The 139913-nt window shown below is 34.9% G+C and overlaps 14 protein-coding genes, 2 long non-coding RNA genes and 1 other non-coding gene across 29 annotated transcripts in view; 9 read left to right on the top strand and 8 right to left on the bottom strand.

Annotated features, from left to right (window-relative positions):
• Positions 1-8107: 8107 nt before the first annotated feature.
• LOC125211741 lies at positions 8108-10083 on the bottom strand. The gene is made up of 3 exons (XR_007174561.1): positions 9647-10083; positions 8744-8814; positions 8108-8645 (listed from the first exon to the last, which is right to left on the bottom strand). It is a non-coding gene; the product is annotated as an uncharacterized LOC125211741 (long non-coding RNA).
• Positions 10084-10191: 108 nt separating this feature from the next.
• TRNAG-CCC lies at positions 10192-10262 on the top strand. Its single transcript has one exon. It is a non-coding gene; the product is annotated as a tRNA-Gly (tRNA).
• A 1402-nt stretch (positions 10263-11664) lies between these two features.
• Positions 11665-19406, top strand: LOC125214624 (glutamine-dependent NAD(+) synthetase). The gene is made up of 13 exons (XM_048115725.1): positions 11665-11939; positions 12349-12654; positions 13186-13409; positions 14113-14216; positions 14388-14522; positions 15235-15403; positions 16060-16195; positions 16708-16846; positions 17001-17177; positions 17701-17868; positions 18137-18232; positions 18697-18825; positions 18936-19406. Exons 1-13 carry the CDS (start codon positions 11746-11748, stop codon positions 19140-19142), a joined length of 2184 nt encoding a protein of 727 aa, XP_047971682.1. The 5' UTR covers positions 11665-11745; the 3' UTR covers positions 19143-19406.
• Positions 19407-20068: 662 nt separating this feature from the next.
• LOC125211990 (glutamine-dependent NAD(+) synthetase-like) lies at positions 20069-23570 on the top strand. 4 transcript variants are annotated; one of them, XM_048111983.1, is made up of 13 exons: positions 20084-20374; positions 20451-20759; positions 20990-21213; positions 21285-21388; positions 21468-21602; positions 21672-21840; positions 21920-22055; positions 22131-22269; positions 22409-22591; positions 22674-22814; positions 22906-22989; positions 23068-23196; positions 23373-23570. In XM_048111983.1, exons 1-13 carry the CDS (start codon positions 20181-20183, stop codon positions 23523-23525), a joined length of 2100 nt encoding a protein of 699 aa, XP_047967940.1. In that variant the 5' UTR covers positions 20084-20180; the 3' UTR covers positions 23526-23570. The 4 variants fall into 4 exon arrangements, 2 of the variants coding, with proteins under 2 accessions (XP_047967941.1, XP_047967940.1); XR_007174590.1 differs by lacking the exons at positions 23068-23196; positions 23373-23570 and having other exon boundaries at positions 20069-20374; positions 22409-22577; positions 22685-22814; XR_007174589.1 differs by lacking the exons at positions 23068-23196; positions 23373-23570 and having other exon boundaries at positions 20069-20374; positions 22409-22577; positions 22906-22923.
• A 6766-nt stretch (positions 23571-30336) lies between these two features.
• LOC125214060 (protein KINESIN LIGHT CHAIN-RELATED 1-like) lies at positions 30337-34626 on the top strand. The gene is made up of 3 exons (XM_048114930.1): positions 30337-31299; positions 32900-33808; positions 34152-34626. The coding sequence occupies exons 1-3, from the start codon at positions 30644-30646 to the stop codon at positions 34387-34389; spliced, it is 1803 nt and encodes a 600-aa protein (XP_047970887.1). The 5' UTR covers positions 30337-30643; the 3' UTR covers positions 34390-34626.
• Positions 34627-37185: 2559 nt separating this feature from the next.
• On the top strand, positions 37186-39311 carry LOC125209355 (transcription initiation factor TFIID subunit 7-like). The gene is made up of 6 exons (XM_048108957.1): positions 37186-37296; positions 37581-37767; positions 37851-37984; positions 38066-38185; positions 38316-38385; positions 38928-39311. Exons 2-6 carry the CDS (start codon positions 37653-37655, stop codon positions 39089-39091), a joined length of 603 nt encoding a protein of 200 aa, XP_047964914.1. The 5' UTR covers positions 37186-37296; positions 37581-37652; the 3' UTR covers positions 39092-39311.
• A 773-nt stretch (positions 39312-40084) lies between these two features.
• LOC125209354 (protein NLP6-like) lies at positions 40085-44686 on the bottom strand. 3 transcript variants are annotated; one of them, XM_048108956.1, is made up of 6 exons: positions 44334-44686; positions 43420-43997; positions 42651-42698; positions 41673-42570; positions 41472-41545; positions 40085-41285 (listed from the first exon to the last, which is right to left on the bottom strand). In XM_048108956.1, exons 1-6 carry the CDS (start codon positions 44557-44559, stop codon positions 40404-40406), a joined length of 2706 nt encoding a protein of 901 aa, XP_047964913.1. In that variant the 5' UTR covers positions 44560-44686; the 3' UTR covers positions 40085-40403. The 3 variants fall into 3 exon arrangements, with proteins under 3 accessions (XP_047964913.1, XP_047964912.1, XP_047964911.1); XM_048108955.1 differs by having other exon boundaries at positions 41367-41545; XM_048108954.1 differs by having other exon boundaries at positions 40085-41545; positions 44334-44685.
• Positions 44687-51138: 6452 nt separating this feature from the next.
• LOC125216649 lies at positions 51139-54606 on the bottom strand. Its single transcript, XM_048118405.1, has 7 exons — positions 53838-54606; positions 53288-53387; positions 53077-53197; positions 52857-52978; positions 52259-52380; positions 52026-52185; positions 51139-51413 (listed from the first exon to the last, which is right to left on the bottom strand). Exons 1-7 carry the CDS (start codon positions 53962-53964, stop codon positions 51293-51295), a joined length of 873 nt encoding a protein of 290 aa, XP_047974362.1. The 5' UTR covers positions 53965-54606; the 3' UTR covers positions 51139-51292.
• Positions 54607-57132: 2526 nt separating this feature from the next.
• LOC125209191 lies at positions 57133-63500 on the top strand. 2 transcript variants are annotated; one of them, XM_048108799.1, is made up of 11 exons: positions 57133-57355; positions 58150-58363; positions 58515-58586; positions 58836-58907; positions 59041-59138; positions 59732-59972; positions 60556-60666; positions 61733-62039; positions 62566-62732; positions 62806-62867; positions 63368-63500. In XM_048108799.1, the coding sequence occupies exons 1-11, from the start codon at positions 57248-57250 to the stop codon at positions 63470-63472; spliced, it is 1557 nt and encodes a 518-aa protein (XP_047964756.1). In that variant the 5' UTR covers positions 57133-57247; the 3' UTR covers positions 63473-63500. The 2 variants fall into 2 exon arrangements, with proteins under 2 accessions (XP_047964756.1, XP_047964757.1); XM_048108800.1 differs by lacking the exon at positions 58836-58907.
• A 50-nt stretch (positions 63501-63550) lies between these two features.
• LOC125209192 (protein ABIL2-like) lies at positions 63551-66069 on the bottom strand. The gene is made up of 10 exons (XM_048108801.1): positions 65930-66069; positions 65728-65838; positions 65567-65649; positions 65344-65494; positions 65088-65187; positions 64913-64996; positions 64446-64506; positions 64284-64372; positions 63924-64021; positions 63551-63851 (listed from the first exon to the last, which is right to left on the bottom strand). The coding sequence occupies exons 2-10, from the start codon at positions 65812-65814 to the stop codon at positions 63669-63671; spliced, it is 936 nt and encodes a 311-aa protein (XP_047964758.1). The 5' UTR covers positions 65815-65838; positions 65930-66069; the 3' UTR covers positions 63551-63668.
• Positions 66070-72811: 6742 nt separating this feature from the next.
• On the bottom strand, positions 72812-78745 carry LOC125212290 (cellulose synthase-like protein D2). Its single transcript, XM_048112410.1, has 4 exons — positions 78508-78745; positions 76427-77352; positions 75037-75844; positions 72812-74774 (listed from the first exon to the last, which is right to left on the bottom strand). Exons 2-4 carry the CDS (start codon positions 77311-77313, stop codon positions 73023-73025), a joined length of 3447 nt encoding a protein of 1148 aa, XP_047968367.1. The 5' UTR covers positions 77314-77352; positions 78508-78745; the 3' UTR covers positions 72812-73022.
• Positions 78746-80988: 2243 nt separating this feature from the next.
• Positions 80989-86704, bottom strand: LOC125212662 (cellulose synthase-like protein D2). Of its 2 annotated transcripts, none has more exons than XM_048112892.1 (4): positions 86456-86704; positions 84464-85390; positions 83213-84020; positions 80989-82920 (listed from the first exon to the last, which is right to left on the bottom strand). In XM_048112892.1, the coding sequence occupies exons 2-4, from the start codon at positions 85348-85350 to the stop codon at positions 81169-81171; spliced, it is 3447 nt and encodes a 1148-aa protein (XP_047968849.1). In that variant the 5' UTR covers positions 85351-85390; positions 86456-86704; the 3' UTR covers positions 80989-81168. The 2 variants fall into 2 exon arrangements, with proteins under 2 accessions (XP_047968849.1, XP_047968848.1); XM_048112891.1 differs by lacking the exon at positions 86456-86704 and adding an exon at positions 85744-86146.
• Positions 86705-92476: 5772 nt separating this feature from the next.
• On the top strand, positions 92477-93993 carry LOC125215647. Its single transcript, XR_007175293.1, has 3 exons — positions 92477-92565; positions 92669-92852; positions 93756-93993. It is a non-coding gene; the product is annotated as an uncharacterized LOC125215647 (long non-coding RNA).
• Positions 93994-94558: 565 nt separating this feature from the next.
• LOC125214421 (glycerol-3-phosphate acyltransferase ATS11, chloroplastic-like) lies at positions 94559-104098 on the bottom strand. Its single transcript, XM_048115444.1, has 13 exons — positions 103724-104098; positions 101795-101892; positions 100164-100250; positions 99974-100071; positions 98405-98462; positions 97738-97839; positions 97577-97638; positions 97379-97489; positions 96363-96441; positions 95335-95454; positions 95157-95270; positions 94849-95016; positions 94559-94762 (listed from the first exon to the last, which is right to left on the bottom strand). Exons 1-12 carry the CDS (start codon positions 104016-104018, stop codon positions 94882-94884), a joined length of 1359 nt encoding a protein of 452 aa, XP_047971401.1. The 5' UTR covers positions 104019-104098; the 3' UTR covers positions 94559-94762; positions 94849-94881.
• Positions 104099-105784: 1686 nt separating this feature from the next.
• On the bottom strand, positions 105785-108579 carry LOC125209069 (dolichyl-diphosphooligosaccharide--protein glycosyltransferase subunit DAD1). Its single transcript, XM_048108668.1, has 5 exons — positions 108421-108579; positions 108278-108325; positions 106642-106729; positions 106501-106544; positions 105785-106048 (listed from the first exon to the last, which is right to left on the bottom strand). Exons 1-5 carry the CDS (start codon positions 108505-108507, stop codon positions 105965-105967), a joined length of 351 nt encoding a protein of 116 aa, XP_047964625.1. The 5' UTR covers positions 108508-108579; the 3' UTR covers positions 105785-105964.
• Positions 108580-117611: 9032 nt separating this feature from the next.
• LOC125216541 (probable transcription factor KAN2) lies at positions 117612-121634 on the top strand. Of its 4 annotated transcripts, none has more exons than XM_048118280.1 (6): positions 117612-118444; positions 118539-118615; positions 119374-119428; positions 119523-119688; positions 120683-120740; positions 121216-121634. In XM_048118280.1, exons 1-6 carry the CDS (start codon positions 117871-117873, stop codon positions 121309-121311), a joined length of 1026 nt encoding a protein of 341 aa, XP_047974237.1. In that variant the 5' UTR covers positions 117612-117870; the 3' UTR covers positions 121312-121634. The 4 variants fall into 4 exon arrangements, with proteins under 4 accessions (XP_047974237.1, XP_047974239.1, XP_047974235.1 ...); XM_048118282.1 differs by having other exon boundaries at positions 117614-118444; positions 119383-119428; XM_048118278.1 differs by having other exon boundaries at positions 117622-118444; positions 119514-119688.
• Positions 121635-133883: 12249 nt separating this feature from the next.
• Positions 133884-139913, top strand: part of LOC125211525 (lysine-specific demethylase JMJ706-like) — a 6168-nt gene continuing 138 nt past the window's right edge. Inside the window, exons 1-12 of one of the 3 annotated variants that reach the window (XR_007174532.1) lie at positions 133884-134207; positions 135297-135675; positions 135957-136113; positions 136197-136416; positions 136776-136829; positions 136904-136983; positions 137060-137337; positions 137430-137828; positions 137911-138269; positions 138346-138588; positions 139075-139663; positions 139887-139913. The exon at positions 139887-139913 is cut by the window's right edge and continues 138 nt beyond it. Coding sequence is in view for 1 of the 3 variants with exons in the window: in XM_048111355.1 (XP_047967312.1) it covers positions 134205-134207; positions 135297-135675; positions 135957-136113; positions 136197-136416; positions 136776-136829; positions 136904-136983; positions 137060-137337; positions 137430-137828; positions 137911-138269; positions 138346-138588; positions 139075-139374 (2472 nt within the window). In the remaining 2 variants the exon portion in view is untranslated. Of the gene's footprint in view, positions 134208-135296; positions 135676-135956; positions 136114-136196; positions 136417-136775; positions 136830-136903; positions 136984-137059; positions 137338-137429; positions 137829-137910; positions 138270-138345; positions 138589-139074; positions 139828-139886 lie in introns of those variants that run through there. The other 2 variants (XR_007174533.1, XM_048111355.1) reach the window with 2 other exon arrangements.

Below are 139913 nucleotides of genomic sequence, written 5' to 3' on the forward strand. Positions count from 1 at the left end.
AATTTTTAAAATAAATAAAAATAAAATTAATATTATATATACTTAACGTGTAACACGAACACGACATGAAATAATATTATAGTATACTTAACGTGTAACACGAACACGACACGAAATTTTCATGTCGTTATCGTGTCGACACGATAAGGACATGAACCCAATAAGCTTTGACACATACCCATTAATTTCATGCCTCCGAAAAGAAGAATCCGTCATTTTACCAATTCGGGGTTTATGTCATGTTATCGTGTCGTGCCAAAAATTGTCAGCCCTAATACCGGGTATTGGATACCCAATATCCAAACCCGAAAAATCGGGTAATTGGATACCCAAAACCCGAAAATTCGAATTTCGGATCGGGATCGGGTATTGAGGATTTTGGTTTTTCCCCGATCAGGTATACCCGAATTATCCAATTTTTTAAAAATTAATATATAATATATTTATTTATTTATTAACAATTTTAAGTAATTAAATATTAAGCATGAACTGACTGTTCGTATTACTAATCATACTTTAAATAATTAAATATTAAACATTAGGCTACTGTTCCTAGAACTAATCATTTACTTATATAATTAAACACGTCTCATTTCCTCTCCTGCTCTTCCTCCGCGCTCTCCCTCCGCCGCCGCCAATGCCGCCGCCGCTGTCTCCTCTCCCAGCGTCGGCCACAACATCTCTCCCTTCTCTTGCTCTCTCGCCTGCGCTGCAGCCCATATTGCCCAGCCACCGCCATCCACCGCCGCCGCCCTCTACCTCCGTCAGTTAATATTTTCTTTTTGAAAAAAGTCAAAATTTAAATTGAAATCGGGACTGGATACCCGAGTCGAGTAATTGGGTACCCGAAATGAAATTCGGATGATAGTCGACATAATGTAAATATTCCACCCCAAAGTTTTCTTTTAGTTCAAAACGATCAATATGTAGAATCAGAACAAGTGATTGCTGAGATTCGCGCAGGAACATCCACTATCGGGTATCGGATACTATATTTTGGAAAATTCGGGATCGGGTACTCAAAATTTTCGGATTAGGTATCCGCGGGTACCCGATTTGACAGACCTATTTTAAACTATGATGTTTGATGTTTTATCATGTAGAGGGGTGATAAATAAAAAAATAATAATATTTTTTCAAGTATGTTAATTTAAGTGGAATGGTGAAAATAGCATCTTTTTATTATCGCATTTCTATGTTCATTTCCGGTGATACACAACCGACGATCATCTCTCATAAGTCGTTAAACAGGGCCTCGCATTATTTTCTATCATATTCTTTACTCATCTGTTATTTCATATATATTCTAATACAATTTATTTACATATAAGAACAATTTAAAAAAAATTAAATAGTTAAATTACGAACACTCAAGATTACATAAACAAGGAGTATAACATAATTTTAATGGGGCACACTAGGGTGCCACCTATATTAAATTGACAATGTAACACCGTTATTAACCGTCAGATCTCCTATATAGATGGCTTAGATTGGATTTTAGAAATAGAGCACAGATTGCTTGGTCGTGAATAATGGGTCGCTTTGCAGGGTAATTTTGTCTTTTGCTTGCAATTAAATTAAAATAGGGAATGGTAAATCGCGATTTTTTTGGGTGCTGATTCATCCCCTCTCTACCACCAAGCTATAACGTATGCCCACTACGTGGGAAACTGAATCGTTTCTCTCTCCAAATCTCCCAATCTCCCAATCCGATCATCTACTGATTTATGGAAATCCGATCATCCACCGTGTTTCTTCATCTATTTAAGCAAACCCTAGACTGGTTGCTCTCACCGAAATCCTCCCCCAACGATTTGTGGTTCTCTTCTTTTCCGTGTGCAATTGCCCAATCAGAAGCTTGAAAATTGGCGGTTGGAGTTTGAAATCCTCCCCCCAGCGGTTTGTGGTTCTCCCGTAAACGACCATTGAAGTTTTAAATTGGCGATTGAAGCTTGAAATCGGCGCTCTCCAGGGATTTCTGTGTCATCGGTAAGTTGTCGTACCTGTTTCCACTTAGTTTCTGGATTGCATGTGTAAACCTTGATTCCTAGGGCTTGTTTGATGCTTTGTTCTATGTTCTTGTTTGCTTTTTTTCTATATTCTTGTTTCATGCTGTAGCATAGAGAAGGATTTTTTTGCTTATTCTGGAGTTAGATTGAACAAAACAAAATATCCAAAGATGGATTTTTTGCTTAATCGGCTGCGTTAAATTGACCAAAACAAAAAATCAAAAGATGGATTTTTTGCTTAATCTGGAGTTAGAGAATGTTGTGTCTGTTGTTTTGTTCGTAGAATTGGATTTTTTGCTTAATCTGGAGCATGATAATCTGGAGCATGATAATCTGATTTTGTTGGTTGTTTTGTTGCAAAAATTTAAGTACACGTTTGATTTAAATACACATTTAGAATTGTTTGTTTTAAGTGTTGTTGCTTTGTACTATGTTATAGTTTGCTTGGGTGTCATTAAAATCAATTTATTTGCTTATTGAATATTGATATTTTGCTTATTCTAATGTTAGGAAGTGTTGGGTGTCATTAAAAAGTATTTGTTTGCTTAAAGAATATTCATTCTTTGCTTATTCTAAAGTTAGAAAATGCTTGGTCTCATGACCGACCCTGTTTCAAATGTTTTTGTTAAGTTTTTTTGGTCATTTAGAATAGCTTGTGTTTAAGTGTTTTTGTTGCTTTATTCTTTGATGTTGTTTGCTTGGGTTTCATTAAAATGTATTTATCCTCTTATTGAATATTGATTTTTTGCTTATTATAGAGTTAGGAAAATGTTGGGTGCTTTTAAAAATGTATTTGGTTGCTTATTGAAGATTGGTTCTTTGCTTTTTCTACCGTTAAAAAATGTTTGGTATGATGATAGACAAGTACGCGTTTGATTTAAATACACATTTAGAATTGCTTGTTTTAAGTGTTGATGTTGCTTTGTACTATGTTGTAGTTTGCTTGGGTGTCATTAAAATCAATTTGTTTGCTTATTGAATATTGATATTTTGCTTATTCTAATGTTAGGAAGTGTTGGGTGTCATTAAAAAGTATTTGTTTGCTTAAAGAATATTCATTCTTTGCTTATTCTAAAGTTAGAAAATGCTTGGTCTCATGACCGACCCTGTTTCAAATGTTTTTGTTAAGTTTTTTTGGTCATTTAGAATAGCTTGTTTTAAGTGTTTTTGTTGCTTTATACTTTGATGTTGTTCGCTTGGGTGTCATTAAAATGTATGTATCCTCTTATTGAATATTGATTTTTTGCTTATTGTAGAGTTAGGAAAATGTTGGGTGCTTTTAAAAATGTATTTGGTTGCTTATTAAAGATTGATTCTTTGCTTTTTCTAGAGTTAAAAAATGTTTGGTATGATGATAGACCCTCTTTCATACATTTTGATTACGTTTTTGTGGGCATTAAGAATTGCTTGTTCTTATTTTGTTTGTTGCTTGGTTCTTTGCTGTTGTTTGCTTGGGTGTAAGTTCATTTTACATTTTTGCTTATTTATGGCTGTATATTTGCTTGCTTTAAAGGTTAAAGATTGGAAGTGCAACCTTACCAACAAGCCATCGAAGGCATTCCAATTGCTCCGTGCGAATTTCGTTACAACTATGGTTTATAGTAACGAAAACAAGGTCATTGATTACCTGATGAGAACAATAACAAGTCACATGAAAGAGGCACAAAGTAAAGGAACCGTTGATGTTGAAAAAATGGTGGCAAATTTCCCAAAACCTTGAATGATGAATTACATTGATTTTGAAAAGTGACAATTACTTTGTTCTGATTAGAATTTGTTTTGAATATTGGTTAGTTTTGGTTTAAGGGTTTTTTTGTTTTAAAATTTTGTTATTCGTTTTTCTGTTCTTTTTTTTATGGCGAAATATGTTCGAATAGTTGAAATTAGGAAAGCAAAATAAATTAATGCAATACCAACCAAACAAATCCATAAACATAATCAAACATTAAATTTAATGTAACCAAGCATTTGGTTATAAGTACAGTCTACAACATTCTACTAACAAAAGTATTCATCCGCATCTATCAACAATAAAATCGATATTAACATGCAAGCCTGTATATGCAGCAGATGTTTATAGTAAATCCAAGCAAAACCATAAACATTAACAAATAATAAAGTGAAATATGTTTGAACACTTATTAGGAAAGCAAAATAAAGTAATGCAATATCAACCAAGCAAATCCATAAACATAATCAAGCATTAAATTTAATGTAACCAAGCACTTGGTTATAAGTATTGTCTACAACATTCTACTAACAAAAGTATTCATTTGGATCTACCGGCAACTAAAGCGATATTAACACGCAATCCTATATATGCAAGCAGTTGCTTTATTAAATCCAAGCAAAACCATAAACATTAACAAGCAATAAATTGAATGTGTCCAAGCAATCTAAGCAAATCCATAAACTTAATCAAACAGTAAAATGAATTTATCCCATCAATTGGTAATAAGTTATGCAATTGAGATACAATGGATAGTAATTAAAATCCTTCTAGCCTCAATGAGATTCTAGCCTTACAATCACATCTTTTAGAGGTTCTTTTGCGCTTGTTAATAAATCCTTCACGAGCATGAATGTGATCCATTTCAATCTCATTCTTCAACCCTAGCCTGTTGCACACAATATATTGTCAAGTAACACTCTCACGTGAAGATTTGATTCCACGTTTCCGGGTGTCGAAGCCAGCTTCATGAGCATAAGCATTGTAGAAAGCAATTTCGGCGTCCAAAGTGTTGAATTTCTTGCCAACGAATGGTTTTAGTTTGTTAGGGCACTTGGAGACACAAGCAGCTGCGTAGGATATAAAAAAAAAGAAGCAATAATATCAAAAGAACTAAGCAACAAATGGTATTACATCAAGCAAACTGGAGAAGCAAACTCACAATTGAATTAAAGCACAACAAGCATTGTCATTCAAACAAAGAAGCAATACAGTATATCTGTCTCTGCAATTGTTTGCCAATTAATAATATTAAGCAAGCAATATGAGATATTTTAACAGTAGCAAAAGCAAATGGAGCCAACTAATTTAGCAACAAAACATATTTAACAAAGCAAATATATTTTATCAACTAAGCAATGCAAATGGATCACCATCAAAAAGCAACACAGCAAATTAATAACAGCGGAATTTGCTTTGCGACATCCTATACGATATGTCTAGAATTTGAGTTCGCGTATAAAAAAATACACTCCACAATTACATAAAGTTGAATCACATAGATAACCAACAAAATCTAAAAACACAATTACATGATTAGAACCGCCTGCAAAATAGGTCATATTCGTGTCAACGGGAACATCATTCTCCATGGATTGACTAACGACTGAAGATAGACAGAAGTAACACAAAAAATCAGTATCCTCCTAAATTGAACAATAAGGAAAGTGCCTCTTACCGTCTTCAAAATCAATGAAATGGATATCAGCGGGAACATCATTCTCCATAGATTGACTTAATATTGAAGGAAAAATTTCAGAGAAGAGAATGGAAATAGCGCTTAAAATTAAAACAATCGCACACACTCAATATAGCTATGGCTTTTTTTCTATAGATTTTTGAGATAAATGCCGTAAATAGAAGAAAGAGAGAAGGAAGAAATACCGTGAATTGCGTTTCAGAAGAAACCGCTGCAATTGTGAATTCCAGAAATAGCCTTTAGCAATATTTTTATTCATTTTAATAATAAACCTAAACTACCAGATGTCACTTTAAAATTGAATCTCACGCCAAATCTAACGCTTAAGATTGGTGGCACAGTGTCCCTTAAACTGGCGTTGTCATTCTAGCAATTCCCTAATTTTAATAATAAGATTGAATCCAAAAATTACATAAGAAATTATAGTCACACCTAAAGGGGTTCAAGTGCGCCTAAATTTCTTCTACTAATTGTGTTGGAATCAATCGTGATTGGGAGTATCACGCACGGACTCACAACGCTTTAGGTAAAATCTCATAAGGGTTGTTGCGCATTATGATTTGGGATGTCTATTGCGTCGAATAACTCAAATAGTCATTATGTATTCGTCTATCCAATAAGGGATATTCGTTCATTCTTCATCGGTAATTATATTATGAAAAAATAAGTAAGATATTTATAGTTTTATACAGGTGATAAATTATTTAAAAAATTGAAAAAATAACAACCAGCGATTAGCTAGTTATTCGTATAAGAAAAAAATGAAAGTAATTAAATTTGAGTATTTTTTAATATTAAAAAAGCACTCCCAATTCGGACCAAGATGGCCCATTGGCTCAATCACTCTCACTCCCAGCATGCAGTTCATCCGCCAGTCCCCGTGCAACGAAATCTTGTCATGTTGGGATGTCAATTGGGCTGGCCCATCGGATTTTGGGCTAACTCTACTCAGGTTGCGGGTCAATTGGGTGCGGGCTTGCCGGGTTGTGATCGGGTTGTAAAAGTTCGGCCCTAACCCTAAAAGCTCGGGTTTCGGGCTAGCCCGACGGGTTAATCGGGTTGCTACCGATAAGGTTAAGGCTCGAACAATCCAATAAATCATGATGAAAATTAGTTATATTTATAAAATATAAAATATTTAATTATGATAAATTTGATATATATGCTTATACTCAATCATAAAATACTAATATTTGTGATATTTCGTGAAATTTTAATGCATGTTAAAAATTTAAATATTCTTTTAGTGAGATTAATTTATGTAATAATTATTATATTAATAAAAATTCAATATATAATTTATATATTTACCATAAAATTGAAAGTTATCTTTTTTTAGTTATCTATGTCATAAAATTAGTCAACGAAGTGTCGAATTAGGAGCAAAAATTTGAAAAATATAAATTTTAGGGTTATCGGGCCAGGCCATCGGGTTTTCGGGTCTGGCCCTAACGGGTTGCGGGTTAATCGGGTGCGGCTTATCGGGTTTTATTTTTATCGGGCTATAAATTTCTGACCCTAACCCTATAAATTTATCGGGTTATTCGGGCCAGCCCACGGGTTGCGGGCTTCATTGACATCCCTAGGTATCATACACTTTGCCACATTATAAATGTTAAACTTGGTTTGTCCGGCCATCAAAACTATTATTCCCTCCGTCTCATTATAAGTGAGGCATACTCTTTTTTAGCCATCCCACTATAAGTGAGGCATTTCATTTTTTTTTTTTTGGCAAAAAAACAATGTTCTCTTTACTCTTTCTTCTCTCCTATTTTTCCTCTTTATTTTTTTGCACTCCTAAAATCATGTGCCCAAAAGAAATGTCTCACATACAATGAGACGGACTACGGAGTACTAAATTTAAAACTAAAAACTCATAATTTTTTAAGGAATAGAAGATCAATAATGAATATTTAATGATTTCTTTTTGTGGTGACTCAAACTTTTAATGTATAAGTTCGAGATGAAACATCTTACTAATTGGATTGCATTTTATTATCAAATTGACATCATGACTTTTTTTAGCCGTATCAAATAAGGGTATTTGCTTGTAAATTCATAAATTTTCGTCAAATTATGATTATGCATACAAATTTTAGATTTTTTTGCGTAAATTATAGAACTGTTGATTTTTTATGATTTTAACCAATCTAATTTTGCATACCAATTTTAAAATTTGCGTGTAAATTAAGTATCAAACTACTTGTTTTATTTGATTTTAACCAATCAAGATTTTGGTATTAACATAACTTGCTTAGTAATATGTACTGCAATCCAAAGGAGATTCTGTGTTATGACTTAACCGCAAGGAGCTAGGCTTACTTCAATTTTGTCTATGCATTACACAAGTCATTTAGTTCGGTATACTTTTCTGATATTCCGATTTGTAGGTTTTTTTAAATTTTATTAGTACACTAAGAATTGTCGATTCAGAATGGCTTGAAATAATTGAATTTGTGTATATTCAGATTTAGATTTTCAAATAATCAGCTTCGGTTCAGATTCATTTTTAATAATAATTAAAATTTCAGACTGATTCGGATTAGGCAAAAATTATAAACAAAAATATGAATCCTCATCAGACATAAGCAGGGCCAAAAAATACACCCTAAAGCTATTAAAAAGTGACCAAAAAAAACAACATTATATGGTTTTTAAACCTCAAAAAGCAAAAAATAAAATAAAATTGGAAGCCAATCCTCAAGAAATGATGTTACCATTTTGTGCAAGACAAGCAAAAAAAAAATCAAAGAAAAAGCAAACTATACATAAAAAGAGTGCAAGCAAGCTCCTCAGTTGTCCCTTCATCTCTACATTACCACTAACACGGTGGAGCAGTTCAGCAATTGGAACGATATACTAGAATATAGACATCATCATCGGAGCCTTCAACAACGACACATAAAAAAGAAAAGCCAAAGCAAAACATAGGAAGGAGCAATGTGGGGAAAGAAAAAAATTCATTCAACAGAAAGCAGAAACAGGGTTACTGCTTTGACTCTGAATGACTAGAGGGATTCACGATCTTCGAGCATTTCAATTAAAGCTTCCATAATTATGAACGAAATGTGCGGACTAAGTTTGACATTAATCAACACAGAGACAAATATTACACAGACTACATTGCTGAGCATTAATGGTGGTTACCATAAGATGCAGTGATGATAGAGGAATAGATCCCCTCATGTAGTTGGCCAGATGTGAACTGTGCAAGAAAATTGTTTTGTTCAAGGAATATACACACACCTAACAAATACATTAGAAGTTATCCCAAAATGACAAAGGAGGGAGGAGGCAGCATACCAGGAAAGCAGGCTCATGCGACACATTGCGAAATCCCCCTCTTGAAAGCATGAAATAAGGCCACAAATTCACTGCAGAAAAGTGAGATATCTAATACTCAATGGACTTTCAACACAATAAAAAACCAATATTCCAAGATAAGTCTTAGTAAATTCCACCACAATAACAACTCTCCACAGGAAACTAAAATTTTAGAGACAGTGATATCAATGGGGAACTCAGTTCCATACAGGCAAAGGAACAGCAGAATCTACGTCCCAAGATGTGAGGCTCTCAAGGAACAAAGGGCGAGACTCTACATTATACGTCGTTGCCTCTACATGCTAATCTGTTGGAGGGAAAATGATGACTAGGCATGCAGATCCAAGCAAGCGGCTTCTAAGGTTAGATCACAAGAGGGATTCATATATTTTTTAGAGCTAAACATGTAAGTTTGGTACAGCTGCAAGAAAGGCATCAATTCACTACCATTGTGTCTCTAAATCATCCTAGAAGGTAGATTGTGATAGTAATCAAGATATCTAATCCGTTTGTTCTCCTAAATAGCACATACAATCGAGTAATCCAAGCATTCTAATTCAATCCGTTTGTGTTTTCAAAAGGGAATAAATGATAGCATAATCACAAAGCCAAATTTGCCTAGATAGTTACCCTTTTCTGTACAAAAAAGTAATATGTAAAGGCAGATGCACATTCTTAGTTAGTTATTCGAAACAATGTGAAGATGACATTCCGCCCTTGAAGCTGCAACAAATCTTTAGCTATCTCGGTCGCGTGCAAAACGTTATGCACAACTATGCCCCATTACAGGAAGAAGAGCTAAAAAGGTGGGAGTTTTATTCAACTTATCAGCATTTTACATGTGAGAAGAACACATTCATTTGAGAAAGATCAGCTACATACCAAAATCTGCAGCAAAACAGCATTTAAGATAGTATCACATCAACTATTCCTGCACAAATAAGGCATGAATCAAATACTATCTCCATTAACATTCGCCAATCAACTCCCAAAGCAGCCATCTAATATCTTACTACTACTTGTTTAAACTCATTTCGCTGCACCGCATAGTGCTTTAATTATCTTAACTTAGCAAGATTAAAAGTTTCCTTTCTTCAAAAAGCTCCTTGAACTATATGGATTACACTGGCTATTCAGTAGACCCAAACAATTGATCAATGAAAACAAACTGTCAGACATGAAAAAGGGCATGTGAGTAGAATCAAGGTGTCGCAAATTAACAAAAAGGTGCTGAATAATTGAACAAGCACAGTTCAAAATCAATACTGTAATCCTATAAACAAAGAAACCAAAAAAGAAAATCAAAGCTGCAAAGTAAATAAGAACCCTAAAACAGTCTTGAAGAGTGGCGGCTATTTGGAAAATAAACCAAACGGCACTGACCGAAAACATTTTCATATTTTTAACAATTCAATAATGTCACGAAAGCGCATCTAGTGTAGTGGTATCATAGTACCCTCCCACGGTACTGACCGGGGTTCGATTCCCCGGATGCGCAAATGTCTTTTATTTTGCACCTGGTTTTGTTTTGCTCAGATATTATTTTGGGTATAGGGCTTTTGATAATTGAGAGTAGATTTTTTTTAATCATGGGTAATTGAAAGCAAATCTGAAACTTGGCGCCGCCGGAATCGCTAGGTAGTTTTTTCTTTTTTTTTAATTGTTTTAAAATGCTTTTTTATTACTTCATGTTGGATGCAAATTGAAATATTGCACTTTTAGAAATGGGGAATGCTGTTAGAGCATCCTTAACGCACAGGGGCCGGGCTGCAACTTGCGAGTCCCGGCCCGGGAACAGTGTTGGAGCATGGCGTGTCACAGCCTGGCACGGTCCCGAAGACGCAGTTGCGTCCCTGAGCCGCACCAGCACTTCGTCCCGGCCCGGCGTTACCGGTGCCCATGCCGCAAAGGTTGCGTCCCGTCCCGACGTTAATTGTGTGCGGGCCGGGCCGCAAGTCCCCTCGATTTATTCATTTATTTTTTAATTTTTGTTTGCCTATTTATACACTTGATTTGCTTCATTCTAATACTTTTCCACACAAACTCAATTTCAATCCTCTAGTATTTCAATCTCGGTTTTAATTGTTCAACGTATTCTATTTTAGGAGTAAAATAAGTTGTAGTTGTGAATTGTGCAAAATAATAGTTGTGACCTGCGGGGTTAATGGAGTTGTGGTCTGGGATTCAAATTTAGGGGAATGTTTACGTGGAGAGGACTTGCGGTCCGAATTTGGGATGGGGTTAAGGATACTCTTATAGCCTCTACTGGGAATACATAATTTGAAGCATAATTGCATAGGATTTTACAAAAAGTGATAAAAAAAACCATCGTTTTATTATCGGAGAGGATCACCTACGACAAACCTTAATCCATCTCCTAATACATACACACATAGTACATAATAAAGGATGGTGAGCTTCATCACTCATGTATGTGTGTATGTATTAGGAGATGGATTAGGGTTTGTCGTAGATAATCCCTAAAACTATATACTCCCTCCGTCCCATAAAAGTTGAGTCGTATTCCTTTTTAGTCCGTCCCAACAAAGTTGAGTCATTTCCTTTTCTAACAAAAGACAAAACATCTAATCACTCTTCCTTTATTCCATCATTTACTTTACTCTCTCTTATTTTTCCTATTTTTTTCATCTCTCTTATTTATTTAATATAAATTCTTAATCTCCGTGCCTAAAAATTTTGTATCAACTTTTATGGGACGGAGGGAGTATAACAATTTCGTTTTTTTTTGGTGTTGGGTTAACTGTAGGAGTTCGGTGAGTACGGGAGAAGTCTGACACGAATTCTTCAATTCGCACCCGCACGCACGACACGTACAACAAGTCTATGCATACACATTTATTTTCCGCTCTCTTTCCATATATATAAACCAACTCAACCTCCAAAATCCAGAGAAGACAATCCGAATCTACGCCATATATTCTCCGCCCACTCCTTTTTCTCTAACTCTAAATTGCAGGGAAATGAGGCTTCTCAAGGTAGCCACCTGCAACCTGAATCAATGGGCAATGGATTTCGATTGCAATATGAAGAACATCAAGGAATCCATTTCTAGGGCCAAAGAAGCCGGAGCCGTCATCCGCCTCGGCCCCGAGCTTGAAATCACCGGCTATGGCTGCGAAGACCATTTCCTCGAACTCGACACTGTCAATCACGCGTAAGCGCCTCCTCTATTCTATGCTCTGCTGCCGATTTTTAATTACGCAGGGGACGGATGATCGAAGTGACGTATTATTAAGTGTTCAGTTACTGCCAAATTCAATTTCAAGTGATGCAAAATCGTGACCACTGAGTTTAAATCTACTTTGCAGTAGATCGTTTGGTTATTTCTGAATTGCTATGCTGTTATGGAAGTGTTCATAGTAGAATATGCTAATGTAAATATGCAATTAGCTAACTTGATCCCTGAAATGCAATCAATTGGCTCTTGTAAAGCTCAGATAGTTTTTATACATTGTGATTGATTTAGCATCAAACAAAATGTTGAGTTGTTAATAGCTTACAACTTGGAGAAACCTGCCCCCTTCATTATTTTTATTGTGACATTTTGAACAATCATTTTACAGGTGGGACTGCTTAAAAGAATTATTAGTAGATGACTGGACTGATGGCATATTATGTAGTTTCGGTATGCCTGTTATCAAAGGGTCAGAGCGCTACAATTGTCAAGTGCTATGCTTGAATAGAAAAATAGTGATGATACGTCCAAAGATGTGGCTGGCAAATGATGGAAACTACAGGGAGCTCAGGTGGTTTACGGCATGGAAACAAAAAGGGCCTCTTGAAGATTTTCTGCTGCCAAGTGATATATCTGAGGCTATATTGCAGACAACAGTGCCTTTCGGCTATGGATATATCCAGTTTCTAGATGTGTAAGTCATCATGATATCCAACCTAATTTTTTTTCTAACTTTTGATGTTGATCTCTTACCATTATTTTTAGTCCGTTTATACTAACGTTATACCGGCTCATTTATCTCATTATTTTCTGTGATTTGCGCTCAAGAATATAACCCTAATTTCTAAAGTGAACTTTTTGAATATTAGTAAACTAAAGATGCGTGATCTTTTAAAGCGGGATTTTGTTGATGGAGATTAGGTGTAAAACTAATATTTTGGATGAAGCATATATTTTATGAGGCGCATATAGGTTTATTTTATCAAATGCCTCTGATGATTCATGGTATACATCAATTCTAGTCACACCAACCAGGTTTTGCGAGTTATGAGTTTCATCTTTGGAATAACCGGAACTCCTGTTTTGATGCATTATGTAGCTATACAATCTGAATCAGGTTTATAATCAAGCATCATGCATGCAAGCTATAGTTAAACATTTGAGCTTGATCTCTGGAAAACTGTTCACAAATTCTACTGCTTTAAAACTTTTTTTCCTTGCTCAGAGCCATTGCTGCTGAAGTTTGCGAGGAACTTTTTAGTCCCATGCCCCCTCACGCTGAGCTCGCTCTGAATGGCGTTGAAGTATTTCTGAATGCTAGTGGAAGTCACCATCAATTGCGTAAACTTGATATTCGTCTCCGTGCTTTTATTGGAGCTACAAATACCCGTGGAGGTGTTTACATGTACAGTAATCAACAAGGATGTGACGGCAGCCGCCTTTATTATGGTGGGTGACCCAGCGTGAATTTTTTTTCCACAGTTCATACTATGGGTTGTTGTTACGGCTTATCTGCTCTATATCCCTTAAACAATAGGGAACAATTAAGACATCTAGTACTGCCGGGGCTTTCACTATAAGCATCACTAAAATGTAAATGCAGCAAATATTGGCCCTCCAGTTTTCCGTTTCAAGTTTCAACCTGGTTGCTTAAACTTTGATCTTTGAAATAAAGGGATAGCTTAACACCTCTAACTTTTCTATAGCCATTTCTCTTATTGTCACAAACTGTGGATATGAAACTTTGTTCCTACATATGTCATCCTCAGCCTGAATGCTCAAAGTTTTGAACGTGGAAAATAGGTGGAAGTCTTTGTAATAAATGCATTACTAAGTTTAGTGTGGGTTGTCATATTCTGGAGTTGTTAACTTTGGTGTCATGCTGTGTTTTCTGGGAACCTTTTGCTTGATGAAAGAAAGACTCTTGGAAGTTTACTAACATTCTCTCTCCATCCTAATATTACTGTGACAATATATTAGAATGAGTCATCTAGACTCTCAAGAAGTGTCGCAGTTTATGATGAACCGGTATATTGAACTACTTGGATCTCATTATTAAATTGGAATGCTTAGATTATGGTCCACTCCTTTTCCTTGTGATGCAAATAATTTATATTTTGAGGAGTCTTGTTTGATAACCTCTTACATTCAGATGGATGTTCCTGCATTGTGGTGAACGGTGATGTGGTTGCACAAGGCTCACAATTCTCCTTGAAGGATGTGGAAATGGTGGTTGCTCAAGTAGATCTAGATGCAGTATGTACTACTACAATTTCTTGTTAGGGTCTTGGAGGAAGTTATTTACTTAATTCTGAATGGAGAACTACATAAAATAAAACAAGATTCTTTTTTTCAGAATTTGGTTATCATAACTGGTGCTCATCACATCATTTGTATAATTTGATTTACGGAAACTTCTCATTGCAGGTTGCCAGTCTTAGGGGATCTATTAGTAGCTTTCAGGAACAAGCCAGTTGCAAACCAAAAGTTTCCTCCATTGAAGTACCTTATAGACTTTGCGAGTCTTTTACGCTCCAAATGTTGCTTTCAAGTCCTCTAAAGGTGAGGAATTGACGGGTTGACAAGAAAATGTTCCAATACTAATGCTAACACGTGTGTTAAATTCCTGTCTGATAGTTCATGGAGGTAATATAGAGCAAACATCCATATTTCATGATGAATGACTTCAGTTCCTAAGAAACTCTTTGATTAAAACATTTATTTATGCATCAACCTCACTCATTTGTTACATCCACTCATTGGTTACCTCTTGCATTAGAAACCTTACAAATCCAATCTTTTTTACTCATTTCTTTGAGGCTTCTTGTATGCTCTGTTTTCTTCAAAAGAAAGTTAGAGCACCTAGATCACTTCAGCCTATTCATTGCTTATGATCGTCTTGGACATTAAGAAAACATGGGATCATATCATGTATGGGCTCTTTTATTCATTTCTTTATTTCTTTGCTATTTGTCTATTAATATAGATGCCTCTGTATGAGTAGCCAAAATAAAACCATTGCAGTGGCAATACACATCTTACATTTATCTCATGTGTTTGCATCAATGAAAGTAATATACTGGCAGGGTTATTTATATGCCACCATTATACTTTCACTTTTCAATTATTTACTTTCTACTTGATGTTCTGCTTTTAGAATTTGAGGATCTAAGCTTTTTTACCCCCTCTTTTAAAAATATGTGCAATTTGAACCTCCAGAACAATAGTAGCTTCATTTGTTAAAGTTTGCTGAGTGACTTCTCATTCTTTTCAGATTAAATATCATTCTCCCGAAGAAGAAATAGCTTTTGGGCCAGGCTGTTGGATGTGGGATTATTTGAGACGAAGTGGTGCATCTGGTTTTTTACTTCCACTCTCAGGTGGAGCAGATAGCTCATCTGTTGCTGCTATAGTTGGTTGCATGTGCCAGCTAGTAGTGAAAGGTAAATTTCTTATTTAACTTCATCCCCATTAATTTGTTGATCTGTATTCATTGGATTAATGATTCAGTCGCCACCCATCTAATCTGTTAAGCGAATAGAGAGGAGTATCATTTTTAACTTCTAAATATACATTCAACATGCCCCCTCATGCATAAGCTGGTTACATTTTTTTTTGGTTCATCAGAGCTTCGCGTGAAGAAATGGGTAGTGTTAAGATTTGAAAACAAGACCTTTCATTTTCCTTGGTTCAGTTGGTTATGATACCACTGAAGTATCAGTTCAACATATTATATATCTGCAGCGTGATGTTCTCCTCCAGCCCTTTGTTTGGGTTCTGATTACAGCGTCTATGTTAAATTTGTGATAATGAGGGTTCTTATTACATCTTTAACCATCCATTTTCTCATGTTATTCTCAACAAAGATGAGGTAAACTCCAAGGGGCTTTTATGAGCCAGTATATATTTGATTTTTTGTACCCTTTTCCTCTTGAATTCAACAGAATGATGATCCCTCTTTTTCATTATTTGTCTGTTTATCCTAAAACTTATTTAATTGCCTTAGGCTACATAAATTGGAAAAGATAACATTGCATGTGATTGTATGAGGCCTTTATTCAATCCTCATGTGTATTGATTGTGAGGTTTGTTACTTCAGCAATATCAGAGGGGGATGAACAGGTCAAAGCTGATGCCATAAGGATTGGCCATTATACTGATGGACAATTTCCAACAGACAGCAAAGAATTTGCCAAACGTATATTTTACACTGTTTTCATGGGGTCTGAAAATAGGTGAGAATATGTGGGTGGGATCATTTAAAAATGTTTCATCTTCATTTCTCTGTTTAAGTTTCCAGTTATTCAGCTTATATTTATTCTTTGGGTGGGATAATTCGTGCCTTCTTGTTGAAGCTTATGTGCGGCCTCTGCAGTTTGCATAGTCTGAGATAGCTATAGATCTAATGATTTGCAAAAGACAAATTAACATCCCCAGTCTGACCTTAGTATCAGTTTTAAAAGTTTTATTTGCGGTGTCTTCAGCTATGAAACATCAAGCATTTCTTGTGAAACAAATTTTGTTATTATAGCTGAATAGGATGATACTCACTTAGTTGTTGATGAGCTTTCAACCTAAGTAAAGTTGTGTAGAACCTAAGTAAAGTTGTGTAGAATTTTAAAATTTCAACAATAGATGTCTATTTTGACTACCTTCCTTCTATGGCACTGGCAGAATGTGTCATTTAACTTTTACTTTCTTTTCGTGATATTTTCTTGTGCCGTTAACTTACTTTCGTTTATTGTAGTTCTAATGCCACAAGAACAAGGGCAAAGGTGCTTGCAGAAGAAATTGGGTCATGGCATCTTGATGTCTCAATAGATGGAGTAGTTTCTGCTCTGCTCTCTTTGTTTAAGACACTTACAGGAAAACAACCACGATACAAGGTAAAATCTGAACAGATGACATTTACAACATTTTTGCTTGTATCATAATTTCATCTTGGAGTAAGTATATGACTCAACATTTATGCTGCAGTATATCTGTATATGCAGGATTCCCATAATTGAAGTTGCTTGTTGTATTGCTGTTTTATTACAGGTAGATGGGGGCTCTAATATTGAAAATTTGGGACTGCAAAATATTCAAGCTCGAATCAGAATGGTCTTAGCATTTATGCTAGCATCACTCTTGCCATGGGTTCATAACAAACCTGGTTTTTATTTGGTCTTAGGGAGCTCAAATGTCGATGAAGGATTGCGTGGTTACTTGACAAAGGTACTCCCTCTGTAGCTGAGTCGTATTCTTTTTCGGGTTGTCCCACTATAACTGAGTCATTTCCTGTTTTGGCAAAAAGTATTTTACTCTCTTTTCATCTCTCTACCTTTTCCCTTTCTACTTTATTCTCCTTTTACTCAACTCATTTAAAACAATTTTTCTTAAATCCCGTGCCGAAAAGAAATGCCTCTACTACAGTGGGACGGAGGGAGTACTACATATGACTAATGTTACAATGGTTCTTGGCAAGGTCATCCTTATTTTATATGCATTCATAGTTGTATGCTTATCAAAATCATTTTGTCAGTTTGAACCTTTACAAAAAAACTAAAACTATGTTAGAAAAGATTCAGGCAACTTTTTGCCTATAGCTTATGATTGGTTTCACTTCTAATGCCTCTATCAAGCTTTTAGCCTCCACACAACGGCTGACTTCACTGTTGGATCTTGAGCATCACTGAATTCAACTTTTCCATTCATTATAGCATGAGATTTGGTGGGTGCTCATGATTTTTTTATGCAGTATGATTGTAGTTCTGCTGATATAAATCCTATTGGAAGCATCAGCAAGCAAGATTTACGAAGATTTTTAAAATGGGCTGCTGTCGATCTGGGTTTCTCTTCATTAAAAGAAATTGAATCTGCTCCACCCACTGCTGAATTGGAGCCAATACGATCCGACTACAGCCAGGTATCTGATCACATAGATACAAACATGTCAAACAAAGCTAATTTTTCCTTCCAATCTTTCACCCCCTTCTTTTAAGTTTCTCTAATCCTGTATGATCTTTTCTAGTCATTCTGTTTATTTACATGTAGCCATTGTCCTTCAACACAGGGATAGTTTTCTCCTTGATATGGAGGCGGGACGTTTTTGTGTTTTAAGTTCTTTCATCTTTGTATGCTACTGATAAATGCTGATATTGTGCATGACTAATATATATTTTCTTAAAACACAGCTGGACGAAGTGGATATGGGAATGACATATGAAGAACTCTCGGTATATGGAAGGCTGCGAAAGATCTTTCGCTGTGGACCCGTATCCATGTTTAAGGTTTATTTTACTTTTTGTTTATGTTATAACCTTTCGACTTTGCTCTTGACAACTGATCACCCTTCTTCATACATGCACTTATCTCTCTTGTGCAATTAACAAGGTTGATAGTATAAGGAAGCATTGTTAGTGACAACCGATAATTTCATTAGCGATTCCAGAAATGGAACAATTTTCTGCAAACTGCTCATTGCTATGTAGTAATTGCCAGGGAAAATCAAACTTAAAAATACAAGGATCTGCAGAATGTATACGTAGTTTTGTGGAAGCTAGGATTTATTTGCATGCATAGGGATGCTGTATTATGTGTATTCCTGTTTGCATGAGGATCCTATATATACTTTGCAAGTCTGTGTTTCTTCAAACTATTTTTTTCTTCCGGTGATTGTCAAATTAGTTTACTTTGTTGCAATCTCTGTTTGAATAATTTCTTGTGTTGATTCATTTTCTGGTATCCATGGAAGAATCTCTGCTACAAATGGGGAACAAAGTTAACTCCAGCAGAGGTTGCTGAGAAAGTGAAATATTTCTTCAAGTACTATTCTATCAACAGACACAAGATGACAGTTCTAACTCCCTCATACCACGCAGAGGTACTATTGATTGAGCAAGTGAAGGTTTTGTATGTTCATTTTTCTCTCCTTTAGCTTTCATGGGCCGGTTCTAACTATTTTTTTTGCTGGACTTCAAATGCCTTGTGCAGAGTTACTCACCAGAGGATAATAGGTTTGATCTACGCCAGTTCCTATATAATGCAAGATGGCCATATCAATTCCGGAAGATAGATGAACTTGTGACACAGTTGGATGGTGATAGAGTGGCTATTGCAAATGAAGCATCGGGGCTCAGATCAGATGGTGGCATGGGTGTCGTAGCTGCAGGTTCGGGCAATCCAAGTGTTGGCTTGTAAATTTTGCCATGGCCTTATAGTAATCTCAGTCGCGATCGATACTCCCCTCCACCTTGAATCCATGATGCTTGGTGTAATTTATGTGTTTTTAGTGTTTGTATATTAATGTCAATTTTAACTTGAGGTAGATGTCATTGAAAAAAAATAAAATCTTTCCCCATGTTTTCTTGACGAACTGTTGATCAGATTAGTGATCGAATAAAAAACAGGGAACAACACTAGGAGTGATAATTCTTGAAGCAATAAACACTTCTTATTATAGAATTCCATCTATGTCTGTCTATATGCTGCATATCGTAAAATATTATTTTCCATCGATTGGATCTTCTCATTCAATTCATAGCCACATCAATCAGATTCAGTATATCAACCCACAAATTTTGTCTACGAATTATTAAGATATTTGTAGCTCGACCCGTATTAAGCTTTGAAAACAAAATTTGTGAAAATGATACGATTGGCAACTCACAAAAAGCTACCGAATAAATTGACTATCCACTTTACTACTCTTTCTACCATGTTTTTAATTGTATCCACTAACTTTAATATGTTATCATATTATCTTCGTTATCCAGTAATATTATACTCCTATTTTCACCATGTGTGCATCATTCTTTTAAAATGTCTTGTGTACATATTATTAGCTATATTTAAAAATGTGCATATGGTTCGACTCTATAAATTTATCATATACCAATAAAAACGACTGTACTATCAAGTTTCATAAAAAAACACAATTCCCTCTAATAGGTAAAAGATTTTATATTGCTTTTATGCAAGTGGATTCTTTTTTGACACATTTTTAATTAACTACATAAGTGGCTGACAGATGGTTGCATCCATTGAAGCTTAATCTTATTCCGTGTTAAATCTTAATTAAAGTAATCCACATCTTCTCGTATCTCATCTCATGTCCATTCCACCAAAAAAGATTCCCTCAATGGCGTCCCATTTCGAATTAAAAAACAAGCGTGAACATACATAGTCATGTTTGCTTATAAATGAGTTTGAGGAAACATAGGTGCAGATTGAATAAAGATGAGGGTGTTGAAGGTGGCGACGTGCAGCTTAAACCAATGGGCAATGGATTTCGACAACAACATGAGCAACATTAAGGAGTCCCTGCGCCGAGCCAAAGCCGCCGGCGCTGCCATCCGCCTGGGCCCCGAGCTTGAGATCACCGGCTACGGCTGCGAGGACCATTTCATGGAGCCAGACACCATCACCCACGCGTAACGCAGATAACTCATCTATCTTGAAATTATATAACTAAATTTAATTTATAATGTGTGTTATTTATCTGTGCAGGTGGGAGTGCTTGAAGGAGCTGGTGACGGGCGATTGGACGGAAGGGATGCTGTGCAGTTTCGGGATGCCGGTGAGCAGAGGGCCGGAGCTCTACAACTGCCAGGTGCTCTGCCTCAACAGGAAGATTCTCATGGTGCGCCCCAAGATGTGGCTGGCTAACGGCGGCGGCAGCAGCGAGCTCCGTTGGTTCACGGCCTGGAAGCAGGCGGAACCCCGCCTCGATGACCTCCTGCTGCCGCCTGATGTAGCTCAAGCCATCTCTCAGCCCACCGCACCTTTTGGATATGGATTCATTCAGTTTCTTGACACGTGCGTTAGTCCCCCTTTATCACACAGTTTCTCGACTTATTAATTTCACTCTAATTTCTGGTAAATATTAGTAATTTTATATTTAATACTGGTACCATATTGGTGGTATGCATATGTGATATCAGCACTGATGCATGCATTTTAGAATTATATTTTATATATATTCATAGATATGTAAATTGTTTTTCAATCAATTTGACAACTACATGATGTGTTGTGTTGGTTGTTAGAGCTGTAGCTGCTGAAATCTGCATGGAATTATTTTGTCCTGTGCAAGTTCACCCTGAATTGGCTTTGAATGGAGTAGAAGTTTTCATGAATGCAAGTGGAAGCATTCATCTAGTGCAAAAGATGGAGCGTCGTCTTCGCACTATAACCACGGCCATGTCTGCTCGTGGAGGAGTTTACATGTACAGCAACCACATAGGATGCGACGGTGCTCGCCTTTACTATGGTATTGCTATCCTAGCCCTACATATTCATATATACCAACCAATTCCAAAAACTAGTGATTTTGGATTGCAGATGGATGCTCATGTATAGTTGCAAATGGAGATGTGGTTGCCCATGGCCAACAGTTTTCACTTAAAGATGTGGATATTGTTATTGCTCAAGTAGATCTAGACAAGGTATGAAACTCAATTTAATTACTCCAAAACATTTTGTAATTGTAAATCAATGTATATTGACTGATTATAATATGATCAGGTGGTGAATTTGAGACTCACCCCCAGTAGCTACAAGGAACAAGCCAGTTGCAAAAACAAAGTTCCATCAATATTTGTACCTTACAAGCTTTGCCACTCTTTCAAGCTCCAAAACTCAATTTCAACTCCAATAATGGTAATATCATCCCAATCAATTATAGATTTGAATATGCATTATTGAGTTTGTAAAGTATAAAAAATATAGGTCGAGTATCCAAGTCGTGAAGAGGAAATAGCAATGGGAGCAGCTTGCTGGCTGTGGAATTATCTGAGGAGAAGTGGTGCTTCAGGTTTTCTGCTTCCACTCTCTGGTGAAGTTGAAACTTGCTCTGTTGCTGCTATTGTTGCTTGCATGTGCCAACTTGTTGTCAAAGGTTAATTCAATCACCTTTTAATTATACTTATATCTTAAACAAATATTCTTTCAAGTATGAAACTTTTTTTTTTATGCAGAAATTGAAAATGGAGATGAACAAGTGAAAGCTGATGCAGTGAGAATTGGCCACTACAGTGATGGGCAGTTTCCAACGAATGCCAAAGAATTTACTAAACGCATATTCTACACGGTTTTCATGGGAACCGATACTAGGTGAGACCGATAGAACCATATGACTATTGCTTTGTCTACCGGTTCAGTTTTTAAAACATTGGTTTGATGTGATAGTAACGAAGCCTCAAGTTCAAGCAAGCAACACTCGAGGGTGGTTGCTGAGGAAATCGGGGCATGGCATCTCGACGTTGCAATAGATGGAGTGGTATCTGCCCTGCTCTCCTTGTTTCAAACTCTCATCATCCCTAAAGAGGTACATCACCTCATGGCTTTTTTCAATCCAAACTAGATTAACTGTTTCTTATATTCGTAGTTTCAGTCATGTATTATATGTTGACGCTTGACAAAACACAAAAGTAGATATAGAAATAATAACTGTTGTTGAGTATTAGAGGCAGGAAAATGGGAGCACAGATATTGATAATTCAGCAATAGTGAAAATTAGGAGTCGAACAAGAATGGTCGTGGCGTTCACGTTAGCCTCACTATTGCCATGGATCCACCACAAATCCGGCTTTTATCTGGTGTTGAGTAGCACCACTGCCGATCAAGGATTATCTGGTAATCTAACCAAGGTCTGATAATTAGTTCTCTACTATGGTATAATAATACTAGTACTAAATTTTTAATTTTACTAATAATGATTGGGATAAATAGTATGGTTGCAGCTCTGGTGACATAAATCCAATTGGAAGCATCAATATGAAAGATCTTAGAGCATTCTTGAAATGGGCTGCAGTCAATCTCGGTTATTCATCCTTAGCACAAACTGATCAAACTAACACTCTTGAATCTTTGGTATATACTACTACTATAAGATCAAATTAATTTTACTTAATTTAACTCATCATTTTCATAATTTTACTTTATCTCGATCGATCCACATTAGGAGAGGGGAATGACAGAGGAAGAACTCTCAACATATGGAAGATTGAGAAAGACTTTTCATTGTGGACCAGTATCCATGTTTGAGGTATAAAATGGAGTTCACTATTTTTCATTTTAATAGTAAATGAATTGAGATATATACTACTACATTGTGTTGTGACAGAATCTGTGCGAGAAATGGGGCGCAAGTATGAGTCCAACACAAATAGCTCACAAAGTGAAACATTTCTTCAAGAGCTATTCCATAAATCGACATAAGATGACCATTCTAACGCCTTCGTATATAGTGGAGGTATACAAATTTGAATTAATAGTTTTAAATTTAGCATATCAATTTATAAATATATTGCATAATCAAAAACTTTAAATTTGATATGATTTTAATAAAATCGGGTTCCAATCAAAGTTATTATCCCTAGATTATTATCCATGTTGATTTAGCTAATGAAGAAGATTTAATTTATGCAGAGTCAGTCATGTGAGGACAATAGAATTGATCAACGGCAAATCCTTTACAATCCAGAGTGGGCATATCAATTCAGGAAGATAGATCAACTTGTACAACACCTTGATGCTCAAGGAGAAGAAGCTCTTCCAAATCCACAAATCAAAAATTCATGATTGTATATCTTATTGTTCTAATGAAATTCTAGTTTTACTTTTTCATGAGTTATAGTATTTTATTCTACAAAGAAGATTTCTCCAATTTTACTAGTATTTCAAATAGATAGGAGTATAAATCAAATAAAATTATTAGTTACTCTAGTTATCCTAAAATTCTAAGGATTCTTTGGAGTTTTCTTCTTTCTTTTCCTCTAGAATTGCCTTTCAAACAAGTTATGACATGAATGTTACAGCAATAATATTTAAACAATGTAGTATTATTATTTAGGAAACAACATCAAAATTATTTCTGCAACCGAATTCCATTATTTTGGATAGATTCCATTTGTTGATATCAGGACCCCACTCTGAGCAACACCATGTTCTGGTAATGGTATATACTGTGGTACTATTCAGCTGCAGGAATGAAACAATTAGAATACAGAATAATTTATGTAATTTAAGTTATCGATCAATTATGCTGGAATATAATACTTCGGAGTATAACTTAAGGATTGCCCAAACCAAAATACATAATCATTAATTATAGTCACCAAATTCCATTATTAAATGTGTTATGATTTGAGTATTAACTGAATCAGTTGATAGTACCAGCTGGTATTATATCACTTATCTAATCATTATACTAGAGAAGTCCATGCTTAGATATTTGTAATCCAACTTTAAGTTTTAAGTAATTTATAAAATTACTAATACGAAGAATAAATTATTAGGGATTAAAATCAAATATATAAACTAAAATAAATAATGCTAATATGTACGGAACATGTTGGATTTGGATCTTTATAATTTTATTTGAAGAAAATATCAGTTCTATATAGACAATGTATGATTTTTGCACAATCACATAAATGTATTGAGTAATTCAACTTAATTAATTAAAATTACAATAACATCGTTCGCCTCAAAATAATGGCACAATTTTATCATATATAGAAAAGTGCAAGAATTATGAGTTTTACAAACCAAAGGTTTGGAATCAAATTCAGAAAACAAAAACGAAAAATATATGCACCTTGTCCTTATACACAATTTTACACCTATATTTAATTCCCTATAAACAATTCTCCAAAGTCCAAAACCATCATCACTCCTAACTGGATTTATTAATTCCAAACTATTTTTACTTTTTAGCGAGATCATGTGGAGTTGCGTAGTGATTTCTGATTGCTTTCTAAATTAATAGGAAACTGATTTTCTTTAAAAAAAATATAAATGAATTCTGCTAAGTGGATAAAACGAAGGATCAAACGAAATTAATTAATTGAGAAAACCAAAAATATACTACTACTACTATCAATTGCTAGGAAAAATGGAGACGCACGTGAATGTTGTCGATGACATTATTTATTTATTGTAAATTCGTGATTTCATTTCGTTCCTTATTTCTTACTACTATTTCTTAATGCTGATATTTTTTCTCATTGAAAATTTAAAATGAGAATAAAGAATACGAATTGAAAGTTGTAGAATAAGAAAGAGGAAAAGATGAATTTAAAGAGTGATAGTTTATTTCTCCTATTTTTTATATAATTACATATTTTCTCTGTCACAGTCACAAACATTCTGTTTTCCTGCCTCACTCGATGTTTTTAAATATAAAAATGTTATTAGTTTTCATTTTTTTATATTTTAACGGACTATTTATAAAAAATTATGTACCATAAAAAATATTTCGCATACCGAAGATATTAAATTTAGGTCATCCGCATCCCCGTCTCTTAACCGTCCCATCTCTTCATTATTCATGGATCCTACTGTACTTTTCACCTCATCTCTTAACTAAGAGACAACACTTGCATCCCTCCATCTCTTAATCAGTTCATCCCTTAACTATTCATTCAATTTTATTTTTTATTTTTATTTCCAACAAATTTAATTAATAAAAACACACTTTATTAAATAAAAGAAAATTACAATTTCAAATCCTAAAAAAATATATAAAAAACACATAAATTAAAATCTTATAAAAAAATAAAAAAGACATAATTTAAAATACTAGCAATTAAAAACTGCACACTTAAATTCAAAATCTCAAAACTCAAATCATAAAAAAAAATGGAGGCAAAGAAGCAGAAGGAGTTCTCTAGTGACGATCATCTAACGGTTGTCAAATTTTTTCCAAATGTGCTCCATTAGATCCTCGTGGAGTTGGGCGTGAGTGGTAGAATCACGTGTTCTTGCCCGAACACACGACCGCTCTTGCAAAGACGGATGCACTCTACTGCGAGGCGGACTACTTGCGGTAGAGCTTCCCGAGGTTTCAGGGTCGAACCAATTTCCCGCCTCAGGTCCTTCGTCGGCGACAATCATGTTGTGCAAGATTATGCACGTATACACGATGTCGACCATATTCTCCATAAACCACGTACGAGCCGGGGCTTTGATAATGTTGAATCGAGCTTGGAGAACCCCGAACGCTCTCTCCACATCCTTGCGAGCAGCCTCTTGCTTCTGCGCAAAAAGAGCTTATTTTTCGTTCATCGGCCTGTTGAACGTCTTCACGAAGGTTGGCCACTTCGATAGATGCCGTCGGCAAAATAGTATCCCATTATTCAACGCATTTGCTCAAATGGATCCATGAATGGATTAAAATTTGGGAGAAGAATAATGTTTTGAGATGAAGAAGAGTGAGAATAGAGAATTTTTTTTATGGTGGATAATTTGTGGGAATGATTTGATATTTATAGAAGTGATTGGGGGATTAAAAAAATATTTTAAAGAAGAAAAAATCAAAATTTTGAAAAAAACGGCTATAAACGGTTAGTATATTTTTGGGATTTATTTTTAATTTTTGATTTTTTCCTGAATTTAAAAAAAAACAAAAAAACAAATATTTTCAACGGATATAAACGACGCCCATTCACGGGCCGGTGAGTGGGCGTCACGGACGAACGGGAGCTCGCCACGTCGCCAAGGCGCGTGGCGAGCTGGCTCACCAAACACCTCTCTCGGACGAGCTTCGCGACGAGTTGGGGACGAGACGGGAGCTTGCATCGCTGTCTCGATGCGATCTCATCTCGGAGACGAGACTGAGCCCGCATCAAGACGCGATGCGGATGGTCTCACGATCAAAAGTAAAATAAATAGGTGGCGAGAATGAGTTATGGCTTATGGGCCAGCTATGGACCAAAAAAAACAATCTCAAAATTTGCTACTAGGAGTATAATTTATGTTTTTTTTATCTGTCACGTTACCATTTTTAATTTAACCACCATCCCTGCAATAAGACATCTTATCATAAACCATAACTTATTTTAATATTTTTATTCTTTAGTTCTTTTAATTTTCAATTTAGAAAATAAAAAATATAGATTAAAATGTCAATATAATTTTAAAAATACTGCACAGATATTATTTTTATTTAATTAAAATTCTTACATTAAGTAGAAGAAGAAATGTAGGAATTTAGAAGACAAAATAATGTACATTAAATTTTATGAAAAAACAAAAGATGAATTCAGCAGCGGCTGAAACAGCTGCAATTAATGCCGGAAAAGTATTAGTATGAGGGTATTATGACTATAAGAGCATCTCCAAGGGAGAAAGGTAAGTTGAGAAGGTATATTTCTCATTTACCTTCTTAAAAAGGTAATTATACCTTCTTAAAATGTAATGAACTCCAAAGGAAGAAGGTAAATTGAAAAGGCAAATAAAAATAACTAACTTTTTACCTTTTCTTCTAAGAAGAGGTAAAGGTACCTTCTCAAAATGAAAGAAGGTATAATACCTCTCCAAATACCTTTTCCCTTGGAGCATGAAATTTTATCAAAAAGAGGTAAATATGGTAGTTATTTCTATTCACCTTCTCATTTACCCTCTCCCTTGGAGATGCTCTAACATTGGTGATAACTTATTTTTTAAATTGTCACATCCATCTTATTAAGATTAAATTTAACATTTTATTACGATTAATTGAAAGAAACCCTTAAAAAATTATTAAATCGTAGTATTTCAATTAACATGTTTATTCAATACTGCTTGATTGCAACTGACCGCAGGTCTTCCGTCAGATGATTATTTTAATTGAGGCCCAATCTCTAACTATGAACTGGAGTATTTCCTATAAAAAATGTGTAATTGGCTGTATGACACATTACATTCACTTTAAATTTCTTCATTATTGTGCTTATTTCGAACAATATAACATAGAATAAGGTTGATAAGTGATTTATGTAATATAGTATGTGTCGATTCAGGTTACCTGGAGGGGCAGGTCCAATGATTTGTTTTGATATTTGTCAAGAAAAATAGTGGAATCCTTGCTCTCTTCTCACGCAACGAATGTAATCATTATCCTATTTATTTTTCTTTTATTATCCATGCTAATCATGCCCAATCATTTTGTTATTTACATTTGATTTAAACAAGTGAATAATATAAAGGGGTAACAAATTTTTTCGACTAAACGTGCATTCCTTAAATCAATCTTGTGGAGGTCTTAGTTAATTTAATCCTAGCTCTCATAGGTCAATAATTTAATGATAGTTTTATAACATGTGATTAACAAATCGGATAGTTTTGACTTGCATTCCTAGCTGTGGACTATAAATCCATCCATACTTATTTTTCTCATGTCAGCTAATATTTTTATCTTCCAGTTCCGGTACTTATAATAGCGCCCTATCTATAAATCTACATGCTCTAGCCGATCTGCACACTCTATCTATGGGGCGTTATTATATGAGGGCGGTGAGATCAACAATCCACTCGCAATAGATGGCGATAAAACTGTCATTCGATCAACGATTTCATCGTCCTTTATTGCGAATGTTATAAGCTTTTTGGATACATGTTAAACTGGATCAATTTAGATAAGCTGACAATTAATTATGAATAGTTGATACTATGATAAAAATAAAATGCAAAAATTAAAAACTTGAAAGAATCGTAATAACTGCATTATGTTATTCTTGGATAATCAACTCTTTTACATCCAACTTTTTATATTGAGTTTAATTTAATATTTTAACAAGAAAGTATATCTATCTGATTGATTTAAATTGATTTCTTCATTTCTTAAATAAGTATTCTGGTTGTTTCATTCAAATCTTCTCTTCATTCCAACTAGTTTCGACTCTGAATCAGCATTGTTGCCCTCGGCTGTATCCGGCAAAGGCGCTATCAGTCTTCAATCACAGCTCCCACGATTCCTTCGTCACTTTATGGTCCATTGTCTCCAAGGTCTAACATCGACCAATTTTTATAGGGATGAAAAAAATAAAATTTTAAAAAGTTTCTAATCATTTTCTCACAAATTTGATTCTAGTGGCAAGATTGATTTGGAATGTATGTAGATTAATCTAGTGACAGAGAAGATAGCGATGAGAGTGATCGTGGTTCAAAAGCGATTTTTCAAGCCATGTAATTCAGGAAGAGGCTTCGCATTCTCTCAAGATGAAGACGAAAACCTCTCTTGTTCACCGGTGTCGAAGATTGGAGAGAGAGAGAGAGAGAGTCGTCTGACATGGATAACAAAGATAGATGCTTAAACGACATTGCTTTAGTCCATTACAGTAAAAAATGCCACTGTCTTCTAAATAGGGATGTCAATCAGGTTGGCCAATTGGATTTCGGGCCAACTCTACTCGAGTTGCGGGTCAATTGGGTGCGAGTTAATCGGATTATGATTTCTTTCGGGTTATAAAAGTTCAACCATAACCCTAAAAGTTCGGGTTTCAGGCTAGCCCAACTTGTAATCGGGTTGCTACCGATAAGATTAACATGCAATCAATCCAATAAATAATGATGAAAATTAGTTATATTCATAAAATGTAAAATATTTAAGTAAGATAAATTCGAGATATATAATCTTAAACTCAATCATAAACATGATAAAATACAAATATTTGAGATATTTCGTGAAATTTTAATGCTTGTTTTAAAAATTTAAATATTTTTTTTAGTAAATTTGAATTTTTCAAATTATTTATATGAATTATTATATTAATAAAATTCGATATATAATTTATGCATTTAATTTAAATTTGAAAGTTATTTTTTAGATATTTATATTTAAAATTAATCAATAAAGTGTCGAATTAGGAGTAAAAAAAATAGAATAATACTCCCTCCGTCCCATAAAAGTTGAGACAAAACTTTTGGGCACGGAGATTAAGAATTTATATTAAATAAATAAGAGAAATAGAAAAAGTAGGAAAGATAAGAGAGAGTAAAGTAAATGATGGAATAAAGTAAGAGTGATTAGATTTTTTGTCTTTAGTTAAAAAAGGAAATGACTCAACTTTGTTGGGACGTACTAAAAAGGAATACGACTCAACTTTTATGGGACGGAGGGAGTAGAAATTTTATCGGGTTTTGAGCCAGCCTTGCGGGTTAATCAGGTGCGGGCTAATGAAGTTTTAATTTTATCAGGCTATAAATTTCCAGCCCTAATCTTATAAATTTAGCAGGTTATTCAGGCCAGTCCATAGATTACGGGATACACTGGCATCCCTACTTATAAATTATGCTAATATAGTACTCCTTTGAATCACAACCCTTTGTCATTATTAAATGCATAATAATGAGTAGCTATAATTATTAGTTTAACATAATGGACAGCAGCATAATTATTACAATAAATAAAGATAGCATCATCCAGCTTATACATTTAGTCACAATTATTTTTAATAATCAATTAGTCAGTAAATTATAACTATTGCAGTAGTTAGGAAAAAAATACACATCTTTAAATATCTCTGTCTGTTACAAAACACTTTATAGCAACAGCCAACATGAATGAAATTTGAAACGCATATATGGATTTAGTAGTTACATAATTTTTTCTACAACGATCATATTAATAAAAAAAATTGGGAGAAGTATAATATGGAATATTGATGGAGAATTGGTAGGATGAGATGAGAGATATGGTGTGATACTTGAAAATTACTGTTGTATCCTCACCTTCCTTCTTTAACCCCAACGGCCATATCTCAATCCACAGTATCTCTCACCAGCAAGCAATGAAGCTACACTTGAAAATGGTAGCCTGTATTAATCCCCCACCCCTTAATTAGTAGTGATTAATTAATCCTCTCCCATTTAATTAATTCCCCTCCATTCCATTTCACAACCCCCAATTTCCACTTGATCTTCCACATTCTGCAACAATGCCGGGTTTAGTCTCCGTCAAGACGCCGCCGCTGCGAATCACCGTCCCCGACGACCAGCCCCACACTCCCATCCGCGCGCAACCCATCAGATCCGACCCCAAATCCAGCTCCCCAGCCACGCGCCGCCCTCCCTCCCCTTCCCCCTCCACCTCACGCGCCAAGCCCTCGCCGGATCGGGGCTCCGCCAAGAAGAAATCCCCGCCCGAGAAGAATCTCCTCAACGAATCCTCCCTCGACAACCCGGATCTCGGCCCCTTCCTGCTCAAATTGGCGCGGGACACCATCGCGTCCGGCGAGGGCCCCACCAAGGCCCTGGACTACGCGCTGCGTGCGTCCAAGAGCTTCGAGAAATGCGCCGTCGACGGCGAGCCCAGCCTGGATTTGGCCATGAGCCTGCACGTGGTGGCGGCGATCTACTGCAGCCTCGGGAAATTCGAGGAGGCGGTGCCGGTGTTGGAGAGGGCGATCAAGGTGCCGGAGGTGGCGAGGGGTGCGGATCACGCGCTCGCGGCGTTTTCCGGGTATATGCAGTTGGGGGATACGCATTCCATGCTGGGGCAGCTGGATCGGTCGATTGAGTGCTATAAAGATGGCCTCAAAATTCAGATGGAGGCCTTGGGTGATAATGATCCCAGAGTTGCAGAGACCTGCAGGTAATTTTTACTATCTGATATTCAAATTGGCAAGAAATAGTTGGTAAATTATCTTAATTTCGCTCGATATACCGCAAATATATGATTTATTTTGGAATTAAGGAATTTCAACGGTAGAATTAACTTTAACTCTTCACCCCTAAACTCATCACTCATACTGATACACTTTCCTCAGCTTCTTCTCCGCTCCGTCTTCCGATACGTATGTTAATAGCTCCGGATTTTCTGATTTCCTATTCCTAAATTACCGAATAACCTACTCTCAAGAGAGAGCTCTTATATTAGCTGTTCATTTAAACTGAGATTTGAAGGTTGGGGAGAAAATAAAGTGCAACTTATAGATGCACTGAATTGGAATATCTCATTATCAGATTAGGCGCTTACCTGCATTTTAACTAATGATATGCATTTAGCCTGAAACCCAAATAAACCGAGACTAAAAGTAAAGAAGAGGGCTAGGGCCAAGAAACAGAATAGGGTAAAAAACTGTAGACCGAAATGGATTCGGGCATGACCAGGTGGTCTGTCGGGTCAGTACGTGTTTTGGGCAGACTGGTCCGTAAAGACATGGTATCTGTTGGGTCAGTAGGTGTTTTGGGCAGACTGGTCTGTAAAGATATGGTAGACCCAAATGGATCCGGGCAGGACCAGGTTGTCTGTCAGGTCAGTAGGTGTTTTGGGCAGACTGGTCTGTCAAGACATGGTATCCTTCAGTGTCTGGGTGTTAATTTTATGTAGAAAACTCTAATTCATGGCCATTGAAGGCATTGGGAAGCCAAATCAGTTGACTTCCCAACCATATAGCATTATTCAATTTTAGATTCTTTGCTTTTTTAAAAATTAATTATATGAAGTTGCTATCATAAACAAACGGTTTACATTCAGGGATATTGATTTTCTTGTCTTTTAAATTTTTTTGTTTCTACTTGATAGTCGAATTAGCATATGGTATCCATTTTATTTTCCTTCCTCATCTATTTTCTCTTGTTTTCTCAATCAATGAGATGAGTTTCAATTATCAATATTTCATGCAAGTTTTAGTTTTAATGTAGAAGACTTATCAGCACCTTGCAGCCTCAACCAAGCCCCAATTTGACTTCATTTTTCTTAGTTAATGCATTTATCTTGGCCAGCACATCCTCGCTGTCAGGCCATGTGTTGTTGGTGCAGGAATAGGTCGTAGATTATCCAAGCAGGTAGGATAATGTAAGAAATATAAAGAAGAGGAAAATTAGGAAGAAATTTCAAGGAGAAAGTAGGAAAACGTGGATGAATGAAAAAGTGAAGAAAACCTTAGTAGAAAAAATGAGAAGATAAAAGAATAGAAAGTAAAAACTAAAATGAGGAAAATGTATGAGAAAAGTAAAAAACGAGGACAATGTAAGAAATAAAAAGAAGAAAAGACATGAAGATAATCTAATAGAAAGTTAAAAAAGTGAAGACTTTAAATGGGGGAATCGAAATTAAGGAAATCTTGAAAAAAAAATGTACTTAGTATAAATGATAACATACCTATTCAATAGATAAATCATACATAGTACTATCTCATGACTAAATTTTGATTGTTTCTGTTATCAATTTCCACTGCTGAATCTTGCAGGTACTTGGCGGAGGCCCATGTTCAAGCCATGCAATTTGATGAAGCTGATAATTTATGCAAAAAAACTCTAGAAATCCATCGAGTGCACAGCCCACCGGCATCCCTTGAGGAAGCAGCAGACCGTCGATTGATGGCTCTCATATGTGAGGCTAAGGGTGATTATGAAGCAGCCTTGGAACACCTTGTGCTTGCCAGCATGGCTATGATTGCCAATGGACAAGAAAATGAGGTTGCAGCTATAGATGTTAGCATTGGCAATATCTATTCCTCTCTTTCCCGCTTTGATGAGGCAGTTTTCTCCTACCAGAAGGCACTCACTGTTTTCAAATCTTCTAAAGGAGATAACCACCCTTCGGTGGCCTCGGTCTTCGTCCGGCTTGCCGACCTGTACTACAAAACAGGAAAATTAAGGGAGTCCCGATCTTATTGTGAAAATGCTCTGAGAATATATGCAAAACCTGTACCTGGAACAACTTCAGAAGAGATTGCTAGTGGGATGACAGAAATTTCAGCTATTTATGAATTGTTCAATGAACCTGAAGAAGCTTTGAAGCTCCTACAGAAGGCCATGAAACTATTGGAGGATAAACCAGGGCAGCACAGTACAGTAGCTGGAATTGAAGCACGAATGGGAGTGATGTATTACATGGTTGGAAGGTACGAAGTATCACGGGGCTCCTTTGAAAGCGCTGTAGCAAAACTTAGAGCCAGTGGTGAGAGGAAATCAGCTTTCTTTGGTGTTGTGCTGAACCAAATGGGTTTGGCTTGCGTTCAGTTGTTTAAGATCGATGAGGCTGCAGAATTATTTGAGGAAGCTAGAGAAATACTGGAACAGGAGTGCGGCCCATGTCATCAGGATACTCTTGGTGTATATAGCAATCTTGCAGCAACTTATGATGCTATGGGAAGGTAATAATCTCATTTCTGCTGGATCGTGTCCACTTGAACAATAAATAAATAATTGAGGTCGAAGTCATTAGTGCTTATCGTTCACCTATAGTTCATCCAAGATATAACAACAGAAATTGTGCAGGCAATTTACTTCAATTCTCCTGGCCATCGCATATTAATTCTGAGATTACTTCAGCACTTCCAATATGGCCAAAATATGATGTCTGCACAGTTGAATTGACTAATGTTTGCATTCTGAGATGCTTCCAGCACTTAGATGTTACAGAATGTCGGTATTCCTATATAGTAGGAGTAACACTTTTGTTGACGATCCTTTAACAAGTCTTGGTTACATTTACAGAATTGAAGATGCGATAGAAATTCTGGAGTATGTTCTTAAACTGCGAGAAGAGAAACTTGGAACAGCCAATCCAGATTTTGATGATGAGAAGAAAAGGCTAGCGGAGCTGTTGAAAGAAGCCGGCAGGTCTAGAAACAAGAAGGCAAAATCCCTTGAAAACCTTATTGATCCCAATTCCAAAAGGAGTAATAAGAAAGAGACGTCCAAGAAATGGTCTGCATTCGGCTTTAGAAGTTGAGTGTGGATTTTATTTTCTCACAGGTAACTATAATTTCATACTATTATTTTATAAAGTAGAAGATTGTGAATGGTGTTAAGTTGTAATTTGTTGAGGCTTGTTGTTCCCATGGCTTTTGATTAGCAGTTTCATCCTCTTTTCATTTATTCTTTTCCTTCTATTGTTTTATTTGTTTCCATTTGTTAAGTGAATTGTGGGAAAGAAATGTCACTTATTATCTCCAAAGTGTTCAGGCAACCTGGATTTCTGTCCTCTTTCTATAACAACATGGCACTTATTTATGTTTTGGGTTGAAATTTCAAATAGCCATATTTCGACCCACAAATATACAGCAAAAGTTGATCGGTTTATTTTGTTTTTACAGCTTTTTTTAGGGGTAAAATACATATTGTTGAGAGGCTTATTTTCTTTTAAAATGAGTATGAAACTATCATTTCGCATAATTGTGTTTTGATATTTTCTCTCAGACTGAAGTCTAAGGAGTGTTATCTTACTACATTCATCCGGTTTAAAATTAGTTGGGGGACATCTAAGTTTCTAATCAAGGTTGTGTATTGGTAACATTTTTTAAAAAAAAGATCAGAAGTTATTTAAAAATGATAAAATTATCTTAATTTTTGTATGCATAATCATGTAAACTATCTTGTTATAAGCTAATGTGTCATTAGTCAAGCATTTTTTAGTTACTAAGCCAGATGTATTTGAATAAAGAAAAACTAGGACTCCAGTCGATAAGTGAAAATCGAATACTTTAGGGGGTGTTCGGTTGGCAAGACTAAATCTCATGATTAAATATGTATCATATTTGGTTCATAAGATTGACCCCCACAACTTAATCCTAGATGGATAGTCTCATGATAATTAGTCATATCCTCCCCCTCCAACTAAAATAATCTCACAACTTAATCCTAAATGGATAGTTTCATGATATTAGTCAAGGTAATCGGACGTCACCTAATAGTTAGATCAAGTCTGAATGATTTCGGATTACTGCCAGTTTAGTAGGTGAAGAGGAAAAATGATGTAATATTTCACGGAGGATGGTAAGTTGATTGGCTTCGGGCATTCTGGAATCGGTGGATCAACAGGCTATTGCGACATTGACAACGGATTCTCTATTAGTATAACATTGAACAAGTTGAACATGGGAGGCGTGACAGCCAAAATCATGCAGTTAGTCTGCTCAGAACTCAATATACCACTGCCGGCAGATTTTCGGAGAGGTTAGCTGATGATGACTCAAATATAGTAATTTATCACATATGTCTAAATTAGAGTCGAATTATTTGCACATTTAAGCTACCCAACGCATAATATCTATATATAGTACTAGTGCTTTTTTTCTTGGTAGCTATTTTCTCAGCCTCCATTTACATGATGATATCATTAACATGGGGAAAGCTTATCTACCAAATAATAATGTTATGTTATAGGTATCTGAATATCAGACAATTTTTTGTATTTTTTGAATTACAATCCACGTATTCACAGTTATACATATTGCATCATCCAAACCTTTGGAACTACTCGATGATGGAGCACTGACAAGACGCTTCCAATAGGTTAAGGGCACCACAGGACAGATTGGGAACCGTCATTGATTATCTTTAATTGAAAAAATCTTCGAACTACTTGACCAATCGATTTACTACAAAGGCAAAACAACCATAAACTATTTTCATAAATGGCAGATGGCCAATATTACAGCAGGCATTATATTTCCCACAGTATACATGATCTAAGTAGATACTCTATCCTATATAAATGAGCTATTTAGAGTTGGCACAAATTTTAGTAAAATAAGAAAGAAGAAAAAAAGTAGTTAAAATTATATAATGAATGATGGAGTTCATAAATAATAAAGAAAAAAAGAGAAAAATGTTTCTATAAATTGACATGAACTATTTATGGAACAGATAAAAAAAGAAATACTCGTATTAATGTGAATCTTATAGATTGAAGACTCATGAATTTGCCCCAGACTTATTCTTATAAATAAACCCAACAAATAAACAAGATAAACCAAGAAATGAAACAAGAAAATATGGATAAAAGGATAGAGGATGAATTAGTGTTATGATTTAAGTGAAGCACAAGAAAGAAATCCCAAAGGCACTTTCACATACAAACACCTAAATGGCTCCACAAACTAGCAACACAAGAACTAGCATGCATACCTTTACAATCAACCTTAGCCCGACAAAATATCAAATGCAATCCGAAGGAATTTTATAAGTCTTCAAAAGATGAAGAAGGTGAGCTCTCAAATATGGAGAAGTTATCTCTTATTCAAAAGCTGCTTGAAACAAGTCTGGGTCAAAAAGTCACATTCCGGACAAAACACCCGACCGGGTGTTTCCCATGGCTCATTTCACCCGCCTGCGTGAAGTCTCTGGACAAAAACTGATTTCTCGGCAAAAAAACCTGACCGGGTGTTTTTGGGTTGGCAAAACACCCGCCCGCGTGTTTCTTTCTGCATTGCGAGGTTTTCTTGAAACGATCATATCTCTCTCATCCGAATTCCGTTTGGAGCGTGTGAGGTACCCACGCGAAGGTATTTCGACGATGAAGATGATGGTGGTCTTGGATCAGCATTTGGACCACATCTTGATAGGTATATTGATGTTTGAAACCGACCCCAGCTCCGATTTGGTTCATTGGATGCCTTCGTTTCTTCTAATGGTTTGGCACGTCCCGAATTCACATCACGTATGACCTATTTCTATGAGACAGAGGGTATATAAATTAGACTTAGGAATTACATATCGACTAAAACAAGCGTCCAATGTTTGAATATATGGGTCATATTTTTTGTTAACACTGAGGTTAATAATATCTTTTCAAATTGTTCTTCTACTTGGATCGAAGGCGGCGACGTATTCTGAGACGATCCCTCGAAAACAATTGTTAAGTAGCCCGTTGAGTTTTATGTATCTTGTTGATTGAGATAGCTCTACGCAATTGGGGTTTTATGTTGGTTAATATGCATTTGATTATAAATTGTTTGGATTTTTGGATGATTTGGTTGGTTTTGGATTCATTTATCGAATTAGGCAAAAATGCGAACCATTGCTCAAATGTTGTTCCTGATGATAAAGCCGAATAATTGAGATCGTTTTATGCTGCCTAATATTGGAGATAGGTAAAAAGAGCAGGCAGATTTATACGTTGCTTTATGTTGCTATTCTCAGATATTGGGATTTCTCTGAATTAGAAGTATTGTTTGGGAATTTTTGAGAGACAAGTAAGGTAAAGGATATGGTATGGAAGAGCAGTTTATACTGCGAGTGCCACCAGCTGTAGCTGAAAGAATTGAGCGGCTCTTAAATGATTCATCTGCTTCTTCTGAGGACAAGAATTTGGATATGCTGTTTTCTGGTACTCAATAATATACACACTTCTATTTTTTAACCTTTTATCAAGTTTGTTTTGGTGACTGCTCCATGTTATTTTTACTGCAGAGGATGGAAGGACCGGTACGTTTGTTATAGGAAATGACCGCTTCTCTTCATCCCTCTTGGATCTTCCCTCTGTTGTAGAGTCTTACAAAACTTACGATGACAACGTCTTGATTAAAACTGCAGACATTGGTCAAGTAGGCTGTTTGTAGAAACCAAGTGTTCAAGATAGCTGTTTTAGGTGCCGCATGCGTTGCTAACTTTTCGGAGTAGTGCAGATAATAATGGTGAGAGAGGAGAGTGATGGTGTCCCAGAGGCAGTTGAGTATAGACATGGACTCACTCCACCCATGAGGGATGCTCGAAGACGGAGATTTCGTCGCGAGCCAGATTTAAATGTAGAATAAGCTACTTGAATAGTTGATTAACTTGTCTATGCTAATCAGCGTATGCGTGATTTTATTTGATAAATTTGTGAAGCTGATACTTTCTGAAGGAACAAACTGATCATGCCATGTCTTCTTTCAGCCCGAGGTTGTCCGTCGTGTAGAGAGAGATTTGCAGAACATCATGGCTGGTGGAACAGCTGAGAATATTGATATCCTTTTATCTTGCTAACTCTTTGCAATTTTCATACATATCTGTACTATCCTTCTCTGCCAATAGCAACTATAGCTGTTCTGTAGAAGTTAGTGACAATAATTTAGCAGATGTAGATATATTGTGAAAGAATATAGTAAAACAATAGTCTTGGTCAATTAGCTTCAGTAGATTTGGACTTCTCTATAAGATCTTTTTCATCTATGGTTCTGCTACTATCACTATAATGCAAAACTTCATTGGTAATTAATATAAAACCAGCCTTGAAGGGTTTATGATGCAGGTCAAATCAAGTTAGAGATCTCCATTATCTCTTTAGAAAATACTAAGTAATTTAGGACAATGTCAACCATAGGCCTCTTCGGAGGATTGTTCTTCTTTAAGTTTTAATTCCAGTTCTCATCTTCCATTTTCCTCCCGTCTTCTCTGTTATGTGTTGAACTGCATACTCCATGTCAGTAATTGTGACAATGTTTTTACATTGCTATACGTTGATGGTTTGTGGTTACTATTTGTGAATATTCCTTGATTGAGTGTTACGTGTTGAAATGGTTGAGCCCGGGGAATATGGCGATGAAGCTGCTCGCAATGCGAGTAAGAAAGTGGCATCTGCACCTTTAGCAAAGCCTGATGTGCCTGAAGCAGGAACGGCTGGTGGGGAGCCTGATGGGAGTGATACTGATGAGACCGATGATTCTATGTGAACCAAACATGAATGGAGAATATGCCATTGGCCTATATTGAATTGGTGAAGGGATAAAACTGTGTCAGCTATGTCTCCTATGCAGAATCTGGTCTCCAACTTCTGTGCCAGACTCCTCCAACACAAGGTTCTAATCAGTGCTTCATTTTGTTGTGTGCCCTGTTATTTTCTATTCATGTGTACGGAGCATCTTATTGTGTATGTCTAAGTTACTTTGTGGAGAACTATTTCGCTGTTTCTGACAGTTTCAGATGGTCTGTCACCTGACAATCTTGTTTTTTTTTTGATAATTTGATGAGAGATTGGGAATGTTAATTTAGTCATATATAGGTGAAGAGGTCAATTATCTCTCTCAATTTTTGGGTGTTTCTTTTCGGCCATGATTTGTAAAGAAGATGCATATATCATCGGCATTTTAGGTCATTATCTCTCTCATACTTCACAAATTATGCATTAAAATTTATATCATTCATTACCAATATTATTCCCTCCGTCCCGCTTTAGTGGTCTCAGTTACTTTTGAGCACTCGTTTGGTAAAAATGATAATAAATATTTAAAGTGGAGTTTCTCTATTATTTATCATTTCTCTACTTTAACTATTTATTAGTATTATTTTTACAAAATATGTATTCAAAAGTGACTGAGACTACTAAAGCAGGATGAAGGGAATATTATTTTTGGACGGAGGAGTATATTACTACTCCACAAGTTTACAGCTACTAATATAAGTTAGACCAACACACAAAATTCCCCGACCAAACTTCTGCGCAAACGACAAAAGTTGGGACTCATTCTAGAATCTAGAGACACTACTACAAAAGCAGCTACCTTTTAAATGTGTTAAAAGCTTAATGGGACCAACTTAAAATGTGAAACGAATCAGATATTATACGAAGCCGATTATATGCATATTATAAGTGCAAATGGTTAAGATACTATTTCAAAGGTAATCAAACAAATAGTAGAGAAACTTAGTATTGAATCAATTCATAATTCAACAACCACTGCAAGTATACTATATATGAATGAACAACATAACATAAAGGGCAATTTGCTAATTCTAGCTACTGCAAATTTTACACTTGTACAGCTAGAAAGGCGTGACATTAATATTCACAGACTTTTATCAAAGGATGTGAGCAGAAAGAGTTATTCTCCCAAACCCCACAGCATGTACTACAAAAAACTTTCTGGCAAACTGAAAAGGCTGCCCAAAATAAACTAAATTTACAATTACACATGAATTATCCTAACACAACAAGAATTTTCTATCATAACTTACCATACCTGATCAATACTTCTAATATTCTTGTCATTCACCTGAGCTTTCACAAGAGCTCCCAAGATTGGCCATAATGTCATGCACCAATAGCCTGATAATATTGCCACCAGATGATCCTGATACATCGAAGCATTCCAGCAAATCGGCGTCGCATGCAATTAGGACCCATTCGTGATCGTCATCAAGATATTTTATATCAAAAGTGCCCAGCTCTAACTTGAATCTCTTCGCCACTTCTTCTTTTAACTTGACAATACCGGAATCTATTGCAAGGCGGAACCTGATGATGTCTTCTCTGTATGTGGCTTTTATGGTGATTGTTTTCACTTCTGGCCTTGCAGAAAACCGTGGCATGCGTTCGTCGGCTGGAGTGACCATGCAGTCCTTGGGCATGGGATCGGGAAGAGTTGGTCTTGTCCAACTGTACTCTGTGACGTGCTCTTCAAATAGCGGTTCACCAGCTGGGCACAAATTCCGCAGATCATGTGAACTTCCCGCATCCTCAACCAGCATTGCTCCAAATGTCCCATCGGGTGGCGGTATAAAATTACCCGGGATTGGGAATGCGGAAGATAGATTAATTTCTCTTGTTGGTTGACACACCCCTTCATCTGAGCCTCCTAGTTTCATGCGGTGCTGATCCATAGGTGAAACTACTGGATCATTTTGGGTCTCATTTCTGAGACAAGGGCTACCTTGACATGAACCTTGGGAAGTAGGTGTACCCGTGCTCTCTTCTCTCGATCCACTCCCAGTTCTTGATCGGTGCGAGCCCTCACCTGCCACAATCCCGCCTCCATTAGGAGAGAGTTTCTCATATTTTGTGCTCCTTTCTCCAACAAAATGATTTGAGGCCTCTGCCTGTTGTTCATCAGCTCCATGGGACTTAGTAGCAACCTCTTTCTTCTCTTCCTGAAATTCACATGGTCCAGAGCCAGGTGAGCTTTGCTGGTTGGTTCCATTCATATTAGGTGCCCAAGAAATTGGACCAACCGTAACAGGAATAGAACTTGTAGCCAAAGAAGTCAAACTGAACGTTCCTTCACCACCTTGTACAGATTCAATTACACGCTTTAGCTTTGAAAGAGAACGATTAACCTTATTTATCTTGCGGGAAGGCCAGCGAGAGATTCCATGCTGCCTACAAATACGCTTCATTGTAGTAGGGCAAACTGTAGAGAAACAATGTATAAGTGAAAAAGGATCATTGAATTTCAGCCAGTACAAACACAAGAGGTATATAATACATATCGCAAATAGAAAAATTAAAGAAAACAGGGTTTAGAGAGATGTGCATACCACCAAGACTCTTCGCTGCATCCTTAAGACTACCAGCAAAATATTGCTGCAGAACTTCTAAGCTAATTGTTTTCTCTGCCTTACCCCGCTTTCTCTCAGGCTTCTTGCCTACATCTTTTGCTTCAGCAACAGATGCACCATTCTGTTTTTCAGTAGGGCTACTTGCATTCCCTTTAACATTTACACCACTAAATTCACCCATCAATAACTGCCCGTTCTGTACAGAAGGAGGCCTAGGTGGTGATGTAGCTGCAAAATCAGGCCTCATATGAAGCTTTTCATCCATGGAAGCCTTGATGATCTCAATGGACCTCCACTCATGGTCAAGGTCCTTTCCTGAAGCAACCCTTAGGCTTCCAAAGTGCTGTTTCACTGTCACTAAAAGGGAGTTCAACAAGGTCTGCTGGTCCTCATAGCTTTCAACATTACTGGGAAGGAAAAATTCTAGAACATAGTCGTCATTTCCAGTATGATTACTTCGTAAACAAATTGCAAAACTACTTTTCAACCCAAACATGCGCGCATAATGAACTAGTGGGTACTCGGTCTTGCAAAACTCCGTAATATCATGACAAAAACATGAATTAAGGGATTCAAATGCCCTCCCAGCAACACCCTGCCCCTTTTGCAAGTGATGCTCAGCACAGGCGTCTCGGAAACCCCACATGTTCGCGTCCACCACATAGAATGCTACATCAGTTGTTGACATGCAAACCTGTCCCATGCAGCTCCCATCAAAGCTACTGCAGCTTTTCTTAAACCCACCACCATTTGCTAGTATGCTGCGATGCCTGCATGGAACCCAAGTCTGAGCTAGCGGTAGTGTGTGAGTTTCACATACCACTGTAATTATCTCCAGTATTTCTGCCAATGCATTCTGGCGACCTTCATTACATATCTGGTATACAAGAATGATGTATACATAAGGTACTCACAGAGATAGTTATATGTAATCTTAAAAAGAACAGCCTTATTTACCTGTGTACTTTGATGATCCAATATCTCTGAGCTTTTCAGATTTACTGCCTGCAGAAGAACTAAATTTGCGTTACAAAGGAATCCATGAACTCATGACAAAATTTGTGGTAACACACTGGAGATTTAGGAAACCAAGAAGTAAAATAACTTCAAAAACCTTTTAGCAGAAACAATGTCTAAGACCCTAACATACATCGTCTTTACAGCAACAGTTTTCATCATGAATCTCATCAGCCTAGTTTAGCTTACAAACAGTAAATGGGCTTAAAAGAAAAATCACCGACTAGGAGTCTTAAGGCCCATGAACTTATTGGTTCCAGATATCATATTCTAAGAGAATGTGGATCTTCTATCTAAAAATAGGTAATAGAATGATCATCATACACATGTAAATTTTCAGTAGATTGCTAACAACATATCAGAGGGGCATGAACATCAAACAATTTATGCAGGGGTAAGAAGACCACGGGAATCATCTCCAGTATTCATATAGAAGTACTAAGCAGGTTCTGCTCTGGTCTCTTGCAGATTTGGTATGAAAGTCACGTAAATGCAGACATCATATACCTTAATTAATTTTACAGTAATGAGCATTGAATGGAAGCCCCTACCACAAATAACTACGAAAAAATGGAAGCAACTTACAGCAAGGAATGTCAACTGAAGAGCAAAAAAATAATTAAAAGCTCATGGATGAAAATAATAATCGTGATGGCAACAAAGTGAGCTTCAAAAAGTACATCTACTGAGGGAGGGAACACAAACTAACCTCAAGTGCCTTGCAGACTTTATCTACCTCTGGAGCATAGTTAATCTTCTGGGATGTCATTATAAGTTCTAGAACACCAACACAAGACTGCCCAGAAGGCTCAAATACAGGCAAAGCTAAAGTTCCTCTGACATTGTAATTTAAAGCATGGCTAAGGCGAGGAAATTCTTTGCTGGTATAATACTGGACATTTGGTGTCCATTCCGGCAACTTTTGCCGAAACACGCGTCCTGGAAGTCCGAGGTCCCCATCAGTATCTCCGTCCACTGAGAACATATACGACAGAGAAACCAATCTATACTGATGGAGTCCATTACTATTGGGGTCAAGTACAAAAGGTTGGCCTGAAGTAGTTAGAACATATCGGCTACCATTCTTGACTGGCGCCCAAACCTGAGCCAAAACATGCTGCTCGGTCAAATCCTTGAAATAGCGAAGAGCCTGAGTCATCCTTTGCTTTATTATGCAAGATCCATCTGGATTGTCAATAGGCACCAACCCCATCAATGGAGTAGGCAGCTTTTTCTTGTCATTATTTTCATGTGCACCTTCGGTTGCTGCATCAGGATTACCAGAATCTGTACAGAAAGGCGCAATCATTAACTAAAACATTTCCCCCAAAAAAACACCGGGTAAGTCGAGCAATCAATCTACTCTAATACAGAAGTACTAATTTCATATTTTTCTGGATTCATGAATTGAAGAACAATAAAGTTTAGAATTGACATTGGAACAAGGCAGTGTGAAGCTCCAATCGAAAAGTAAACTTTGTCATTTATAAGTCAGGTAAGTAGAATCCAAATAAAACATAGTAATTATGTGGAGTACATAAGATGTGAAATGTGAAGAATTGAAAGGCGATGGAGTCAAGTAGATGTAAGAAATGAAAATGAGTTAAGCAGAAGAATCGGTACAGGAGAAGATCTTGGAGGAGTCGGAGAAGCGAAAAGCGGGAGCAGCGGCGGTGTTATTATCATCGGAAAAGGCCCAGAGAGGGGAGCAGGGCTGGTCGGAGGTGGAGAGGAGGAAGGGAGGGGCGGAGAAGATGTGATCCAAGGGCCAGGAGGCGTCGAGATCGAGATCGAGATCCATAAGGAGGTCCGGCGGGTGAGGAGGGCGGGAGGAGTCATGTTGGGGCATATTGATGATGAGTGGAGGAGAGAGAGAGATGGTGAAATGGTGATTCCAGCTCCATTTAGCAAATATTGGGGGTGGGGGAATCTATAGTAAATAGTCGTCCCTCTCTCTCTACTTGCTCAGGGATAAAGAATGGGGAATTGTTCCCCTCTTCCACGCCCTCTCCGGCCCCACTCTTCTCTTTCCCACCATTTCTATAACTTTAATTGCAATTTTGGATCTTTCCATGATTTTGATTTTACAAAAACAGTTTATGGATAATGTAATTAGTCACTATTAAATTTTACTACCACCAATTAGCAATGAATGTATAAAAAGTCAATCCTATTTGAGTTTCTTTTGGATAATATTGTGATTTTTTTGTTTTTTCTATCATTTGTGATATCTTCCGAAACTAACTTTTAAAAGAACGGAAGAGAGGCTGTAAAGTTTAAACTAATTTTGGGAAAATGAGGGTAAAATAAAGTCGTCAAACTGTTTTCCAAAATGGTGGCAAAATCGAATTTGGATTAGTTTTGTAATTTTGTGAGGAATCGAGGGAGTATTGGTAAGCGTGCTATACGTAAGTATTGCCCATTCGGTTAGGTTTAGGGTTCATGTTTAAACTGCAGCATAATTAAACAATGAAGAAAAAATGAAAAGATCTTTTTCTTTTTTGTACGTGTGCGTTCAGTGTCCATTAAATGAAAGTTCATGTTTTCTACTACAAAATATGTTCACTAAATTATCTACATTTGGAAAATGGGTCGTCTCATAATATTTAAAATAAAGCCAATCGTCATTTCTAATTTGATGATTATAATACATCAAATTATTTTGGATACATCAAGGAAGCCCGTGACCGCTGAAATATTGTCGATAAGGAAGCATAAACTATACCGGAATTAAGGTCACATAAAATATGTAGGGGATGTATATATATTGTCATTGTAATCGTAACACATTAAATTATAATCTAAACTGAATTTTACATAGTACAAAAAGAGATTTTTTGTTAAATCCTCTACCTATATAATACTCCCTCCGTCCCACTTAAAATGAAACATATGAGAATCGGCACAGGATTTTATGTAGTGTTGTTTTGTGAGTTAATAAAAAAAGAGTAAAATAAGAGAGATGAAAAAGTAGAAATAAAGTTGTTTCCATTTTAGGGAAACGTTTCATTTTTAATGGAACGACCAGAAAAGAAAATGTTTCATTTTTAATAGGAAAAAAAAAAAAAAAAAGTTTCATTTTGAATAGCACATAGGAGAGGGGGTAGTACTTATAATGTTGCTAATGCCAGTTACATTATTCTCTAGACACCGGCAATAACGCACAAAAAGTAATTTCTAGCTTTTCATATCCTAATAATTGGGTGTCTTTTATCTTTTTTCTCTATATCGCTATTATATTGAGAAAGTATAAGCACAAAACTCTGTACGTGGGCACAAGTCTCAATTATTATTTTGAACATTTTCATTTATATTATATAAACATTATACTGCGGACGGATACTATTTTATAAAAAGAAATTTACATTATTTATAACTTTGTAAAATCTTAATTCTAAAGAAATGTGAGTCGTAGAAAAATAAATTTATTATGAAATTGATCGGACAAAGCTAAATACTTCATTTATTAGAAAATAAATGAGGGAGGTATTTTTCTTAGTGGGAGGCCCCGTATGCTTTGCTTCCTTGTTTTTATCTGAGTAATAATTCAATCAACTGTACAATTATTAATAGAAAAATATATAAGTTTTTATTATATATACTGCAAGTGCAAGTGGGTGGATAAAGGGAAACAGATTAGAACTTTGTTGTGGGAGTACTATTTTATGTTTATGTGTTTAGGAAACTTGGTTTGCTTGACTGGTTTCATAATTAAATGAAAGTTTAAACCTACTTTAATCATGCCCATTAATTTACATAATTTGATGGTGATTTCTTGGCTAATAAAATGTATATATGGGAGTCATGGACCACTTCATTAAAAAGACATTGCTAACCCTGGTTAAATTCTCACAATTGTGCATTGGCAACACATATTAAAATAATATTGTAATGAAAGAGAATATTAATATCAGAGTTTAGATAGTGAGTTAATGTTAAAATAGTACTCCTATTTGAATTTGGTTTTATGTAATTCACTCTTATAAAAGAGGACCTTAATTCTTTTCTTAAGATTTGCCAATAATGTCATGATTGTTTCCATCGATTTGCAGGAAAAAAAAATTTAAAATAGAAGACGTTAAACGAAGTAATTTAAGATCTTATTGAAAACTTAAGTCTACAAAATGAAAATATTTTTCTCATCGAAGTTTAAGAAAAAAAAAACCTTCTTTATCTCTCGTTTATTCTCTTCAAACTACAATCCATTTTCACCTAATAGTTCCCTTTCTAAAACAAAATTTATCTTCTAAATCCTCCAATACACCAATTTGATCATAGGAGTCGTGCTAGAAGCAAAACTCACAAGACTCACAAGTCACAACTGTGTTCATACATTAAAGTGTAAAAAAGAGCAAAATCAAGTTCTTAATATTCGTCTTTAAAGTTACTAGCCGAATTTAGAGATATATCAAACATCTCCGAGTAACCAATTTGATTGAAAAATGTGGTATAGAAGTTATCACACTTTAAATATACAAACTGATACATCTGGGGTAGGGGATGATCAAAAGACAATTAAATCCCTTTCTCAAGATAATTACGAAGAAAATTGAGGCGCCCCAGAAATATCTAGAGATTGACGTCGAAATTAAATAAGAGATTAAATAGTGATGTGCATATATAGTCGCTATAAACTATAATTAAGATATACTACTACTATATAGATAGAATCAAAAGGAAATATTTGTTGAGATATTATGGTCCATGTTTGATGGTGACTTAATAACATTCACTCGTCTCTCTCCACATCAACTTGCCTCTTGGTTTGGAGATTCCTTGGTTGGGATTGGACTCATCTTATAATTTATCAACCAATCTATTGTATTATTCTTTCACCTTTTCCCATATCTTACTTATTTATTTATAATTTCATAGTACAAAATTAATATACAATATTGGTTGTTGATGGGTGGGAGTGGCGACTACAAGTTGGCACACAACTTCTCTTTGAATAAATAATGTTCCAACATATTAAATCGAATAAAAATTATGAAACATACAAAGGAGTTGTGTTCTAAAATCTTCCAAAGAATAAGTGAATGAGGTGGGAACAGGACCAGCAGTTGGGACCAACGTGTCTAAACCAAGAATTATTCATCTACAGAGATTTGTCCAAATTCCATATCGTGGAGAGATATTGATCACAAATTGCAAGTGTTTTAAGGGGAAATAATGTTAATTGACCATTATCCATTATGACTACAAATGAGTAGGAAATCAAACCAACAGATAGTGAAATTCACCCCTCCATGCATAACACATGCACAAGCTTCACTTCAACTCAAAAATCTAATGATGCAATCAACTAGTTTTTTTTTCAGATTATTAACATAACTTTTAATTTGTCTTCACATTGATTCATCTATATACTATTTTGGCTGGTTGACTCTGAAGGGTGATTCCATTATATATTTATATAATCAAAGATTGAGAAACAAAGTAAGTAAAAGTCAGTTGATGCAAATGCCACTACCGTGCCGCATCTAGTAGTGCCTGTCCATATAAATACATTTCTCACTAATAAACAATGAAGGTCAACCAAATTTAGTATGTGTCATTCATACTTAAAAGGTAGTGATATTGACCTGTTAATTATTTCCACATTTTACTTCAAATTTTATAATATGTTGTTTGTCAAGCTCAATTGGGAATGCAATTCCATCTCATTTCAGGTATTTTTATGCTCAATTAAGAGAATTATACATGTGAATGAAACAACGACCAATCCAATCTGGTGATTGGATGAGTAAGCCCGTTTGGATAAGTTTATAGTAAAATCTTAAGACAACTTGCAAGATCGAAGCTGTAAATTAATAAGTTCATTCAGAGTATTTATCTTTTAATATCCTACTTACTCTAAAATTTTAGTATATATTTAGTTAACATAAAGATGATCACACAACCCACAATTATATACTACTACTAATCAAAGTCCGCAAAAGATAGTAAATGTGCACATCGTGATAGAAATAATTGAAATAGAATATACGAAAATAGTAACTCTTTTTGTTATGACTGAGTAAGCCTCATCCACTGTCCAAAGTGAAGGGTGTGTTGGATCAATTTTTGCAATAGTATAATGGCATGCAAACTGCTAAAACTAGTACACCATAAATGAAAGGTAAGGGTTCTTAGCCATCCCTAAGAGAGCCCCACCAGGCCACCACATTTCTTCTTTCATCCATCACTCATCCTTAATTCAATGGCCACTAAGGTTGCCTAGTTACAGTGAGTCTGTTGCATATGGGAGCTTTTGCATTACCACTCAGGTCATCTTCAACAATTTACACCAAACTCAAATTCATTTTTCAGTATATATCACATCAAACCGTAATTTTACTTTAACCATTTACACCGAACTTTTTATATTTTTTCATCATTCCCTATTTACCGACTTTTTATATTTTTTCAATCTTACCTATATAGTATTTTTTAAAATTATACATTAACCCCACAGGCCACAACACTATCAATAATTTATGTAAATTTCATAATTATATAATTTATTTACTTATAGTATTAAATATTAATGTTATATGTAGGGTATTTCTGGCTGATCTCAAGAGCCCAACCAATAAGCAGTCCACATATCTCGAAGCCCAGAGAACATGCCCAAGTCAGCTTAAAGTCTGTTTGAGTGAGCTGAACTAGGGCTGGGTAAATATACCGAAAAAACGGTATATCGATCGTATCGTACCGAAAAATATCGAATTTTAGGTATACCGAAATTTTCGGTACGATACAATATCGTATCGAAGTTTTCGATACGATAACGATATGAATTTTCTTATACTGTTTCATATCGAATATACGATATATATCAATATTTTCGGTATAGCGAAATATATCGAAAATCAATGCATATCGAATTATCGATAAATACCGTTTATACCGAGTATACCGTGCTCAAGATCAAGATGTTGATAATTTTTGCTAATTGTTGTTAAGTATTTTGTTCGAACTTGACTTGATTATGATATTTTTTGATGTTTTGTTGCGTTGGATTTTGATTATGGAGATATAAACAATGTTATTTCACTGGGTTGAAATTATATTAATTTTGGTTTTATTTTTCAGTTGCAATTACTCCATATTTTTTGGTACACAGGTATTCGAAATGGTATAAAATTTCGGCATATCGTACGAAATTTCGACATACCGTTCAAAACGGTATACCAAAGTTCGGTACGATATCGAAATTTCGACACGGTAACGGTATAGTTTTTTTCCATACCAAAATTTCGGTATACCGAAACTTTCGATACGATAACGATATGAAATTCTTTCATACCGATATTTTTTATATAATAACGATACAAAATTTTCGATACGGTATCGTATCGACCCACCCCTAAGCTGAACAACTCGTCAGTTACAACAACTACTTAGTCGATTTCTTCTCCTTCTTCCCCCTTCGTATAAAGACTATCGCCTTTGTATGTGCATGTTAGAGTGTCCACAATAAGGGAGCCCCGGTCCGTGCATGTTAGAGTGTCCACAATAAGGGAGCCCCTGCGGCGCCGCGGCTCCCTATTGCGGTGGACGGATGGGCCAGGGCAGGGATGGGGTGGAAAGGCCACAACCGAGTAGTCGGTGTGGACGGGGCTGAGGGAGAGGGGGGGCTGACCGCGGCTGGCTATTGCACGGCGCCGCAAGCCGCAGCGCCCCAGAAACTCTGTTTTTTGGCCGCCGGCGGTGGGAGAGGAGTGTCCATGTTAGGACACTCGGGTCAGGACAGAGAGTTACACTTTGCAATGCATATTAGCTAACTGAGTATTTCAAAGTTTAGCGAAGTTCTTTGATTGAGTAGTAAGCTTGAGAGATTGAGATTGTTGTAATCGATTTCTTAATTGTGTTCAGAATAATAATCGTCTCGCCTTTGTCCGTGCATGGGACCAAAAAGAATTTCAGTTCAAATGTAAGGGACCAAAATTAGACTTTAGTGTTTTAAATATTTGGTTAACATAAAGATGATCACACAACCCACAATTATATACTACTACTAAGTACTAATCAAAGTCCGCAAAAGATAGTAAATGTGCTCATCGTGATTAAAATAATCATAGCCAATTCCATCTCACTTTGGACAACTAAATTGACAAGAGGGAGAAAAGAAACAAATGACAGTTTTGAATAACAAATCAAGCACATGCACACTGATGCACAGGTGAACCAGACTCTAGATTTATTAATCGGAAGAGAAACAAGCATGTTACCGATTGACTTACGATTCATTGTCAACGCATTAGATTTAGTTTGCAGCTACTTGCATAGAAAGTAAGACCCTTTTTATTTCTCTAGAGAGAAACTACCTGCTGATGCAATTGGCCTTTCAAGCTTTCTTATCAATAGAATATAGCGTTGATGCAATGAAGTTACAGGTGAACAGCAAGAATATTAGCCCAAGATAAGTTTCTGCATGGAAAGATAGTATTCGAAGTACCTTTATTTCACTTTTTAAAGAAAAATTACAGCGTTTATATATTTACGTAATTCAAGTCAAAGATGAGTTAGCATTCTTTAGGAAGTGCAACGCCCAGCTCAAAGTTTACGAAAAGTCATAAAAAGTGTTGAGTTATTGCTTATCTCGTTCCTCCCTCATCCCCTGGTGCGACAGAGTATTCGCATGAGATAGTCTCCACATTGGCATTGTTCAACTTAACCTTTGTCCATGATACTTTCCACATCTGAAGTAAGCTGACCCTGAACACAAGGTAATAAGCAACTCGTCAATTAACTGATTTATAACTGGAAAATCTCTAAACTGCAGCAACAGATAATGAAATAGGCGTTTTTCGAATATGGGATCAAGTAGAAAACCAACTCAATTATTAGTCACTTTTGTTGCCAATTTCTTTGTATGCAAACTTCTGGCTCATATAGTCGAATATGGGATCAAGTAGAAAACCAACTTAATTATTAGTCACTTTTGTTGCCAATTTCTTTGTATGCAAACTTCTGGCTCATATAGTTAAAGATTGCAATCACTCTTGACACATATGTCAATAATCTACATTCCATATATTACTCAATAACAGCTCATTTAGAAACGATCATGTGATCGCAAGCCTAAAAAACATTCACAACTAAGCTTAAAGCCAATCTCCTAAATAGACCAAACAAGCAACTTATGTTTTCAGTTTGCATATAAACTACATTTGCATGTTTTATAGCCTATAGGAGGATTTTTGTCTTTGTTGTATTGGAAGGAAGCACACTTGCATGGGATTTTGCATAAATTCCTCGGAAGTCAGTTAATGCACTCATCTCATGCTACGGTTGAATAAGAACATCTGTAAAATAAAATGATAGTACCTTTCTTCAGCAACCTCCCTCTTTGCAAGCATAAGAGTCAAGAATACAGGGACAAGAGCAGCACATAAATGCTTAAGTGTGTGCCCACTCATAATGTGGAAGGTAACATTATAAATAGGTACATCAGCTGCCTCCTCAATTTTGGCTAAGATATAGAACCCTGCAAAGATGATGAAACTATTTTGAGAATGTGAAAACTCATTGAAGGGGGCTGCAGGATTTCAAATACAGACCTGCTGCCCATAACCAATATGTGGAATGTGTGTACATGGGAGGTAGTAGTATAGCCATTACTGGGATAGCAATGCATGGAACAAACTGGATCACAGCATATGGACGGAGGTCGTCGAAGAACCTGTAAGAAAAAGGACAGCAAATAGCTCTTATGCAGATGAAGGAAGCTAACAATCTAAAGCTCAAGTACAATGTCAGTAATTATATGCCTACCAACCACCACAGCCACATCCCACTTGTCAAATTTCGTGATCATATAAAATATGAGCAAAAGATTTGGAAGTCGGACATGTACAGACAATATAAAAGCAAGTTCACTGCTTAATCCATAATCAGCCCATACCTTCTAAGTGAAACTTGTACTAATAGTTTATGCAAGTAAAAATGTATGCAAGCAAAAGATTTGGAAGTAGGACATGTACATACAATATAAAAGCAAGTTCACTGCTTAATCCATAATCAGCCCATACCTTCTAAGTGAAACTTGTACTAATAGTTTATGCCAACAAAAATGTATGCAAGTAAAAATAGCATAGGATCACATGTCATTAACAACCAAGGTACCATCTCATGCTATACAAGTAAGCTTAAGCTTACCTCCAATATAAAATGCTGACTACACCCGCCAAGGTTAGAGGTATAATAGAAAAGGTTCCCTTACGTGCATCCACTCTCTCAATGATGAATATAGCAATGATAGATGTAAACGCCACAGTCATCTACATTACCACATTGCAAGGGTCATTCTTAAGATCTGTTACAAATTAAAACAGGTACTTGAACAGAATTAGACATAATATATTTAAAGAAAGCTTACTGGTAAGCGATCCCACACAAGGCGGGCATCATTAGGTTCCAGGTGATAGTAAGAAGAACCAAAACCAACAGCCGCCACACCTGCGAAGAAGAATGTCCAGCCAAAAAGCTCACCTGGCAAGCTTTTAGATCATAAATAATCATTAGCAGTTAGAAAGTGACCGTCAAAAAGCAACTCCAGAGTCATGATAAAAAAACATGTATATATGCACCTTAGCTTAAAGTAGTTCCCGTAATAGCAAAGTACAAGGCCAACTACGCCAACTACGAGGAAGGGGAAGTTTGATATCACGTTCAAGAAATTAGGAATTCCTGAAAAAGATGAAATGACAAACCAAAAAATTGTTATAGCAGATACGGAGGTAAATTCTTTATATTCTTTTAGGATAAAGTAAAAACTATGTTGTCATACACTAAAATAATTATAACACTTTGGTACATCACCAGAAACAGTGTGGAAACGAGGCCAAAGACGAACATGTGATTTAATTTTCAATTGAGTACAAGGCTACGCAAATTCATAAAAAAAGAATACAGTTTTATATACGAAGAATCAGGTTAAGTGAGAAATATATGCAAGTGACAAAAAAATGAATACTGGAAAAGGAACATCATCTGTCAATTCTAGAAACCCCCAAATTTCAGAACGACGGAACTCCCACAATACTACTACTACTACACTCAGAAATGAGATCAATAATCTGAAACAAAATACTATACTAATAAAATTCAAGGTTGAAAAACGAGCAAATAAAAAATCACCTAAGAATTCACGCTGATCGGCGAAATTGTGGTATTCTTGAGATTGCGGAATTGCTGGAGTCACTAACATTAGTACCACGAAACAAAGGATTGCGACACCCCATGCTGTCGCCGTCCGTTTCCTCATTCTCAATGGCGAGGCTGATCAAAGGCAAAATTCCGAGTGATCGCGTGATTTTCTAGTTACTCCTTTTTTGGGGAGTTAAGATTGAGGATTTGTTTCCACTTTATTTTTTTAAGGCAGAGAAGGTCTGCTGGTATCTTCGGCAACCGTCGTCCACGCACTCGTTAGCTCACTGATCGTTTCGGGGTACGAGCTCTTCAATCCCCTAAAGTGAGAGCTTTTGGACGGTAATTTCTCGATCAACTGCAGCGCAGCGGCGCGACTCTTTCCGGCGGCGGAGGGTGGCTGTTAAATCGACGAGCACGGAAGCAGGTGCAGAGCTTCGGCTCAGTCCCGTTTCCTTCTCCAAAGGCACAACAGCGTGAACCGATCGATCAAACAATAATCATATGCTATTCTATGCACCGTAGCTTTCGGGTGAAAATAATTGATGTATGCAGATGAAATCAGGGAGTTTTGCAGAAATATGAGAGGAATATCTTGAGTGAGATAGATCCGAGTGCTGAAATCGATATTAGCAGCAGATCAAGAGAAATCGAGGCTCTGTGTTTGATCGTAGATTGTGTAAAGAATTGAAAACAGAAATCAGCAAATGGAGAGCTAGGGTTCTAGAGGCTTTTGCTCAACAATTAATCCCAAATTTATAAAGAGCGTCTTCAGCCATTTTAGTCCCGTCGTTTAAACTCAAATCTAAAAAAAATAGTGTCTATATTATACTTTTCTTAATTTATAAAATTTGAAAAAAAAATTGATTTTGATTTAGTATTTTCACTCAAAAATCGAAAACGAAATTAATTTTAGAGTACTATTGAAGCTAATTACTATTTCATTTAGATTTTAGTATACTATTAGAGATGATCTTTAAGTTATTTTTATTTATTTTTCAGTAACCTATCTTGATTTACCCTAAAATCACTATTTTATATAATATTTACACTAAAATAGATTTAAATTTAATATAAATAGTTGAAAATGCTCTAAATTTATATTCTAAAAGATACATGCATATTTTACTTGTATGGAATACTCAAGTGGAGTACTAGTATTACTCATCCATTAAGAGTATCCCCATCCGTGCTCTTAGCTAAGAGTACGGAGGTGGACCCGGACCCACTTTTACTCCTTGTCCTTAGCTAAGAGCACAACATCCACATCTGTGCTCTTAGCTAAGGACAAGCTTCAAGAGTCCCACCATTCTATTATTCAATTTAAATACTTCAATTATTAAAAACATTTCTACATTATAAAAATACATTAAAAAATAAAAATTACATAATTAAAATCCTAAAAAATAAAAATTACATAATTAAAATACTTAAAAATAAAAATAAATAATTAAAATCCTAGAAAATAAAAAATACATAATTAAAATCCTACAAATTAAAAATTACACACGTGGAAGACTAGTCCTCTATCCCCAATTGCCTCTTGAGACCCCGGATCATTTGCTCATGTGTTGCAAGTTGATCCGGAGTCATCCGAGATGTATCGTTCATATAGAGTTGACTCAAGATGGCCCACAACGTGTTGTTCGGGGGTGGAGGAGGCACAAAGGGAGCGGGGGCGGCGGGGGTGGGGGCGGATGGAGTCGAGGCGCGACGGCGGGGGCGGTTGGCCGCCGCCTTCTTCCTTCCTTGCGGGCGGGAACCGCTCGGGCCAGCGTCGGGGCTACCCAAGTTAGCTCCGGCAAGCTGGGTAGCCATATCATCGGAGACGCCGTCGGATAGGGCAACCGACCTGGACCGTTTGCTTGGAGGAGCTGGAGGAGAAAGTCTTTGCTATGCCGCTCCTATACTTCGGATGTTGGCGCCCCTCCTGCCAACAATCGAGGTACTTGAACGGTTTGAACTCCTCCCGTTGGTATGCCGCCAAGGCGGCAGTGACGATGTCGAGCTCGTTCGTGCCGCTCCCCGCCGACCGCTCTTCCTGGAGGTAAATCCCCTGGAACTTCCCGATTGCTTCGTTGCATCTGTAGATGCAATTGCGAACCATACTATCATTGCGATAGATGGTTCCCGCCGGCCGGGTTTCATTGTAGAGGCGAGTGATGCGCCACCAATACGTATCCGCGGTTTGGTTCGTGTCGACGTCCGGATCTTCGGAGACTGCCAAGTAGGCTTTGAACATCGCCATCATCTCTCCCGGAGTGTACGGGGTGCGGGTGCCACGAACAGGAGGAGTAGGAACAGAAGTAGGAGTAGGAGTAGAGCTGTTGCTCCCTCCCGATCCGGGTTCGGGTGCCCACCCGAACCCGGGGGCGTTTAGGTCGTGCAACGGGTAAGGACGGTAGCCACCCGGAGCTTGCGAACCTTGGGTTTGAGGAGGGGCCGTAAATTGGGTTTCCGGACTATATCCGGCCTCGGAGTCGAACCAATCGTGGTTCCAACCGCGATTGCCGGAAGGGTGATCGCCGGAGCCGGACATTGTGTAGTGTGGTGAGAATTTAGATGAGATGAGTATGAGGAAAAAAGATGAGAGAATGTAGATGATGATAGAATAGATAATAGATGAGAATGTGATTTTTTTTGTGTTGGAGTTGGGGTATTTATAGATGAAAATGTGAATTTTGGGGAAAAAAATTGAAAAATAAATTAAAAGTGGGTAGAAAACGGATATATTTTTTTGGGAAGTGGGAAAATAATTTTTTTTATTTAAAAACATTTTTTAAAATAAATTTTGATTTTTTTTTTAAAAAAAAAAAAAAAACGAAATTGCCAACGGCTATGCCGTTGGCCAATCAGAAGCTGCCACGTAATTGTGCTCAGCGGCACGGACGGACGACCTCCAGCGGCGGACGGACGAGCTTTGTCCAGCGGCACGGACGGACGGACGCGGTTTTCCCTACCGCTGCGGATGCTCTAATGTGATTAATGGATTTTAAGGATTTTAATACTAGAGAATGTTACTGAATAAAAAATGTAAAGTTGAGATTATTTGAGTTTTCAAAGCCATATAAATTTTTTTGTTACAGTACTACTTGTATATCTTTTGCTTGTTATATAGTATATTTTAAAACTTTATTTCTATATTAAAGCATACACTGACACAAATCCTCTAATTTGTGGGTAATATAAAAAATTGAATGGCACATTTTTTTTGTTTCGAAAAGTTGATAAAATACTGAAATTGTTATATGGAGTATTTCAGTTCCCGCCACGCCAAACACCGCATTTTCCATACGCCTCTTTCTATTGCGAATACGTTCCCTATCTTAAATTCTTAAGAGAATTGAGCTAAGTTTCCGGTAATCGATCCGCACAAGCACAAAATCAGTCTCTGCCTCGCAATGGAGGAGGAAGCTCAGCGGTGGAGCGTAACGTACACGAATCACGTTAAGCAGAAGCGGAAAGTCTATCACGACGGCTTTCTACTTGTTCAATCATCTCGAAATAAGGTTTCTCCTCATCTCCAAAGGAATCATACAACATTCATCTATTTTATGCATATCATTGTTATGCCAATTGGATTTAGGGTGAGTGTTTGCTGATCTCATATTATGGTGCACAGTTCTATTTAAGTATTATCTCTGATTGCATTTTTCCATAGTTACTCCCCTCTCTTGCTCCATCGCCTGTGGTATTATATTTGTGAAAGAAGGCAGTGTTGTAAATAGAGGAAAATTTAAATGCGACCTTCTAATTCGTAATTCCAGGTTAGGTTGGTTACCTTTGCTGATAATCTTATTGAGTTAATTGCTAATACCTATTGCGATAGTCTGATCAGCTTACAATTTCTGTAACACAAATCATACAGTTTTTCAAAACACGCCTGTTATATTGTAATTCTATCAGAAAAATTTTCAGCCATTCAACTTTTCTACCTTCTGTTTTTTTTTTAGTTAAATTTGAATTGTTAATAGCATTGCAGACTCGGTACCAGCCACTTGTAAGCGAAGTGATATTAAGTTGTTTATATCATAGTATTAACTATCCAAAGACAATGAGAGCCAGATATCCTCCAGATGTAATATTTTCAACTAGGTTTTGTTATTGAGCTGGTTAGCTAAATGTCTTTTCCAGATGAGATGTCATATGTTTTGTGAAGACATTTTATCAATTCAGAATCTCAGTTCCAGATGTTTTTAATGTTTTGTTTCAGTGATGATATGCATTAGTGTCATCGCTCTTTGGTTCAAATAAGAAATGCTATGTATAATAAATAGTATTAATTTTATGCCTTCATGATCAGTTCATGCTGTATGATGAATGGGACAAGCTCTTGGAGACTAGGTTTGTGAAGAAAGATGATCTCATCACATCTGGTGAAACTATCACATTTGGTTCTTACCTTGTTGACCTTGGTGAGCTATGTCAAGGCCATCGACCTACATCTATTTTGAAATCTCAAGATCAGGGTGGGAAATTTGCAGAAACATCCAGTTCATGTTACTACGACTCCCAAAGTAATATATAGACTTCATTACCTTAATCTTTTGGTTAATCTTCTTTTATTTTACTGTTTGTTTTCCATGAAATTGTCAAGATTGGAGTAAATTTGTATTTTGTGCATTGCCGCATGACAAATAACTGTGGACTTTTTTGCTTCTGGAAAAGATAGGAAGCCTATGGTTGGGAAAAGAAAAGGACGAGTCATTAACATAAGCCCATCACAGAAAATGATCAGAGGTTAGTTTAAAAATATTCATAATTTCATCTCTAATTTATGTCCTGAAATTTATCCACATATTTTTCGTATTGGATGTATTAAGTTAAAAAACAGCACATCTTGGTGGTTGTGGAAGAAGGTGGCAGCTAAGATTTGTATAATGCCTCTGATGAATAAATGTTGTCCATAGAGTGCATTGTTGCTGATAATTGATTCCATCCCGGTCTTTCTTAATTATTAACTGGACTTTCAACTGGTGCTTATTTTAGATTTCAAGAAAAGTGAAGTGAATAAGTTAGATTCCTCACCAAATTGTATGGATATGACACTCAGCACAAAAGGTAGATTTCTAGCTCACAATGCACTAGTAATGAAATGTCCATTTATTCTTTTGGATTTATCTAGTTATTCTTTTAATTCTTAAAGAAGTCCTTGAAATTAAAAAAAGATAAACAGTTTATTTCTTCTGTAAAGAATGGCAGGTCTTATACACGTCACAAATAACACAAAAGGCAAAGAAATATCATGATGGCTTTCTACAGCTTATAATTCGTGGATCACAAGGAAGACAGGTATCAACTAATATAACTAGCTAGTTTTCTTTTCTTTTTGTACATAACCTTATCTGTGATCATGCACATGCTTTTCTGAACGGTAAATTGCATCACATAAAATGGTAATCAATACACTTATATTATGCGAATGTTTTATGATTCCTTTCAACTTTTTTCTGTCTTCTCTTGTTTCCTCTTACCTACCAGTGTTTAATCTTTTGAAAAGTAAGTTCTTCACGTGCTTTGTGTTACAAAGGAAGATAAAGAATATTTATTTAGTTGACTTCTTACTATCACTCTATGTTTTAATAAGACTATATCCTTCATAAATGAACTCTGTCAAGTTTATACGGTTATCCATTCCATGTCATTGTATTCTCTACTGCATCACAAGAAATCAAAAGATATTTCGTTAGTATATGCTGCTCATGGAGACTGTTATCTGGTGTCCAGGATAATAAGAAGTTGCCATTGAGTTGAGATTTTATCTTATTGAAATATAACTCAGTTGCATTTCCTATCCTGTGTAGTTTGTTTTTATCAAGTGTAGTTTGTTTTTAACAACTCCTATAAAAACCACCCTAATTTGACTCTTAATTAATTTACTTCAGGTTAAGCTGTACGATACAAACAGGAGACACTTAGATGGAAAGTTTCTGAAAAAGGATGAAAAAATTTGCTCTGGTGAATCACTTGTTTTGGATGGTCATTTAGTGGATATTGGAGAGCAGGAAGAAGATCATAAGCATCCAACTGACTTAAACATTCAAGGAAAAAGCTGTGACATAGCTGGAAAAAGTGATTTCGTTGATTTCCATACCAAAATCCCGACTATTAAAAATTTTCCTGCTGGTATTTACCCTCTTTCCATGTTATAAACCTGCTTTTGGGTAAACTGTAAAGTAGAATGTTGTATCACTTCTGGTTGAATCTTCATGGTGTCTTATTACTTAGTTGTTCGCATTAGAGCTTGGCTCATTTAAATTTAGTAAACTCCCCACACTGCATGTCAAAACTAGATACTTTAGCACAGGATGAACAAATAGAACCAGTCACTGGAGATGTCATTTTCAACTGTAGCTTATTAATGGGAAACTACGCTTGGCATTAGCTGAATACACCATATATCACATTGGTCATTTAGTTAGATATCTTTTCTCTTAAGAAGTTAAATGGGTCTATCGTGCAAATCTCAACAGTGTTCTAAAATTTTCTTATCATTTACTGCAGCAATCTGAATCATCATCTTTCATTCGGATTTTGTGCAAGCACTTCAACTGCATTTTAAAGCTGAAATAACACTTAGCTAGCAGTCCTTGCATCTCCCTCATCCTGTATAATCACTTGGAAATTTGCTGTCTTCAATCTTCATTCTTCAAATCTAATCAGATTTCTTATAGCTTTTCTCACAACCCATATTTTCTTGGGTATCAAGGAAAAACACCAGGTGGCACCTCTCAAGGCACACTTACTAAATTAAGTGATCCAAGCTACAAGTCTGAAAACATCAAATTATATGTGGGAGATGCAGAGCCTAAACGTTCTGGTAAGAGGTCTCTTGATATGAAAACGCAACCATAGGATCTCATACTCTTTTCTGAAAGTGTACTTTCAATCTGAAGATACTTTTTAGTTGTTTTTGCGTATTAGCTTACTTGTGTTCAGTCCAGTATTTGAGAAAAATAATGAGCTTTTAGTCTGCCTTTTAGTTTCATATACATCTGATTACTGGTACCAGAAGGCAGATGCTAAAGGTGCTCCGAGAGACTTAGAAATTTGCTTTTAGTAATTAATCTTAAGCCAATTGCAAAATAATGTCTTGTCCTCTCATGATACAAACGTTGTTCAGCGATAAGGATTTCTGGTTTGATAATGTTACTGTTTGTGTAATTAATTTCTCATGAACCTTTCTTAGATAATAGAGACTTGATTCATAAAAATTCAAACTAAGCTCTGTTTTATAACTCTGCAGGCCACCATTTTAGAGGCTTCTATTTATCTTGAAATGATGATTTACATACTATGTTTTATATTTCTCCCTGATTGAGATTGTTTTTCTTTCATTTGAGGGCAATGCCACTCGAACGAAATCCATAGTTTGTTACCTTCAGTATACCAATAACAATGCTTTTTTCATGCATTTCCAGCAGTGCAGTTTTTCGGGAAGACACATTTACTTTTAACAATTAAGTTCCATTATGCATTAGATAAGTTCTTAAGCAATCCGTTCGGACTTCGGAGTCACTGAGATAATAAGATTGGTGCCAAGGATTTTTTTGAGCGCCGTGTAATAAATTAAATATGACCTAATCATGCTCCCATTTGCTGTTAAAATAGTGCACTTGGAATCCAGAGCTCATCTACCTTCATGATGAACCATTCATTGTAGCTTCTGGTTACAGAAAATACGTCTAATCTCTCTGTCAAGTCATGGATATTGGTTTCTTATCTTGTTTTCTTTTCCGCCAACAGACATGAAATTGTAAAAATCACTCATTAGTCTTCATATCAGATTTATAACAAAAAAAATAGGATTTTTCTAATTCCATTTTACAACATTTTTTCTGCTGTCCTATAGTTGAAGACTGAAAAGTATTTTAATTCTATGACAGTCTGCGATATATTGTCCATTCTCAGACAACCAAGTGAGGGGAAGGTTGTCTCTGTGAATAAGCCTTTTACCGAGGAATGTGCTGTGTCACATCCTTCAGAGTTTCTGTCTGGTACCAATAATCATATAAAAGAGGAAGAATGTAGTGGAACTGCAAGACAGGAATTGAGACAAAAAGGGTCAGAGCATGATATCATGATTAAGGTTATAAAATCTGAACCTACTGAAGTCAAGATAAAAACTGAAAAGAGTGAAATTCCTGAAAATGGAAGAGTACCTCCAGCTAGACCTTCTAGCTTTCATCTCAGGTATAAATTTTGCATTCATGCTGTTGTATTTGTATATCAGGTAAAAAGAGGAATTGTCTTAATCATGGCACATTTTGGTTTGGTTGAACAAGATGCCTCTGGTTTCTGTAGCATCTGCAACTGGAGCACAACTACTCTAGGAACTGATACTAGTTATAAGATGTTTATGTAGACAATTCTCATCAATGAAAGAGTCAAGAGTGGCACTTTAGTTTCTGTTATTGAGAGATTACACTAGTTCCTTACTAAAAGTAAATTGACTTTCTTCTCGAAACTAAGTAATTCATGTAGCTTTATCTAAGGTGAAGAGTTCTGATATCAAAATTAGCATTGATATAAACATGAAAGAATTCTGGCGATGCTTCCTGTCTGTTATATCCAAGCTATACTGAATCTTATGGCTGAAAACACCCAAGATTCTTTTGCTCAGATGATGCAAACTTGTTTCCTCTTGACTGTGGCATACCTGTCTTGTAGTATTTAATTAACCGAGTTACACTTTGCTAAAGAATCTTTTTTATTACAGACAACAAACAGGGAACTTTGTATCTCCTGTCTATGATGCACGTTCTTCATCTATGAAGTCTCATGAAGAAGCCGCTGCTGCAATGAATGCTGATAGCCAAAAGGAAGTCATAGGTCTCACCAGAACATACAATAATGAAGAGCAAGAAAACATATTCCCATGTGAAGGTGAGTTACTGCAATACATGCCCCATCACCGGACAAATTATTGATGATGGTTTATTGCATTTTCATCTTGCAGAGGTTGTAGTTGGATCAAATGCTGCACTAAAAAATGGTTTGAGCTGCAGGAAATCAGCTGAGGTGAAATTCTGAAACATCTTGATTTAAAATTTAATTGACTAATACTTCAATGCTTTGGTAGTTAAACTGCTAACCTGCTAGTTAATTTTATGAGATGACTAGCTTAATTAACTTGAACATGCAGTCCTTTGTATCCTTTATGCATAGAGCTACTGAAGGTTTTTTGAATATGCGTTCACTTAATCCTTTAGCAAAGTAGCTAGAAGCCAATTACAGTAAAAGAACGATCAAATATTTTAAATTTGGAAATAGGAAGGTTTATCACCTCTGGATAACTATTGATAAAGCATAGACTAGTCTAATTCTCGGTTACTATTCTTTTTTCGTGGAAATACACAAATTACCAACTCACAGTAATAATATTCTGGATGAGCACAAACCAATAAGTCTCTATTGGTGCACTGATTTTAGTGAAATTTCAGTTGTCATCTAGCACAGAAAAGGCATCCTCATATTTGAAAATATAGTGAATAAAGATGTTTCTTTTTGCCTAGCTGCAGAAACACAAGAAGGGAAGCAGTTCTAGATGGAACAATGATCTCAAAGAGGCAAGTCTCAAGACAAAGGATATGGATGAGATCCCGAGTTTTGATCTTGGATTTTGAGAGGAACCTTGACAGAATATTGTGTGCCACAGAGCTTGAGACCTTATCATCATAAAGCTCCTATATACTGATTGTAACTGTGAAAATAAGAGCTCAACTTCCGATGTCGTAAGAACCCTTTATTACAACCATATCTTTGAATTGATATAGCTGGCTGCCTTGATAATAAATTTATAGCAGCCAAAAGAGAGTCTATCTATCTATACATTGTTTGGAGCTTATGATTCTCCTTTGTTGACCGATGAGCACTAAGCAAAGCTCTGAACAGATTCTTACTTCTTTTGGTATACGACTCTATCATCTGTCCTTCCCTCTTCGTGTCACCTATTCTGCTCACTGACATAGCTCTTCGTGGCTCTGTTGGTCTCTGCCATTGCATCTACCAAATGTCTCCTACATTACTAACTTGAAACCATAATGTTGTAATTCAAACAATTGATTCTTGGCTTACCTGTTGATTACTGTACAAAGGGGTAGGCGAGACTGATCTCTTAGCAGCAGATCCAGACCTCTTGAGAGGAAAACTAAGTGGTGAAACTGAACGCTTCCCTGATTTACATGAAAACATTAACCTCATAAGAGCCGCCTCCATTTTAAAAACGCTTATGTTATGCATTTCAATTAAACCCTCAACTTCCTGCACGGTTATCTACCAAAATATTCATATAGAATACTAACATACATCAACCAAATGATTTGGACACAAAATGAAATCTTGAATCAACACAAGAAAGAGCAGAAGTAGTGGAGATGCAAATATGCAAAAGCAGTCGAGCCAATTTACAGAATTGTTCAGATTTTACTCACTAACCAGTTTCTTTCTTAGACATGGCTCGCGTAAAAGAAAAGTGGGCAGGATTTTGAGACGGTTCGTCTAAAGAAACCATCGGGTGTCCTTTTCTGCACAAGTAAGATTGGCTTGATGAATCTGAGGTGAAAAATGCAATGTGTTCTTCTTTGTGTCAGATTGTACCTTGATAACGGTGGCTGATGCTTTAGTCGAGCTGCTTGAAAAGCTTTAGCAGATGGAGTATCTGGACTACTAACAAGTCAGTTTACTGCTCAGGAACTTGGTGTTCAAACATTCATCCGATGCTTGAAAATCTAAATCTCCTCAGAATGAGCTTTAATATTCTAAATGCAGTCCCTACTACTAATCTTAATACAGTATGTTATTTTATTTTCTGTTATAGACAACAAAAATCCAAATATAATCTGATGCAGACACTGACACACCACATAAGATTAATTCTTATCTTGGACATAAACTACTTTGTCAGAATATGATTTCACAACCTAATACAAATATTATTTACCTGATGTCTTGATTCATTGGAATATGCCACAAATTAATCATCTATTCAAACAAACAATCCATGAAAAAGACAACAAAAATAAGTTAAAAGAGCTGATGCCCAACAAGTTATGAAAATATCCAACCTTGCTTGGTATGATTCATATCATACCGGGGATGCAAGACATGATCTCTATACATCAACTTCGATTTCCCAATTTCGGAAGACTCTGCAACAGAAATAAACTAAAAACCTATAACTGGCATATTTAAGCAAATTCTGAATTCTAAGATAAGTAGAAAACAGAATAACATAGTTGCCTGGAACAATATACTGCTTATGGTGCTTGGGAGCTTCAACCATCAACGAGTGTTGTGATACGCCTCTCAAGTCGACAAATCCTTGAAATGCGCTAAGTTTCTACAACACATCCCACACCCAAAAAAACCAATAAAATCTCTTAAACTGTTGATATATCTTCTGCTATTGATGTTCTCCAAGAGTTAGAGTAGGACCAATTTCTTCCATTCTTACAAGAATGGAATAATCTAATCAAAGTAGTTATAGCAGTTGTACCTGTTGAATGCAAGAAAATCTAATACTTGTGGCAGAGAATTCATCAGCCTTCTCATCCAAGAATTTGTTGAGTTTATCAGCTATGGACCCCAAATGGTCGACCGTGCTCACCACAGCTTTCGTCACATAATCTTTCGACGATTCCATCACACTGCACACACATCATCATTCTCAACATACATACAAATTCAATAAAATGTTTGCAAACCAGAGAATACCATACAGTATTTGGTGATCATCTTTGTCATAAGATGACTCAAAATACTCTGCTGCTGAATACAACTGATTCTTTAAAACTTTGAGATCCTGAAAAATCCCAAAACAAATCAGAATCACTACAAAATAATGGTTCAAGTGGTAGCTTTTTTGGTAGATAGGAAAAACCTTCAAGCTCTCTGCAAACTGCAAACTACGCTGCATGAAGATTTCATCATAGTTGGAGACCTTGTGAGGGGTACTAATTGAACCCATTCTTCTCTGTGTGTGTGAAGGTACCTAAACAAGAACATGTGGGAAAACCATAAGTGGACAAAGTGGAGTAGAGCTTTAATCAACAAACAAGTTATTAAGACATAAATTTTCTTACAAATAAATGAGTGTGCAAGATTGAATAGAAGCAATAAATGATGTGAGAGAAGAGTGGTCTAGTTGGCCGCAAAAAGTTAATATCATCAAATCATATCCATCAAACTAACTTTGAAAAATGAAAAATGGGTTACATGTATTTGGTTGGAGAGTGGAAGAATGATTATAACTGCACAAAGGGATGGAGACTGACAGTGTCATGTAGTGTAGACTACTACAGAGGATGTGGGCTTGCAAGATATGGAAAGCATTAATTTTACTAACATAGGAGTATTAAATAATCAAGTGAAAAGTATAAAAAAAATAATAGCCCAACAAAATATTTAGGATTGATGCATCTGAAATCTCATAATAATTCAGAAGACAGAAATGAATAATGGATTGAATTACTAAATTCAAGATTTACATCTAAGGTTGGATGTCATCATTTTCTTCATATTTTTCATTACGCCTCTTTATTTGATGACACTCAATTTCTATAGATATCATTCAAATGGGAAATCTTTTACTAGTATATTGAGTTAATTACAACGATTCCTTTAAAAAAAAATTCTAATAAGCATTTTATAAACGTTTATGGGTTGAAAATAAAGGTGAAGAATTTACTGTTGTACATGTGAGTATGGTATTGTATGTAGCTGCTTAATAAGAGAGATGACTTTCATTCTAAATAAATAATAGTATTAGGTGTATATTTCTTGATTTAGAGATTTTGATAAGAAATAAATGACGGAGGCAGCCAAAGTATATCTACTTTGCTGTCAGCAAAAGCATTTTAGTTTGTCATATATGCTACATTACTCTGCCACCTACTGTGTATAAAGCATCTTAATTACTTCGCATGCATTCATAATCTGCCAAATATTTCTCAACTAACCGATTTTATAATATAATTATTAGTACAATTTACAAGCCACACACGTCTATATATGTTCACACGCATGTGTGTGAGATATATATTTATTACTCCTAATAATTTCACATTATACAATAAATAATTACACTATACATTTTTTTTTCTTACAGTTCACATACCCAAATTAGTACTATACTACTAGTGTCTATGATAAATTTCTCTTCATAAGATGTGTCTCATTTTGAATATCTTTTTACTAATGTAGTAATACTTTAACTAATTTTTTCTTTAAGTATCTCTTTACTGATGATTAAAATCTTCGCCTTTTACTACTGATATTATTTAATGGATGTATGGAGTGTAAAATTTTGTATTGGATTTGTATATGCTAAATGGTATCAGTACCCAAAAATGTTGTATGCATAGTATGAAACATACGCATACTCGGACAGAATTAGTGTGCAAGAATTTAATCAAATGTTGAAATTGTAACCAAGCATAATAGCATTCGAATATGTTAAGAATAATTTAGAATTTAGAGCTCACTCATGTTTATATATTCATGCGTTGTCATAGGATATGAGTTAGAATATAATTTAAATTAAAATATTTTTAATTTTTTAGCTATTTCCTGAATTAATTGGAGTAATTATGTCTCTTTGCTAGTATCCTAAAACGCGGGTAAGAAAAAACGACTATGTTTTCACGCCACATTTCTTGACTATTTATGAGTCATAAATAATGTAGTTATATTTGGTAAGATCAACAACAACTTTTTGAACCCTAATAAATACTTTTAATTTGCAAGTATTACTTGTATTTGGATATTATTGATATATTGATATAAGACCATTAAATTTTGAAGTGTGCTTTCTTTGTTCCTAAACTGTTTTTGGATCTTGTTGATATTATTATAACCAACTTACTCCATATACTTGTACATGGATGAATGTTCGGTTGCTTAAGATTCACTTATTCCAATATTAGTCGAGATAAGGTAAAAACTCATAAGTCAAAATTAATACTACGTGACATTTTCATGAGATTAACAAACCCTATCTACCTAGCTAAGCGAATAACATTCTTAAAATTGATCTTTATCTAATCCATCAATCTTATTTAATGGGTCTCATTCTGTATAAATATCTTTTACCTCAAGGCTCAAGCTCTTGTATTCGGTCCTATAAGAGCTCCAATTTCTTGAAATAGAGTTGCACCATAGTATTTTCTATCCACCTTCAATGACCAATCTTTCACTTTAAGTCTCCCTCCGTCTCATGTTACTTGAGTCATTTCATTTTTGCACTCGTTTTGGAAAAATGTGTTAGATATCATTGCCAAAATAGCTCGGTCACTGCCAGCAATGCAACAGTGTCAAGTCTTGAAGAGCATTGTGTGAATCCTGTGTTCAGCGCACGAGAGAAAGTTGTTGATAACTCCACACGAGCTGAGCTCGTGACTGTACCCAAGATCACAGCTAAGGTGGAGGACCACTCTTGTACTTGAAGAGACGTGGTGATCAAAGATAAAGAAGAAGGATGTTTTGCAGAGTTAGTTTTGTTTAGTGTTATTATTATGGTTTATCTTGTACTTAATGAAGATTAGTTAATGGTTCTAGATTGTTCCAACGATGGATATATGTATGAGCTCTTGGAGCATTTTGGTCATTGAATGAAAAACAACAAATTCTACACTCAAGCTATTTTTAGTATTCTCTGCATTAACTTTCTTCTTCATGGATCCTACTGTATGTTTTCAAAATGATACTAATAAATAGTAGAACTAGTTATAGCGGAGAAAGTGTAAAGTAAGAAAGAGAATTCTCTCTATTACTTTGCTATCTCTTCAATTTAACTATTTATCATAATTCTTCACTTTAACTATTAATTATAATTCAAAAATATATTATACAGTCCTTTTATTGAGTTATCACGATTGAAGAAAGACAAAATGCAGATTGAAATGTCATGAAGATGAATTAGTACGAGTCGGGGACATTTCACATAAATGAAACTAGAGTTACGTGCTCCATACGATAATGTGGAGTCCAAATTGTCAAACCTTTTGATTTGCCTATTCACGAAAATTCGCATAACATTATTTAATGTGTCAAATTATGTTAGACAAATTAAGATTTGGATTCAAATAAACTCGTTTAATAATATATTTTTAATTTTATTGAAATTGAATTGTAATTTTGTTTGGATCTTGACCTATTTTATGAATTTTAACTCACTAAATACGTCTCTATACAATACTATTCATTTTACGGAATGAAAACAATAAACTATAGCTAGCCTAAAGATATTAATTATAATATTCATCTCTTTCATCGAACTATAGACTTTCCAAATAGTATTGGTCACTCCCTCAAAACTTGGGTAATGATGTTGGGTGTATTTAGCACTTTTCATCCCACTTTTCCTTATCTATTGCTTTTTTTCTCACTTAAAAAAAGCTAGCTAATTGTCATGTTTTTTGTTATCATGATTGTCATTGTTTCTTTATTGTTTTATGAATAAGTAATTATTCCATGACTTCACTTTATATTATACACCCAAAAGATAGTCCATATAATATGCATATTTCTGAATTTGTGGATTAAATTCTTGCATTGATTCTGGTGGGGCAGTTGAATGATTATTGTAAAAGCAACGTGGATGCATTTGTTAATTAAACGTTCTTTATGGAGTATATCATTTCCCAATTATTATAAATATGAAGAATTTTTATTTTCTCTTCTAGGTGATGCTGCAAGCAAAATACTGAGGCAATAAATCAGATTTATTAGCAATTATACATATTTACACAAGGTGGTCACAATTCACAACAACCAATTCCAAGTAATTAAATTAGTTAAAGGTTTACTTTTCTTCAATAACTGTATCAAATTGAATATATTGAAGTCAATTTCAGAAAGGGTAGTGATAAATTAACAAAATTGGGTAGTTAATGTAAACGTACAAATAAATGTCAATAAATTTATAGAATGGAAATTAATTATTTTGGGTAGCTCAGAATTCTTTATCAAGCAGTTGAATTATAATTGATAAAGAGAATCATACTTTTCTCATTTCTCAATCTCAATTATTATAATTTAATCAGTGTCGGTGGATTATGATCGGATCTTCTTATCATTTGGCAAAAAAGTAGTGAAGAATGCCGCCTTTGAATGATGCTATTAAATTGACAAATAGTAGTGTTAATTATATTCATAAATTTTGATATTATGATTTTCTTGGGAAGCAAAGATATATGCTAAGCCTTCATCATTGCACAACTTTGTCGTGAACAAAAAATTAGAGTAACTTTCACATGAATAAATCATACTATGATACTACTAATATTCGTCTTTAAAATATAATTAGAATTGATTTTTTTAGGTAATTCGATTAGATGTTACAGTTAGGGATGTCAATCTATTCCGAATCCCGCAGTTCGGCTAGCCCGGTAAAATCATAGGGTTAAGGCTAGAAAATCGTAACCTAAATGCAGAATAGGGCTACACGGGCTAACCCGTTCGGATCGGCAGGTTATGCGGGCTGGCCCGAGTGGGTTGTGGGTTTGCCCATGGGTTGAGCATTTAAAATAAAAATATAATTAAAATTTTGTGTTATATACTTATATAAAGTATATATGATAATTACAATATTAAAAGCAGCATTGATATGATGTATATGGTAATTATGTCTTCTCTCTCAAATTGAAACTTATGGTTATATGGAATATAGATGTTATTATTTTATACTTATATTAAACGTTGCATTACGTCTTTTCCATCTAAGAGAATGATCCGGTTGAAGCTTCAAAAATTATTGATTAGAAGAATGTCATTCAACTCCATAGAGTTTATTTTTTGACATAGTACTATCTATCCTATACTATCTTTTTTACCTACTTAAAATTTATGTTTTGGGTATACAATTAAGAATGTCATTCAACTACTTTGAAATGCATGATTTACATTCAATTGTAGTCATATCCACATGTGCTAATAATTAGTGATATGTATGTATTTTGTTTCAATTTTTAATTGCTATTAATTTCTTTCTCTTGATCACTTTCATAATACTTTTCTATTTGCTACAATTTTTTTTTATAAGTTAGAATATTGAATTGGATAGAAAGTACTCTCTCCGTCCCTGATTAAGAGTCACACTTGCATTTCTGCACTCGTTTTGTAAAAATGATAATAAATAGTTAAAGTGAAAAAAATGATAAAGTAAGAGAGAGAATAATGTAAAGAAGACTCTTCTCTACCTTATTCTCTATCTTATTTTACTCCCTCCGTTCCATAGTAATGGAGGCAGAACTTTTCGGCACGGTGATTAAGAAGTTAGGTGAGTTAAGTAAAGAGAGAATAAAGTGGAAAATGAAAAAGGTAGAGAAATGAAGATAAAAAAGTAAGAGAGAGTAAAGTAGGTGTGGAAAAATGTGTTGCCTTTTACTAAAAAGGGAAATGACTCTATTACTATGGAATATACGGAAATGGAAAAACGCCCCTATTACTATGGAACGGAGGGAGTACTATTTATCGACTTTAACTATTTATTATTATTTTTACAAAACGAGTGCAGAAATGCAAGTGTGACTCTTAATCGGGGACGAAGGGAGTAACACATAAGATCACTTTTAACCCAAGTAGCCCTGGGTTAGCTCGAAACCCGAAGATTTAGAGTTATGGCCGAAAATTTTTAACCCGAAAAATTCACAACTCGAATAACTCGCACCCAAATAGCCCGACAACCCGAGTGGATTGGCCTAAACCCGAGCGGGTTAATCCAATTTACATTCCTAGTCACAGTTAGTTGCGACAATTTACCTCGTGTGATGCATCTCATCAAATAAAGCCAAGAAAAGATAATCCAATCAATTAAATTACCCCAATCAATTTGATTGTCGAATCTATAATTGATTAATAAAATCATCAATTTTGGCCCTTTTGTCAATAAAATAAAAGGGTGGGGAAGATGGAAAGGGGAATGGCAGCTGTAATCGACGCTGATGGGGGACTACTCTTTTCCTGACTTTTTTGAAATTATATTTTGTCAAGTCTATTAATAGCTTATACATTTAACAAATTGACTTATTAAAGATTTAGAATGAAGACCACTTATTTGTTTGATACTAGGGGTGTGAAATTGTGAATGCATTTATTAATAGTTTAGCATTCTTTTTTTTCAACTTGGACGTAGATAGAGGGCCCACAACTAAATTCTTCTAATGTTTTCGAATGTAATTTTGAAGTTATTTCATGTTTTTGTCTATTCTTTCACATCCACAGCTGGCTAATAATTATGAATACTTATTTGTTTTCTCTGATGTGAGATAACCAAAGTTTAGGATAAAATATGAAAGTTACTCTAAGGAGAGGTTTGGGTGAACTTATTTATGAATTACTATAATTAGTAAATCAAGAGTATATAAAATATAATTAAGAGTAATATCTTAAGAATATATGAATTACAAAAATATTTGGATAATCGAGCTAGTAAGTTAAAGAAAGCTATAAGCATAACCATAAAGGAACTTTTTAAAAGAGTTATATCATCTCAAACAAAACTATCTCTTTATGAACAAAGAAAATATATAAAACTAAAACTAACATTCAAATAACTTTTTCAGTTTATATTTATTCACATTTCTTAAAACTCATAAAAATGAATCTTATATTCGTAACTTACACATTCATTCTTATATTCGTAACTAATAAATTCATTCAAAGAATGATCACTTTTCTAGAATTAATTCTACTATGACATAGACAAACAAATTTCTACAATAATTAGTCAAATGAATACCGGTTGAAAGTTTGAAACCACAATTAAACAGATATTCAAATTCAATTATATCTCGCAAGCACATGTACATTCATAGAGAAGGAACTTGAAATTTTTATTTTTAATACGAACGTCATATTTTAAGCACTTGCATTAGCATGCCTGCTCAAAACTCTAACCAGATCTCGAAATACAGCCATTTGAAAATCTCCTTTTGTCAGCAAGAAAATAAAATGAAGAGTGCAGATGATGAATACAGCAAGCAGCTATACTCTTAAATTTTCCATGACAAAGAATATCTGTCATCTCATCTTGTCTTTATCCTCTATAACATTTAATTTAACCATAGCAAAAATTAATAAACAAAAAGAAGTTGCAGCATTGATCTAACTAATATGGAGTACTTAAAAAGGATAAATCCCCAACATATATCTATGCAAATTAACATGTCTGGAAGATCATGGAAACTGGAACGAACCTCCGATTCCAGTAGCGCCCTCCGGGGGAGAGATGGCGACCCAGAGAAGGGAGATGGTGATGGCAATGAGGCCCGACCACACAAACACGATGGTGGGGGTCCTTCCTCGTCTCCCCATCAGTCCCTTAGCGAATGGATAGAGATGAGCCAACACCCAGAAACTGAAGAACACGCCTCCGAGCAAACGGCTCCACTGCGGTATGTTGCTGTATATAGTCCGGCTGAAACCAACAGCAATGGCGATCAAGTTGGTCATCATGATGGTGATAGGTGGGATCATCAGCGAGCTCCATTTCAGGATGTACAGATCTGCAAATTCATCATCATTGTCGTCGCCTCCAGATTTCGATGTCAGAGTAAACGAGATCTCGATCCCCGCAATCACCTTCAGTAGACCCTGGAGCACGGCTGCAAGATGAGCACTCGTGCCTCCGATCAGCCAGAATTGCTCATTACGCCACCACTCTTCTAAGTTGATGCCCGACCATTTTATCTCAAGCACGGCCAATGCGCAAAGAGTCAAGGTGATGACGAGGAGGTACGTGAGGAAGGTCACGTCTAGACTCTGGACAATGAATTGACCGGAGAAGAGTGATAGTGCCGGAAGGAAGCAGTACACGATCAGGAACAAAGAGGTGAAAGGATAGATACCCACATTCAGGTAAGCAATTCTTTGTAGAATCTTCATTTTTGGACTAGCCAGTAAGGCATTGTTACGTGAAAAGAAGATCTCGACTGACCCGGTGGCCCAACGGAGGACTTGATGAAGTCTGTCAGTGAGATTGATAGGAGCAGTGCCACGGAAAGCATCCCTCTTAGTGACGCAATATACAGATTTCCACCCACGATTGTGCATCCTATATCCTGTCACCACGTCTTCAGTCACTGACCCATAAATCCATCCAACACGGTTACCCCACTCAGTTTTGTCTTCATACCAACACGAGATCACGCTAATGGCTTCAGCAACAGTTGATGCATCAAGGAGTTCCCTAGGAATGGTAAGAGCACCAGGTGGTCGTCCGTTCTTTACAGCAGGATGATCAGCAAGTGGTCTCCCTTGGAATTCGGCCACTGGGATGGAATCGATCAGGAAGTTTGAGTTACCAAATCTTTTAGAGAAAAGAGAAGGATTCATTTCATCATCATCATCATCTCCCATCCTAAGAGCTCTGTGTTCCTCTGGTGCAGTTTTGATAGTTGCAGTAATCTTCCGTTTACCAAAACAACAGCTGCCACAACCGGAGTGTTCTTTGGATCGGGGAGGATCAAAGCCATAAAGTGCAGTTCGACGGAAGAGGCATCCAGTTCCAACATAAACTGGACCCTGCAGCCCATCTAGAGCACGCATGTTAACGTCAAAGAACACAGTATTATGATTTGCATAGCGATCAGACGGATCTATTCCTTCAAACCTTTGAGGAAATTGAGCATAACAAATACGGTCTCCACCACGATCCATCATGAAACACATGCCTTCTCTTATTGCCTGTGAGTTGTAGATGTAGTGATCACAGTCAAGATTCAAAATGAACGGCCCATTAGACATGATGGCCGAAGCTCGAACGAGAGCATTCATGGCCCCGGCTTTCTTATTGTGATCATATCCAGGACGCTTTTCACGAGAAACATAGACAAGCAGGGGTAGCCGAATGTCAACTTCTGTAAAATCAAGTGGGCTACTATCAACAGTTCCATTTAGTGGATCATCACTTGGGGGTTTCAACATTACCTGCGGTTTACGTAGTTGCAAAAGTGTCAATGAATCAACAATACAAAGAAGTTAAGAGGGATGAACTAACTACTCTTCATCAGTGAAAAGCAATTTATACAAGTAGGTAAAGTGCAGTTTCAATTTCAAAGAGGTTCTACTTAAAAGTAGGAAAACCATGTTATGCTGAAAACCATGTTGCAATCTTGAAGGACTTATAAATATATACCAAATTATCCACATCATTTGAGTAGAAAAATTAACAAATATAAAGAGCATATACCTGTATTATTCCTGCATGGTCACCCCTAGAGTGTTCCGGACCAGAAACCACCCAAGTTCCTGGCCAGTGAGTCCCATCTGCCATCCAAGTTGCTTTAGAGACCTTTAAAGGTTCAAATATTTCATCCGCAGCAGTCTGTCTCCGAAGCTTCATGGCCTTGATTTCTTCTCTAGCATTATATGCATCAGAGCGACGCCGAATCGAATCAGGAAGACCATTGATCCGAACCTTGAATTCATCGTACTCACGCTTAAGCCTTCTGCGATCCTTTACGAAATCAGAGCGCACTTTATTCTTAAATGGGTCTTTTTTCAGGCCGAAATAAGAGTCCGGATTTCTTGGTTCAATATCATGTTTTCGACAGAATGGCACCCACAAGTTAGCAAAACTTGCAGCTTCTGCCATGGCCTCAAATGTCAAGAGGGCACCTCCATCATCTGAAACATAACAGGAGAGCTTCTCGACTGGGTAATCAGCAGCAAGAATAGACAGAATAGTGTTTGCCGTAACAAGTGGAGGTTCTTTTTCTGGATCAGCAGTAGAAACAAATATATCTATTCCCGGTAGATCAGATTTTCCAGTTGGATTGGCAGGGCTTGGTGTTTCAAACTTCTCTTTCAACACGTTGAGATCAGTAGCACGATTAACAGGGCAGAGCTTTGGAAGTTGATCGAGTAACCAGGAGAAGGCAAACCAAATCTCACAGATGATAGACATCAACCACAGCCATCTTGCATCCTCGTTAGGATGGCTGATCCTCCATTGCAAAAATAGACCAAGAATAACCATACGGATAAAAATTAACAGCCTGGAGGAAGAAGAAATGAAGAGAGATGCTTGTCAGCTTTTATACCATATCCATTCAAATTTATACAGATGGGTTATACCAGTCAAAAAAATAATAACGAGAACAAATGAGAAGGCAAATAAAAATGTTCATCAATAATACTACTGAAAAAATGGAACTTAAACTCTTCATCAGCCATCAAGACCTTACAGGAATATGTTAAAAAATCATTTATTACAGCTAGAGGATTTCTTGTATAGGTTTCAAGTTAGTCTCATAACAACATTGTAAATGCACAACCCCACCAAATCGATGACTGATAGCCTAGAGGGACACCACAAATGTGCTCAATGACGCCCTATGTAGATTTTAGGAATACATCTGGCTTATGAACAATGACAGACATCATAAACTATTCAAGAAGTATGCTAAGCTAAAAATGTGAAACTTGAATTTCTACATTATCATCTAGCATACCTTACGTTTCCTTAGTCAAAATACTTGATCAATGAATTCAATATAGAAATTGTACAAAAATACACAATGAAAATCTGAAAATGCTCTCAAGCAAAATACAAAAACAAAATTAGCCAACTTATTTACCGATAAGGACTGAGTACTGCAGCTGGTATCTTCAGTTTACGGGTTAGAGGTCTCCATGGCTTGTTCAAAAGTTCTGGAGGCTCACCTGTTTCATCATTTTTATCTTCACTGAATCCTCCATCTTTTGGCCATATGGCATTACCATATCCATAGGTACCCTTAGTCTCAAACAGCCATCTATTGTGATCAAAATCCACCCCTGTTTGGCTCCTCATCAAGCCAGACTGGCTCCGCACTATTGCTGACCTGTTGGCTGATTTCATCAACGACAACCTCCTTTCCATTTTTGACATTCCAGAATTTGATGGAAGAGGCAATGGCTGACCAGGCTCAGCTGACTCATCGGGCAATTCTGTATTCTTATATGGCTCCTTACAACCAGGACAGATGCTTCCACCAGCCTTGACAGAATCAATAAAGCAATCCCTGCAGATCTTGAAATCACATTCACATGGAAGAATATCTTCACCCCTCTCGTCACTAATAACGTTTCCATCGCAGCCCTGTATAGCACAGGACGAACCTTTTGCCCCAGCCATCTGAGGATGGTTTGCTTCAGATTCAATCACCTTGTCCATCAGGTGGGCACGGGTAACACTGTTGTATCCTCCGGTGAACAAAGAGCTAGAAACATATTGCTCCTCGACCCTCTGTGAAATCGGGGGTTCCCCCCTAATGGCCAAAGAATCCATTGGTTGATTATCAGGTGTTGGTGGTATCTGCACTGTGTAATCTGCAAACTCAGGACCACTTATCTCACTATCGAGACTATCCCTTGACAAGTTCACATATCTGCCCGACGATGTTCTTCTTGTGAAGGTTACACTGGGAGGAATCGGGCCCCTCCCTGGCTGCGAATCAGATGGCCTGAAGGATCTTCCTGCCATTACCAATCTATGCAATAACAATTATCTACTCACCAAAACCTGAAGCATATCAAAGAGCCAAACATCAAATATGTTTAACTAAGTTACGAAAAACAGACATTACATATTTTGCTAACAGTCCAATTAGTCAAAATTCTTTTTATGACCATCTTTTTTAAGTGAAACCCACCATTTACATATGACCGTTTTAAACCCAAAACATCAATATTCACTTCATTAATGTATTTATAGACTTCAAATTTTGTCAGCAACCTCAATTATTTAGAACAAAAAATGTGTAATAGTACAACACTAACTAGATATATTACTAGATTAATTAAAAGTATTAGAATTTGCTAAATCTTCCTATAATAACATGTAAAATTATTAATGTATCAATCAAAAGTATTACTACTAGAATTTTGCAGACTGCACTATTATCTAAGAATCTAAATACTCTACTAAACTGATTAATCTTATTACGAAGATAATCAAGCTAGGTTAAAACCAGAATTCAGTGTATCAGTACTTACATGGAATATGTTAGAAACATTGCAACCAAAACTACAAAATCATTACTGACTCCAACCGGATGGAACGACGAGAATGCTCGTCATATTTCAAGTGCAAACACTACTTGAACTAGAGAATTTGCAGACAAGCTATTTAAAGAAGAAATCCAATGAATTTTGAGCTGCAGATTGCACAGGGTGTAAACTATTTATTTACAATCAAAATCAAAATCCAGCATTTCTTTCTTCAGGAAAAGTAAAAAGCAGCTGCTCTTTTGGATAAATTAAAACTTGCCGATAAAAGAATGCCATCAAATAGTTGGGGAAAGTCTAGATAATTTCAACCACAAAAAAAAAGAAAAAGTTACAGTACTTATTTTCTGTAAAGAATAGATATAAGAGATCAGTTCATGTGCAGCTAAAGATCTCAATCTTCAAAACACAAAACACCTCAAGTCGAAAGAAGATGAGCAGATCAAGAAGAAAACGTGTTGAAAACCAAACCAAAACTCGATTTCATGAAAAAAACAGTATAATAGAAACCTAACAGACTCAAACGGCAGTGACAGAATCCATATATAAATTTGGATCGTTTTATACACTAATCCAACAGAATGACACTTATTCTGGACAATGAGCAAAAATTAAGATAGTAGCACGTCACAAACAGATGAGATCTGAATATTCAAGCCAAAAACTATACCTGTGAGAAATTAAAAACTTAAAATGGAAATAATCTAGCTCATCGAGAGTGATTTTGCGGTGCTGGCTTATAAAATTGAAAAATGAAGAAGCAAAGTAGGTTGTATATTCAGTTGTTCGATTGTGTTGATGAATGTGAAAAATGGCGGAATATGGTGGTGGGGCGAAGAATTGAAGTTTATCTAATCCTTTTTGCCGTTTTGAGCGCTTGAGTTTTGAAATTGAACAAGGAGATGTTGAAAGAGATGTGACGGACAGTGAGGCGAAGATTGGGGTTAATGGGGCCGCCTTCGAACAAGGTCTGGATCCTCTGCTACTACTCCGTATCTCTTACTCTGCACCTGCCTTTTCTCACCTTACACCTGTCATTCGTCTACACGTTTTCACTCTTTGTTTATCCAACTTAATTATGTTTTTTATTTTTGATTCAATTCTCAATTTTTATTATTGGGTTAAGCTTATTTGCATTATTGAAGACTTTAAAGCCTCCGAGTTATTCAAGCTTAGGTTTAACTTATGAGAAACACTTCAATAATTCTACTTTTTCAAAGGTGGTCTAATGTTTTACTTAAATTCGTCATTTTATTTTACCAGGTTAAATTATTTAAAGAAATTACAAGGAAAGAATAATGACAGAATATTCCGAATAATATTATGTCGTGCTTCATTACACAAAAAATTCTACTACCTTATTATAAATATGTCATGTTTCATTCGCGTCTATGGAATTAATTAAATTTTTTTAAAGATATTCATGGAACCGATTTTAGCTGAAAAAGTGAATGTCATGAATGTTATTAGGAATAAAGTGAACATAGTGATGGAAAAGTAATCATATTAGAGATTGGCATTACGGAAAATTATGATAGATTTGGTATACAAAATTAATTATATCCTAATGGAAAATGAAATGTAATAATGTTTTAGAATAGAAAATGAGGCATCATCAAAGGTGGGAAAGGGAAAGCATCATTATGCATATATATAGATAAATTAAGTAGATTGTGTGCTCGAGTTTTACATTATTTCATAAATATATTCATAATTTATAGCATTATTTATAATAAATTCTCAACTTTTGAGATGTTTTGAAAATATTATTAACTTACAAATTTAATAAATAGAATGATGAGTCATCTAACAAAATACTATATGTACTACTACTATTTGAATTTTATATATAGATTTTTTCTCCATTAGGAATCGAACTAAGTATAGTTTATGTCCAAAACATTGGTGTTTTGTAATAGAGAATAACAAATACTACTATATTTTATTATATGTATTTCTGTTGTCTTCATAATTAAATTTTGTTTTACATATCTCTAAGTTTGATGTAATATACTTAGAAGATTGTTTTCTACACTTTTAAATTATCTTTTTGGTCGATTTTAGGTAAACAATCTTCAATTTTTTTCTTCAGATTTGACATTTTTGCATACAAAGACTCATTAGTCATTACAAACTTTTCACCCATTTCATTTGTTTGAAATTATAACTTGAGATATCTCTGCAAACTGTCCGATATCATGTTATAAAGTTTGTCAGAAGTTTGGAATTGTTTTGAAAGCTAAGAAAATAGAGGGGAGGAGCCGAGGAGATGGCTTTATCATAATTATTCTTTTCAATAATGATATTGAAGTCACCAAGTGTAACATCCCGAATTCTCAATCGATATTGTCACCACCTAAATATCTTATTAATGTAATTATCAGGAATGGATTCTTTGTCCTCTTGGTAATTTAAAATACATCAAAATCCACAGACTTCTAATAGTACTACGTACTAAGAACCGTAAATGTAAAACATATAAAGTTAAACTATATATATAGTTCACTCAAAATAAAATAAAGCAAGGACTCCTTCAATTTCAACTCAAAGGATTTGCGTCTAGGAGTAATAAAGATTGACATGCAATAATTACTCTGAAAATTACAATTAGTGACTAAAATAGATTAGAATACTCTTCAAGAACTGAGGGACAATTTCGTGCTAAAAACGTACTCCATTTAAAAAGTGTTGAAATATTTTTAATGTATTAAACCGCAGAAGTATAAATGGCAAAATAATTAAATTTACAGTCCTCTCCTTTTTACAAAGAAATATTCATTTACAAAGAACAACCACTTCTATTCACTATAGTTGTTACTTCTGTACTCAAAATTATTTCTTAATTTTATAATGACCTCTTTTCTCTGAATTAGGAGTATAAATAGAGCTCACGCAGATTTCTATAACTTTTATAAGGCCACTAGAGTCAACGATTACCGGTTGAAACCACGATGAAATGGATATTCAACTATATCTACGCAAGCACATAGATATTCATAAAGAAGGAAATTGAAATTTATTTTAAATAATTTCGATATATTTTATGCAATTGCGTACCTAGACAAAAACCTAACTAGATCTTGAGATAAAAATCAAGTTGACGTTAGATAATCTCCTTTTGTCAGCAATAGAATAAAATGAAGAATGCAGATGAAGAAGAATATAGTATTAAATTTTCCATGACAGAGAATATCTGTCATCTCATCTGGTCTTATCTTCTACACATTTAATATAACAATGCCAAAAATAAACAAATGAAATGAAAGTGTAACATTGATCTAACTAACTTACTCCGAAGGACATATCTATGCCAATGAACATGTCTGGAAGATCATGGAAACTGGAACGAACCTCCGATTCCTGTAGCGCCCTCCGGGGGAGAGATGGCCACCCAGAGAAGGGAGATGGTGATGGCGATGAGACCCGACCACACAAACACGATGGTTGGGGTCCTTCCTCGTCTCCCCATCAGTCCCTTGGCAAATGGATACAGATGAGCCAACACCCAGAAACTGAAGAACACGCCTCCGAGCAAACGGCTCCATTGTGGTATGCTGCTGTATATAGTCCGGCTCACGCCAACAGCAATGGCAATCAAGTTCGTCATCATGATGGTGATAGGTGGGATCATCAGCGAGCTCCATTTCAGGATGTACAGATCCGCGAATTCATCATCATTGTCGTCGCTTCCGGATTTTGATGTCAGAGTAAACGAGATCTCGATCCCAGCAATCACCTTCAGTAGACCCTGGAGCACGGCTGCAAGATGAGCGCTCGTGCCTCCGATCAGCCAGAATTGCTCATTACGCCACCACTCCTCTAAGTTGATGCCCGACCATTTTATCTCAAGCACGGCCAATGCGCAAAGTGTCAAGGTGATGACGAGGAGGTACGTGAGGAAGGTCACGTCTAGACTCTGGACAATGAATTGACCGGAGAAGAGTGATAGTGCCGGAAGGAAGCAGTACACGATCAGGAACAAAGAGGTGAAAGGATAGATACCCACATTCAGGTAAGCAATTCTTTGTAGAATCTTCATTTTTGGACTAGCAAGAATAGCGTTGTTACGGGAAAAGAAGATCTCGACTGACCCAGTGGCCCAACGGAGGACTTGATGAAGTCTGTCTGTGAGATTGATAGGAGCAGTGCCACGGAAAGCATCCCTCTTAGTAACGCAATACACAGATTTCCAGCCTCGATTGTGCATCCTATATCCTGTCACCACGTCTTCAGTCACTGACCCATAAATCCATCCAACACGGTTACCCCACTCAGTTTTGTCTTCATACCAACACGAGATCACGCTAATGGCTTCAGCAACCGTTGATGCATCAAGGAGTTCCCTAGGAATGGTAAGAGCACCAGGTGCTCGTCCATTCTTTACAGCAGGATGATCGGCAAGTGGTCTCCCTTGGAACTCTGCCACTGGGATGGAATCAATCAGGAAGTTTGAGTTACCAAATCTTTTAGAGAATAGAGAAGGATTCATTTCATCATCATCGTCATCTCCCATCCTAAGAGCTCTGTGTTCCTCTGGTGCAGTTTTGATAGTTGCAGTCTTCTTCCGTTTAGCAAAACAACAGCTGCAACAACCAGAGTGTTCTTTTGATCGGGGAGGATCAAAGCCATAAAGTGCAGTCCTACGGAAGAGGCATCCAGTTCCAACATAAACTGGACCCTGCAGCCCATCTAGAGCACGCATGTTAACATCAAAGAACACGGTATTATGATTTGCATAGCGATCAGATGGATCTATTCCCTCAAACCTTTGAGGAAATTGGACATAGCATAGACGGTCTCCACCACGATCCATCATGAAACACATGCCTTCTCTTATTGCCTGTGAGTTATAGATGTAGTGATCGCAGTCAAGATTCAAAATGAATGGGCCATTAGACATGATGGCTGAAGCTCGAACGAGAGCATTCATGGCCCCTGCCTTCTTATTGTGATCATATCCTGGACGCTTTTCTCGAGAAACATAGACAAGGAGGGGTAGCCGAATGTCAACTTCTGTAAAATCAAGTGGGCTACTATCATCAGTACCATTAAGAGGATCATCACTTGGTGGTTTCAACATGACCTGCAATTTTATAGTTACAAAAGTGTTAATGAATCAACAATACAAAGAAGTTAAGAGGGATGAACTAACTACAGTTTCTCAGTGAAAAGCAAGTAACAATAGTTCAAGCCTTCAAAAAAATCCCTAAATAATCCCTACGTAGATACTGCAAATTAAGGCATGGAAAATAGTCAACTGGTTTAGAAACATTTTATGCTAAAACGAAATGGGAACAATCTTGAAGGACTTATACATACATACCAATATCCAAATCATTAGAGTAGAAAATTTAACAAATATAAAGAGCATATACCTGTATTATTCCTGCATGGTCACCTCTAGAGTGTTCCGGACCAGAAACCACCCAAGTTCCCGGCCAGTGAGTCCCATCTGCCATCCAAGTTGCTTTAGAGACCTTTAAAGGTTCTAATATTTCATCCGCAGCAGTCTGTCTCCGAAGCTTTAAGGCCTTGATTTCTTCTCTAGCATTATATGCATCAGAACGACGCCGAATTGAATCAGGAAGACCATTGATCCGAACCTTGAATTCATCGTACTCACGCTTAACCCTTCTGCGATCCTTTACAAAATCAGGGCGCACTTTATTCTTAAATGGGTCTTTTTTCAGTCCGAAATAAGATTCTGGATTTCTTGGTTCAATATCATGTTTTCGACAGAATGGCACCCACAAGTTAGCAAAACTTGCAGCTTCTGCCATGGCCTCAAATGTCAAGAGGGCACCTCCATCATCTGAAACATAACAGGAGAGCTTCTCGACTGGGTAATCAGCAGCAAGAATAGACAGAATAGTGTTTGCCGTAACAAGTGGAGGTTCTTTTTCTGGATCAGCAGTAGAAACAAATATATCTATTCCCGGAAGATCGGATTTTCCAGTTGGATTGGCTGGGCTGGGTGTTTCAAACTTCTCTTTTAACACCTTAAGATCCGTAGCACGATTAACAGGGCAGAGCTTCGGAAGTTGGTCGAGTAACCAGGAGAAGGCAAACCAAATCTCACAGATGATAGACATCAACCACAGCCACCTTGCATCCTCATTAGGATTGCTGATTCTCCATTCCAAAAATAGACCAAGAATAACCATACGGACGAAAATTAATAGTCTGGAGGAAGAAGAAATGAAGAGGGATGCTTGTCAGCTTTTATACAATATCCATTCAAATTTATACAGATGCGTTATTCCCAATCGAAATAATAGAAATAAGAACAAATGAGAAATAGCCAAAAAGGTACTTAAAAGTTCAATACTATCATTTATCACTGCTAGGGGATATGTTGTATAGATTTCAATGTAGTCTCATAACTACATTGTAAATGCACAACCCCACAAACCCACAAAATCTGGCTGTGAACAATAACAGACAACTTAAATTATTCAAGAAGTATCATCAGGTAAGAAATAATTTATTGAATTTCTACATTACGGCTTAATTATTAAAATACCTGATCAGTCAATTCAAGATAGAAAATTGTACGAAAACACACAATGAAAATCAGAAAATCCTATCAAGCAAAATATAATAACAAAATTAGCCAACGATTTTACCTATATGGACTGAGTACTGCAGCTGATATCTTTAGTTTACGGGTTAGAGGTCTCCATGGCTTGTTGAAAAGTTCTGGAGGCTCGCCTGTTTCGTCATTTTGATCTTCAGTTAATCCCCCATCTTTTGGCCATATGGCATTACCATATCCATAGGTACCCTTAGTCTCAAACAACCATCTATTATGATCAAAATCCGTCCCTGCTTGGCTCCTCATTAATCCAGACTGGCTCCGCACTATTGCAGACCTGTTGGTGGATTTCATTAAAGACAATCTCCTTTCCATTTTTGACATTCCAGCATTAGATGGAAGAGGCAATGGCTGACCGGGCTCAGCTGACTCATCGGGCAATTCTGTATTCTTATATGGATCTTTACAACCGGGACAGATGCCTCCACCAGCCTTAACAGAATCAACAAAGCAATCCCTGCATATCTTGAAATCACATTCACATGGAAGAATATCTTCACCCCTCTCATCACTCATAACTTTTCCATCGCAGCCCTGTATAGCACAGGACGAACCTTTTGCCCCAGCCATCTGAGGATGGTTTGCTTCAGATTCTATCACCTTGTCCATCAGGTGGGCACGGGTAACGCTGTTGTATCCTCCGGTGAACAAAGAGCTAGACACATATTGCTCCTCGACCCTTTGTGAAATTGGAGGTTCCCCCCTAATGGTCAAAGAATCCATTGGTTGATTATCAGGTGTTGGCGGTATATGCACAGTGTACTCCGCAAACTCAGCACCACTTATCTCACTATCAAGACTTTCCCTTGACAGATTCACATATCTGCCCGACGATGTTCTTCTTGTAAACTTTACACTGGGAGGAATCGGGCCCCTCCCTGGCTGCGAATCAGAGGGCCTGAAGGATCTTCCTGCCATTACCAATCTATGCAATAACAAAGTATCTACTCACCAGAACCTGAAACATATCAAAGAGCCAAACATCAAATATTTAACTAAGTTATGAAATTATGTATATTCTGCTAACGGTCAGATTACTTTTCACCATTTTTAAAATCAAACATTCTTTCTCCGACCATCTTTTTTAAAGTGAAAAACAACATCCCAAGAACTTTAACAGACCAATACTGAATATAGCTTAGAATAGATCAAAACACTTTCTCTTTCTACAACGTTACTCATTCATTTCTTTCTACAGGAAAAGCAAAAAAAGCAGCTGCTTTTTTGGCCAAATTCAAATCTTTGCCAGTAAAAGAACTAAATAAAATAGTTGTGCAAAGTCGAGATAATCTCAACCACAAAAAAAGTTACCTATTTTCTGCAAAGAACAGATATCAGAGATCACACCATGTGCACCTAATGATCTCAATCTTCAAAACACAAAACACCTCAACTCGAAAGAAGATGTGCAGATGAAGAAGTAAAACGCAAGTAAAGGTGTTGAAAACGTGTGAGCAAGAAGAAGATCGTGTATGTACAACAAGAAAATGGATGGAAATATATCACATCATCTATGCTACTCAGTCTACTTAAAAGAAGCGAAGACCATTTCTGTATATAAAAACAATGAAACGGCCTCCCCCCAAGACGAGTAAGAAATTTTCAAACGCTAGAATTTAATAATGAGACAATTTATACATACGGCACATACACATTCATTATTCATTTCCCCCCCACACACACGGTTTGCAAACAAATTTACAACTGTAACACACTTGCTATATGTGACCCGGTCACTAGTTAGCCCTCTCTCTCTCTCTCTCCAAATTTTCCAAACCAAAGCATACCAAACCAAAGACTCAGTTTCATGATAAAAAACAGTATAATAGAAACCTAACGCATTCAAACGGCACTAAACAGCCGGCTAAATTTCCCACTTGGGCGAAGAAACCCAGATACAAATTTGGATCTTTTTATACACTAATTCAACAGAATGACACTTCATTCTAGACAATGAGCTAAAATTAAGATAGCGGCATCTCACAAACAGACGAGATCTGAGCATTAAAGACAAAAACTATACCTTTGAAAAATTAAAAACTTAAATGGAAATAATCTAGCTAGCTCATGGAGAAAAGTTGATTTTGCGGCGCTAGCTTTTGGAATTGAAACATGAAGAAGCAAAGTAGGTTGTATATTCGGTTGTTCGTTTGTGTTTTTGAATGTGAAACAATGGCTGAAATGGTGGTGGGGCAAAGTGCTTAAGCGAAGAATTGAACTTTTTCTATTCCTTTTAGCCGTTTTTAGTGATTTGAGTTTTGAAATTGAAACAAGAAGGTGTGTGTTGATAGAGATTGGACGGACAGTGAGGCGAAGATTGAGGTTTAGTGGGAATGTCTTCTAACAAGGTCAGGATCCTCTGCTACTACGGCATACCTCTTACCCTACACCTCCCTTTTCTATCCTCACACCTGTCATTCATCTACACGCTTTTATTTCTTGTTTATTCAATTCCATTAAATTCTTTTATTATTAATTCAATTCAGATTTTTAACATTCATTAAATATATTTATTATTGATTCAATTCAGATTTTTTAAACATTTATGTACAGGTACAAATTAATAAAGCGATCACGTTCTTTTATTATTGAGTTAATTTGATTATCGAATAGGAGTACTATATAAAACTCACTACTAATTCAAGCTTAATTTAACTTGTGTTGTGATAAAATTTCAATAAATACTACAGAATATTACTTACTACTCACTATATACGTAGTAATATTTTTACTTAAACTCATCATTTTCTTTTACCAGGTTTAAATTTTTTAAGAATACATATGACTGGAAAGTAGCATTAAAAAACATTTCTTTTCAAGAAATATTTAACGGAGAAGTGAGGAACTAAGGAAAGAATATTGACGGAATATTCTAAATTATATTGCGTCGTGATATCTCAAATTCCATGCTAAACAGGATTTGATATTCTAAAATTCGCAATTTTTAAATTAAGGAGTTTTCGTCTGCTAATGTAAGATATACGTTAATAGAAAGATGGAAATAATTATCCTCAAAGTTTAATTTTGTTTGGTGGATATTTACTTTAATGAAAGGGACCCTCAAAAAATTTAAATTTTTGTCCGACCAAGTTAATTATTGGTTCAATAAAGGTAGCGAAATTGAACAAATTTGAATTTAAAATGAATATTCTACTGTGCAAGTTGTAAGAAAGAATTATTTGAATATTTTTCCGTTGCCATAAATTGCAAGGAGAAAATGTAAACTTTCTTACATGACCGAAGAAGATGTTTTAAAATGTTTTAAAATTAGTCAATGTTTAAAAATTAGTCTGGTTAGACAATGTTTTAAAATTAGTCAATGCAATGATCAAATTGAATTGGATAATACATACTACTAGGTTAATTGGCTATTCTAATTTTAAAACACTGAATTCAACTCTTGCTATTTCAATGGAATCAAAACCAATTACTTCCTCTGCCCCGTACTAATAGTCACGTTTACCATTTTTCCCCATTTTCTAAAAATATACTACCTGCATCCCATAAAAATATACATTATTTCCTTTTTAGTCGTCCTACAAAAATATATGCATTTTTCAATTTTAGAAATTCTTTTCTGTCTAAGAGGAGGGACCCATTCTCTACAAACAACATTTTAATTATTTTTTCTCTCTACATCTCTCTTACTTTATCAATTTTGCATTAAAACCTGTGCCGAGTTCAAAGTATTTGGGTGACGGAGGGAGTAATAAATAGTTAAAGTTAAGAAATAGTAAAATAAAATAGAGAATATGATAGGGAAAAATAAATGTGACGGTTAATGCAAGACAGATTAATAGTATTAATCAACTAAAACAACGGAATGAAATTACCATGCTAATTGTTGATTACTAAGTACAATTTACAAGTAAAGTTGAGATAAAATAAAAAGAGAAGAGGGGGTGAATTAAAATATTTTGTACCCCGTATGCAGAAACTGTAATAAATAGAAAATTATGTATTTAAATAAAAAAATGAATATTGTATTTAAAAAATTGAATTATGTTAACTTACTCCGTAATAAGGATCATTGTAAGCTAGCATCTCATTTGAATGACAACTTAATGTAGTTCTTTTTTCTATTTTTGTGAGTATGTAGAATTTTATTATTCCCTTCATCCCAGATAGTTTGTCTCACTTCCTTTTTCACACTCGTTTTGCAAAAATAGAGAAGGATATGGGTGTATGAAATGAAGGTGAGGAGATTAAGGTATTTATAATAGGAGAAGAAAATAAAAAAATAATAATTAATAAAACAAAAAAAAGGAAAATCGACTCCGCCATCGGCCCGTGCCTCTGCAATGGAGGCCCATGCAGGGCCGATGGGGCCATCGGCCCAGGCCATTGATCGGCGGCTCGGCGCGGGGGCGGAGGTGATGGGGATGGAGAATCGACCCTGGTGATCGCCCCCCATTGTGAATGCTCTAAGAATATAAACTAGTCAGACATATATTATGTTTATTTTTATTGGAGAAAATATGAAAAGCAAGAGCACGGATGCACTAATATTGAATCCATAAGTTTTAGCCTTATGAATGAGAAAATCATCAAATAGGATATCTGTTGAATATTGGACTCATTGCTTTGGACTTCTAATATTAATTGGTTGGGCTGATAACTTATTGAGCCCATGTAAGTAATTATATCATGGCCCAAACATAGGTCGGCCCGGTTTACTTACCATACTCGCTGGATGGCTGCCACCTGGCTCCTCCACGCGGATCAAGCGCTTGAGCCATTGGATTGGTGAGTGTGTTTGTTATGAGTCTAATAGACTCTTCCCTTCCCATTCATTCTAGGAAAACCTCTCTCTCTCACTCAGAAACCGCTTCACCTTCTCTCTTGTTTTCTGGCGATTCTAGCCGGAAATTTCCTTCAAGCTTTTGGTTCTACCAATGATTCTCAGTTCCTAAGAGAACTATCAGTGTTGTTTGAGTGTTAGACAACTTCTTCGATTTCCTTCTCAAACCCTAGGGTTCGGTCTTCATCTGCGACCTACCCTATTGTGCTTGGAGTGGTTGTTTGAAGGTTTCTTGTGTTCTGAGAGGCGCTTGTAAGTCCGTGTGTAGAGATGGCCGTGGTGTGCGATGACAGATCTCTGGTTGTGTGGTTCGTTCAACGATGCTCTCCTTTGTGACTTGCAGTAAGGATTGGGGAGGTCTGAGGTCTAGTGCAATCACTGCTGTGACCTGAGCCATCCATGACCCGATTCTCTGACTTAGTCTATCTTACTTGCTTTGATCCCTCGGGATCAATCTCTTTATGTGACTAACTCTTCATTTTAAGTGTGCAGGAACTCAGTGAAACTGGAATCTCAAGATCAAAGACTTTCTTGAGATAGCTTAGGGTTGCATCTGGGTAACACTTAGTGTGTAATCTTGATTCCACGGTTGTACTTGGCTTGTACCTCTGAGATTAGCCATCTCAGATCAATATCAATAAAAGATGGTGAATTCCGAATGGTTTGATTCCTACAATATCCACAAAGAAACTTAATTTTGAAATGGTTACTAGCCTATAAAAATATTAATTTTCAGTATCTACTTTTTTTTCTACTTTATTTTTAAATACAAATGCACGAAACTTTGTATTTTTCTAGTTTTTCCCCGAAACCAAAAATCAATATTGATATGGCACACTAGAATCTAGAATTTGCGTGACAAATGAAAACGACATTGTTTTGATTTGGTTATTTTAAAAGAATAAAAATAAAATGTTCGTAATTTTCTTCCTCACATACCTAGTGTATTTCTCTTTCTTTATCAATGCTCTAGTGTATTTTCTGTTCCACATTTTAGCAACGGGCTAAGATTTGATAAAATCAATTTAGCAAAACCTCCACTTTCTGCATTGACTTCTCTTCCTAGACAGTGTCGTGATTCCAATTTTGCATTGGCTCCAATGAAATACTAATATGAAGAGTATTAACTCTGCAATTTTTTTTGCTATTTATTTTAGTTTATGCCGTTTCACTGCAGAATGCGGAAGTTTGCTGTGAATATTTGCTTGCCTTCTTAGAATAGTCCAATTATCCAATGAAATCCCAAAACCAAGAACAATGAATAGAGTGAAAGAGAAAGAGAAATGAGAAAACGGGAGGGAGGAAGGAAGATGATTACGTGAAATTTTATTTCAAATTTCTAAAAATAATTTCATCATTATTGATTTTGGATTTTGGGGAATAAGTTTGGGGGAAAAATCAGAAAATATTGTAAATGTTTGTATTTAAATATATATAATCCATTTTAATATGACATGGTAAACTGTAATGCAATTTTCTCAAAATTCATATAAAAATTTTCCATTCTCATTTGATTTGAAAATATAATTAAATTCATTTTACAGATAAAGAGAAAAATTGTTAAAACAATATTTAAATGTGATTACTCATTCACACCAATTCAGTATTTAAGCATATCCTTGACCCTCCATTTTAATTATATATATATGGATTGCTCCGGTGTGTCGCCTAGAATATAATAGTGAAATTTAAAGGAAAGATATGAAGATTAAGTGCTTGTATACAGTATTGGTGATGGTCGTCTTGGTTTTTGCTATGTCCTCTAGTAATTATCTTATACCATATATAATTGTAATTTTTTCATTCTTATTTAAGTTTTTGGAGTTAATTATTGGTTGTGATTTTTCAGGGGAAGCCATGGGCAGGACTTGTGAATCACCAAGTCAAACGTTCAAAGGTCAATGCTGGAGAGACCACAATTGTAAGGTAATTTGCTCAGCTGAGGGTTTTGAAGATGGCGAGTGCGAAGGTCTTCGACGTAAATGTATATGTCGGAAAACTTGCTGATGGATTTATCAAAGCTGTAATAAAAGATGTGTTTTTGCATCATTTATAAATAAATAAAGCTTGCTTCTTGATGGAAGTGTATAAACTATTTATTTTATTGGAGAAAATATGAAAATCAAGTAATGCACTAAAATTAAACTAATAATTCTAGTCTTATGAATTGAGAAAATTCACAAAATGGATATCAACAGAGACTTAATTATAAAATGATAAGGTATAGTATTCGTATTGAATCTCACGTTAAAATACATAACTCTCTTTTTTTTCTCTATTTAATGGAGTACTACTTATATATACTCATTTTCTCTTTTCAATTAAACAAACTAAAATAACTATAAAAATTATGTGACGATCAAGAAATATGTTATCCTAGTCGGGATATATGCAAATCGATAGATTCATGTAAACAAAACTAATTCTAATTGTTTAAACTTAGAGTGCCGATTTTTTGCCTTGATTGGGCATGAATTGGCTGTAAATTGTATCTTGAAATTAGATAAAATTACTAGAGAAAACAAGAACGAGTGTAAGTATATATGAAGACATTTGCCCAAAAGTTCATCATACAATCAAATAAGCTTAGGAGATCAATTTTTAATATCATTTCCTAAATTTCTTTTCCCCTCATTTTTCTTTTCCAAATTGGCAGTTTCACCTACCGAATCCCCATAACCAATTTTCATTCTTTTTTTTTTTTACATTTGTCGGATTTAATTTCTACCCACTCTTTATATTTTTGATTCTTTTATCTTTCAAAACTTTCTATACTCCATAAATATCCTATTAAAACCATAATCATTTTACACAAATATCTCTCTTGCCCTTTTATTAGGATTATACTTTTTAATTAATGTGTATTTTAGTTAGATTTCATAATGAAATAATAAACTAAAAGAAAATAAAAGGTGAATGAACTCAAAGAAAATTGTTGATTTATTCATGGAGAAGTGTTGGTATGGCAACCGACATTCATAAATCAAATGGATTATAGATTGGATTAGCAATGAGAAAAGAAGAAGATAAATTACCATAATTAGCTAGGTAGCACAAAGTCAAAAGTGGTGGGATATTTCAAATAAATATAGAAGCTAGCAAAGTTTGAGTTGGACTTCTCTTCCTATATATATAAATGTCATGATTAATTATTTTCGGATGCATACGCCACGCTATTTCCAAAAGAGAGGGCTTATTTAATTACAATAAATTAATATCCCAAACGACTATAAATAAGTGCCCTCTAGCTACAAATATCACGAGAAACAAAATGAAAACTAATTACGCCCTTTGGTTTATGGTGGTGCTTCTAGTATTGGGTTTGGGCTCCGGTAATGATATAGTAACAATTTAATTTATATACTAGTACTACTAATATATAAACTTGGCTTTTTTTGTAAAATAAATATTTTTTTTTTGGTATTGAAATGATAGAAAAGGCAGAGGGAAGTCCATGCGTATCGGCGAGTTCAACATATGGGGGTCCATGTGTGAACCACACTGCTCAATGCCAGCAAGCTTGCCTCAATGAGGGTTACACCTCCAGTTTCTGCGGCGGCTCCGACGGAAACCGTTGTTTCTGCACTAAACCCTCCTGCCGATAGTTATACAGCGTAGTGTACGTTTACTATACTCATCTCTAGCGTGCTACTAATATTTATTTATTTATTTGAGAAAGGAGCATGATAATATAGTAGTATATACTTTGTTTTGATTTTGGAGTTTCCTTTAATTTTAAATCACAAAGGCTATTTTCATTTCGGTACATTTGATTTATTAGGATAATAACTAGTCAGTCATTAGTTATTCTCATTTGCCATGTTTGTCGAGAGTCATGTTTTTAAAATAATCAATAATAAAAGTAGGAAAAAATGGATGAAAATCAAGAAAAGAGGGTGATTTGGGTGGCCGTCAACTCATAAGATGTCTTTGTAAGTATAAATTATACTAATAGGTTGACAATTATGTATTTAAATGGAGAGAAATTGAAAATTTATTTAAAAATTGATTTATGTTATCACTGCTAACATTATCATCTAATATGAGTGACGACTTATTGTGATCATTTTTTATTTTTCTGGGAGAATTGCAATAATGCAATTTTCTCAAAATTCATCTTATAAACATTTTCTTTTCCATTTGATTTGAAAGACTAATTAAATTCTTTTTGCAAGAGTGAGTTTTGGATAAGACAATTTTTTTTAAAAATTATCACATGACATTTGGATGTGATTACTCATTCATTCCAGTTCAAAATTTAAGCATATCCGTGATCCTCCATTTTAATCATATATATATGGATCACAGTGTGTCACATAAAATATCGAAACAAAAGGAGAAATATATAGTGGTAATATATAAAGTTTGTGAACTATGAATATCAAGTGCTTGTATACAATATTGCTCGTTGTCTTCTTGGTTTTTGCTATGAACTCTGGTAATTATCATTTATTGTATATACAAATACTATTTGAGTGTTTGTGTTATTCAATCAAAAAATTTAATGGTTGTGATTTTTCAGGGGAAGCCATGGGTAGAACTTGTTTATCACCAAGTCATAAATTCAAAGGTCAATGTTGGAGAGACCACAATTGTAAGGTAATTTGCATGGGTGAAGGTTTTGAAGAAGGCAAATGTGAAGGTTTACTACGTAAATGTGTATGTCTGAAAACTTGTTGATATTTTCCTATGGATTTATCAAGCTATAATAAACGATTTGTATGTTGTTATTTATAAATGAAATAAAGTTGGCTTCTTCATTCTATGGTATAAAGTAGTCGGCTATATATTACGTTTATTTTCATTGGAGAAAATATGAAAAGCAAAAGAATATTGAACCAATATTTAGTCTTATGAATGAGAAAATCCACGAACTGAATATCCACAATAGAGACTTAATTTAAAAATGATAAGTTAGAGTATACTAGTGGGATTGAACCCCACATATGTCAACCAGAGAAAATTAAACCCACTCATCACATTTCTTCCAAGATAGTCTCCTAAGATTTGAAACTAGAACTTTGAAAATATATTTATTTTACAGATATGATGATGGTGATGGATAAACATTTTTGTCTAATACAAATATTAACTGAACTAGATATCACATTCAAGAACATGTCAGAGAAGTACCAAACTGTCATATCCTAATAATAATAAGGCAATGAGCTCATTTAAATTTGATGCTAAAATAAAATGCTAGATAGAAGACATGATAAATGGCTACTCTCCGTTAGTTATTTAGTCTAACAAATTTATCGCTCTATATGAAGTGCACGAAAAAAATGGATTATATGAAAAACAGATTTATCGATCTATATCAAGTGCACATAAAAAAGAATTACTATATGAAAAATATGCAGGGATATTGTTTGCTTGTAATCGACAAACTGTACAAAACTCAAGATCGTGTGACACTTTTTAGAATATCTAATCTCAATCTTCAACGAGAAGGGAGATAAGATTGTTCCTTTCCAGCTCAACTCATCGGCCTATGGTGTCAGTGGTCCAGTCAAAAACATCTCTAACCTGCGACATCATCGTGGAACTTTACTACCAATGGGCAATGAGTGCATCATAGAATATATTTCATTATTTCTAAAAAATAATACTACCTTTAGAAAAAGCAAAAATGGCTCAAAAGTGCACTATAGCCATGGTTGTGTTAGAAGGACCGCCGGGCTTGATGCGTTGAGACCTTGTTTTCCATATATTGCAGATTTGAGGACATCGTACTGTTGGCAGATAGATGAATATAGCAACTCCGAGTATGTAGACTTTGCCTGCAAAAATAGCTCGAGGTCAAAAAGATAACACTTCTGGGTAGGTATGTGATTAAAAAAGTGGATGCTAAAAACTAACACATGTAGAGACTAACACCACAAGAGGGGAAACGTCCATAAACTAGATTTAAAGAAGTTACCTCATCAGGATCTTCCAAAGCTGAATAGATTTTGTGATAATCGATTGACGGTGCAACTGATACCCCAACTCCATGAAAGGATATCAATCGTCGCTCACCAATCTCTTTCTCCACCTAAAAGGAGTTTGATGAGTATATCATTATGGATAGGTAAAAAGAACTTCTAGTAAAAATGTACCTCCAATGGAGGGGGCATAAGTTCATGGCACATTAGAGCCATGGGGTATATATGACAAGGAATTCCAGCATGTTCGACAAGCCTTCTCATGTTGTCCACTGAAGATGAATCAAAAGGTGCCTGCACCGTCTTATATCAGCATGGGTAGTCAAACTAGCACTACTAAGAAAAGTGGGCAGGAAAAGACAAGGATTATGAACATCTTTTACAACCATCAAGAAAAAGTTACTTCCCAGTGGTAAAGATTGTCAAGCGACAGCACATGATAGTGCTCCAGAATCACATACTTCTCATGACTGGTTAGTAATCAACGATCAAAGATGCATTAAAAATCTAAGGAAGTCTTCAAAGAGAGGACAGGGTCCGATCCTCTTAATCAAATCATAAAACTGCCATTGGTTGAACCCTATCCACCCACCAACGCAACACCATAACAATATTAACTACCGTCAAAGCCTCTACCTCACCATCACATCCAGAGCACATCATTGCCCCACTTGATTACTCAATGACAGATATGGGCATCAAGAGAGAGTGCAAGGTCAGCTCAATGTGTAATTTCCTAGATGTGGACAAGAGGCAAACATCAAAAAAGAGTGATAATATCCTTAAACGTCACCCAGAAGAAGTCTTCTAACATGCTCCCCTGGGGCCCTACCTAACTACCTCATCTCGAAAGACTTCGAATTTTCCTCACCATAATCTGCAAACAAATTATTGTGCAAAATTTTCCACACAAAATCACTTACTGCATATATATTTAATATAAATACATAAATAAAAGTTGGGCTTCAACTCATACTACTATATAACAGCATAGAAAGGACAAAAATTGAGTTCATAATGCTCATAAAGAGCATTATTATGAGAAACAGCAAAATAATAGTTGCAAAAATACAAGCATGAGATCGAATTTTTGACAAGGTAAAACCAATGCAACACATTTTTGATCCACCATTATCATATTTTGTTACTAAACTAATTTTAACAAATGAGGCAAACTATGTGAATATGGCAAGAATACGTACTGGATGCCATTCTTTCGTAACAGGATCTGGGCGGTCCCTTCCACCACTTGGAGCTATCCATATTATTTTTGCTCCCGACCTAGAACATAGACAGTAAGAGAATGACTCCCTTAAATCAATTGGTAGATTGAAGTTAAAGATGAATAACTTTCCACAATATCGATATCAAAACTAAGAATCCATATTATTTTCATTCTACCGTTGGGAAAATGGATTTTATGAGTGTTATTCAGCTCAGCTGTCAAATAGATGAGTTGGAAAAAGTCATCCAATTTTCTTCTTCGAAAGTAATGATGCTCATTATAGTGACATTCTCAAGGTGATAATTTTTTTTGAATCTGTGATGTTCAGCAGCAGCGGATCAGCACTATTTTGCTACTACTGTATCAACCCATACTCGTAAGTAATATGCCATAAATATGACCAAGTGGGTGTGGGATGGTCCTATTAGCTTCTCACAGGACTCGTTATTCATCCAATAAAAAAGTGATGTTAGTTAAAACACAGACCTATCATTTGTAAATTTTAACTGTCCCAAACAGCTTTACTCATCAATAATCACATACTCAGATATTAACATATTATGCAAATAGACTCATCATAGACTCACAATGTGCCAGCAACAAACTTCGTACTTCATGAGTGGACGTTTCATTGAAAAAACTCTCCTTATTGTTGGGTTAAGATAGCATGCATAAGTAGATGTTCACAAAGAAGGTAGTCTTGTTAAGGAAGTCATGACAAGGACTCTTTTGATCATACGCTTGATGAGCTGAGCTGAAGTTCTTATTTTCTTGTATTGCCACCAGGAAATAATTCCCTTCAGTACATGTTTCCTACATCTCTTTAAATGATACCAATAAGTACAATAGCACCAAAAAAAAAACCCAGAGCAGATAGTAAGATGCACTAATGGATGTGTTTTTAAAAAGGGTAAAACGATGTTTAAAACTAGGCAACTTGTTGTTCTGCATATATGAGTACAATGAACTACATGAACGACAACTCAAATGTACCTCAAAAGCAGCGCCATTTCTTTTAAGCTTTTTGTGTTTGCTCTTCTCTTCATGTCAATGAGCTTAGGATCATCACCCATGTGTTTTTTGGAATACACACATAAAAGATTCCTGACAAATTAGAAGTTCAGAAAATGAATAACTTTGTAATGAAAAGTTTGCATCAAACAAAATAGTTGAGAGCAGTAAACCTATAACCTGCCCATACTAAAGGGTTTGCATAAGGGATCTGTAATAACCCTATCTCCAGCAACATATATCTGCATTACAGTTAAAATGTGTAGGCAAAATTACTGTCCCTAAATATTTATCATTAATGGCATTAAAGTAATATTTATAGTGATATTAGTATTAGTTACCAGATTCTCAGCAATGAATGAGTTAGTGGATTCCAGCAACAAAGCTATAACAGCTGGATCTGCTTCAGTCTGATGGTTAGACATTAAAATAACATTCTCACCCTGAAATTTAGCAAAATGAAGTGCTTATCAGAAATAGAAGCCAAATTCTAAAATAGAGCAATCAACTGAATAAAACTGCCAAATTTTTAGCTGGGTGCATTTTGAGAAATATGGAAATTTGAACATGCTTAAGAACTATTTTATGAACATTCATACAGTGGAAACAGAATGTGACAAGAAAATGTAACCAAAAAGAGGTTCCTCAGGTTGAGTAGAGTCACAAACAAGTAGAATTCAAACCATACCTCCCTAGTGCTACCAGTATAAGCTTTACATGCATAACATTAATGACACAGAGCTCTATAATTACATTGACTGGGCCATCCACTCAGTAAAAGGAAGGAAAGTTTTCTAAATATTAGTAGCAAGAAGACAGCTAGATGCTGATACTTTGAAGTTTTACTATTTACTACGCAACACAGAGGCAAGATAGCTTAGGCTAAGAGTACTTGGATTTCTTTTGATGTTCATTTTCTGCCAAATAAGACTAACAGCAATTCTGAGAACACTGGAGCCAAATATAAAGATATTTAAAATGATCAAGTAAAGTACGAAAAACGTGCACCTGTTCAAGCTTCTTTTCAATTTCATTGACTATGGAGTTGTTCCCAAGAAATGAATTTCTGAAATTTATAGTTAACTAATGTTAAATGCAGCCAGAAAATCTCCAAAGCACAACTAGACAATGAACTATATAACAGAAGGGCAAAAAGATTATAGGGGGGTACACCCAAATCAATGTCCGAAATCCACAATTTGTGAAGGTTCCTGATATGATATCGATATTTATTTTATTTTAACGGTAATCTTTTACTCCCTCCGTCTTAAGTTAGTTGAGTCATATAGCATGGGATGGATGGACCAAGCTTTTATTTCTGGAGCCCTAGTTACTTTTATTATTGAAGTAGTAGAGTTTAGACATTCAGGGAGCGGGAAAATTTGTGTTGAAGTTTAATCAATGACTGGCTGAGGCAGGCATCGCCTGTATTTTTTAGGTGTTATCTTTTTAATTCTAATTCACTCTTTCAGTGTCATCTTATCTATCACAATTCTATAGAAGTTCTACAATACTACTGAAAGCATGTAATTGTTCTTCTCGTTGTAGAAATGGCACAGTAATAATTCCTTCGTGGAACAGTCTAGAAGCAACAATTTATTTTCTATAGTTACATCCACCCAATACAGATTGTCATCTGGCAAACATTAACAACTTCTTATACCATGCCACCCTGAATCTATTAGAAAATGGGATAGCAAGATGGTTTAACTGCCAAAACTTCATTCTTAAATACATCTTATTTATAATTACACAACTAAGCAGCCTGGCGGCATAAAGTTTCCCGACAGTGTAGTGTAGCGACCTCAACAGAGATATTTAACAAGAAAGATGATGCATAGAGCTGTTTCTATCCAACTGAGAATGTTTCACAAAAAAAATAAATGGTAACTGCACTTCCTCTACTATGATATAATGACAATATATGAATATATCCTTGGATGGGCTCAACGCTAACAGACATACATAGTTAATAGCTAAGTAACATTGAGATAAGACAGGAGGCAGATGAAAATATGAGCTTTTAGAAGCATATAAGATTATTACTTCATGATTATTTTTGAACAAACCTCAGCAGAAAAATTGGCAAAAGCTAAGAACATAGAAAACAAGTCCTAAAAATATATAACAGCAGAATGACACAGTTATTACTGCACAAACAAGTACATGGAGTCTTATCAATAAGTAAATTAGCATAAAAAACTTGCAGTTTTAACCAAAGCTGTAGCTCTTAGGGAATCAAACAATAAAACTTGGACAATTTTTTTCATTACAGATCTCTATCTACCACACTTTCCTGGCCATCTTTCACTTGCAATAGTAAACTCTAACTATGTTAAAAGTTGACCACATCGATATTGTTCAGTATGCAGCAGAAAGATTAAAACTACTAGACTAGCTTTATATAACTATACTATATAAATTAATTCTTCAGAAGGCAAGGGAGGAGGAACTGAAAATCTATCATACACTGATTTTAGATTGGCATTTGCCGAGTCTAGCAAGCTCACTATTTATGGAAATTGTAACCATACTATTGAGTGTATAGGATAAAAATCAAATGGTAAGTCAACCTACCTGAAATCCACTAAAGGTCGGATATATTTCTGACCAAACGTGTAATAATCAAATGGCTCCCGAATGGCATTGTGATGTGGTGAGAACTGAAATGGGTCCTATGAAATTGATTTCCAATTCAATAAGAAAGCTGATGTTGAGAAGTCACATATGTAAAAATCTAGATGACAAAAGGTAGCAGATTAACTACCTGCACGTCTGAGAAAATACGATCTAAGGCCATAGCCATATTAGACATTACAAGCTCAACAGCTTTAGGATGGCCACTTCCCAAAACCTGAATTTGGAGAACCCAAGAAAAAACAGATATACACAGCTCAGGGTTCATGATCTTAGAAGACATAAAAAATAACAAGATAATAACATATGTTGTCACTCAAGGGGACTTCTGTAAGCATGTTATGTATTGCATCTTAAAACAAACAATAACAAAAGTGGAAATAGCTAGAGCATGTATGAAGTTGCAGAGGAAGAGAGCATTTGAAAAAAAGCTATGTTTCCCCGCTATCACCTAGAGCAAGCCATCTGAAAATATAGAGCAGAAGGTACCTAGTTTTTTATGTAAATAACATGCTTAGCTTCTTCAAACACATAATTGATAACTCAAAGAAACTTTCCAAACAAACATGTTTAAACATAAAAGGCAGAGAGTAATCAAATTTCAGGGACCTCTTGAATTTGTAGATGCCCAAAAGAAATGCAACCAGAGACACTTTATAACAAGATGGTATTCACAGACTCTGGAGAACTAAAGTAATTGAATCAAGTCACACATTTTTGACAATTATAGCTAACAAAAGAACACAGTCCATGGAAAAATCATTAAATTGTTTAATAAATGGTACATGAAAACATTTTAAAAACTAATCCCATCTTGGTTCACTCTGATTTATGACCATGTTTCAGAAGCCTAAAATTTCTTTCTTAGGAGTCTACTCTTCTGAAATAAAAGGACACAGTATATTTTTTCTAGCCAAAATAAATGCATACTAAAATTAAAGAAATGCAAATCGGCAAATCAGCTTAATAGATCCAACTTGACATCTCATTCATCTAAATAAATATTCATGTATTCCCCAGAGTCTTGCTTTCAAAGCAGCAAATCTAAAAAAATAAAAATGTTAACCAACAGAAGTCTAAAATTGTAAACCAACCAACCGATCAGCTTAATTGGTAATTCAAAACTTGACGCCTTACTCATGCAAATACACTCTCACATGTCCCTGCGGGATCTTTTCAAATACTTAATTATGAATACATATATGATATTTTTTCAAAACTTGACGCCTTACTCATGCAAATACACTCTCACATGTCCCTGCGGGATCTTTTCAAATACTTAATTATGAATACATATATAATATTGGAAATGAATTTAATCACGAAATGTCACGTCATTTTGACATATTGTGAAAGTGATGGAAAAAGAATGAATCTCTATTTCCCTAATAAAGTGATGAAAAACTTCAATGTGCACAGCAACCGTTTAGTTTCATCCTTTTCTATATTTTGTTCATATCAATTACTCTCTTCAAGAGCAAACAGTTCCATGACTCCAGTTTACATCAAAAGTTGCAGCATTAAATATCACAGAAGGTGAAAAGGAAAATAAACAAATTTGTCAATACTGAAGTGAGGTTTTCACCATTTTTAAAATAAACAAAACTTGCACACCATATTTTGCTACTGTAGCTTTCAACCACATGTCATTACAAAATCACGAGGATGACAAAAATATCTTAAACAACAGATTCTCATCATAAATGGCCCAGTAATTGACAACTACATATTTTCACTATTAGCAGGATAAGATTATTTTACTGCATCTCGGTAATTGTGATACAATTCTGTCATCCCCTGAGCTATATTAATTGGCAATCTTCCAGCTTCTGCTTCTTTTTGTATCACCAAAAGTAGGTCTGAAATATAAATTCATATCAGAACGCTGGAGCAATTTGTGCATATGCTGAAATCTTAAGAATCATGCTTATTAAACTGCAAATGTTGTAAGACAGGGGAGTTTTCCACTGAGGCAAATAGGAATATTGAAATGCTACAGAACCCTAATGTGAGGAAGCTGTAACAAGTTGATAGTTACAAATAGATGAAGCGTATCAATCACAACACCCAAATATCATCCTAAACAAGGAAGATGTGACTTGTAGTAACATACAGTTGGCCACAAACTTGCTTAATATGGATTTTCACTTAACAACCTACTCCATGTTAAATTCCTAGTCATGCAATCAATTGTATGTAGACAGAAGTAGCCAGAAGAAGACAAAGATCTTTTTACTTTTATGAAAACACAACCAATTATGCATATTTTATTGAATTGTTATACCAAAGCTTTCTACATACTTTTTCTCATAATATATTAAAATGTTCTGAATTTAACTGAGGTCCTTTCCAGATGATTATAGATGTAACTTACTAGAGCAGGTTCAACCAGGAAGAGGGGAGGTTGAAGTGAACACAAAAATAAATAGACCAACGATTTCTCATATTATGCATATTTCATTGAGTTGTTATACCCAAAGCTATCGCATACTTTTCTCATAATATAGAAACACTTCTGATAAATTGTGGTTTTCCAGATGTCCATAGATGGAGCGGAATGTAACTAATTTGAGCAGGTAAGTTCAACCCAGAAGAGAGGAGGTTGAAGTGATCACATAACTAAATGGGTCAGCATTTTCCATGATAAATACTTTCACATTTTACCTCTCCTATGTTTCTATGTTTCCTTGTTCTCTCAATCCTCTAGTTTCGCAACTAATCTTTCCGAGTAACTTGTACTAAGACTAAATTCTGACACTTCAAAAATGCTTAGTGGTGGGTCCTCCATGCTAACTGCAAGATAAGCTTCAGCAGGCCAATGGGAGGTTCAGAAGTGACTAACTTTTCTGTTTCTCCCATCTCATAAATCTCTCTATTTTAGTCTTGCAATTTTTTAAACCTGAACAGATCATCTTGGAAACAAACTTACTCTAGATGTCCATTTGGTGTAGAGAGAACATATGGTTTCAGTAAAAAATTGGTGCAGGAAGCTGTTCATATTATGCTCACTAAACTTATTGTCTTTGACACTAAATCAGCTAAGCATATGTAAATGGTTAATAACAAGCTCAAGAAAAAAGCCAGAATGTGTTGAATGGAATAAATCAACCACTAACTGTACATATTAAGGTATAGATTTCGCAGTTATACAACATGCCATGTCCATATTTTATCCAGGAAGGTTAGTTCAATCGCCCCTGTCATTGACAATTTCAACAAAGGCTTTTTATCTACATATTGTTAAAAATTAAACAAGAAATTAAAGAAACAAGTATATTATGAAAAGCATCACTGCATCAGGAATACGGAAGTACAAGCCCCAAAACACACAACACATGCTATAGGAGTAGAGAAACTTATGCACGCGTGGCCATAAAAGTATTAGTATGTGTTTCTTTATACGCTTAAGCACGATACCAAAAATTAACTCATGGCTGCTGATAAAGAAAATTAATGTAATCAATTGACATTTTGACAGATATTGGAGCCACAAACACGCAAGAAACTATTAAATACTCCTGCATACGTAATGCCACAATATATCCAATCGCTCAATAGGACTATGGTCAATTTTTTACGCACTAAAAGAGTTTGAACATCCAGACCAAGATTTCAACAATTAAAACAATAAATCAGCAAAAGAAATGAAAACACAGAATGAATGCTACTTCAAATTATATAGCGAAGGACCTTGTTCGGTGCGCGCGTCAAGAAATGACGGAGGAGGCGGAGATACGTCGTGGTGATCGGAGGCGGAGCTGGAGGCGACTTCCGGCGTGGAAGCCGCAGCATTCAAGGAGCTCTTCCTGTGGTGGAGAATCTCGGCAGTTCCCCAGGGGTTGGAGGCACAGAAAAGAAGACATGAAGAGCGAGTCCGGGTCCGAGCTCCGAGAGATTTAACGAAGTAAGAGTATTTTGAAGAGGAAACCCTAGGTGCAGTTGAGCAGGAGTAGAGCTTCGCTGTAGAAGGAATAGAGAGCATCATTGAAATCGTTGGTTGGGGTGTGTGAGACTGAATGTGTGAAAAATGTGTGAAATTTGTGAAATCGGAACAGGATAAAGGAAAGCATGCGAATGAGAGAGATAAATTCGATTGGAAAATCTATATATACTTATTAAATTTTGTCGATTAATCGATTAATTAAAGAGCATAAATAGTTACAATCGTTAATTAGTTACGTTTTGCAAATGAGAAATTTCCTAATTATCATTGTGCATAGCAGTGGTCGGTGCACACATATTCCTAAATTAGCCCATACTTTATCACCCAATATATGGCAATGGCCGGTACATAGATGTTCATATATTAGTTCATAATTAATTAAATATAAATTGATTAATAATTATTATAATTTTAATTATGTTAAGGACAGTATTTTTATACATAAATAAATAAATTATTATAACAAGTTATTCAGTAAACACAATTACTCTTTGCGATTATTCGTATTAAACATATTATTGCAACTTGACTTTGTTCAAATTAATATTTACGGAGTACTAAATTACCTGGTATAGAAAATTTTGAAAATCAAGACTTTGAGGAGATTGGATGAGAGGAGAATTTCATCGTGCATAACAGAGTTGCCACTTTCAATTTGAAACTTTTGTGTTGTTCACTAAATCGTTGTCTTAAACGATTTTAAATATGATTTAATTGTGAATTGACTTGAGCTTTAAGTGAATGTGATGTTTGAAATTTAGATAAATATATTATTTATCTTGCCGTTTTCCCCCTTTTTTTCCAAAAAACATCTCAATCAAAATATAATTATACAAATTATTTATCGTTTTTAAACAATCTTAGTTTTATGTAAAAGTACGCGTTTGAAGTTTGTCATTGTATTACCAAAGCTTCAACATAGCATGTCAGCTTGGATATACACAATTACGTGAATTTCAAATATAACTATACATAAAAGAAAACAAACAACTAAAGTTTCCATTCCACTCTTAAGTGTAGCATTTATAACTCGCATAATTGATCAAAGTCATAACTGAAATACAACACGGCCATAGATCACATAGCTTAGGTTTATGGTTACGCAGTATAAACCACATAACTATGTTTCACAAATAGACAATGATACTGTTGGTAAGACATTTCCCACTTTAGCTAATAGGCTAAAAGGTTCAACTCAATACTGCATCGCTACACGTCAACCTCCTTCAATTAATTTTTTTGAACAAAAACAAGATTTTTGGAAAATGATGGATAGTTTGTTGTGATACATTATTTGGAGAACTCGAAGGCAACGAAAAAAGAAGTCATATTTACCTTGAAAGTTCTAACAAATGTTATGTTGTTTCCAACGCCGTTGTGATTAGTGATGGCGCCAACGGAGACGAGGTCAAGAAAAATGGGTTGATGTGATTTTTTTTATTCTTTCCCCATCAAAGCCATGCTGTTGTTGCACTTGCTTACAATATCTGTTGTTCAAAATTCAATAAGCTACAAGCGTGTCACATAATTGCTAAAAAAATTAATAGTAAGCTGTTAATTGGTAATCTGAATACTAAAATTGCAAATTTTCCTCTAAAGTATTAAAGCACTCTAAAATATTCAATTTTTAGCCGAGTTATTAGATAAACCATAAATCTTCCTCGACAAAGTGATGAATCCTCATCCCCAATCGTCAAAAACAAAGCATCCAATCTCTTGCCTAAAATCTTCTTTATCTTTTCATCTAATTTCTTCAGAACCACAATAAATGCCTCAGAAGCAGGCCACAACAACATTGCAATCGCACCAATCAAAAGGATAGTTCAGAAACATATTTCCTCAAAATATTTCAGTATCTCAGTTACAGGCCAACTGCTGGTGAATATCTAGGTAAAAGTTCGAATAAAGTCCATGACAATGATTCCTTGATTCCCTCCGAGTATAACTCAAATCTTGACAAGCTTGTCTCTTTTCTGCGACACTGATTTTTATCCTAGGAAGTTGACAATGACCAAATGAAGCACTAGATTGCAGAGTACAAAATCAGCAAAAGCACGTTCAGGAGGCAAATCCTGCAAAATGTGAACACAAGAAGACTAAGTGACGGGAACAAATAAAGTTATCAACTCAAGAAAAGTTGAGAAGACTGAGAATATAATATTGATCCAAGCTTTATTTCTTAGTATTATCCGCTATTAGTCTACAATTGGTGCTATTAATCTGATCTGTTACTAAGATTACAAGACATTCCATTTCAATTTTGTCTGGTAAGAAAAAGACACAAGAGAAAAGCGTGTTCTGAGAAAATCCATAAGTTCCGGGAGTTCAGTTAGATGACAATTGATATTCCTTTGCTCAAGGTTTTACAAATTAATTACTAAAAACTTGATAACAAAGAACTAAACGTTAATAGTAGAACTAATAGCTCGAACTTTCAACCTATGAATTTTCATAAATCTTATCAAGAAAAGATTGATTCCTAACTCCAGAACTTGGAGAACAAAGCTTTGACAAGATGCATTACCTTGAATTCCTTGTTGTCTTTGTTTACTTGAATTCGGAGGCTAACTGTAACACAAAAATAGAAATCCAGTAAACACTTTGTATTCCAAAATTTGATCAACATCTTATTGCATATAAAATAAGACGGTGCAATCCTACATACCAGCAAGGACAGCAGTCCCCACACAAGAAAGTACACCAGAAAGAAAGGAGTTAAATGGGAATGACCCGACAATAGCCATGTAAGCAACCTGGTCAGAAACAGAACATTGGATTTCCATGTTAAAAAGAAACAAATAATTTAAAGACAAGTATGAGGGTCAGAAGCGAGTTGTTTTTAATACTTTTATATGATTTACAAGATCAAAGTACACTAGTTAGCTAGTCAATGTACACCTGATTTGATTGACAGGAGTTATATTAGGATTTAGGACAAAGGGCAGAAGAGGTTGAGCCATCTACGTTCTATCATTTCTTCATATATGTTTAACTCATTATCGAATATCGATACCCATAAACAAAAACCATACGGTATCACCACATCATACAGCTCTTTCAATTGCTAAAACGAATTCAAACATAATACCCATCATAGTGCTGATATCCTCTATAATCTTCAGTTTCTTGATCAATGTAAAAGATGGTACTATATGTGTCTCCAGAAATACAACCTCATCATGTGGAAATGGAATTACTGATAAAGTGCATAAAAATATAGAAAACAAATAGAGAAAAAATCATCTTCTTTTCTGTGTCCGCATAGCTGTGCGGTCATGGAAGCTCAAGAGCCAATATTATGGTAACTTGCGCATTTTCAAACATAGCTTCACAAAGGAAAATCCACTTATGACTATGAGTTTAGACATTATTCTTAGATAGATCGATAGCTTCATAAAGGAAAATCCACTTATGAGTTTAGACATTATCCTTAGATAGATCAATTCAATCCCAACATGTCAGACACAGTAATCTAAATAAAGAGTAGGATATAGACCAACTTGTCTGCACAGTTTATAAATCACATTGTCGAGGACCGGAGAAATCAAATAGCTACTTCCAAGCTGAGGATCTAGCCACAACCAAGCACAAAGTTTTATGATAGTTGGTCAATCGTGTGAGAAACTATCCTAAACTATCAGTTGTATGGGCACTTCAAGTTATAGCTTAGAGCTGTCAATCATTAGAAGGATTATGTGAATCAGTTTAATAAAAAGGATCAAAAGAAGTGCATGAAAATTAAATCAGATGCATTAGGAAGTGATTCTGAACATCAACTATTTATATCACCAAATATTGCAGTGACTATTCTCAGTATGCATATCTCCAGATGAAGACCAACTACATTGAATTTGACAAACACATTATCTTTATAAACTCTGATTCCCCTAACATATCCATGTTAGCTCCACTTCAGAACTCGAACAGATCATATACTTAATTTTTTACAGAAAATTCATAAATGAAACGCTTAACATATCTACTTCATAAGCCAACATCTGCTACATAACCCCAAATCGCCTCCCATATCATAAGCTAGACAAGCATCCCAAAGTATTCTAATTCCATACACAATAACCCAACCTCACATCAAAATAACCATTATTATCATTATCATTATCATTTTCAGCTTAAAAAGTTTCAGTTTCACTTCACCTCAAAAATCCGAATTCCACTCATCCCCCTATAAACACTTTCAGATCTAAACCTCCATAGTTCAAAGAATGAAAAAATAGAGGAAATTAGTTAAAATGGGCAAACAAAGCACCGTAAATACTATGTCAAATAAATTCTAGTCATACCTGGATTACAGCGGTAGCAACAGCGAACAGAATATAGAGATCAATTATCTGAAAAACAGTTCCAACAATTTAACCCTAAATTGTTCGGAAAAAAATAAACGAAGCATCTGCAAATACAATAGAATGGGGAGAGAGAGCGAGACCTTGAGATTATTAGGGGTTGCCGCGTAGGCAGAGCGGAGAGAGTGAAACAGAGCGTGGGCATCTTTCGTGGTGGCCGATCTCCCCATCTCTCTATTTTGTTTTGAAAACAGTGGCTCTGCAGACTGAATCCAAGTCTTTGTTAAAGTAAATTAGCTATGATGATAATTCATACCAATTATCGCAACGCAGAATACGAAATTACTATCAAATCTATTATGAAAATAAATTGTCAAAATATCTATTTTCACGTTTGACATTCTTTCCTTAAGGGTTATAAGACCAACTTTTTTACGTTGCTAACTTGCTAACTCATCAACGTAGTGTATTAAAAATGTCAACACGATCACATAAAAATATCAATACATATTTGTGTTGACATTTTAATAAACTTGTTGACATTTAAATATTAATGTCAACACAATATATTAAAATATCAACGTAAGTTTATATTGACATTTCAGTATCATCATGTTATTGACATTTTGAATACACTACATTGATGAGTTAGCAAGTTAGCAATTTAAGAAAAGTTAGCAACAGATTACAACCACTTTCCTTAATACTCTATGTTTTATAAAAATTGTTTGGTCTATTTTTTTTTTAAAATATCATAAATTCTGAAAGCTTATAACAACTGTTTAAAAACTGATGTTTAGTACTCCCTCCATTTTATAGTAATGGAGCGTTTTTTTTCGGCACGGAGATTAAGAAAAATATGTTAGGTGAGTTAAAGACTTAAAGTAAATGGAGAATAAAGCGGAAAATGAAAAAAAGTAAGTGATGAAGAGAGAAAAAAGTAGGGATGTCAATCGGGCCAGCCCACCGGGTTTTGGGCCAACCCTATTCGGGTTGCGGGTCAATCGGGTGCGGGCTAATCAGGTTGTGATTTTTTCGGGTTATAAAAGTTTAGTCCTAACCCTAAATCTCAGGTTTCGGGCTAGCCAAGCGGGCTAATCGGGTTGCTACCGATAAAATTAATATGCGTTCAATCCAATAAATGTGGTGAAAATTAGTTATATTTATAAAATGTAAAATATTTAATTATGATAAATTTGAGATATATGCTTAAACTCAAACATAAACATGATCAAGTACTAATATTTGAGATTGATGCAAAATAAAACATAAACATCAAGAAATTTTAAAACATGTTTTAGAGATTTAAATATATTTTTTAGTGAATTTGAAGTTTCTAATTTATATATCTATTATTATGTTAATAAAAATTTAATATATAATTTATATATTTAATATATAAAATTGAAAGTTATTTTTTTAGTAATCTATAAAATAACCAATGAAGTGTCAAATTAGAGTTAAATAAATAGAACGATAGAAAATTTTATCGGGTTTTTGGGCTAGCTCATCGGGTTTTCGGGTCTGGCCCTAACGGGTTGCGGGCTAATCGGGCTGTAATTTTACCGGACTATAAATTTCAACCCTAATCCTGTAAATTTAGCGGGCTATTTGGGCCGACCCACGGGTTGTGGGCTACATTGACATCCCTAGAAAAAAATAAGAAAGAGTAAAGTAGGTGTGGAAAAATGTGTTGACTTTTACTAAAAAGAGAAACGACTCTATTAATATGAAACGTATCAAAATGACAAAATGACTCTATTATTATGGAACGAAGGGAGCAGTAAGTAACAAAGTATTGATCCTACATTGATTTGTGTTTCGGTCTAGGTCAAGTTGATTATATCTCATTCAGATGTTTAAAACTATGATTTTACTGTGTATGATCTCTGATTAGTTGAAAATGATTTAAATATAATAAATAATGTCTTAGAACTAGAAAATACATAATAAAATAAGTTAGTTAATTTACATCAATAGCACATTTAATTAATTGATGGATATTAAGTTAAACAGAAGGAATTAAATAATAAAAAGATAGCGTGAATTATTTATAAATTTAATTGATGGATATTAGGTTAAAAAGGAGTTAAATAATAAAAAGATAGCGTGAAGTATTTACAAATTTAATTGATGGATATTAGGTTAAACAGAAGGAAATAAATAATAAAAAAGATAGCATTATTTATTTATAATTTGACATTGAGTCGGAAGATCAATATTAATTTCGATAGTAATATAAGTTAATATTCACTTGAGATATGATTATTAAATTGGGAGTCAATTTAATCAATATTTAGCTAGACAGGTAAGCCCAATTATTTCATTGCTAAACGCAATAGTAATAGTGTCCTTCCTATCGTCCTATTCTTTGACAAATCTTAAGAGAAGGTGTGAGCTATCATCATGTTTACAAAGGTAAGATCTTAATCACTTAGTAAGCCTTAATAGGATACTCTTTAACCTTTTTGATTGCTATGTGCACATCTAGATCCAAAGAATTTATTTTATAATAATCTAAATTTGATGGTCTCTACAGCATCCTAGAGTAATATTTCATGTTGGATGTTTTTTCACTGAATATTTCTTTTAGTATCATGTTACCTTGGGTAACAGTTCAACATATTAAAAGAGATTATATGTATAATGGGTCCTCTTCTAATGCTTTCAGCATAATAATTTCAAAATAAGACTGAATCTAAACCCTTAGATGTTGAGATGAAAGGCTGAGATTCAATAAAAAAAAATTATCAACAAATAGAAACAAAGATTTCAACAAAAGGGTACAATGGTCTATTCAGACTAAACTGAGCGTGAGATTTAATATTGGTTCTCACCGCATGTCACACTTCTTCACCCATCACAACAAATTATCTCTTGCCGATCAAAAGAAACGATTCATTTCTCTCCATCTTCTCTAACGAAAAAGCTCCAAATCACTCCATCTTCTCCGACGAAAAGTTCGACGTAGGACAGATTTAGAGATTTGAAAAAATAGACGGTATTGACTGTATGTTTTAAATTTAATGTTCCAAATTTGTTATGAACTTGATAAAATCTCAACAAAAACAATAGTAATACATTAATTATGCAGCAAACGACTTCAATTTGAGTTTAAGGAATTCATTCGGAAGTGAGTGATTCTGCAGAAGATGTATCGAAAGGTATTTTTAAGTTTTAGTTTATGATTTCTAATCTCAACAAAGAATTAGGGTTTAGTTTTTGATAATATATGCTTAAAAGGCTTCAATTCTTGTTTTGTTGTTAAGTTTGTTAAACTAGGTAAATGAAATCTTCAATTATTATGTTAACTTTTGTTGGATTGATTTCTAATTTCAACTATTACGAGGATGATAGAATCTTCAATTTCTGAAAGCTTGAACTTCTGTTGATATTAGTTTGTCAAATTATAAGTCGATAACTAATCACACACTGCACCTTTATCAGATTATTATAAGTTTGCTATAACTAGACAAAATGTTGTGTTAGCCATATATTGATAATGTCTTACATATATATTGATAATGTGTTAGCTATATGTTGATAACTAATTACACACTGCAGTTTTTGTTTGCTACACTTTATCATATCTAAAACAAATGTTGATATTGTGTTGCATAAATGTTGATAATATGTTAGCTATAGGTTGATATTTGTGAATTCAAACAGTTGGTTAGAATCATTGTGGTACCTGACATAAGTTTCTTGAGAAACTAATTATCATGGTTTACGTTTACCGCGCTATAACTTTTGTTTCCTATATATAATACAAATATTAATATTGAGTTAGCTAAATGTTGATAATGAGTTAACTATATGTTGATATCAAGTTAGTTATGTGTTGATAATCTGTTAGTTATATGTTAATGATATCTTAGATATATGTTGAAATTTGTGAATTCAAGAGCCTGATAGAATGATTGTAGTACTTTACATAAGTTTGTTTCTAAATTAATTATCATGGTTTATGTTTACCAAAAATACAGCTACAAGGAAAAGATCTAGACCACGGGAAGATGAAGATAACTTTACAGCAATGAGAACTTAAGGTCTTCTGTTGAAAAAATTAAAAAGGCAAAAGCCGCAAAATAGAAACAGGAAGATAGAAGGAAGGAAAAGGAAGCCGAAGGAGATTCTTTGGAAAAGAGAACATAAACAGAAAATGAAGAAACACACAAGGAAAAGGAAGTTGCTGACGATTCTTCACAAGAAACCGAAAAGGAAGGCGGAGAGAGACAGGAAAACAGAGGAGAAGGCAGGAAAACAAAAGTTGAAGAAAGAAAAGCCGGAGACGGATAAAGACGAGGAGGAGACAAAAACATTGAATATAAATAGGGCAACCAAATACTTTGTCAATATGTTGGAACGTTTAATTGATAAGCAAAAGGCTGCTGCAAAATTGATGTGAAAGCAGTTACCGCAAATTGGAAAAACAGTAGGAGATTTGTAGGATAATATGTTAACTTAACTTCTTTTGTGACTATGCCGCCATTGAATATTTTGTAAGTAGAAATACTAAAGGCATTACCTATATCATTTTGGACATGTTACGTGTGTGTACCTTTTGGCAGTATTGAGAAGTATCGGAACTCATCTATAAAATATTAAGAAGTACATGATTTGGTATTGTTTCAATGTTGTGTTGATATTATTTTGTTATTCACAGCTATAATGAAAATGTGTATAAGCCAATTATTGAGAAATTATACATGATTTATTGAGAATTCCAAATAGTTATGTTAAGAATTTATACACAATTTATTGAGAATTCCAAATAGTTATGTTGAGAAATTGTACACGATATATTGAGAATTCCAAATAGTTATGTTGAGAATTTATACACGATTTATTGAGAATTCCAAATAGTTATGTTAAGAAATTATACATGATTTATTGAGAATTCTAAATAGTTATGTTGAGAATTTATACACCATTTATTGAGAATTCCAAATAGTTATGTTGAGAATTTGTACACCATTTATTGAGAATTCAAGATAGTTCAGTTGAGAATATATAAAGTTGTATCGATGTTCATTCGTTTACAGATAATTGAAAATGTAAACAACACGAAATGTTTTGAACAAACTTAATAGTTAATAGTATATGGAAAATAAAATGAGATAACATTCAGAACATAACTTTGAGATTATTATTCTTCCATACCAACATGGAACCACGAATGCTAAGGAATATCCAAACAAGGAATTATGTATGCAAATAAATAGTGATAGGAACAACTGATTTATTTATGTTTTCTGTTTTCTCTTTGCCGCAATTCCTTGAATCATGATTAACCATTTTATGGCATTTTCCACATCGTCTAGGAGGTTTAGCTGCCGCCTTCTTCGCCGCCTCCATCTTAGAAGGCCATGGATCCAGATCCTTTACACTTCACCACATTTGGTGGATGAGCATGTATAACATCAGGCCTCACAACACCATACAATTCCTCAAACCTCTTCTTTTTCTCCAACATCATGTATAACATCAGGCCTCACATCACAGAAGAACCATCACCAAAAAGCTGATTTCCAACATCCTCAACGTCGTCCTCAGCTCTTTGTACTAATTTGTATATTGTGTGCAGTTTGTTGATGACATTACACTCGTCATCGAAAAAGAAATCTATAGATAATAAACAAAATAATATCAACATAGTACACCAATAATATCAACAGTCCTATTAAGAAAAGAAAAATATCAACTCAATAAGCAAAAACTATAAATTATAATAAATCAATGTATAATACTTGTCTGACCCTGAAAAGTTGAGGTCGAAGAACCAACTAAATCGGGTCACAAAAATCAGGTTACAAAAATCAATAAAAAAACACTTCTGTCAACAAAAATTAAGCAACACAATTATTGATACATACCTACCATTATTGAATAAAGACAGCAACAAAATAGCTCGGAAAAGATGAAAAACGCGATAAGCTGATGAGATCGGCAAAAATCGAACAACATGAATCATTCCTCAATATTAATGCTGTGTGATTTGGAGAATATGATTTTGGAAACAAAATATTCATGATTTAAAGAGTGAATTTTGAAGATACGATTGAGTCTGGCATAGAGAATATAGGAGAAGAGAGATTTTAGGAAAGAAAATAAGAGTGAGATTGGGAGTATAGTCATGTGCGGTAACTTTGATAGACTAAAATACTCTTTTTAGATTAATTTAAATAATTAAAGGAGAAAAAAAAAGATAAAATCTAAGCTAATCTAGTCCTTAGATTAGAGGGACGGAGGGATATGATTATGTCTTATTTTGGGATTAGTAATTAGTTAGCATTTGATCATGATCCCATGTATAATTACTTTAAAGAATCAGCTATGCAAAAGTGGAGATTTTCCCCGTATATTCTAATCAAGTATATATTGTGTATACATTAATCTAGCTCATTAGAATTAAACAGACATTGAATATCTCAAACACATGAATTAAATTACATTAACAAGGAGCTCGAATTATAATCTGGATATTTAAATGATAAATCAATATTAATCACAATAGCGACACAGCTGATTAATATTCCTTAAACACTTTAATCAAATTAAGACTAATTTAATTAAGTGGAAGTTTATTGGGATAAAGCCTATCCAAATTTTTGTAGATCTTTAGCCATGCCCAACAAGTGTTCTATAAATATGAGAAGAGAATCAGATCACAAGACATTAGTCTTACAACTTTTGATCTTTGAAAATTTCGAATATCTCAAGAAAGAGAGTTTTGAATCCCCAATTTTCTCTTCCCCAACTTTAGAAGTTTGATAATTTAGTACTACAACAAGTATTTGGCTAGAAGATTTAAGGTCGAATCCAACTGCTGGAGTGACGAGAATAGCAGGTTCTCATCTACACAATAACATCAACATAGAAAAGGTAACCCTTGATACTTAAAATTTAAGAGTACGCCTAGGATCAATTTATATGATTTAATGTGTATGTTAAATTGCATTTTATATTAGATTTTAATTTCTTGCAATTAACTCATGAATTTTCAGGAATCATGCTATGAAATCGGAAAGGGGATCTTCGAAACATCCTAACAATCAGGTAGTGTTGTTCAATTTGCCGAGTCTTTTTGAGTTTTTAAGTTAACTTTTAGCAGACTTGGTCTCTGAATAAGAATAATTGAATAACCTGCATGTTTAGTATCTATGAAAATATATAATGACTCAACTCACACAACTCGTGTACATTACATTGGTTGAAATGTCCGCCAATTAATCTCCAGGTCGAACACATGACAACTCGATTACTCTAACTTTTATCTTCTCCTTAGTAAAGTGGTTGTCCATTCCAAACGTGCTTGATTATATCATGTTGAACCAGGTTTACAATTATACTGATGCGGTTGTGTTATCACATAATATCTGATACGTCTTGATCTGGTTGCTGACCATACACTTCGTTGTTACGGCATTGATTGCGAATATATCTCCAACTCATCTATTTGCGCACTGTGTTCAATGCACCCTTCATGCTCATAATCGCACAAAATTAGAAACATTTTAACATGCTAATCACATCCTAAATTATAAAATTAATCATGTATAATTATCTCTAGCAATGGTCTGACATCCAAGTGGTGATAATTCGTCGGACAAATATTTACCTGCGGAGAAAGAATAATCGTGGGGTTTGAATTTTTGGTACAGTTAGGTATAGTCATAGTATTTTTTAGAATGATGTGTGACCACAAGCTTTTGACTTATACTTTAGAGAATTTTGATTGAATTGCCATTGAATAATTGTTTCGGTTAATGTTATATTACTATAATAGTATGTGTTGGTTGTGGAATAGGAAAAAAGTTACAAGGGAATTAAATAGTTAGGTTTTTGTTAAATTGGTTATAAAGTGCACTAAAACGTGACAATTTTGGTATCACAAAGAATTACGGCGGTTGCCTCCGCTGGTGATTTGCCAAAGTATATAACCGGCAGATGAAATTTGCTTCAAATTTTTCACTTTAGATGCCTCTTACCCGTCGTATGCATATTTATTTACCGGTGAATATAATCAAATGCAAACTCTAAATATTGTACAAACTCCAAATTATGATATGAACCGTTAGAAAATGTCAACAGATGACTAAATAATAGCAACAAAAAATTTCAATACAATGTCAACGGTTGATACTGTGTTGACATTGTGTTTACATTGTATTGAAATTATGTTGACATCAAAATCTTGAAATTTTATACTGTGTTGACATTGTGTTGACGTTATGTTGACAATGTGTTGAAAAGTTTGGAGTTTGTACGAGTTTGCATTTTATTACTACTCCTGGTGTATTTACCAACTAATTTCTCTCCACCGATTAAAACATGTGTTTTTTGTAGTGAAAAATTATTGGTGGTTTGTTAAGCTATTAACGAGATCGCACACACAAGTTAGTTCTTATATTTCAGTTTTTGAACTAGATGATGCTTAAAACTTCCTAGTTAGTATTAAATTCCAAATATGAAGATGCTTATAACAAGATAATGCTTACAAGTTCAACAATTAATAGCGAATGAGGCATATCAATTATCAAACCTACATCGATCCTTTCATGTTTTAAATTGACTTTTTTTTTTTTTTCATTTTCTAAATATTCCAATCATACCCCAATCATTTAATGAAAATTATGCAATGTAAATTTATATGAAAGGATAATTAGCGAAATATTTATATGATAACATCGATTTAATTTGTTAAAATTCAGTTAATATAGACCTAGTGTATATAATGATTATTTCATATTCTATGATCATTAGTCACAATGTTGGTAAAATAGATTCCCGTCAAAAATCAACGTGTTACACGTCAATTATTAATTTTAAGAGTTTGAAAGAATCTTAGCTAATAAAAAGCTTTAATACTGTACTTTAGATAAAATTAGGTTTTAAGGGAAAATTTGGGTTGTATGTGAAAATTGAATGAAGAAATTATAGATTGTAAAAGTCATTCATAGTGGCCTAATTGCAGGCGAATATATATACAAGCTAGTTAAGTTGACCTGTTTGGTGATATCAAGGTTGTTAATGTTTTGTTGTGCCCACATGTACAGTGGGTATGGGACTATGCATGTAGTAATTGAATTCAAAATTAATTGTAGAAAATCCCCCTTAGGAAATGGGATAAATGGAGATGTTAAGATAGTAAGTATGGTTTGTTAAGGGACAAATGCGCACGTTAAAAGCTTACACCAAAATTTCCTTTTCTCCCAAAGGATACAGGAAAAAGGAAAGAGTGGAAAAGGATCACTTCTCTCTCTTTCCATCTCTCTTCATTAGCTAATCTTTTTTGGCTCTTTTCATCCTACCCCCACGTCCACAAACCCCTCTCTTTTCCTCTCTCTCTTCTACCCCTACCCTACCTCTCCCAATAGCTCTTTCAAGTGTCATTTTCTCATATATACTTCACACAAAAGAAACAACCATTCACTTCTTCAACCTTACCTTCTCTCTCTCTCTCTCTCTCTCTCTCTCTCAATCTCAAATTAATCTCTAGCTGCAACTAATCTTCCCAATTCCTCAACAAACAAACAATCCTCCATATCCACACAAAAGTGAATTATTTAGAGGGGAAAGTGAAGAAGAGAATGGAGCTGTTTCCGGCACAGCCAGACCTGTCTCTGCGGATCAGCCCTTTAAACAGCACCACCTCATCGAGCTGGAGAAGAGGAGGGGAAGAAGAAATGGATTTGGGGTTTTGGAAGCGGGCTCTCGAGTCAAGAGCCTCCCTCTCTTCAATGCCCAAGCCCGACCTCAACCTCTCTAATCCACCCAGGGTTTCCGACACCACCAACGCCCACCAGCACCACCACCTCCTCCACGGCGGCTTCGCCCGGCCGCAGCTGGGGGAGGAAGTGAATTTGAGGCCGATTAGGGGAATTCCGGTGTACCAAAACCCTCCTTCTTTCCCCTTCACACCTCATTATCACCACCACCATCAACAGCAGCACCACCAGCAGCAGCAGCATCATTTGGAATCATCTTATAATCACATCGCAACCGCAGCGTCGGTGGCGCCCTACACCTCCCAAGGCCTCATGCGATCGCGCTTCCTCTCCAGATTTCCGGCTAAGCGGAGCATGAGGGCCCCACGGATGCGCTGGACCACAACCCTCCACGCCCGTTTCGTTCACGCCGTTGAGCTCCTCGGCGGCCATGAAAGTAGCCCTCTTTTTCTCCTCTCTCTCTATCAATTTTTAGGGCTTTTCTTGCTCGTTTAAAATAGGGTATTATTTAACATGTTGAATTTGTGCAGGAGCTACGCCCAAATCAGTTCTCGAGCTCATGGATGTCAAAGATCTCACCTTGGCTCACGTTAAATCCCATTTACAGGTGATAAAATACTCTTCCTTTTTCAATTTTCACACAATTAGTGTGTGAAATTCAACAATTTTAACGATTCTTTCATTAAAGTAGTGAATATGTGAAAGCACACAAGTTCCAAATTCCGATGATTTTACTTCTTTCCTGCATAAGGCCTCTCTCAACATCCTTCCTTTTTAGCAGATCTACCAGCTTTTTTCACTTGGAAGAACTAACCATCCGTGTAAAGGACGAGTCTATGTGTTTGTGTGTGTGTGTGAGAGAGAGAGAGGGCAGTAACAATTGAAAATAGTAGGTAGTCTCCAAGATAAGTTATGCAGACAGAATCATATCACAATAATACTCCTATGTGATTTAGTTTTTATATGAGAATTCTTTTGAAAAACTAACTAGTAGTTGCATATGTTTTGTAAAGGATTGGGAGAGAGAGAGAGAAGAGAAAGGACAAAACACTATCATTACACAATGATATATATACATACACGTTTGAGTAGAAATCATCTCTGGCAAAAAACAATGCTTAACCTCGAAAAGTGTAGACATTGAATCACATGCATGCAAGTATACACACACATATATATGTATATACACACATCATGAGATGACATGTACTAAAAGTTGTTTGTCATTCATTCAGTTGTAGTTCACAACATTACAATTTATATTTATAACCTTCTATTTTTGCTCCTTTTTATTTTCCATGGAAAGCTTCATACCATAGAAAGAATAGGCTTGCTTATATATGCAACTTTTCTGATGGGCCTTAGTTTTTGCAGATGTACCGCACAGTGAAGTCTACTGATAGAGCCTCAGCTAATTCAGGTTAATAAGTACTAGTATTTGATGAATTTCTTTAATTAATATTAGTACTATATTTTAAGTTTTATAAAATTAAAAACTATTTTAGAATGTGTAGGAAATTTGGAAGCACTCGAAAATGGGTCGTCCGGGGATACATCAGACGACTTTCTCTTTGATAATATTCAGAATTCACACAAGTCTGAAGTATCTGTGGAGAAGGGAAGGCAATTTAATGTTGATCAAGAAAGGGAATATAGTGTTTTGTGGAGCAATTCCTCAAGGTATATAAATCCTTCAACTCAATGTCACTTTATGGAGTAATTAATTTTTCAATCTGCATCTTTTTAGTTAAAGGTTTATGTATATCGTCTTTGTGGTAAAATCATATAGTCATATAGCATTAGTCATTGTATTAATGTGTAATTTGCTCAAAATATTGAAAAGATGTATACTTACTTAACTTAGGAGTAGGGGGCCAAAACAGAAGTATAATGAATGTGAAATGACTGAAATAGATGTTTCGACTTTTCAATCAAACATGTGCAAGTTGTTGTACATCAGCTAAGTCTATTCTTTGGCAACTAAGTCTAGAATCTTTGAAGGAACATAATCAGAAGTTACAGTTGTGTAGGAGGAAGAATTATACTGAAATAAATATGAATGAATTTGCTAGCTGCAAATGTAGTTCCAAAAAGGAAATCTTGGATATTTTAACCGCAGAATTAGTTAAAAAGGGTTTAGGGCATATCTTGTAGGAATAAACACAAAAAGAAAAGGAATCTTTCACCATTTAGTACAGGAACTCCATAATGGGGCAAAATTAAAGTAAATCAAATTATTGGAAAAAAGTCATTAAAAAATTAGTAATTTAATTAAATTAAGCACGGCTTCCAAGATTTTGAAATTCATATGAAGAAATTAGCCTAAAAAGGACACATCTCATTCTTTGGATTTTGTGGGTACAGACCTGAGATGGGACCAATTAAGAAAACTTACTCCCAAAGATTTAATATTGTATAATTTAAATGGACCCGTCCATTTAGAAATCTTGGAACTAAAAGCTTCTGCCATTTGAGACTTTACTTTATTCTAAAGAAAAATTAAAGTTAATTACAATTACAATAGGGTGTCACATGGGTTTCACTTTATTTTTTGTAAAGTCTATAAATCATTAAAATTAGGCATTAGAAAGACTGCTTTCTTTTTGAAGTGTGGATTATTTTCTTTATAAATATATGTCATCCACTAATTGAAGTTATTGTATATAAATTGTAGCGGGCAAGAAGCTTGGTTGCATGGAAGAGAAGTGAACGTACAACCTCACCTTCACGAGGTACAACTCTCGAGCCGACTTGTAATTACACAAATGCCCTTTCCCTTTTGAAAAATCTCTGTGTTTGTGCGTGCCTGAGAATATGTTGATGTCCATCATAGTGAATAAAGTAGAAATAAGAAGCTTTTGTGACTAAAGCTCTTGTCTCTTTGAGAGAGTTCATAACAGTTGATTTGTGTGTGTGTGTGTGTGTGTGTGTAAGAGAGAGAGGACCCTAAAAAGAAAAGTGATGTAAAAGTTGCTAAAAAAATCTTCCTTGAAAAAGAAAATTTTCTCTTTAAGTTACTTTCAATAAAGAATGGAACATGAGCTAGTGCAAATCCCATAATGCATTATAATTATAATATTATAATTTATACCTAGTACTCCAAAAACTTGATCATCAATGATGCAAACATAATTATATATTTAATTAAGATGATTTCATTTATATTTGTGAAATAAAATGAAGGGGTGTGTGTGAATTACATTGCAGAAGGAGATATGTGATGTGAGCTCATCATCAGAGACAAGCAGAAGCCCTAAGAAGAAGATGAAGCCTAATTTGGAGTTCACGTTGGGGAGAGAATGATGCATCTTGCTACTCATTTTCAAATCATTATAAATCTTCTGACTCAAGAGAATCAGGTGCCCACTGAGATAAATCTGAAAAGAAAAAGCAGATAAAGAAAGACAGGGAGACAAGAAAGACAGAAAGCATACAAAAGGGAGATAGGTAGGAAAAAAAAAAAGAAAAGAAAAAGGCTAATATATGCTTGCTGTCAAGGTTATCATCTGATTCTCATCATTACATTACATTTTCATATATTACTAATATGTATTCTGAGCTGAGGTAAATATTAAGATAATGTAATTCCCATCGGTTTTCTCTTATTTAAGTAACTTATGTTGATATTGTTGGGAGCCACCTATTTTGACGAGAAAGATATACCATGATCATTTCATTCTTAATCATCATCATAAAGAATCATATATAAGTCTTAAGGCTTTACATACACTCCAATCAATAATCCAATAGTACTAATTTATGAGGTTAATTATACCTTTATCATCTGACTTTTAATGAAGTTGCAAAAATAGTGTGACCTTCAAAATAAACCACAACTTTTTGAGAAAAAAAAATGTAAATAATAGTCATGGCCTATAATTCCGGGCTCAAAATTCTGACATGGAATACCAATTCGACGCCGTTTTGATGTTTGGATGGAAAACGAACTCACAAAAAATCAACTTGGGGTCGGACCTTCTACTTCATAATTTTCAATGCAAAAGTATAAGTTTCATCTATTTTTGCATCTTTTTCAAAAGGTAATAATATATTTTTTAGATATTTGGAGAAGGTCATACTATTTCCATTCAAAGATTGAGACATAAAGTATAATTAATCCACAATTAATAACTATACTTATTAAGTCATGAGATGTCACTACTAAATGAAATAAATGATGGATTACCATGCTCAAAACAATCAACCCATCTGAATAAGGCAAAGTTAAGTATCCAATCTTTTTTTTTTGAAAAGGGATTAATAATGATTTCTCATTTATCCTTGTAATGACTCAAACTCTTAATTTATTAGACGGGGGAGAAACGTCTTACCAACTGAACTACACTTATCGTCAAATCAAGTGTCAAGTTTCTACGTGGTGGAATTCCCTTTTTTTTCTTTAGAAATGACAAGTGTTTTCATCTTTTACTAGTCAAGATCACCTACATGTATTGCGTGTTTAGGCCAATTTGAATAAAAGGACATCCTTTTATGAATAATTACATAATTGAGTAATACTCCTACATAAGATGGGTCATTTCAAGACATATAGAAGTAAAAAGTAAGAATTAAAATAGAATTAATTAAAAGAGGTATTAAATCTTTATCCTTAAGTGGTGGCAGTGTCACGTGCTGGAGAGTCCTTTACACTTTTTTTTAGCCTAAAAATGAAATGATTTACGCTTTACTGAATACCAACAAAGGCAGTGAAAGAAACGTACTATTATTATGGACTGCTAAAGGAACTGGAAAGAGTGTACGAGGCAGCACCTTTGCCTATTACAACCATGCATAATTAATTAACAACTGATTTTAGTTTAAATAAAAAAATAAAAAAACAATTCCCACCTATCAGGATTCTATACAATTAATTGTGTATTAGTTGAAGTCTTTACTCATATTCAATATGCCCTAGGCACACCTAAACTCTATGGGGGTGGTCAAGTGGTATAGCATTGGGAACCCTTTGAATTGATTTTTTTATATATACTTAATAAATTTAGTGCACTTTGTCAAACTAAGGATTATTGATTTACTTAAATTTGCTTCTATAACCTGGCTACTGAAATTCGACTATATTATTAAATACACCAGTTCACTCAATTTATTCCAATATAGGACAAATTTCATATGGAGTACATACATTTGCCAAAATCCAATTATTAATTAATATGGTCAAAGTTCAAATTTTCAAGTAGGCACATCCAAATGTTTATTACTATTAGCTACTACTAATAGCCCATTACCAATTCTCTTTATTTTTTCTATTCTTAACTCAAATGTACACACTATCATTATTTTAAATTTTACTAATCTCTATTCTCTCATATAAGTGCTCGATTTCTTCATTCCTAATTATTTTTTATTTTGTTCTATTCAGAAGGATGAAATAAATGTGGATCGGTTGACTTAATCAACAGGTATTTCCATTACATATTCTATTAAGCCTCCCATTTTTCGTACAATTCTACCTGTCATTGTGTTTGCTGTAATACAGTTACACTTTTATAGTTTTATATTAGACTGTAGGAGTAATATTTTAAAATAATAATAATGTGGTCAAAATTAGTTCCCTCTTTGTTGCGCACGTAGGAATAGGATTGAACCGTGCGCTTCTTGGAAGCTATAGAAAGATGCAAAAATAAATTAATAAATAATGTGTACTAAATGTTAGTATATCCCTAGTCAAAACTTATTTACCATCCTCGAATGAATAAACTAGAACTACTTTTTCAGATTTTGACCAGAAAATAAAATAAAAAAATAAATTCCGTTGGAGAAGGATTTTATTTCCATAGTCATATATTTGTAGGAAACTCATTTGATTACATGAAAAAGGCAAATGCATGTGGCAGCAGACGAAAAGAAAAAATGAGACTGAAATGCAGAGGGAAAACAGTAGAGAGAGAGAAGGGTAGGTGTGCAGGACAGTGCCAAGAATGTCAAATTATTTAACCATCATTACACTATCATTAAGCATGGGACCCACCCCCTCCTGACACGTGTCAGGATCGCAGAAGGGCTTGAAGAAGGGTCTAGGCCGTAGGATGTGAAGGGCCTGTTTGGGGACAATGACTTATGAGTCCGGATTTAATATTTTGCCATAAATACTTTTTGGCAGAGGGTTTGGTTGAGTAGCTCGAGGCGCTTTTGCATGGAGCTAGTGGGCCCCTTGCCCATGCACTAGGCCCCACCCTTTTTGCAGACTTGAAAACTATGCTACTTTTTGCAGTCTCATATTTTCAAGCTATGCTCCTTTTATTATTTCATATTCACCGGATGCCACACCAGTCTCACCTATTTTCTATATTGCCCCGCTTGTTATTTTTTTTACTAATAGTATATTTTTTGTCTTTGCTATTTATGAGCAATAAATGAATAAACAACTGGTGAGATTCCTTTTGCTGAGATTGTACCCAGTTATATATATATATGTACATGTTTGCCTTTTATTCATTAATTTACTATGATTGTAGTGAAACAATTATGTGATAATAATGTTAGTATAACCCAAAATTAATAATTACTAAGTTTTTTTGCAATTGCCATAGAAATCTGGCGCCCATCCCCATCCGGAATCAGAAGAAAGAGAAATATGAGTGGTGGGAGACTATCATCCAAACTTAACCTTATTATATTTTTGTCATTGGATTGTTTTTTGTTTAGTAAGAATACATAGATGATAGATAATTTTAATGAATGGAATGGAGAGCCCGCCTTGAATGCTGGGCAGACAGGGACATGACTGCATTGAGAGAGAGAGAGAGAATGGTCTCTATCAACTATCAAGAGAGGCCCTCTCTTCATTCCCAATTCAAACACAAATGTAAAAACACTGTCTCTTTTTACTACTCATCAAACACTGTCTGTCTTTTACTAGTGATCACACTGTTTTTCTTTATTTTATTTTTCAAGTCATAATTTATGATTAAATTTGGTTTTTGTCATCATTACTTAATGTATAAAGTCATCATCAATTAAATTTGTTCTTGATAATTTTTAGGACTTGTAGTAGTATATACCTAAGCTAAGAATTATAGTAGATTTTTTGTTTTTTGAAGAAACATACATGTAGTGTTAGGAGTAGTATAATATAGACAAAGGAATAAGGAATAGAGAGAAAAAAACAAAGAGGCATAATATAGAATGTGAGTGGGGCAGGTGAAGGAGGCGTCAATCATAAAGCAATGGATTGCAAAATCATTGAGCGATTTCTGTTCCCTTTCTCTTTTTTAAGTGATTGGATTTTATAGTTGTTTGCTTCCTCCTTTACTGTTAACCATTCTACATGACAAGTCGCTTGCTGTCGCCCGTGTGCGTCTCGTTTATTTCAAACCCTAGTTTTCTCTTTACTTTTAACCCTTCCTAAATTCTAACTACACACTACTATGATTCATATAATCCTACATATATTAACTAATTTTAAATTTTAAATTCGAATTAATTTTAGTTCAATTTACGGTGAATATTTTGTTAAGAGAAATAAAATTCGGAATGGCATACAACAAACATAAGTTTGTGACAAACGGTCAAGAGTCCATACTACCAAAATCCAAACAAATATAAAGAAAATCAGGGACCCAACCAAACCGCAAAACAAAGACAGTAATCAAACTAGAGAAAACAACCGTCAACCCTAAAAGCTTGCTCAACGACGACGATGGAATTAAGCAGGTGTGATTAAAATCCTTGACCATTATTGTGAGTATGGGAAACTCTTCATCATGTGTTGACCAACAATAGAGGGCATTGATTTGTTGGTTCGGAGGACCTGCATCATTCAAATAAAGTTCAATTAAAATCTAATTCACTAGTAGCTCTAGTCACAGTAGTATTATTGTATAGATCTTGTAACTTTTCATCTATGTCTAGATCGGCAAAACTACTATTATCTGTTTGAAATCCAAAATCATACGTCCCAACATAAGAATATTATCCTTGCCAAGAATTGTTATACTTAGTATATTCCTTAAATATACCATACAATGAGTGTTCTAACTTATTTTTAATTTCTTGGAGTCTTATCTCAAACACCTCGCCACTTTCCAAATCTAAATCTCTAAGTGCAGTTACATCACAATCACAAAACTTTTATAATATATTTCTTAGTACGGTTAACATTGCTCAATTTCCATTTTGGATCTTAACATTGTTACAATAAAAACACTAATAGAATATAAGTAAAATGTTTAAGCCATTTTTCAATCTTATAGTATATAAAATAGTCTTGAGTCTCATGTTTTTGGTATTTCTGATACATGTCTTACAATTTAAATAGATCAATCATTACATACATGCAATGCTCTAAAACATGCACAAAAGTACAGTGATAAATATCCGATACAGTTCGACTTTAAAGCTTCAAATAATTTAAATAGATCAATGCTTTGATCCCAACAAGTGCATGTTGGAACTTCTTAAAACATGGGATCCAAACCCATTAATTGATGATGTAAAACATGGGATCCAAACCCATTAATTGCATATTAAACACATAAATTTAGAATATGAGCTATATATCTAACATGAGAATTTTGTCATCAATAACAAAGGAACGTACATTGATTAGTTCTTCTATACAAGCACTATTGGCACTCGTATTAATAAAATCAACATAAATATTTATCGACTAATTTAAATTCATTCAAAACTTGAATAATTAATTTGGTGTATTTATCCAAAATACGTGCTTGTGCAGTGTGTGTTGTCGGAAATTTCTTAAATGCAATTAATCATTTGTGCATTGTCCAACTATTGTAAGAAAATGCATGCTACACATTGCAGGTTGCATCTGCCCTATAAACTGAGATATTGAAACGGTTTCAGTTCATACTACAATTTATGAACCGTAACTAGATTTGGCGACCCGATAACACGATTAAGATTGAATTGTTTGTGCTCAGTCCCGGTTCGAATTCCAACCCTGACTTGGCGGTTCAGACCCGACGATTAACTATCGATCCGATTTAAACATCCACCACTATTTCCCATCCACTTCTCCCTCCAACTGATTAATTTAAGTCACGTAGTGAATACGAATATTATAGCATTAAGTTCAATCATTTTAAATTTGAGGGAACATCTTTTTAGGTCTATGAACTTTGCCAAAGTATCATTTTAGGTCCATGAACTTTGAAAATATCATTTGAGGTCTCCCAACTATGGGTTAATATCAATTGAAGTACTTTTTTACTATTTCCAAGTTTTTCTGGACAAAAATACCCTCTATATTTTTAAGGGCATATATTTCTAATAAACTTATCATATACTCATATTTTTTATAAATATCTTTACTATATATTTTTGATGAATTTTCTAAATATAATTTGATCTTCAATATTATCACTTAATTTTGTGACATGCAAGAAAAGATCTTTATTCAATTTTTTATTATTAAAAAAAAGTATTTATTCAATTTTAAAATTCTTTAATATAAAAAGTTGAAGAAACAATTTTACTTGCATGTTACAAAATTAAGTGATAATATTGAAAGTCAAATTATATTTAGAAAATTTGTCAAAAATATATTGTAAAGATATTTATAAAAAATATGAGTATATGATAAGTTTATTAAAAATATATACCCTTTAAGATATTGAGGGTATTTTCGTCCAGAAAAATTTGGAAATAGTAAAAAAGTACTTCAAATGATATTAACTCATAATTGATGGACCTCAAATGATATTTTCAAAGTTCACGGACCTAAAATGATACTTTGGTAAAGTTCGTGGACCAAAAAAGATGATCCCTCTTTAAATTTAAAGAAGCACTATTATACATCTGGCTACACCATGTATAGTATTTGTTCTTAACTAAATATTCTATAGAATTTATCTGAGTGAAAATACTAATTGAACATCTATAAAACAAAAGTAAATTTCAATTAGGAATTAATTAAATCATAACTGGACATGATCCTAAACTAAAACTTACAAAACTTTATATAGCCTATAATTAATTAATCAATTTCATACAGAATTTCAAATCAAAATCGAATTACTAGCCAGTTAGTTAGTTCGTTAAGCACATCGATAAGTTAAAAGATATGCCCATAGATAAACACATCATATCTGATTTAAAGCCCAATAGCTAAAGATAGTCGTGTGATAAATTACTTGGGTCAACCCATTTATTAATCTTGGGCCTTTACTTTGTTGAGAAATGGGTTAAAAATGTTGAGAAATGTTGTGTACATAAAATCTATATATGGTCAAGTAAGTTTTACAAGAAGAAGAAGTTTAACAATATAGAACGAAAACTTCCACTTAACTCGATATATATAGTGTTGCAAGTGGCAATTTGAGAAAACACCATCAAAATATAAATTTTGTTTATGGAAAAGTGTCACTAATTATAACGAGTGTCAAATCCTGTCTCGTTGCAATTCAATTGCAATTATAGTGTCATGCCTTGTCTCATTATTCATTACATACATACATACATATTATTAATCGATACATTTAAATGATAATAATGGGAGTAACTTTTAACATTATTCTATCATCCACACCATCCACATAGTCACCTAAAAAGTGATAAATGTTGACCAAAATTTGAGCAGTGCGAACCCCTGCATAATTATGGGATGAATGCTGCAAAAGTTGTTGAACAAAAATGTTAGATTCAAAGGGTGCCAAATGTTTTGGTTTTAGTGGAAATGTCTGAGACATAAATTATAATTTCATTATTTTGTAGGGTAAAGTTTCAGGTAGTGCATCTTGATGCCCACTTTAAATTATATTTCATGATTTATAATTTTCATTGGGTGCATTATTATTTATTTGGGCCAGGCCATACCTTATAATTTATCTTCTAAACCCCACTCATTGAGTGGAACTCAATAAAAAATGATCAATTTGTCTTTGTTTAATGTCACACGTCATATATTTACTATAATGAAAATTTTCAATGATATGTCCTTTTAAGTATACATATAATTTGATGTCTTATTAGACATGAGGAGTTTTGAGGAGGAAGAATGCATCTACCTATTTCGTAGATCTTATTTATTCTTACTATAATAAAATTAGATTTTTAATATATGTGGGTGGGTGGGAAAGACATGCATTGGATGTGGACACACGTAACTGTTCTTATTAGTATTATGATTGACTCTAATAATTAACGTAGAAACAGTTTATTTGGTTGAATTTTCTACTAATGATAAATAGAGATGGTGGTTGTTGTTGATGACCAATTCATATTGCTAGATATTGTTGACCAATAATATAAGAATTTCCAAAGACAAATTGCAGATAATATAACAGCATTTTTGGTGTGATTTTGAAATTTCACTTGTTACATATATGGAGTATTATATACTCCTACTTTACTATAGAAATCATATTTTTATACAAACTAACAATCACCAACTACATTTCAACTACTGTCTCGCCACATCCACTTGTTTTTTTGTTTTTTTTTAGTCACAGTGAGCCTACTAATGTCGATTAGTACGATAGGTCATTAAAAATTATTAATAATAGAGTGTATAACAAATTCTTTTAGGGTGTGTTTAGTACAATAGATTTTTCATTATGTTATAGCTGTAATATTATGCAGTTGAATTTGAAATTAAGTACTATAATATTATACTTAATTCAATTTCAATCTTTTGTTTAATAAAATTAAATAATTAATATAAAAAATTTAATTTAAATTTAGAAAGTGAAAATAAAATCAATCACAATAATTAAAACATAATGAAAATGATACTAAAGTTGACATTGTAATATAACATAAAAATAGAAAATAGAAACAAGAGGAAAAACAACTACGTACTTTGTTTAATGTTTGTGGCATGTGTGACTGAGGACAAAGGAAGAAACATGTCTCCCAAAAAATTTGGATTTCCAAATATTTATTTTGGGTACAAAATCCAAATTGTTAAACTGGGAGAGTATAGAATTAGAATTCAATTCAAAATCCAAGCATTTTTGTGGTATTTATAATAAATTTGAAATTTGAAGCTTTATTTCCAATGTAAATTTCTAATTTCATGTTACTAGCCACCAAGCAATTTAATAGTTTCTGAATCTGACTCGCACAAAATACATGTATCTTACAAATAAAAAAGGTTAAAATAAAAGGATGACTAACTTTTTTTTTGTTTAATTGATTAGAATAATATTATATTATTTGAAAATATCCAAGAGAGGTTAATAGAGAAATTTCATAGGCTATCATAGTGTAAACTGAAACTACAGTGTGTACATTAATAATTCTTTTAGAAGTACTATTACCATTCAATGCAATATATACCAATTAATTAGCATCAACGTGTTAAATGTTTAAAGATTTTGATAAAAATGCGACTCAGTTAGTCAGCCATAGAGCTGAGAAAATTGAAATAAGATTAGGAAAATCATTGATTTGGGTGACTGTTAATCTTAAACACAAATGATTGGGTCAAATAAAAAAGGTTATCCTCCATTAAAGCCGAAAGTTCCTCTAGTTTTCCACACCAACCAACATTCTTCTTCTTTTGGTGTGACCGGATTCTCTACTATACTTCAACCTTTTATCAAATGATTAAATATTATCTACATTTAGGAGATTCCATACATATACTATCAAAAAAATTAAATGTTATTTTCGATAAAGAATCTCAAGAAATTGCTTCAAATAAAATGAGAGAGACGTTTAAAGTCGAGATAAGACTTGGACTCGTTTTCTTCATACTATTATAAAATCGGTCATAAACAAAGAAATTTAAAATAATTTTTCTTTATTTAATACTACCTCAGTCCCTGAAAATTTGATACACTTCACTTTTATCATTTTTGGTAGTGGACCTCATATTCCACTAACTCATTCCTACTCATTTTATTATAAAACTAATACTTTAAAAGTAGGACCCACATCCCACCAACTTTTTCAACTCACTTTCCATTACATTTCTTAAAACCTGTGTCGGGTCAAAGTGTATCAAATTTTGGGGGACGGAGGTAGGAAGTAGGAGTTCGAGTTATTAAGAGGTTAATGAACAATAATTATAAGTCATGTTTTAAATAATACGGTCAATGCCAATCTAGCCAATTGTTGGAACCGTACGTTTTGAAAGGGATTTGAATGGTATTGGTATGACTTGAAAGTGGTCTACATTTTGATTACTTAGAATATTCACAATCAATTAATTACTGTCATTAGGGCTGGGAAAAAATATCGAGAAAATGATATATCGCTCGTATCGTATTGAAAAATATCGAAAAATTATCGAATTTTTGATATATCGTAATTTTCGATACGATACGATATCGTATCGTAAGTTTTCGATACGATAACGATATGAATTTCCTTATATCGCGAAATATCGTTTTATATCGAAAATACGATATATATCGAAATTTTCGATATATATGATATTTAACGATATATCGAATTTCGGTACGATATATCGAAATATCGATACGATAATAATATGAAAAAATTTTATATCGAAAGTTCGATGTATCCCATTCGATATATCGAAACTTTCGATACGATAACGATATGAAATTCTTTATATCGATATTTTCAATACGATGCACGATACAACATTTTCGATACGATATATCGTATCGACCCACCCCTAATTGTCATGCACCCTATAAAGGATGAATCTACTATATATGCTAAAATTTGATAACGAATTGCTGTGAGAAGGAATTTGATTTATATGAATGTATTTGAGACTTATTAGTGGGTCTATTTTTGTTTTTAAATGGTCGTTATGTTAAATCTTAACTAGATCATATTTATCATTATCTCTTATTTAATTATTTTTTCAAATTTAAGCTAATATAATGTATCTCAACTCCTATTCACAATATTAAAATCATAATTATTTCTTAGATGAATAATCTAATCTTCACATGTTACTGACTTAATTAATCCTAAACTAAAATTATCATAATTTATCTAATATAAATATTATCGAATCGAATTAATGAACTAAATCTTACCTAAATAAATTACTACTACTACTACTTATCAAGGCAACTGCGTCCGAATCTTATCCCCATGCTCTTTTGAAGCATGCATGCCACAACATTTGCCCACTTTTAAAGTATTCTTTCCTTGAAATTGCATTTTTTCTGAGAATACTTCATTTGTATTTCAACCATATTCGTTCAGTATTTTACAGACATTTAGATTACAATGTTATTGTTATTATTCTGGAGCGCCATATTCTTTCAGTTGACCTTTTAGAAGCATTCATATGTACCAAATCTTTTATATTTCGGATAATTATTTTTTTTATTTTATATTGAATAAATTTTAGATAGATAAAGAATAATATAGGTCAGCCACTACATACTGATTGGTTCAATTATTTTAAATTATTTGATCAAACGCTCCTTTATTTCGAACAAGATATTACATGCGCATGCGTTTAATTTATTGTATCCTCCATAAAATCAGTGTATTGTCTACAAAAATAATTGCGTTAACTATAAAATTAAATACTCCATATAAGATTGAAAACGATTATCCATTCTCATAATAAATGGTAGTAGTAAGATTTTTTAGGGCATGCGTTTAATTTTTTTGTCTACAAAAATAATTGCTCTAACTATAAAAATAACTACTCCATATAAGATTGAAAACGATTATCCACTCTCATAATAAATGGTAGGTAGATTTTTTATCTAATCTATTTTCTATATAAATTATATCATATCCTCCAAAAATATAGTACTACCAGTTTTATAGGCATTCTTCAAAATAGACCAAGTTTAAATATGTAAAATTTTTAACTAATTACAAACTATTAATAACGTGGACCTTATAATCCATTAACACTACTCCACAACTTCCATTACTTTTCCTCCCCTCTTTCTCACTTGATCTTCTCTCTTACTTTACGAATTGCATATTAAAATATGTGTTATATATAAATTTATTTAATTTTTTTAGAACGAAAGAAAGTATCTAAAAAAACACTTTTTTTCCTGATTAGTTTTATCGTGCCAACAAAAACCATCATGCTATTCTACTTTGCAGAGAATCAACACTTATCAGAAAAGCTAATAGCACTCTCTAATTCGTCTCATCTTACGTGACATATTTTCCTTTATAGAATATATCATCTCGAACGACACACTTCTTAAAATAGAAATATCATTCAATTTAATTTTTTTCATTTTCATTATATTTTATTTGTTGAAAATGAAATGATTTATTGAGAATAAAATAGAAAGAGTATGATTTTGAAATCTCATCATTTTGAAAAAGCCTTATTTTATAGTCGGCTTGACAAACAGAGTAGAAAGATAACAATAAATATGAGGTGGAAGTGAATAAACCCGTGATATATCTTACTCTAAAATTTACAACTCCACGTAAACAGAATAAATGGGTTTGACATGATTTGATGGCATTCAACTAAATGCGGGAATTTGAAAAGGAAAAAGCTCTGTGGAGCGGCGGAATTAATCAACAATCTGATTAGGTCAAACTGGTCTATCCATACGTGTCAACTGCGCAAACTTCATGTGAGCCGTTTTCCGAAGCCTCTCATGACCGTCCATACCGCCAACATCCAACGGCCCACCAACACCTATCGCCTGCTCCCCTCCGCACCTGATCGTATCCACATCTTTCTAGTTTTTACCCTCCAAACCACCGCTTTTCCGGGTCGTTACCAGGTTCTGTTGCGGGGCACATTCGGTAATTCGCTTTCTGTAACGGCGCGTTAAATGCCGGCAGCCGTTTGGTTGAACCAACCTAACAACTACCACTTTCCTTCGTAGTTCACACTTCCTTCCCCCTTTTTAACTTTACTCTAAAATATTGTATTTTACGTAATTATTAATCCCCGTTTATTCCTTTCCAATTTGGCACTCTTCGCTGTAATTGCTTTATTTAATGCAAATTAATAATTAATTAGTAGTAACAAATTTGTTGACACACATCACATTGAAACTACAAACGATGACTCATCCCTTCTTTTACAATTTTCAGTTTTTTCCCTCAACTTCCTACTTTCTCTCTCTACACCTCTCTTTCTCTCTCTCTCTCCACGTAGCGAATTCGCACTGCCGGCGATTCCACTCGCCGTCAATTGCATTTTGTGTATTGTGTCAATCGCGCAAATCTGATTGATTCGCATCGATCCCGGAGTTGTTGTCAGAATGCGGATAGTATAGTTCCGTTTGGTTGTTTTTTATTCTTCCGAGAAGACGGAGGCTTGAGATAAACATTTGGTGGATGAGATGGTAATTTTTTATTTTTAGTTATATTTACTTAATTGTTTGTGCTTGATGTGCATTTCTGGTTGATTTATGGACTCATGAGGAACAATTTTGAAATTGCGGCCTGTTGATTAGAGCTTCATGGACTAGTAGTATATTTTATCTGCAATTTTGCATTGGATGAGTGGCTGTTGTGGCCATGTAAATCAGGCATTTGATTCTCTGTGCGCGAATCTTCTAAATTACGGAAATATTTCTCTTTTTCATGTACTCATTTGGATCGGCGGTTATTCCATATGGATACATGGAATGCGGATTTTGTTAAGTTGTCTGGGGATGAGCGTTCTTTTTTGATTTGTTCATTTTTAATCATTCTTCTTTATTTCTCTATTTGGTTTATTTGTTTTGGAGTTTTCATTTTTCTGTACTTTATTTCCTATTTTATTTCTGTTTGACACTCTATGTACATTTATAGATTTTACCAGCCTACCTTTCTGACTTAATTGGTGAACTTTTAGGATGTCTCATTTTTCTGGAAATTTTAATTTTCTATTCCATATTCTCATGTTTGACTTTTTTTCCTACTCTATAACAAATGTTGAAGATTTAATTGGTGTGGATGCATTTAAAATATTCTTAATCTTAGATAATAGTTCTAGTGGAGTCATCAGCATATGTTTTGTCTCTACAGTGAGTACAGATGAAACAACGCTTACCCGATTGATGATACCATACGATGTTTAGAGAAAGTAGAATCGGACATCAAAATGACAAAAGAGAATTGTTATTTCTTATAGTATGTTTTACCAATGAATTTTTCCCCTTCATGGGTCTATGTATAGCATGTTTTAAATTATGATAAATCCATAAAAGAGTGTGTCAAGTAGTTATTTTTTCAAATTTTGAACTATTATAGATGCAGCCTTTTTTTTCTAAATTTTCATAAATATGTGAACATAGTTATTTGATTGTAATTGTTTTTTGAAGCCCTTTTCATTTCCTGTTCCTCAAATGGGGTGTACTTTGTTTCATGCTTTATTGCTGTGATCAAATGCTTTACTTAAAATTTGCTATGCGCATGCTTTACATTAATGCTTATGCAATATTTTGCAGGTGGAGGGAAGAGTTTGTTCTTCTAGACAAGCAAAACTGGAATTTTTAAAGCATAAAATGTTAAAAAGGAGGAAAACAGAAGCAGAGAATGAACCTTATGTTGTCAGCAAGACACTGAATAGGAGTGGTGGTGATGCTTTAAGAACTTCTGCTTCCTACAGTGTTAGTTTGCACAATCATGCTGACCTACCAAGATTTGGTAACAGTTCTTCCACTAAGGAAGATGTTTTCTCGAAGAGGAAAGTGGCTAAGTTTGATATTTCGGACCTCGAATGGACAGAGAAAGTTCCAGAGTGCCCGGTTTATCGTCCAACTAAAGAGGAATTCCAGAATCCCTTAGTTTATATCCAAAAGATTGCCCCAGAAGCCTCTAAATATGGTATGTTCAACACCTGATTAGAACATACTATGAATTTTATTGAGTTATTTTGTAGCATTAAGAATTTTGTGTTGTTGGGCCTTTGTTGCTGATAAAGTTCCTGTTCAGTGACTTCTTTATTTTAGTAGTTAGCAGTTGGCTACATAATAAATGGCCAACATTAACTATTTGCTTGTGCAATGGCTTCTTTCATTAAGATCATGGCTTTTGTCCTCCTTAATATGCCTATCTTTATTATTATTTTGGAAGAGAAACAGCTAAAGTTGTGCTTCAATCTTTAGGTATTTGCAAGATCATATCCCCTGTAAGTGCTTCTGTTCCTGCTGGTGTAGTTCTTACAAAAGAGAAGACTGGTTTCAGTTTTACAACTAGGGTACAACCACTTCGTTTCGCTGAATGGGATAGTGACGACAAGGTTACCTTTTTCATGAGTGGGATGTGAGTTTTCCCTTTATTATCTGCATTGCTCTACCCTATTTTCATTGTCCTTCCAGGCTTTAAACTTGATTGATGTTTTTCAGAAACTATACTGTTCGTGATTTTGAGAGGATGGCAAACAAGATTTTTGCTCGTAGATATGGTAGTGTTGCTGGCCTTCCTGCCGCATTCATGGAAAAAGAATTTTGGAATGAGATAGCTTTTGGAAAGACTGAAAGTGTCGAATATGCATGTGATGTTGATGGGAGTGCATTTTCATCTTCTCCGAATGATCCACTTGGAAAAAGCAACTGGAATTTTAAGGTGTTCTTCTCATAATAAAGGTTTTAGTCTTTTGTTTTCAAATGGAATTTGTCTGACAGACAAACTAGATGTTAATAAGAAAATAGGATATATTTGGTAGTACAATATTATAGGAGTATCATCATTTCCATATTTCCCCCCTTTATGTTTGTCTTTTTTATATCTAAAACCTCTCATGGTTCCATTTCTTGTATAAGAAAATCCTTGTGGAGGGCTCTTCCATGGAATGCGTTTAGCAATGATTTTTGCTCTCTCCTCCACCATTTATTCCTTTCACTGTCTTTTTTTGTATACATTGATGTCTTGATCTTCTGCTGGGACTTGATTGTTAGTATCTTATACATTGTACTTGTTTTCAGAAAATCCCTCGGCTGCCAATATCTACTTTGCGTCTTCTTGAGACGGAAATTCCGGTATGTGCTACTTATTTCTTCAAAATAGCTTTAATTTTTTGTCACTTTCCAGACTGATATGTGGTTTATCTTAGGGTGTCACTGAACCTATGCTTTACATAGGGATGCTGTTTAGTGTTTTTGCTTGGCATGTGGAAGATCATTACCTGTATAGGTATCTTTCTACTTAAGAGGCATGGTGTCTGATATGATTCTTAACATTGGCTGATCATAGTTTCTTATACGTGCAGCATCAATTATCACCATTGCGGGGCTGCAAAAACTTGGTATGGCATTCCAGGTCACGCAGCAATTGATTTTGAAAATGTGGTAAAGGACCATGTCTATGCTCATGATATCTTACCTGGTGACGGGGAGGTTGGAGCTTTTGACGTTCTTTTGGGGAAGACAACTCTTTTCCCACCAAACATATTGTTAGAACATGATGTCCCTGTTTATAGAGCTGTCCAGAACCCTGGGGAATTTGTAATAACTTTCCCTAGAGCTTATCACTCAGGATTTAGTCATGGTACGTGATAAATATGCTGCTTCAGGTTGAAATTGGGTGGTTCTGAAGTGGGCCGTTCTTATAAATATGAAACAATTTCCTGTATCTTTCAGGTTTCAATTGTGGTGAAGCTGTTAATTTTGCAATGGGCGATTGGTTTCACCTGGGATCAATTGCAAGTAGGCGCTATGCACTACTCAACAGGATCCCTCTTCTTCCCCATGAGGAGCTTCTCTGTAAAGAAGCAATGCTACTACGTTATGCAAGACCCGAATTTGATGAGCCAGAGCACACACATGGAGATTTGGTATCACAGAGAAGCATAAAGGTTTCTTTTGTTAATTTGATTCGGTTTCAGCATTATGCCAGATGGTGTCTGATGAAAGCAAGAGCATGCACGGCCATCTCTTCTTTCTCCCATGGAACAATTCTCTGCAGCCAGTGCAAACGTGATTGTTATGTAGCATATCTGAACTGCCAGTGTCACTCGCACCCTGTATGCCTCCACCATGGTAATACAGAGTTCCTATAGCTTTGATTTTTCTCATAATATCTTTTGCCAGAATATTTAAGCATCCTTCTGTTCCTTAACAGATACAAGATCACTTGATTGGCCTTGTGGAAGGACTCCAACACTTGCTGTAAGAGAAAACATTGTAGAAATGGAATTAGCAGCCAGACACTTTGAGGAGGAGAAGGATATATTTCAGGAATTTGAGCAGAAGTATGGGAACAGCGGTGACTTTGGTTCACTATTTTACCAGTTCTCAGGAGCTGAAAATGATAGCTACATCCCTTATGGAAAGATTTCTCCTGTATCAGACAAAGAAATATCTGAATACCGATCTGTTTTAACCAGTTGCAGCAAAATTACTAAGACTGAAATCACGGATGCATTTGTTTCTTCTATGCTACCTTTGAAATCATCTGAAAGTCTCAAAATGATAGCCAAAGTAAAGACTCAATATCCTCTTAAAGTTTTTGTTAAATTCTATTCTTTTACTGAAGAATCATTAATATCTTTGGCAGGCTGGGCAGGATAATGGAAACTCTAACTTGGAGGATAGCATACATGCAATGCCTTTTGAATATTCCAAACCCTTGAGCAGAAAACCTAGATCCGAAAGGAAGGTAGTTCAGGAGGTCAACACTAGAGGTGCTATCCATGAAGATGAGTCGGATTCAGAAATATTCAGGGTTAAGCGAAGATCGTCTTACAAAGTTGAAATGAAAAATGCACGTGATTTGACATCTTTAAACACTGACCAGCAGGTATTATTACATTTCATGTCTGGGTTGTTTGGTTACATATTTAGCATTTATTAGGCTGTGTTTGTAAACCTCAAATTGGAAATTCGCTATAATATGGAAGACTATTCAACTTTAGCCTTATTAAAGTTACCCCACCCCTACCCTACCCTCAAGCTCCTACACACACAAAAGAAGGAAAGATAGAAAGAAGGGTGTAAATGAACAGGAATAGAAGACAATCACATACTGATTGGTCAAGTCCCACTTTGAGTGTTGATATGGGTGTAGGATAATTCATTTGAAAAACACTATCTATATCATCTCTTTGTGCTACAAACTACCAAGTATTATCTATATCATCTCTTTTCTGTAGCTTCATGGTTAAACTTTCACTCAATTGTTTTACTTATTGCAGTAATGGTGACACTTTTCTTTTGATGGAGTGTTTTCTTTCTGAAATGCTGGAGTAATATCTTAAACTAAATTTTGGGTCTTCGTTTTTGTTAGGGTTTCAAGCGACTCAAAAGGCAACAACTGGAAGTGCAGTGTGGAATCTTAACATCATCAGGCAATCCTATCCCTGATGATCAAAGTCACCATTATGTTATGAGCTCTACTGAATCTAAAGAATCTACGGCTAATTCCAAATTAGCCATTAGAAGCAATTTTCCTTCCATTAAGTTCAAACAAATGCCTAAAGTTCTAGGTGCAGAACTGCACAGAGATCAGAGGCATCGCTTTGAGTCGAGAGAAAATCTAAAGCACAAGGGACAGAAAGCCAAGATGAGTGACTGTTTTAGGTGGTGATAGAAATTGAAACTGGAATAGGTGATAGTGGCAATGCAGCTGAAGAATCTTCAACCTAGCTAACTTGGCTAATGACATTCTTTTTCGGGGGATCTAACAACACAAGGAGGTTAGAAATATGTTTTGATGAAGCAGCGACATGAAGTTAACCAAATACTAGAAGTAAAATTATTCTTTGTGCAAGCTCCAAAATGGGGACAAATTGCACAGTGATTCTTTTGCGATTCTCGGCTGGGGATTTAATCTTTGGCAGGAGAACTCTCTCATAAGTCATAGGTACATACAACAGGTAGGTTTTTAGGTCAATTGTTCTTTAGCATGTACATTTGCTAGTATAGGCAATTCCCATTGATGTTCTCATTTCTGCTGCTTCTCTTACAGGGTTCTGATATTCTTTCTTGTAGCTATTGACAGTCAACTATATTGATAAAATCTGTGAAACTCCTTGTTTCATTCTGTGTTTCCAGCGTTTTATGCTCAGTATCACAACGTATTGCTTGTTTCTTTTGCAGGTGGACTTACTCTTGATTTCGTCATGA

The sequence above is a fragment of the Salvia hispanica genome, chromosome 3, assembly GCF_023119035.1.
Source record: "Salvia hispanica cultivar TCC Black 2014 chromosome 3, UniMelb_Shisp_WGS_1.0, whole genome shotgun sequence".
Lineage (NCBI taxonomy): Eukaryota > Viridiplantae > Streptophyta > Magnoliopsida > Lamiales > Lamiaceae > Salvia > Salvia hispanica.

Excerpts from the sequence above, each read along its gene's own strand:
- LOC125214624 (XM_048115725.1), top strand. The coding sequence starts at position 11,746 with ATGAGGCTTCTCAAGGTAGCCACCTGCAACCTGAATCAATGGGCAATG. Across the intron at positions 13,410-14,112 it reads CGGCAGCCGCCTTTATTATG|ATGGATGTTCCTGCATTGTG; the intron begins GTGGGTGACCCA and ends TCTTACATTCAG. Across the intron at positions 16,196-16,707 it reads TTCATGGGGTCTGAAAATAG|TTCTAATGCCACAAGAACAA; the intron begins GTGAGAATATGT and ends CGTTTATTGTAG.
- LOC125211990 (XM_048111983.1), top strand. The coding sequence starts at position 20,181 with ATGAGGGTGTTGAAGGTGGCGACGTGCAGCTTAAACCAATGGGCAATG. Across the intron at positions 21,841-21,919 it reads GTGCCAACTTGTTGTCAAAG|AAATTGAAAATGGAGATGAA; the intron begins GTTAATTCAATC and ends TTTTTTATGCAG. Across the intron at positions 23,197-23,372 it reads CGCCTTCGTATATAGTGGAG|AGTCAGTCATGTGAGGACAA; the intron begins GTATACAAATTT and ends TAATTTATGCAG.
- LOC125214060 (XM_048114930.1), top strand. The coding sequence starts at position 30,644 with ATGCCGGGTTTAGTCTCCGTCAAGACGCCGCCGCTGCGAATCACCGTC. Across the intron at positions 31,300-32,899 it reads AGAGTTGCAGAGACCTGCAG|GTACTTGGCGGAGGCCCATG; the intron begins GTAATTTTTACT and ends TGAATCTTGCAG. Across the intron at positions 33,809-34,151 it reads ACTTATGATGCTATGGGAAG|AATTGAAGATGCGATAGAAA; the intron begins GTAATAATCTCA and ends TTACATTTACAG.
- LOC125209355 (XM_048108957.1), top strand. The coding sequence starts at position 37,653 with ATGGAAGAGCAGTTTATACTGCGAGTGCCACCAGCTGTAGCTGAAAGA. Across the intron at positions 38,186-38,315 it reads GTCGCGAGCCAGATTTAAAT|CCCGAGGTTGTCCGTCGTGT; the intron begins GTAGAATAAGCT and ends GTCTTCTTTCAG. Across the intron at positions 38,386-38,927 it reads TGGAACAGCTGAGAATATTG|GTGTTGAAATGGTTGAGCCC; the intron begins ATATCCTTTTAT and ends ATTGAGTGTTAC.
- LOC125209354 (XM_048108954.1), bottom strand. The coding sequence starts at position 44,559 with ATGCCCCAACATGACTCCTCCCGCCCTCCTCACCCGCCGGACCTCCTT. Across the intron at positions 43,998-44,333 it reads CTCCTCCAAGATCTTCTCCT|ATTCTGGTAATCCTGATGCA; the intron begins GTACCGATTCTT and ends CTTTCTGTACAG. Across the intron at positions 42,699-43,419 it reads AAGTCTGCAAGGCACTTGAG|GCAGTAAATCTGAAAAGCTC; the intron begins GTTAGTTTGTGT and ends GTTCTTCTGCAG.
- LOC125216649 (XM_048118405.1), bottom strand. The coding sequence starts at position 53,964 with ATGAGGAAACGGACGGCGACAGCATGGGGTGTCGCAATCCTTTGTTTC. Across the intron at positions 52,186-52,258 it reads ATATTGGTTATGGGCAGCAG|GGTTCTATATCTTAGCCAAA; the intron begins GTCTGTATTTGA and ends TCATCTTTGCAG. Across the intron at positions 51,414-52,025 it reads AGGGAGGTTGCTGAAGAAAG|GGTCAGCTTACTTCAGATGT; the intron begins GTACTATCATTT and ends CCTTGTGTTCAG.
- LOC125209191 (XM_048108799.1), top strand. The coding sequence starts at position 57,248 with ATGGAGGAGGAAGCTCAGCGGTGGAGCGTAACGTACACGAATCACGTT. Across the intron at positions 58,364-58,514 it reads ATGTTACTACGACTCCCAAA|ATAGGAAGCCTATGGTTGGG; the intron begins GTAATATATAGA and ends CTTCTGGAAAAG. Across the intron at positions 59,139-59,731 it reads GTGGATCACAAGGAAGACAG|GTTAAGCTGTACGATACAAA; the intron begins GTATCAACTAAT and ends AATTTACTTCAG.
- LOC125209192 (XM_048108801.1), bottom strand. The coding sequence starts at position 65,814 with ATGGGTTCAATTAGTACCCCTCACAAGGTCTCCAACTATGATGAAATC. Across the intron at positions 65,650-65,727 it reads AGTTTGCAGAGAGCTTGAAG|GATCTCAAAGTTTTAAAGAA; the intron begins GTTTTTCCTATC and ends GGGATTTTTCAG. Across the intron at positions 64,022-64,283 it reads CATGTCTAAGAAAGAAACTG|GGAAGCGTTCAGTTTCACCA; the intron begins GTTAGTGAGTAA and ends CATGTAAATCAG.
- LOC125212290 (XM_048112410.1), bottom strand. The coding sequence starts at position 77,313 with ATGGCAGGAAGATCCTTCAGGCCATCTGATTCGCAGCCAGGGAGGGGC. Across the intron at positions 75,845-76,426 it reads GCAGTACTCAGTCCTTATCG|GCTGTTAATTTTTATCCGTA; the intron begins GTAAATAAGTTG and ends TTCTTCCTCCAG. Across the intron at positions 74,775-75,036 it reads ACCATGCAGGAATAATACAG|GTAATGTTGAAACCCCCAAG; the intron begins GTATATGCTCTT and ends CGTAAACCGCAG.
- LOC125212662 (XM_048112892.1), bottom strand. The coding sequence starts at position 85,350 with ATGGCAGGAAGATCCTTCAGGCCCTCTGATTCGCAGCCAGGGAGGGGC. Across the intron at positions 84,021-84,463 it reads GCAGTACTCAGTCCATATAG|ACTATTAATTTTCGTCCGTA; the intron begins GTAAAATCGTTG and ends TTCTTCCTCCAG. Across the intron at positions 82,921-83,212 it reads ACCATGCAGGAATAATACAG|GTCATGTTGAAACCACCAAG; the intron begins GTATATGCTCTT and ends ATAAAATTGCAG.
- LOC125214421 (XM_048115444.1), bottom strand. The coding sequence starts at position 104,018 with ATGATGCTCTCTATTCCTTCTACAGCGAAGCTCTACTCCTGCTCAACT. Across the intron at positions 101,893-103,723 it reads TGACGCGCGCACCGAACAAG|ACCTACTTTTGGTGATACAA; the intron begins GTCCTTCGCTAT and ends TTTATATTTCAG. Across the intron at positions 100,251-101,794 it reads ATCACAATTACCGAGATGCA|GTTTTGGGAAGTGGCCATCC; the intron begins GTAAAATAATCT and ends CTCCAAATTCAG.
- LOC125209069 (XM_048108668.1), bottom strand. The coding sequence starts at position 108,507 with ATGGGGAGATCGGCCACCACGAAAGATGCCCACGCTCTGTTTCACTCT. Across the intron at positions 106,730-108,277 it reads TTGCTACCGCTGTAATCCAG|GTTGCTTACATGGCTATTGT; the intron begins GTATGACTAGAA and ends GTTTCTGACCAG. Across the intron at positions 106,049-106,500 it reads AAGACAACAAGGAATTCAAG|GATTTGCCTCCTGAACGTGC; the intron begins GTAATGCATCTT and ends CACATTTTGCAG.
- LOC125216541 (XM_048118278.1), top strand. The coding sequence starts at position 117,871 with ATGGAGCTGTTTCCGGCACAGCCAGACCTGTCTCTGCGGATCAGCCCT. Across the intron at positions 118,616-119,373 it reads ACGTTAAATCCCATTTACAG|TTTTTGCAGATGTACCGCAC; the intron begins GTGATAAAATAC and ends GATGGGCCTTAG. Across the intron at positions 119,429-119,513 it reads TAGAGCCTCAGCTAATTCAG|AATGTGTAGGAAATTTGGAA; the intron begins GTTAATAAGTAC and ends AAACTATTTTAG.